The sequence below is a fragment of the Amia ocellicauda genome, chromosome 3 (assembly GCF_036373705.1).
Source record: "Amia ocellicauda isolate fAmiCal2 chromosome 3, fAmiCal2.hap1, whole genome shotgun sequence".
In the NCBI taxonomy this organism is placed as follows: Eukaryota; Metazoa; Chordata; class Actinopteri; order Amiiformes; family Amiidae; genus Amia; species Amia ocellicauda.
Window position 1 is genome coordinate 7,651,629 of NC_089852.1, and position 144,179 is coordinate 7,795,807.

Sequence of the window (144,179 nt, forward strand, 5' to 3'; positions counted from 1 at the left end):
TGCTCATATGCTAGATGAAAAGCAGGGACCTAAAACAATGACATGTGGAGCAGCAAGCCATGTCAGTTTTTCACAGAGCTTACTACATTTTAAGGAAAACTAAAGAAAAACAACACCATTCTCTGCTGGTTGTTTTTGGGACAATAATGCTAGTATGGCACAAACAGCACCATGACAGAGAAGAGAAGGTTATTTCTTTATGAAGTATAGCATAGCTGCTGGAAGTGATATTGTGCAATGTCCACTGACATTCAAGGTCTGCGGGAGGATAGTTCATTGCCACAGGGCAGCATGGTTCAGATTAGTAGTTACTAAAGAAACTGGTCAATACAATTCCCAGCTGCCCACAGTATTTTTTTTTTTTTTTTTTTTTTTTTTAAAGGCAGGAACTTGTAATGTTTCACCAACAGTAAAACTATTGCTTTTTAAATTAAATATGCTGCTTGTGAATTACACTTTCACAACCTATATCAAATGGTAAGTTGATTTAATTGTGCTGCACAAAGCAGAAAAAAAATGGATATTCCATATATAAACAGTCTTACAGCATGAAAAAGAAATGTCAAGTATCTTAAAAAATACAAATCGATTCACAGAGATTGCTGAATGCAAGTTTAGCATCATGTTTCCGTTGATGTTGGATGCCTATATGAACGGCACAGATCCTTTATAATATGGCTATGAATTACTCTCAGCACTTCATAGTCAATATTAGTAAAGTGTAAGGAGAAAAAAAGGATGATTTAATCTTCACTAACCACATGTGGTTTTTGGCTCATTTATATTTATGTTACCAGAACACTGATTTCAAGTAGTATATCTGCATTAATTTTAAATGACCTCTACTTAATCCTTGTTTTTCAAATGTGAAAACCATTCAGAATAAAATAACTTCACGGCATAGCTGTATATTAATGAATGATAAAATTCTAGTGCTCCAATGGTCAGTTCACATATAGGAAAACAGTGCTAGAAGACCATGAAATAACCTATTATTTAACCATTTGTCTTATTTAATGGTTGCTTTGCTGCCATTGAGAACTGGCATGGCTTATCCTGATTTTGGGAAGAAATTACTGGGGAGAGAGAGTGAACATTACCTTTATGAATAAACAACACAAAAAACATTAAAAGCTTATTGATATTTTTATCAGAACCTAATAAAGGGGATAAAAATGGTCTATTGACAAATGTGAGTTCATTAGAGCACTTGTAACAGTAGTTTTATAGCAATTTCTTTGATTCCTTTCATATAGAAGACAACTAAATGCTTCTACCACAAGGATCAAATTCTCCGCTTCCTTTCTTATATTCTCTGGTGAACGATACCCAGCTCCATGTACTTGATCCTTCTGAGGTCTCCTCTCTCAGATCCTGTAACAGATAATTTATCAAAATGTCAGCTTTCTGACAACAGCCTATTTCTGCATGCAAACCTGTAAAAGTCAGTTTGGTTATTCTACGTTTGAAGGATTATAGTACTCCAGCAGGCATCTCTCTTGTGATGTTTAACAAATTTGCCAAATCAACAGCCCCCACAGTCAATGTCTGACCTCTTTCTGTTAGGGCTTTCCCACACTTCTCTCTCTTGGAGAAGATATGTAAATGACAATATTTTAGTGTATTACATTATCTTTTGTCTTATTTAATTGAGTTGACACAAAAGTGTTATTCGTCTCATCCAACTCATATCTACAATCTCTGTGCTCCTCTTAAATACTCAAAAAATCTGTGGTTGTTTTTTTAAAAACATGTAACAAAAATATATCGCACTGAAAAGCAAGACAAAGTTAATAAAAATGCATGATGTATAGACTGTTTTCACTATACATTACATGTATTATTTCTTCCTTCTGAAAAAAACTAACTATTTATCATCCTGCCAGCATGTATTATTCAAAAGGGAAGGCTTTGAAAAAGAAAAAGTGAACATTCAGTAATGAATATGAATAAAGAGCAAATAAAGAGCAACAGAAAAACTAAATGTGCTTTCTGTGTTCGTAGATTCCTAAGCAATAGAGACGAACACTTAGAAATTCACAGGTGCAGTCACCACACAATGCACGCAGCACACAAGGAAGAAGGTCAAGAGACGCAAGGTGCTGAATATTCTCTTTATAAAGACATTTATCTTCCCTTCAAAACAAAAAAGGCAAGGCACCTTTGTTGAAAATAAAACCTTTAAAGGCTTCAGTCTTTGGTGTTGTTTTTTAACCCTCTACATAGACAGTACTCCATTAAAGACAGAGATGGTCAGCATACAGGCACAATGTTAAATGTCCCTCCTTAAAGCAGACCAGTTTATCTTCCGATTGACTTGCTGAAAAGAACATGCAGACCCACAAATGAAAAGCCATTGAAGAAAACCCAGCGAGGCATAAACACTACAATTAAGACACGTTTCACTTTTCTTTCTCCCCCAGACAGAATTTTAAAATATTCAGTGTTTTATTTTTTACATCGAGAGGTTTTGCGGTTTGATTATGCTGTTTAAGTAAAAGAGTACAAGAAATACATTCTTGATTAAATAAGAAAACACGGATCAGTCTGTTGTTGTCTAAAATAAGCACTAGAAATTATTTAGACGTACGTGTGTGTGTATATGTGTATACACACACAATGTATAATTATGTACTTTTGGCTCAGCAAACATTCCTTCGATAATCAATCTGTCACAAAATCATACACATACAATGGCAAACGACCATGACATAAGTCAAAATGGCACATTAAAATCATACATTAAGTTTCATAAAAGGAAAACACATACTTAAACATGCAAAATACTAATTTAAAATAATTCAAAAAAATACATTATGATCAATATATGATTTGTAAGAATCTACAGTACTATAAAAGTAAAATATATTGTATTATTGCTCATTAAGGCATTACAAATAGTGAAATCTGTAACAAAAGGTGTATATTTTTCCATATTAAGGCAATTACTTGTGAATTTTTATCAAACAATCAGCTTTAAGGTCAAACAATGATATTAACAGGTTTAAGATTTTGATCATACAAATATATGGCAATACTTGTACCTACTTATTGGAACAGAAAAACTATGAATATCAAACCAATGTTCTCTCATTTAAAAAGTGACAGAGTAACATTAACAAAAAGTATAAATTGGTACCATTAAACTTTCCAGTCTCCAATCGAGTTAAAATTATTTTGTGAGATGTTTTCATTACTGATGTTGGGTCTATAGATTGATGAATTCTGACTTGTTCTGTGATTACATAATTTGGAAAGAAAAACACTGACATATATTTTCACTTTAGTATATGGAATGCTCTCTAATTGCAATTCAATAAAATAAAATAAAAAATACAAAATTACTTAATTTTGTTTTTGTTTTAGAAAAAAAGATAAGCAACAACAACACGAAGACAGACCTACTCATGAAGGAACAATTTAGAACTGGTCTGAGGGCTATTCATAAAGATTAAATCAATGTATTAATAAATGCTAGCCGTGGAATTTCAATGGCGGTTACTGAATGATTGACAGACAGTTGACGGATGTTATTTCCTGGGGATGCTGGCCACGGCCTTCTGTGCGGCGTCATCCAGGTCATGTGCAGATGTGATTGGCAGCCCACTTTCACACAGAATGCGTTTGGCCTCCTGAACGTTGGTTCCTATAGACCAAAACATTGTCACTTATGATTAGCACATGGTTAAAAATGACCCAATCACGGCAACGTACATAAATAACCCATACCATATTCACAATCATGATGGATCTACAAAACCCGGTTTTGATCTCATAGAATTCTCTTTATTTTGAGCCTTACTGAACCATGTGACACGCAATACATTTTCTTCCTTCATCTAATGAAGAGAAACCACATTCACCAGGTGTAACAAATATTACAAATACAGCACAATTTAAAAAGAAGAGAAGAGATAACTACAAATTGAACATACGAAATATGGTTAAAACTCTGTAAACTATGTTTCTTTAACTAGCCCTTCTTCCCTTGCTGTGAACTGACATGCTCTTAGCCTTAGGGCACAAGTCCAAGACATGCAGAAGGAACATTAAGATTCAAATCACTTTGCAGAAAAAATAATCTTTTGAAAATGTACAAAGTTTAGGGTTTTAAAGCTTACAGGAGAAGCATATATTGTGAAATGCATAAAATAAGATTTGTTTTTTAATACTCATTTATTATCTCACTCACAGAACACCTCCCTTTAGCACAACATTTTCTATTTGGGAGAAAGAAAAAAAAAAAAAAAAAAGACAAATTTGGTTCAAAAGGACATTGCCGATCATAGGTATGGCTGTAAATCATATGAGACATTGTAGGGAGTGAGGAGTTTCACACCGTCAAACTGCTGAATGGTTCTCATTAAAGGAGAACCACTTACTAAAATGAGGATAGATTAATTGAAAGGGATGGTAAAGTGTCAATCACATTCACAACCTTTCAGTTGGCCAGTGTTACACAGAGACAGGCCCACTGAAATGCAGTAACAATGATCAAATAAAATTTTCATCTCATAACAATAAAAAACGACCTGATTAATCTGAATAAAAAGAGTTTCAGGTAAATTATTCATTAAAAAACGGAAAGGCCCCCCAAACAAGTATTTTGGACGAGAACAGTTTTACTACCTAGTCATCTAAAGTGCCCTATTATATACGCAAATGAATCGGCACCAATTTAAAACACAATATAAGACAAATATAATCAGCAAGTTTGTAACAGTACGTTTGCTCATAATACATCTGAACTTCAGAAGCTAAAATATAATTCAAAGAAGAAATTTTGGTCTGCAGTATGACACATGTAGGACCTTACTGTATAGACTTCTTAATGGCATCCTACGGAAAACATCAGTCTGGGTGTAAATTATTTAAAACAAACTAGTTTTCAGTACTCATTCAGAACACAACAGTGTGGCACTCCAAACTGAATGCCAAAAGCATGCCTCAGTACTTCTCTCTTTCTAATCTTACACCATTAGCTATTTAGGTATTGTTTAAGGGTGCCCCTCTGCTGATTGGGTACAACGTAAATACAGAAGTTTAGCTGTACAAAGGTGGTAAATTGGTTTGTGCTCTGCGGGAGATTACTGTCTGCTGAAGATCAGCTTTTGTACGACATGATAGGCCTTAATCAGTTGGTGGCATTTCATTTTTAGATTCCATTTCACAAAATAAAATAAAATCTTCAAGACAGTTGAAAGATGGACTGTCTTGTTTTTTATTTTTTTTTACTAGCAAATCATTTGTGGAGGCAGTGTGGAGTAGTGGTCAGGGCTCTGGGCTCTGGAGTGGAGGGTTGTGGGTTCCAGGTGGGGGGCACTGCTGTTGTACCCTTGAGCAAGGTACTTTACCTAGATTGCTCCAGTAAATGTCCAGCTGTATAAATGTGTACAAATGTAAAAATAATGTGATATTGTAACAATTGCAAGTCACCCTGGATAAGGGTGTCTGCTAAGAAATCGGGTAATAATAATAAATATGCACCTTCTTGTGTAACCACTTACCCGGTGGAAACACCTGTCAATCCCATGTTAACTACAATGATGATTTTACAGGTGAATGGGATGCTCTTGTATAATGTCTGCTCATTTGCATAATGCAATCTTTTCCAGCCAGACTGCCAACTTGTTTATCAAGTATTTATTTATGAGCAGTCTGTTCAAGGAGACCTTGGGAAAACAGTGTGTACCCATACACCAACGCAATTGCATTTGGTTTATGTGTCGATGGGTTTTATACAGTTAAATCTACAGCAAAAGAATAATGATGTAACAGCTATGTCTACAATTTGACCTCTAACTCAAACAAAGCTCACATTTGTTTCATTGCTCCCAAGTTATTGCGCTTAAAATAACTTATTTAAATAAATCTTTGTCATCGAATTAATGCAAATGATTAACTATTCTTTTTCATTTTTTAATTTTGTTTCTAGTTCCCATCTCTAGATCCCACCAAATCTCTCTCGGTTTTATTTTTGTATTGCAGGAGAAGCATTCTTCTTCCTGCTAACAATTTATTTTTCTAACACTGTCATCAGGGTGTAATTAACATTGTGCATGATATTCAAAATCTCATGAGCACAGATGCTTTAATCAATAACAGTTTTAGGAAGCATCATATTACTGTCAGCACATTGAAAGAGTACTAATATTTCATAGTTCTTATGCAAGTTGAAACTAGGAGGGTATTTACAACACAATTCTGGCACTTAGTAAAAACAGTCAATTACACTCTTGTAATTTAATTTGCATGGTACAAGATAGAAGTCAATCTAGCAAACAGTGTATCGGGTCACTAAAAATAAAGCCCTATCACATTACTTAGGATTCATTTACATTAAATAATTTATTTTGAGCTCTTTTCCTGAAAGGAAAATGCTCATGTTCTGACAATGTCAAATCTGACTGTTTACTGTAAAGAAATAAGGTCATTTTTACTTCTTTGTGTTAAATTGCACAGCATATTGTAGGTCAAACCATCATAACTATCAAGGCTTCTCATTAAAATATTTAGTCTCTTCTGTGTAACATGCTTATTTATTTGTTTACATATTTATTTGAAGAAACTAGAACAGGTACATTTACATGTTTCTGTTCCAGACAGATGTCCACACATTTTTAAAATCTATGATGCATGTCTCTAAAGAGGATTACCAGTTTTTTAATTTACATAACTCAAAACCCTGCTATCTCTCTCTGTAAACTAGATGTAGGTGCCCAAAATGCAAACAGAAACTCTCATTCAGGTAATTTAGACTTAATGTCTGAAATCTCTCCATGTACTAGAGTAAAGATCAAAAAATGATTGACACGTTTGTTTGGTGAAATGGAATTTTGCATATTTTTAAAAGCAGATGCTAAACTGAATACTACAATTATTCACACACTTCTTAACATAGTTAGATCCTGTGTCAGAGTTAAAAATGGGTAATTATTGGAAACTGGCTGGCTGGAAGTGCAGTACAGTGTAGGTCTGAGAGACTTTAAGTCTGCAGCATTTTACCATTAACCTCCTGCCACTGGGTGGTGGCAGAGACCTATTTACAGGACTGGTGTTTTCTTAAAAGGCATATGCCTTCTTATAAAGCAAAGTCAATAAACAAGATGTATACAATAGCAAACTTTTTAAATTAAGTACATAACAATGCTTAATGAAATAAGGTATAATATAGACTAAAAACTTAAGAAAATACTTTCTCTTATTTTTACATTTTTCTGTAGTACTTTAATAACATACAGCTCTGGAAAAAAATTAGTCTCTTAATTTTTTCCAGAGCTGTGTGTGTATATATATATATATATATATATATATATATATATATATAATATACTAAGTTTACATGAGTTTAATAAATTATGGCAAAGAAAATATAAGTACATTTTATTTGAAGGTAACAATTAGATCTTTACTGCTTATGAGAATATTTAAGATAACTTGCATAGAAGATTAAAGTCAGTTCACACTGCTATTATACCAGATTGTATTTTTTGTGTGCAGAGGAAGATACAGACTCATTTTAGTTCCTTATGTGTGCACCTTCTGTACAACTTCACAGGTGTAGCACAGGCTATATACAAACAAGTTGACAAGTGAAAAGCAAGCATAGCTGCCACAGCACACTATCCAAAGAACTGTTCAAGATTATTTATAGAAAAATGAATTGCAGAAATCCATGCAGGTTATAATTCTTTTAAAGTCACCATTCCACGGCAACAGCGATGGTTTCCTCTGTAGATAAATATGACATACCTTTTCCTACAAAGATTGAACTGACAAAAGAAATACTGCTACCTGCAAAATCCCTAAAACCTACATCTGCCGAGGGCCAGAGGCAACATGCCTTCGCCGTCTTTCTTCCTTGATGTATGGCCTGCAGTTTTAGCTTGACTGAACATCCTCCGCGCTCTTGCCTACAGATAACTCAATTACATCCATAATGATATTGTCAGTGGTTGGGAAGTCATCAAGGATTGACCTCAGGAGCAGCATAGTTTTAATCATGCCTGAGAATTGTGATATTCCAAGAATCCCTTTAAAGATAAATTGCTAACATTTGAGAGGGGCAGCAGTGAAATTAGTTATTAATTGCAAAATCAATAGGAATGTAATCACTTTAAAAAAACATGCTTTTTCTTTGCAGAAACGGTATAACCAAGCAATTTAAGGTCTTCTATTCGTACAAACCGTTCTATTGTAATGCATTAAAATTCATGAATAATAAAACATTAACAAGTAAAAACTCCATTCGGTCTTTGTAGAAGAGAAGCAGTTATTTCGTCGATGGAAAGTTCAATGTTCATACTTGTTTTGTTTGTTAATCTGCTGTAAAACAGTTTTATGGATAACCTACACTAAATTATTTTGTGTGTTGAGTATTACAAAAACAACATTGTAATTAAAGCCATTATTAGCAATTGTAAAGCGCACAGTGATAGAATGGCAGTATTCAATGATTACCAACCACATAAAATGTGAGCATATTCATTTAAGCGTTATGTTTTGTGTGTTTTGCTTAGAATGTCAAGGGCCTACAAAGAATGTGAACAACAATATAATCAGTTTATGAGCTAAAGAAAAAGTTGAAATTCTATTCCTATACATTCACCTTACGCATACGTTGAGTGACGTTCTTCCAATTTATTTACACGACTCAAATACATTTTGCAAAAGCAATCTCGAGTCTAACTAGACTGTACAAATGAACCAAGTGAAGGCTTCCAATTAATAACAGACAATTTTCACACAGCGGGGTAATCCCCCTTTATCCTCTTGCAGAACAGCTTGCAATTATTACATCAATTGAGCCGACACTCTGGTAAGGAAATCCTTCTTAATACCAAACAGATTTGATTGATTCCAAGTGATTCCTCATTCAAATGCTACACTTATAATGACTAGAGTAAAAACTTGGCCTAAATACTCCAACAGTAAGGTTTAATTTGGTGGTTAGAACGTGCTACACAAGGACGGTACATTGAAGGTGACTTTGTTTCAAAAAGAAACTGCCAATTATGTAGCATTCGATTTGAGTGGCAGAGGATATTTGAATATAAAATGTGTGTGTACGTAACCAATGCATGCAGGAAGTCCTTTTACTGTATAGGATAACACTAAGTAGAAATGACTTAATTTACTGCTACCTACAGTGTCATGGGATACTGAATCTAGTGAAACTGAAAGCATACTGCTGTTCAATTCTGTTAGACTTTGAATCCCGAATTCAGAGGAGATGGTACAATAGAAGCCAGAGTATTACTTTATATTGCAAAATAAAACAACAAAAAACTGCTCCTATCTTTGCTCTGTACATACACTGTGCCTGTCAGTAAGGGCAAGAAACATCCCACATTGATGAAATCCTCAGCACTTACAAGCTGCCATTTTGTAGACAGGTTCATGTACCAATCAATATGTAGTAAAGACATTAAACACTTCCAGATGAATAATCTGATAGCCAATATCTCTGTTGTGATTCAGTTGGAAAGTGAGAAAAGAAAAGATTATTGATCAGGCCTGGATGTTACTCTTTAAATTTAAGACCTTATAATTAACACTGGCAACTATACAGTGAGGGAAAAAAGTATTTGATCCCCTGCTGATTTTGTACATTTGCCCACTGACAAAGAAATGATCAGTCTATTATTTTAATGGTAGGTGTATTTTAACAGTGAGAGACAGAATAACAAAAAAATCCTGAAAAACGCATTTCAAAAAAGTTATAAATTGATTTGCATGTTAATGAGGGAAATAAGTATTTGACCCCTTCGACTTAGTACTTGGTGGCAAAACCCTTGTTGGCAATCACAGAGGTCAGACGTTTCTTGTAGCTGGCCACCAGGTTTGCACACATCTCAGGAGGGATTTTGTCCCACTCCTCTTGCAGATCCTCTCCAAGTCATTAAGGTTTCGAGGCTGACGTTTGGCAACTCGAACCTTCAGCTCCCTCAACAGATTTTCTATGGGATTAAGGTCTGGAGACTGGCTAGGCCACTCCAGGACCTTAATGTGCTTCTTCTTGAGCCACTCCTTTGTTGCCTTGGCTGTGTGTTTTGGGTCATTGTCATGCTGGAATCCCCATCCACGACCCATTTTCAATGCCCTGGCTGAGGGAAGGAGGTTCTCACCCAAGATTTGACGGTACATGGCCCCGTCCATCGTCCCTTTCATGCAGTGCAGTTGTCCTGTCCCCTTAGCAGAAAAACACCCCCAAAGCATAATGTTTCCACCTCCATGTTTGATGGTGGGGATGGTGTTCTTGGGGTCATTCCTCCTCCTCCAAAAACGGCGAGTTGAGTTGATGCCAAAGAGCTCGATTTTGGTCTCATCTGACCACAACACTTTCACCCAGTTCTCCTCTGAATCATTCAGATGTTCATTGGAAAACTTCAGACGGGCCTTCAGGATTTCAGTCCTTCACGGCGTAGTGTGTTACCAATTGTTTTCTTGGTAACTATGGTCCCAGCTGCCTTGAGATCATTAACAAGATCCTCTTGTGTAGTTCTGGGCTGATTCCTCACCGTTCTCATGATCATTGAAACTCCACGAGGTGAGATCTTGCATGGAGCCCCAGACCGAGGGAGACTGACAGTTATTTTGTGTTCTTCTGTGGTCACCTTCTCACCAAGCTGCTTGGCGATGGTCTTGTAGCCCATTCCAGCCTTGTGTAGGTCTACAATCTTGTCCCTGACATCCTTGGACAGCTCTTTGGTCTTGGCCATGGTGGAGAGTTTGGAATCTGATTGATTGATTGCTTCTGTGGACAGGTGTCTTTTATACAGGTAACGAGCTGAGATTAGGAGCAGTCCCTTTAAGAGAGTGCTCCTAATCTCAGCTCGTTACCTGTATAAAAGACACCTGGGAGCCAGAAATCTTGCCGATTGATAGGGGATCAACTACTTATTTCCCTCATTAACATGCAAATCAATTTATAACTTTTTTGAAATGCGTTAATCTGCATTTTTTTGTTGTTATTCTGTCTCTCACTGTTAAAATACACCTACCATTAAAATTATAGACCGATCATTTCTTTGTCAGTGGGCAAACGTACAAAATACTTTTTTCCCCTCACTGTTACTGAGTTCAAGTGTTCAAAAGACTGTGCATAACATACACAGAAGTACTGTGTGCTGTATAAGACTTACCTTCAAGTCTGACAACTAAAGGCACCTTCAACTCCAGCTCTCTGCATGCCTTTGTGATACCATTGGCAATGATGGCGCAATTCACTATTCCACCAAAGATGTTGACAAGGATGGCTTCAACCTGATGGAAAAAAGAAGAAAGAGACACAAGTCTAAGGTTACATATACACTTAAAAAAACAAGTGTGTATATGGTATATCATAAGATATGGTGAAAAATAATAATGATCTGAATCACACACACACACATAATGAAACTAATTAAGAGCCTACTAACACAGTTGTCTTTTGCAGGAATTATGTTCACATAACATTCACATAATTGAGACTGGCACCAATTCCAAGACAGACAGACAGAGCGCGTTTCGAAAATAGAGGTGACGAGCTTATGTCTGATAAACTACTATCAGCTTCTGAGGGACGGATATGTTTAAAGATTGGCTGAGAGCCCTGCCAGAATCGAACAGCTGTCTCTGCTTTCTCTGCCTAACTAGGAATTTTAACCTATGGGACTATTGGAAAGTTTGAAGCATTGACAGTGGAAAAGAGTTTTTCTAGGGTCAGAAATACATCTCATGAAAGAGGACAATACATCACCAGTAATCATATCAGAAGCCTCACCATATCTATAACACCAAGGAAATGGAAACAAAGTTTTACAATATAAATTAAACATAACAAAGGCAAAAAAGGTTAATATACTTTTAGAATTCAATCCTAGCATGTTTCATAGTACGCTAGTATGAAATATTAAAGAAATAATAACTATGTTTAACAGGAGTAGTATTTAATATGTGTACTTAAACAACGTCAATCCATTCGTGTTATAAAACAGATTATAACATTCTGAATGTACAGAGAGAAAGGTCATTATGGCCATTTTTTTTTTTACAAGAAGCTTTAAAAATCACTATCTTTTTGAAGGAGAAAGGGACTTTGAATCAGAAATTTAAATTGCCCAAGGAAGAGATGGGTATCTGCGTCAGTGACACCGCTCACACGGCTGGTGCTGTACACAAGTTTGAAGCACTCTGTTTGAGAGACGTGCTTTTGCATATTTATTAATCTTCCAAAGCTGGGCTTCAGAATGTAGAAAAAAAACACAAGAACACAGTCTTAAATCTCCTTAGATAGCTAATACATTACTGATCATATTTAATGTTCTGGAAAAGGGGTATTAGTCATTTTTGAGTAAAAACTAGTGATCCTCAAATCCAGTCACAATCCAGCACATTTTAAAGATCTCCTTAGAACATAATGTGCTGTTGATCTGGCTTCAATGGTTTGGTATTGGGAATAATTATTTCAATTCACTAATTAAGAATCTGAATGAATGAGAACAGGAAACCTTGTTGCTATTGAGGCTCAGATCTGTAGAACAATGCTTTACATGCGAGCATATTTACTACCCCATGGTGCCAGTTATAGCACAGAGATTGTGCAGACCTTTCCTGCTAGTGGCAAGATTTACGGCATCCTGCCAAAACAAAATTGTACCATCCAGTATTCCTTTCTTGTTTAAAGATCTTACATTATTACTGTAAACATTTAATTCCAAAGGCAGTATACAGGCACACACTTGTATACAGTTTGGAACTTCAGTTTTTAATGCAAGTACATAAATCTCAGAATTAATTCTGCTTGGAATGAGTCACCTATTTCACTGGACTACATTAAAAAAGCCATTACTGTACTGCTGCATTCCTATTGAATCTAGAATGCGACCAGCACTCCATAATTACTGAAAGTATGTCTGAAGAGCAAAGGATAGAAATATAGGATTCATTTCACATGCATTTATAATCTCTAATAATCTGTTAGACACATTGCACAAGGCATAGCCCAGACATTAACTAGTAAAGATGTTTACATTTTAAAGGAAAAGATTGTGGACTTTAAGGTCAACAAGTTGACATTGCATTGAATTCTATACCCATCTGTCTAAAGATGACATTTACTTTTCATTGAAAAATATGTTACAATTGGGAAATCCAATCTATATGTGGATATTTGTAGAAAATGATACAAATTAAAGACGGTAGAAGCCAGAGAAACAGATAAGAAGGTTATGTTCTAATCAAATAGAGCGAATCAACAAAATATATTGATACAAGCCAAGCAGCTCAGTATTTCCAAATGCTCTTAGTGAAAGCTAAGATTCCCTTTAAGACAAAGCCAGATCTTCTTTTACTTTATTTATTTTTAACTCATTTCCTTTCTAATAATAATAGTAAATAATAATGCTTGCGGTTTAACCGTGGTTTGAAAACATGGCATTGGTGGAGCAGTAGGTAAGTAGGCTCCCTTGTTTGTCAGATTTATCCCATACATGTTCAGGCGAATGTGTGGATAGCCAGCATACATACTGAGAATTTAGAAACAAAGTCATCTTATGTCACTACATAAGCATGTCATTATTTCATTTTTTAATGAATACAATATTCCTAGATATTTCTGGACTATATCCCACAAACTGCTTACTGTGTAAAATAATTGAGATGTAACAGAGAAATACAAACTCTTAGTAGGGATTGAGGGGATTTAGTCCATCTAAATTCTCCTCCCAATAACTTCAGGCAATCGTAATGCAAAAAAAAAAATATAAAAGTAAAAATAAATTTAGCTAAAGAATTTCTTATCTCCCTCTGACACAAATCCTGATTTCAACATGTCTGGCAAGCATTGGAGTGTCTGTGAGAACCGTGGATCAAAGGAAGTCTTTAAACATGTTCAAAAAGGTTAGAGGTTTCAATTAAGTCATCCAATATGGACAAGATTCCCAAAACTGGTATACTATAAGGGAATATAAACAACATTACATTCAATTTCAAGCTTGTACACCATGTTGACTCAAAGTGTTAAAATCTTTAATATTTGATATGTCTGCTACTCTGCCCCATTGATGTTTGTAAACAACGAAATTTGTGTACCGAACAAATCCTTTTGCAAATCAAAAACTCAACAGGTAACAAATACAAACACGAACATGAAAGACATTTCCTCATATTCCTGTCTATTGTAGGTCTGACCAAAAATCACTCCTATTTTTATCTCAGAGTGAATTTAAAAGTTAGAGAAATACTGAAGAAGGTTATATTATAGGTATATTCATATATATCACAAGAAAATGTAATACTTAATAATATATAAGTCTATTTACATATTTGTTTTACATTTACAAATACAGTATAATCTGTCATCATCAGTTTGGGGGAATATTAATGTAACTCCTAATAAAAAGAAATACAAACAATTGACAAATATATATAAAACATTGGCTGAAATTTGACATTGTCTGCCCTTAATGCAGGAACCTCAGTCTGCTGTGAAAGTATGGACAGATTTTTCTCTCTTTTTTTTTTTAACAAGGTCATACATTAATATATTTCAACTGTCAGATTCCAAGGAGAACGACAATGTCTTCTGGTAGATGCCTTCTTCATCACTGTCATCTCTGAATGATATCTGACTATTTAGTGTGGCAATATATTGACATTACTCTCACTTACCCTGGAAGACCTTTCAATATTAAAGCAATACTCATTTTATTTTCAAATTGCTTAACTTTGGCACACCAATCACCCATTCTAAACACACTCTGAATATTACATATTTTTGTACATTTTGTTCCCAGAGGTATGTGTAAATATTTCTGCTTCAACAATATCTGTTAATCCAACAACACCCATTGCAAATTATTGACGTTTAATTATATACAACAGTGCTTACACTTCTCTGGTCACATGCCATGTGGAGTGTGTCTGTGGTAGTTCAAAGTTCATTTGCAATCAGTTTCAGCTAGTTCCTGCCAAAATTACATGTTGATCAGAGCTGACAGTTTTTATTTAACATGGAATGGGAGTTAGCTACAATATCACATGCATGACCAACCATAAGATAAGTTCACTGTGTACTATATAGAAGTGGAAGACAGAGACATATCCGAGGCATCAAGCCCAGGCTGGCTGAATATTATAATGGACCAAGTACAATAAAAAATTTAAACTTTTGGACAAGGCAAAGAGAATGTCTGGCCTAAAACACATCACCTTGAGATTACTGACTGTCACAAATGTGTCTGTAATGCAGGAACATGCATACACAATGGTTTCATAGCCAGCAAGATACCCAGAAGCCAATGATCACATGTAAATCCACACATAAGGCAGAAATTGACTTAACAGCTAAAGTTTGGTATTAATCACAGTGCATACTGTTTGCTTCCAATGGGAGAGACCTGGGGATCTCTTCAACCTGCAGTGTACTGGCCTGAGTTTTCAGTATGGATATAGTTTTAGAATTGTTCAGGGTTTGGCTGTTGTTTATTGAGAATGGCCCCTTAATGGCCAGAATGTATTGTGATTTTTATAGAGAGATTGCATCTCAGAAATATTAGAAGCAGTGCATTTGCTGTCTTAATGGGGTATATTAAATATTGACATCCAGTCATAGTTCAATATTTGTTTTTGACAAATTCATACATGATTCATGCAGTTCGGTACTGACCAATACTTCACACGTTAAGCTTAAAAAACCGCATTAATTATTTCATTGACAAAAAAACTTTTCTAACTGATCCATCAGACACAGAAAAAAGGAGGATCATGCCCAAGTGCTGAAACCAATGCTGTAATTTACTAAATAATAATTGGCATTCGAAAAGTGGAAGAAAGCTCTAAATTATTCCTGGAGTGCAAATCATATGCAGGAGTATATGATGGACACAGATAGCAATAAAACTTGTTGAAAGAGAGAGAAACTCAAAGCCTGTGTGAACTTGACTATAACTAACACTTCAAATCAAGCTCAGATTAACAATCTAATCTTAAAGCGAAGGGGGAAAGCAATCTGAGTGATTAATTTTCAGGCGACAATCACGAGTCTCTCTCACATTGGACCATATTCTTAAAATCACTGATATCAGTGGCTGAACCGATGTAATCCAGGGCTCTGAGGCCTGATCGGTTTATTTCCCAGTAACAAGCTGCTCAGCAGATGTCACTAAAGCCTGTCTGAATTGAATTAAAAGCCACACTGGCAAATAACTCTTTCAAGGCTTACAGTGATTACAATCCAACAAAAACCTTTACCACAAAGTACCCAAGTGGATTGATTGACCTCTCCTGTGGATAAGGAAGCCCACTTCTCTTTCAATCAAAAGATCATTATTTATTCATTTACGAGTTTGGCAAACAATTTAACTAAAAAGCATGATGATAAAAGAAGGAAACCCCACAATCGACATTAAAAGGATCTTTCTTTTTTTATATACAAACTAAATGACTACAGATTAATAAATACATCACTCACTACATATATAGTTAATAAAAAAACGATTGGCTTTATGCTTTCCATGTTAAAGATCCATTGTGTGCATAATGGGTGATATTTCAGTCACACATAAGAATAGCGTGTTGAATGAGTGTATCCTCATTTTCAAACCATTACTTCACAAGATAAACCAAAAAAAAGAGAAAAAGCTCTTCATTCAACTTATTGCATTCAATTTGTCTAAGAGTCTAAATATCAGTCTATTTCTTGTGGATTGGGTGAATATACCTGCCAAACACTTCAACATCTCCAAAGATGTACGACAACTTTGTCTCTCAATAGTGAGAAGGCAGATTAAGTGATCAGTCAAATTCAGAAAGGTGATGCTGTACCAGTGACTATATTCCTAGTATTCATGAAAGTGTGCTGGAATCACAGGAATATAATTTAAATGAAACAGACACTAGAGGGCAGAACAGATCAACATGCTGTGTGCTGAACATGATAGCTCAACTTGGATACTATTTATATCACAGATTTTATCAATATAATCTTTACTGAATGCTATCCTATTTCTTCTGGTATATATTACTAATTGATTTTTGTGCACAAATAGGAAATATAGGAACAACGTCTGGGACATGTGTAAAGATGCTGTATATTGTTTCATGCTTCTGTATCTTGCAATACTGCTAGTGGGTAAAGGATTTAATTTCAAACAAATGAATGACCATAAACACACAGCCACATCATCATCACCATCACCATCACCCTGTATCGATTCACTGCTGGATGAAGGCCTCCCCAACTCTTTATATGTAGTTAATTATACAGCTCTGCATCAGTTTCTCTGGTTTTACTATTTATAGGTATGTGTTTGGGTAAAATGAACATTTTTATTCTATAAACTACTGACAAAATTTCTCCCAAATTCCAAATAAAAATATGAATGGAATGGAATGGCTGCCATACATGTAGAGATGCTGATTTAAGAAAAAATTGCAGTGGTCTAAATTTTTTCCAGAGCTGTATATATGGGCTTCTCACCAGTGCCCTGACCTTAAACCCCACTTGATTGTGACTGGGTCTGACAGAAGGATGAAAAAGTAAATCAAGCCTAATTATACTCTAGATGGTGATATGGATTGAACTGTAAAAACACTATTGTCAGTTGATGATCACTATGATTGCAAGATTAAATTGTCACGTTTATGTGCTTGTGAGGTATAATTTGGTCAGAAATGTTGGGAGTAAAATGAAAGCAAAAACTGTTGCATTTTACATCAGATTGTTAATAGATTATCACATAAATCAATATACTATGAAGTGCATATTTTAAATGAGTGCTATGACAAATGCAGAATGTAACTTCCTGAATATACAGTCAAATATTGTAGAAGTTTTTTTTTTTTTATGGTTCTGGTACATTGTTTTGAAGATTTTCATATGAAAACACAAAGCTTGGGGAGATAAAAGCTAAATCAAAATAATACTTTCAAGATTTTTCTCAAAACTGTAAATCATGTTTTTCCCCACAAGTAACATTTGCTGCAGATGACCAAAACACAAATGACGCAGTATTAAAAACACACACACACACACATTCACCTGCCACCATGTGAACCACCCTGAGAATTCTGTGCTTCTATGGTGTGAAGAGAGACAATAAATCCCTTGAGTGCCTACAACAACATATCTGCGATGGATAACACCAGAGTAGCGTTTTGTGTAACAGTGTCACTTATCTAGGTAAGACTCACTATGAGTTGCTTCATGCAGTGCTTTGTGGAATTCTAATGTTGCAGTTGGGTTGCTCTACATTCAACAATATCATCAGGAAACAGTGGTAAGAAGTTATTCTGTAGAAGAAAAATGTAGTATTGCTAATAAGGGTTAAGTTTTGATTTGTTTTTTTTCCACTGTAACAATGAAAACAAAGTACATGATACTATTAATAACTGCAAAAATAAAGATGTTGAAGGAGAACTTAACTACAAATTTATCAGAGACAAATACTCCAATGTTTTTCATTTCAGCAGGTCATTCATTTTGAAATGCATAAATCAAGTGGAAATCAAATAAGGCAATTTTTTAGTACAGTAATTTCAAAACCATGTATGAAATTACTATTTACCTATAATAGGACACACTGTATTCTCTTATATGCTGGGCATCTATGGGTGTTGTGTGTCCATTATTTTGTAGTTTTTTTTTGTTACAAGGAGGGCAGGCATCTTTCAACATCTGTAAGGGTTTGGAAAAATATTTGACTTAAATGTGAAAAATTTCCTGCGCTCCACACTTTTTTCTCCCCTTCACACTGAGCACAATATCAGTAATCTCACGCCCTTATCAAATGCATTTTCACCCTAATTTGCCCATTACCTTGAACAAGCAGATTAATTGACTCAGGCAAAAAAATTAACTGGGATGAGGCTTAATTAAATCAGAGGTTTGTTTGGAAAACAAACGAAAACAAAAGGAACAACACTGTGTATCAGAATACTGTTAACATGATAGCAGAAAAGTTGAACTTCCTCTATCAGAAACTAAAAATACTTTATATTCAGAATGAACTGTTCTGAATAGGTTGTGACAAGGTACATACTTTTTGTCCTCAGGGGTCAGGGACAAAACTACACAAAAATGAAAGTAATGCTTCATTTTCTGACATAAAAGAAAAGCTTGGGACTGCTGCAACTGGATAATTACCATTTTCCAAATATATGACTTTGATGAATCTGACACAATTTGCATAACAATAATTCACAACTGAGTGAATTACACTATTATTATTAAAAGCTAACAATTTGTAATCAACATCTCTCAATATGAAAAACATTTTATTCACGACAAAAAACAGGAAAGTGGTGTTCATTTCTCCTATCCATTTAAAATACAAAAAAAAAATCCCAAAACACTTATTTCACAGCGATGTAGTCTCTAGTAAGCCTGTGAATGGCTATCTGAATTATCGTCTAAGTACACATTTACAGCTCTTTTCAGTCTTCACAATACTGTACCCTTGACGAATGTTGGTAATCTGTCTCAGAAAATTCATTTATCCTTTGTAAGAACTAATAAAATTTGCTAAAGCATTAAATGTTCTCTCTGTGGCCTATTAAATCTATTGTTCTAGTTTATCTATTAAATGCAGGCTTCAGTAGAAGCGTTCATTTTCTATAATGTTAATCCCTTATTTGCAACTGACTGATATATGGATGCTGTAGAGGTCAAAGGTTGAGATCAGTACTCTGAAAGAAACAGATGTATGTTTACAATAGCCATCTATCTAGTACGAGGGATTTTACTATTGTTTCTACAAAGTAAATTGTTAATAAATAGTGAAATAAATAAATATTCAGAGCACTAATGTCTAGTGTGCATGCATGTATGTAACAATAAATATTTTTAATTAAGTCGGCAATAATTTACGGTTTAAACGGTTTTATTTGCTATTGGCTTCAATATTTAAAACTCTATTACATAATGTGGAGTAGTAAATGCTGTCATAATTAAATTGGGATTATAGCAAGATCCTGTAATAATGTACCTTTGTACCTGTGCACACCAGTGTATAACAGTTCTGACACTCATAGTTTAAGTTCTGGAAACTGACAGTGACTAAAAATCCATCCAGAACCAAAATACAACCATAACTTTCACAGTATTGGTTTTGACACCACATAAAAGGAATTTGTTAGCATATAACACAAAATCAAAATGGTAAACATATTTTTATCATCAATTTTGTGTGGCTGCCAACACCTGTCTTGCCCCACTTGAAGACGCTTTTTCATAATGTGACTGCAGGCTTTCTTGATTAATAATATTTGCTGTAAGGGATCGGTGACAGCTTTTCAGGATCAAGATCTATACAATATGTATAATTCCATGAGCAACTCGACAGCGTTGATGAAGACGGATGTTAAAATCGTAATGATCAGTTTCTTTCAGCATTTTAAACAATATACATCTAAATATGATGTTCCTGATTGACTATAGAAATATGTTTTGGTCTTAACTAAAAAACTTTAAATCAAGCAATTTTACTTGAGGGAGAAGGAGATTAGATTTCTTTCCCATTTCTTTTTTTTTGGGGGGGGAGGGGGGCATCTTATCAAATCTCTAATGTTTTTCCCAGATACATTTCATATTCCCACAGCATGGATGCCTTTAGAGTGAAGAAAGACCCCATCTTTGTGCTGAAACTTGATTTGGCCTGGTAGAGGGGATAAGAGGGAAATAATTATCCAGCCTGTTGAAGCATGACAGCTCCTCCTTGCTGAAAGTGAAAAAGATGAAGCATTATGTCACAAATCAGCCGCAAACAGAGAAACATCTTGACAGGGCAGTCTTCAATTTTTGCTCATGTTGAGAAACATACTTGAAAATTGCAGGCTGCCATTTTCATACCTTTTTATTTGTATTTGTGTAAAGTAAGAAAACATGTTAAACACTGGCAAATAATAGTATCACATCTGTGTGTGTGTGTGTGTGTGTGTGTGCATGTTTATGCCAATACGAATGTCATTAATTTCCTGTGACATGTGTTCCAAAAAAAAAAGGTTTTTTTTTGCATTATACTATCCTATAAATAGCCTATATATATATATATATATATATATATATATATATATATATATATATATATATATGTAATATGGTACCGACCAGCTACAATTATGTACTATTGACAATCTAGTTATCTGCTTGACCATCCAAAATGTATTTTATTTTCACTGCATCAAAAATACTGCCTTGTTTAAAGACATGCAAAATGTCTGCAATGCTAAAATGTGCTTTTCCTTAGGAAATAAACTGCAACAAGCAAGATGCTGTGGGGTCCTGTTGATTTCAATAGTTGTTTTAGGATGCCAACTTTGACAACAAAGGACCAAGAAAGGTTACCTGAATTATAAGCTTAGATGCTCATAAAAAAAAAAATTAAATGCAAAAAATCTTGCCTTGGATTAGAGTAAGATCCACCCGGCATACATTGAGACACTCAGCAGATCAATGCAGCCATGCTGTATTCTGTAATACCACTTACAACTGTGTACTCTTAAAACTGCCCTTGTACATTTGGACTATCCCCAATACAGGCCATGTTTACAGCTGTTCCACAATTAAATTGATTTACCACCCTACAAAACATGAAACAGTTTTAAATCTGGTCTTCATAGGTCACATCATAGTTTTATTCAAAAGAAAAGAAACCACTTAATAATAATTAGTGATTCACATAAGTGGTATTCAAGTACGCATATGGACCAACAACGTGAATATGCGCAACACATGGAGAATAAGACGAGATGAGATTTAGCAAACAACTGCGTACCAATCACTTACTAATTGGTTAGAGAAAGAACACCTGGTGAAATGGTCAGCGTGTAGACCAGAATATAGTCAACTCTCAATCATCTGTGCTAATGACAGGGAGGACAGCCACAGGTAACTCAAAATGTTGTATAATCCAAAAATATACATTTTCCGTGGATCTCTATGCAACTAACATAGGTATAAATGATGTTTAACCCTTTAAACTCACAATGCAAAGCCTAATTTATATAAAAACATATAAAAATCCTGTTGATATTCCACAACTTACAAATATTACAATTAAATCAAATTAGGGAACTGGGAATTAGCTCCTCGGGTAGCTGCTTCTCGTCTGATGACAATGTCAGATACTTGAAATAACATCTCTACTACTTGATTAGCTGAAAATGTTGCTAATGGAGCTGCTCCAGATGTCTTTGTGTCTGTGCGAGAAAATATATAACAGCATATAAGTTTATACCTTCCATAGAAGGGCTACAGCAATGTGGCTAGGCACAGTAAATCACACAAAGCCTCACTGATAGTGTCAACTTATGATGTTCCTGCACCGTGATATTCAAATTTTATTTGCATAGATACTGGTGCAAATAACATGGGTATGAGTGGAAAGGATTAGGAAAATTGAGTTTATGAATGAACAAAACAAATTTGTAGTAAAGAATGTATTGATCTTGGGCAGGTTTTAATCAAAAAGGTGCGAATGCCCAAAGTTGTGGAAGAGTCGCATGGAATCTCGCAACTCAGCTTCTCGTTAATTAAATCTAAAATGTGAGGACCGGCGGACAGGGAAGAGACATGTTTTGCCGGCGAGCCAATCACAGTGTTTGAGACTGAAGAGAAACCGGGGAGCGGAAGAGCAAGATGGTCCTGCGAGAGACAGCGATGTGTCAATAAAGCATATAAACACAGAAACCTGGCGCTCTGTGCTGTATCCAATCCAAAGCATTAATCTCCCCGCTGAGACAAAACTACAAGTCTGTACTTCGTAGCGGTTACACATATGAGTAGAACAAAATATAATACAATAAAAACCGAAGCCGCCATTGATGAAAGCTGTGTAGTTATTATTATTATTATTATTGGTAGACACCCTTATATAAGCATTATCTTTTAGCAGTGGATCAATGGAGATGTGTTTGGTGAATAACAGATGAATGTAAATGATGCAGCGTCCACTTATGTGTAGCGATGCAGATTAAATACAAACTGTGACACACCGGCTACAAAACTGTACATCATACTGGTTACATTTATCATTAGAAGAAACTAGCAACTAAAAAATAAACCGCACTACAATTGTGTAATTTTCTACTGCATGTCGAATGATCCAAGCCCTAGACATAGTGTTGTGATAAACCTCATTGACATTTGTATTATCATTGCTTGAAACTGAACAGTGATGTGCACATCAGTACAAAGTACATAATTTTAATATCACTCGATGCCATCTACTGTAAGTGCCAATAAGTACAAACTTTTTGCTCTGTGTCTCAAGGGGCAGCACTTATCCTGACAGTAGACCATGTAGTACAGCACAACTGCGCACTAATCATATTCTCTCCAAAAACTGTGTGAACTGTGGCCACACTGACAAAATATGTAATGCAGAAACCAGTGTTCAATGTGTAAACATACATGTTAAATATATGATCGTGTTACACAGATATATTTACACTTGTACCATTGTCTGAACTGCATTTCCAACTACATTTATATACTCTTCACAGTATACCTTGTAATATGGCCGGTTGTGTGTGTGTGCATGCGTGTGTGTGTGTGTGTGTGTGTGTGTGTGTGTGTGTGTGTGTGGGAGAGGGGGGGTGACAATGAACAAAAACAAGAGCAGAATAAATGAACGAGTGAATTAAATAAGTAAAATAAGAACAAATATGTAAAAAACCCTGACCCACTGCTGAACAAAACAATAGAAAATTACATTCAAGATCAAAACCCAGAGCTGTGCCTGTGCAATCCTGTGCCAAATGGGCTTTCTTTACATTTTGCTATAACCGCAAGAGGCTTTAGACAACTTCGAAGTTTTCTAAAACTTGAGGACCTGCCAGAGCATTTTCAGATTGTTTTTCTTGATTTAATACAGCGAAAATGTGATCACTCCCACTTTATTGGTGGGTGGGATTAAATTCAAATGTATAAGTATAATCTAACTAAACATGAAAACACGACTGAGTACAGTTGTGTAGTTTTCTAGTAGTGGCTGTGTGAAAGCTGTTTTATTCCCTCGCATTGTGCAAGAAAAGACCTGCAAGAAGGTTGTTTTGTGGCTCAAATCATGTTAGATTTAATACCATGAAAGTTTAGAAGCGCGATATCCATTCACAGACATTTTTTTATTTAATCCTGCCCCTTACGCTGGATTAAACATGTTTTGAGAAATCCTTGAGTTATTCATTAATGACAAAATCTCAGGTGAACAGTTAATCTGCAAATCGGATAAACCACACATGGATGTTCGTGAGTCTACTGTATTTACGATTTAAGATGTGCCAAACTAAACAGCTTAATTTTAGTATTTTCCTAATTTGATTGCTTCCAAAGGTAAGCATAAGAGGCAAAGAGCAAGACAATGCAGTTCTGTTTGCTTTAAGACTTTTTTTTTTTTTAAAGAACGCGTACCTCTTTGTTTCTGCAAGCACACATCTGAGAGCCTTTCGGTAAAAAATATGTGAAGCCCAGTTAATAATATAGTAGACAGAGTGCTTCGAGATCTTTTAATAAAAGTGAGTCCTTTAATTGTATCAATTCGGATGTGTGGAACAAACCCAGAGTACAGTGAAAGGAAATAATAGTAATAAACCATAAATAAACTACAAAGAAAGAGATGCATTCCAAAGGAGAAAGTGTGATAACCTCTACATGACTTTAAATGCATCTTCAGAGAATGTAGTCCCATTGCATGATCTGGCATTTTTTGCCCTCATCTTTCCACCAGAACAGACATTTTATGAAACTGTTCCATATATGTCTATATAAGACTGTCAGCTAATTTCTTAAAAATGGCTTGAAGAGGCTCCTGAGTACACAGAAGAATCTGACTTTAAGATGTCCTTTACATTCTGCATCCCACAAAATTAAATTATTCCACTCCGCTTACATGTTGTAATGGACTTCATTTTAAAGAAGAAGAAAAGAAACTAATCAACTTGAAATAGCTTTCTAGAAGACTGGCTGTCACGAAGGTTTGCAGAACCAGGAATCCATATGAATTGATACTCAGACTGGTCATTTCTGCCTCAAGGTCTGTCTTTCTTATGAGCCACAAGGCTATGAACTGTGACAGTTGCCTTTAGTTGCCCATCACGGATGAGTAAGGCTGTCTTTTCAGCTACAGAATCATTCAATTTCAAAAACACCCTCACCATGTGGGCAATACAAAGACTTTTTTTTTCTCTTTTTTTTTTTAATAAATAAATGTTTCTTTTCTTCACACCAGGATATCATATAGCCAAGCACTCTGCACCTAAAGTCCCAAGAAAAAGAGCAAATACGTTTAATGTTCTGTTCAATAACATAAAATATTTATATTTTCAATATGAAGTCCTGTATGTATATATATGATCAGCAGCAGCAGCAGCCTTTATTGATTCATTGCTATATGAAGACCGGCCCAAGATATTTCCACATGTTTTGATGTATATAACACATCATTAATTGGTCTCGAGGAAAAAGACAAACACAAACTAAAAAAAAATGCAAATTATATATTTCAACAGTTTCTATTCCTAAGGACATGTATTCTTTGAGATGAACTATAAGTCAACATATTACTGAGACAGTACAGAAATAAGCAAAACTAAGAAAACTGGTGACTATGTGGCCAAAGCAGAAAGAACAACACGGACAGAATGTGTGGAATCTGCTGATGATGATTTCAAATCCATATCAAATATGGAATAAAATATTCTGCATTAAGAAAACTGTAAACAGACACCTTTTGTATGAGCATACAATGAACACTTAAGTATGATGACTGGTCAAAATAACATGGGATAAGTGTGTTATGGACACATTAAATGATGTGTGGACACAGCGTTGGAGGAATTATGACAGATTGTCAAAATATTGTATTGTTCTTTAAATAGAAAATGGAAGTGGTATATTTTGAAGGTGCCAAAACATACTCACACATAGCCTAAAGTCATCTGGAGTTTTTAACTGCAAAAACTGTTTCAGTCCTGTCAAACAGGTTTTATTTTATATTATAATATTCATCAATGTGCAGTATCACCAGGAAGTCACCTGGGTGATGGGTTTGTTTCTCATCCCATAATAATGATCCTAAGCACACAGCCACATTACATCTAAGTTAGAAGACAGAAAAAAGGAACAACAAGCATTGAAATGGATTGGCTAAATGAATTTTCATCTCTCTAGTCTCCTGACCTTTTAAGAGATGGAAATAAAATGTGATATTTCTACTGAGTAAAGCATGTAGAAAAATATTAGAAACACGTAACCCATATAATGTTGTCTTTTGAGAAAGTTAATACATTAAAGCTTTCTTTCTTATATTGCACTATGATTTCCAGGTATTTGGGTGGGTGGTTTAAACAGGTAGGAGACTTTTTCAATTGATGTTCCCCTTGCAAACTGAATGATAGCGGTTTATTGGCCTTAAATAACATGCTTGGCAGTCTGAAGCTCAAACAAGCAAACAGCCTGGAAGCCAATAGGGTTATGAATCAATTTCATGGTCTTAAGACATTCCCAGAGGTGTGTTTTACATTTTCTTCTTTTTCATATTTTAATTTTCTATTGATGTTTTATCAGAATGAACTGTGCTTGCACTTATCCCCTTAATAAAAGCTTAATGTGTATATCAAGAGGTAAAACAACTTTGGTGGTTCACACAGGTCATTATCAGTGTTTGAAAGGAAGCTAGTCCCTCTGAGATGCTCTAGTTCTTTGCTGTTTTAATACCGTATCCCAGTCACTTTCAAGCACAGCTTTCTGCAAAGCAATTCACCTTCCTCTTTTGTCATGTAAATTTCCCCAAGATTATCCACTGGGGCTTTGTTGTTAAGTTTAAAGTTTGAAGTGGCTATTAAACATGACACTACCTACACTATAGCTTTTTTATTCCACCATTGCTTATGGGCTTTCAATTTTCATTCAATCATTTTGCCCTAATTTTTAAATTAGATTAGAAAATCCTACTATTTTTGAAAAGATTTACATCTGGTCTTGACACTAAACACATTCTCCCAGCTGGAAAGCTTCTGTATTCTATGATGCAGTCCATAGCTTTGTGTTTGAAAGTAACAGGAAGAAGTTTGTCATTCAGATGCGTAGAATTTCTTATAAATGTCTTTTTAACAGGCACTCTTGGGTGAGGAATCCACTCAATAATCTGTCATGGTAAATTATTTTTCAGGACCATTCATCTAAAATTACTCTTGCAGAATTGTCATTCTGTAGCCAGCAATGAATGAATATACAGGATACCAAATATGGTCAGTGATGGACTGCACCTGAATATACTGAAGTTAACAGAAGATTTATGAAAGTTTTATAGGTAGTGATTTGAAAACTAAGCCCAACCAGTATCGAAACACAACAGTTTAGTTATTAATTTGCTAGATACATTATCTGTGTTTTACGAACACCAAACTAACAGAAGTTGGCAAAGTAAGTGCTATGAGTGCCAATGGTTAGCTATTATTAAGGGATGTAGACGAAATGTCATACATTATTGTTTGAGGGTTAGTTTAAAGTGGATTACTAGCATTCTGTAATCTAAATGCAAATCTGAATTTACTGTGATGTGTGGAGCTTCTGTTATTACACACATTTTTGCCTTTTGCACTGCTGAAACTGTTTAGAAGACCGTGATCAACAGTGTTATTAAATAATGGACAATAGGCTTCAAGAGAAATAACTTGAAGTTACTTATGATTAAAAGATCAAAGTAAAAAATACATGTTTAAAAAATACTATTCAATAATAGTGAATTTTCCAGTCGACTAAAGAGTTCTTAACACCATAAAAATCTGCACTGGTATTTTGTTCCTTACACAAATTATTTTATTAGATTTAAGGAATTCATAATACAGTGAATGGCATACATAATCACCTCTGAGACTCAGCACAACAAGCTAGAGCTGAATATAAAAGACAAAAATTTCACTTTGTTCATAATGCTACATGGCCAATCAAATTTAATTTATTCTAATATATTCACACAGAAGGTCAATTATCCAAATGATTCTAATTCAGATTGCACCTGATCTTGGAAGCCAATGAGCCATTTAAAGGGCATCTGTCCTGTTTTTCTAGGTAACAAATTTTACATTCCTTCTATCTTCCTGTTTGTCTTAGCACAGCTAATTGTGTTTAGGCTAGATGTGTTATTAGTCCTAAGCATACTTCTGTGAGTTTGAAATAAATAAGTAAAATTTCCTCATCAATATTTTCAAGTATAAACATTTGAACTGAAACATGCATCCAATAAATACTTACTAAAATAAGTACATAGCAGAATATTTCATCTCACTTGAACATTCAAAGCAATACAAATGTATTTTCTCCATTAATCTTAAGATTTTAAGCAATACAAATTCCAAATCAGAAAAAAAAAAATCTAACTTTGCTTTACCAGTTGAAGTACAGGACTTATCATATTGCTCTCCCCGGATTCGTTAAACATGTTTTTTACGAAGAAAGACACCTGCATGGAGCAGTAACAACCCACAAAGGAATTTTAAAATAGTTGGGGCATAAACTGCTCTCAAACCATCTGCAAGTACCAACAGCAGCACAGCTCGGATAAACCAAAAATGGACAAATGCTTTACTAACACATTTAGAACCACACACAAATCTTGTAAAGAAAAATAACTGACAATTTCTCTTTGCATATATATGGCAATGGAGAGTTAAGAGAGAATAAAGATTAATCTTGCTTTTACATTTCAGATCTAATCCCTCAAAGTGTGTGAGAAAAATCCAATGAAAAACTTACAGCACTTATAATAAATTAAGTCTTGCTCCTGCTGGCCTGCTGTAAGAGGATGGGTAGTATCCACCGTCCCCTAAGATCTTCATAAGAGAATCCAATGTCATACGTTCATAAAGAAAGCATTGCAACAATTATCTATGTGCATCTATTCAGTGTCTGGTAGACAGCTGATGATTTACGTTTGTTATATTGCACAAATTGAGAATTCTGTGGAAGAACAAGCTCTTGTTTGAAACACTTCCAATTAAATAATTCAACAGATTCACATTAAATGTTGATATTTTAATGAGTGGAGCTGTCCCCCTCTTGCCATTCTCCTAATTGAGAAGACATAGTATAAATTACAACTCCAGGGGCTCCAACATGTTTACACATCAGCTTTATTGTCATGAATGTGTTGCCAAGCACAAACAAATAAATTGCAACTCAGAGCCTGCATTTTCAAATAAATGACACCTGCAGAAAATTTAAGAAGTCTGCTAAAACACAATTAAATGGCATTCTTTACCCCTGGGTAGATGCAGCTAGGTGATTTGTAATGTGGTGGAAAAATCTGATTGTCAATTATGGTTATATATAGCGCTAAAATAATTTGATTCTAAACAATATGCTGCCACATTATGTAATATGCTACATGACTTATTGCCTTTAAATGGCAAAATAGTGACCAAGGTACAAGCCACAAAAGGAAAATTATACATACATTTACAGTAAAAGTACAAGAAAAAGAAAAGGTATTTAATCTAAACAATTTCACTATGTAAATGGTAAGCCTGAATATTATTATCAGAATAATCACCTGCAAAACAATAGCCTAAATAAAGATGACCAATCACTTCCCAGCAATGATTTCTTCCTGTTCACACAACTGAGTCTCTGTTTACTACATTAACTAATGTTATAGTGCTAATTATGATTGATATGTCCTCTCTTCTCTTTGGTATCATCCTCTATAACCCCATTTATTTTTATTCATCTGTACAAAATACATTTCCGGAAAACTGTTCCAAACTTTCTCCTGTTACTTAGTTTTGAATAAATTACAATTTAGAAATTGATGAAATGTGAATATTGCAGATCCCACACACACATACTCACAGGGGAGCAATTCTAAAGTGGGTGAATATGAGGAAGCAGTGTAACAGATGGGGACAATCAACATTTAATTCCAAAAGCTAAACAGTTTCACAGTTTCTTTTTCCACGCTTATTGCATGTTTTATTAACATTTTAGACATTCAAAGTCCAATAGGACACACCGCAAAGACAGAAACCAGCTTAAGAAGTTCATATGACATCTTAAAATACTGCAAATCAACTCCTATTATACTGACGAACAGTGAACTGTAAAGCAAAAGCATTAAGTAGACTTCACGAAAGCTTGCAGAGCATGAGAAATATATCTTAACTACTCAGGGAAGACATACGGTTTGCCATTTAAATCTGCATAACAGTGAAGTATATCAATGAAAAGGTTGCCTAGGTATGAGAAGGATTATAACAGACTGAACAAGCTAAAAAGCAGTGCTGTTGGGATCATAATACTTGGAATTATCTGCCTGATGGCCCAGGTCATTTAGAAACTTTTTTACTTGGATGATCAACAATTAAAATGTGTCATTACTATACTAGATACATTCCAGTTGGCTAATACACCTTTTATTATTCTCCTAGGGCCCTGACAGTTTCAGTGTTAATGAAATGGTGATCTGGTAGACTAGCAAAAACCAGAGCATCACTTTCATAGATGGTTTCATTTCATTTTCTCTCCTGCAACCTGATAGTTTGTCCGAGTAAACATTTAACCCTCGTGATCCGAACAGGACACATTTGGTGTGGGAATCCTTCCCGAAGACGAGCTCCAGTGATTACTCGGAGTGACAGTTTTCTAATTATTCTGTCAAACATCAATCTCTGAATGATACAGGTTCCTCAGAGCTGTGACTGACAGTGTAATCACTGCTATACTTAAAATGTAAGAACAGTACTCAGTGGCAGACAGGTGGTGATGGGAACTGAAAAATGTAATTGTAAAGGCTATATTAACTGATACTGTGCACCATGGGGAAAAGGTGTACAAGCCCATGAACTGTGTACATATTTGCGTTTTACAAGCTCTGACTTATTAAATGGTCTCAAATCTCCTCTTTATCCCCCCGGATGACAATAAAGTTAATGGATTCATTCAAAAACTACATTACATATACGTAGTCCATAGGAGCACTGTTTGCAAAGTCCTAACAAGGATTCTACCTTCAACACATGATTTACAATTTACTGTGCACTGACAGTTTTCCTTAACATCACACAGCACGTGTCAGGTGTCAAAACCACCTTTAAAGGGGGTCGAAATGTTTACGTTTCTACCGGTGTGCTATATTTATTATAAAGATCATCTGTTGGCTTTTTGATTGTACCGACTGTGTGTACTTTTTGTATTATGCCACAATGGAGGTGTTAAAATGACCAGCTACAGCTGCCAGAGCAAGAAACTGCAATCATCTTAGACTTCTCTATAACTTTACATTTTCTCACATATTAGCATTGCATTTACAAATCAATTCCACGTATGCAGTCTACAATGCTAGTCTTAAACGTAACCTCAATCAGACGAACATTACCGGTGATGATAATGTGTTCTAATTCAAAAAATATATTAAAAGCATTGTGTAGCATTGGTATTAAAACATATTTTTGTAAACACTTAAATGTAACATATTCAGGTAAAAAAATAAAGGAGTGGGAAAGCTGTAATGTGACCTTGGATAGAACTGAAGTGATAATGCTGTAAAAGTGTAGGCTCCCATACACCCACATCTTGCTGTAACACTGCCAAATGTACTACCATCCCCAAAACAAACTGGATGACTTCTCACCATTAAAGTACATGCTGAATGTGCTCCTATGAAAAATAGAACATTGGCAGTGTCTTTACATTGCAATGGAAATTTAAAATCAAGGACAGGAAGGGACTTGCAAAGATTAGTCAAATCCAAAAGAGGAGACAGATGCAGAGAGCTTGTTTTTGTCACCATTCTGACGTCACTCAGCACAGCCCAAAAGCAGGGACACGCTGCTGCCAATATCACTTCCACAGTAAATGATAATCATTTCAAAACCACTGTCTTCATGTTCCTACTAAATATTCTCAACTTCTAATTGTGTGCAGCCAAGTAACTCAGCAGGAAACCAGTCAATTGTCCTTGCATCCCTGAATATAGCAGTAATTTTATTGTATTATAACATTGATTTTTAATAAAACATTCAATACAAATTCAATACTATTAAATTCTTCATGGTAATTAGGTAAACAAAACATACATTCTCCACTGTTTTTATTCTTTTTATGATCATTAAACACTTAGATTTCAGCATGTCCCATCAAAACAGTGCATTATGTTTTTATACATTTTATTATGATGATTTAAGTAAATGTAAGTTGTTATTACTATACCCTGTTACAATATTATTATTATTATTATTATTATTATTATTAATAATAATAATAATAATAATAATAATAATAATAATATTGACATTATACCCTGTTACAATAGTAATAATTACTATTATTATCATTATTATTATTATTATTATTGTAACAGGGTATAATATCAGTCATACTTTATAAAAGTATTATGTTACATTCAGCAAAGTAAATTACAGTACATGACTCAGATTATGAGAAGCTGTTTATTTCTCTTTGGCTCACATTTCCTAATGAAAGAAACATTTCATGTTTGGTTACTTGTCTCTATTATAGAGGTAAAGAGGTATAGAGATCATACAAGTGCCTCATAGCAAATCAGGTCTAGAAAAGCCAATTATAGTGACAGTAATCTCTATGAACTGCAGCCAATGTGGTTTAGCATACAGAGTACATTGCTGTGGAGAAAACAGCTGAAAAACACTGCTAAAAGGATGCAAATTTCCAAAAGCCTGTTGGCTGCAAACACATTATTGTCCACACCACTGTATGATAGAACATATTTTACTAATTAGCATACAAAGAATACATATTTTAAAATCTCTCTTTTACTTGAAGACTATCATTTTTGAGTGCAATTTTATGATAAAGGTCACATAATAAATATTTGAAACATTTTATTGGTAGGCGTGTATTAAATGCTACATTTCAAAAGTCCTTTGAATGTTTTGTGACAACAGATCATACAATTTTAAGAAATGGCTCTAGTTACACTGATCAAAGTAAGATCTACTTTAGATAATTGATACATTTCTTAGTCACAAAAAAACAAAAAATCAAATGCATTCATCTGAAAGCATGACAGGCCACAGATTTGTAAAGAACAAAAAATGTGACCCAACATATCAAGCATTAGACAAGCCAGGCCTGGGCACATGTCTAAACAGATCAGATCTGATCAGACAGTATAATTTATCAAACCATGTTTACTGAGCCTCATAAGGAAATTAGTAACACAATATCTGCCATTTATTTAATGACTGTAAAATACTGTTAATACAGCCAAAGCCACAAGCTCAGACTAATTAACTGGACAAGCTGAGGATAATAAATGTTCACAAATGTGTAATTCCTCTTTTCAACTGTACATAACACAGTGTGCTGACAATCTTTCAGACAGAATACAAACATTTTCCATGTACTTTACATTTCTGATGTCTTTGTGCCTTTTCTTTGCCATTCTAGAGTGAATTCCATGTCCTTTCTGGGGTCCATATGTAGAAACAGTTTTTCAGATAAGGACAATCAAAGTTCACTTCTATGATATCGATATGATGCCAATTTCTGACGGCAATTGATGATCTCTCTGATGCTATGAAACCAGCTCTTAGGGATCAAATGTTCAGTCACAATATCATCCCAACCAAACCAATCCCTACACATTCTTTAATCATAGTGGCAGCATAAAAAAATGCGGATCTACCGACTAATATAATTTGTCTTACCTTACAGTGAAGTAAAGCTTAGCTTATAATTATTCTGTACAGATGTGTATTTGCACATTATCTGTCTAAGGTCTCCAAAGAAATGGTTAAGTATTAGATTACACATATTTATTTATTTTTCAGCATATGTGCATTGGTTGTGTAACCTGTTGTGTTTAGTAATACGAATGCAAGCTATTGTTGTGTCTGAATGATTTTCATAAGTTGTTAAAAATCCACCTAGTGTAACATTTTTTTTTTTTTTTTTCCTTGATTAAAACCAAATCCTTCACAATCCAGAGAGCACATCCTCCGTCAGCAGTTGAAGAGGAAAACCTCCAGGGAGCAGCAGGAACTAAACAATTCTGATAAGGTTTCAGTGACTTTGAGGCAAAAGGTAATTTGTTCTTTTATAGTTCTTCAATGAAAAGCCATGCATTGTGGTCCCAGGCCTTTGAATCGAATGATGTGCTGGGCATCCGACTTCAAAAAGCCAACAAATATCTATTAGATATTGACAGTGGTCATGGATATGTAATGACATTCCTATTTCTTTTTAATACATTTTTTTCAGCCCATTTAAGGGATACGTTATTTAACAGATAAAATACTTGAATTTGAACATTACTTTGCATTGGGGGGGTTGACAATATTGTGACGTTTGTTTGTGTTAGAAAACATTAGCACTGACAATAAACCTTTTACCCAAAATTTGAGCATTATATTATTGTATTATTATATTTCAGTTCTAATTTTATGATTACAAATCAAAGCCTCTGGCTAAAACATACTATTTCAGAAGCTTGGTATCACCTTGTCTGAATATCAGTTTGATCCACTTCGGGTTTTATGAGCTACAGGCTCATGCACAAATTATACTGATAAAATAGAAAAGCAAGCACATTTGCCTATTTTAACTCCACATGACGGTCTGTAATAAAAATAAGGAATTACATATCCAAAAGATCATAAAGTGTCTGCAGCTAAAGCCCAAAACCGTTCAGACTGCTGCTATAAGGTAGTGCTTAAATTGCAAGATTTACCTTTTCTCTTAAAGCAAAGTCCTATGAAATACTTCTGCAGAATCCTAATTTTTCCAGAGAGATTCTAATTCCTATTCTATAATTGGTCTCCTTCATTTTGATAAGGACCAACCATATCTGTAGAAGTATTTGTATTCTAATCCTAACATGTGATTGATTTTTTACAGTGAGGTGGCCCTGGGACATGGCTTGTTGCATTAATTAACTGGTAGAGAATGACATGTTATGAATGATGATGAACTTAATGAACCTTTGCTGGTTAATAATACCAGGGCAATAGTAAAGACACAGAAGGGGGGTGTAGGAATCTTTCCTCCCTCATAAATAAATAGCATCAGTTCTTTTAACAGGATTTCAGAAGTAAGAAAGCAATTAACATGGCAGGATTCTGCACATGCACATTTAATTTCTGTTACAATGGCTACATTTAATAGAGATGTAGACATTTTTGTGACATTTTGAATTTATGAATAAGGGAGGTGTTGCACATGAAATTGATATGGCTTTCTAGTGTGTTAATATAAATACATACACTATTTTTAACGATTTAAGAGGTAGAGAGTTCAACATCATAAAAGCAATCCAGGTTTCAAAGGAATAATTCCACAAAATTGAAAACTCCTCTTATGTACAACTGCACTCTAAACTAGAAACACAAAAAGAAAAATTGATAGATAAAACAGCATCCATTCTTCCATAAACTGTGCCCATAATGTTCAAAATTAATTTCACCTGAATTATGCCCAATACGTTCTTAAAATTGAATTTCTTGTGTGTTTCTGTTAAGGCTACAAAATGTGAGATTAATCAAGACAAAAGCTGAAAGAAAAGCAGCAGGTACTCCGATTAGGAGAAACATCAGCCAGACAGTTAATTCTCCATGACTATCCAAGCCTGAGTTCCAGGAGGGTTGAATATTGTGGTTTTGCCTTCTCTGTTTGTATTTAGGGTGTACAATCTAGCTTTTCACCCTATTTCAATTTTAATTCACTGCTGCAATCCAAATGTGAGTGGAGAGAATTGAAAATCAATAAGCCTCCTCCCATCTCATCATCTAGCCATCACCTATTTCTCCCTGTGGAAGCTACTCAGGTGATGCTCCCAAGCCTGTGAACCTTAGAGCACAGAGGCAATGCAGGGAACAGTGGCGTTACCTGTAACCCCAATGCAACAACAATCAGTATGCATTATGTTTCTCCCCAGGTGAAATGGCCTTGTCTGTAAGGTAACCAAGTCATGCTTGTCCATTTAGTAAGTATTAGTCAAACATTGCTTCAGTGATCTAAACTGCCACCACAGTTGCACGTTCTAACTGGAAATAAGCCTTCCATTTCATAATTATTTTGAATTAAGTATTCCTCTTGCTTGTGTACCTTTAAACACTTAAATCATTAAGAACAATACATAATACATACACACATACAAACATACATACATACATACATACAGGAATTTAAATACAGCATACAACTCATCTGGTCTTCAGGGGGGACCAATTATCCTGCTTTTCATTAATTAAGTTGGTACATTGGGCCCTTTTATGCACGAGTAACTACATTTCTAATCGTGATCAAAACAAATATGAATAAAGAACATACAGAAATGATTTTGTTTAGCTCTAATAACTGGGATGAGAATGTTTACAAGTAATGCAGGCTAAAAGTTTTAATTATGCATTGCCAAATTATTTAATTCGAGTTTGAGGGGGAAATGTTTTTCCTCAATGAAATAACCAAAGATAAAAATGAGATGGCAGAGTTGTGAACATACATGAACCACTTTTTGTAATGTATTTAGGGAATTAATGGTTTCTGCAAAATAAATCAAAATGAACTAATCAAGTGTAATAACAAATCCAGTTGATTTAAATTATGCATCACAAATGCACAGTTAATGGTCCTCACCTAATTTATTATAATAAATCTAAACATGACTGAAGATGTAGTACAAGAGAAGATATTTGGAAAGGAACGGATATGCATTCTTAAAATTGCAATTTAGTGGCATTTTCCACCCAGTTCATGGACAGCTCTTGACAGGACAAAGCTATTTAGAACCATCAAAGTATACAAACATGCTGATTTTGTAAAACATTATTTGCATCCAAAGCTTCAGTATTGATTTGTAGTAGTACAACAGTAGATGAGATTTTCACTAATTAAATACTGTCAAATGCATCAAAGAATAATAATAAAAAAAAATGGCACTTAATACACCACTGGGAAAAAATACATACAAATAATTATCCAATATAAAGACAGCAATCAAAATGTGATATTTACGTTCTTATTCTTCAGCTCACTGTGTGTGCAATGCCTGACCCCATGTCAGAAGGAATGTGTCTTCCAATATATCAGACTTTTAGAGTTCTCTTTGGGAAATGTGCATCTCACAGGAAAACTCAGATGCATCATCTGATGCCACTGAGCTCCCTTGGCAATCTAATCAATTTTCAAATTGACCCTCTGGGTGAAAAACGACTTCATTTATTATACTTACCTGGAAGGGTGTCACCTACAGAGGTCATTTTATAACTTAGCCCTTGTATCTAACCATTCTTCTCGTAGGGATTTAAAAGATACACAGCACCAGCCCTTACTAATACAACAGGGTGGGTACAATACAATGTCTGAAATCAGCTGTAGTTTGTCCGGAAGTTTAAATGTTTACCACAATTACTTATAACTAAAATAAAACGTACCATCAAAAAAGTTAATTCCTAGGGAAAGCATCTTAGCAAACATTCGTTCTTAAGATGAATACATGTGTTTGAAAGCTATTAAGGAACTTTGAAAACTTCTCCTGCACCGAAGAATTGCAAAATAACAGCAGTGATGTCTGCAGTACTGTCCCCCTGGTGACTGCATTGTGGTTCTTTGGACATCCAATTTGTTTATATACACCGATCAGCCATAACATTATGACCACTGACAGGTGAAGTGAATAACACTGATAATCTCATTATCATGGCACCTGTCAGTGGGTGGGATATATTAGGCAGCAAGTGAACATTTTGTCCTCAAAGTTGATATATTAGAAGCAGGAAAAATGGGCAAGCGTAAGGATCTGAGCGACTTTGACAAGGGCCAAATTGTGATGGCTAGACGACTGGGTCTTGTGGGGTGTTCCCGGTCTGGAGTGGTCAGTACCTATCAAAAGTGGTCCAAGGAAGGAAAAGCGGTGAACCGGCGACAGGGTCATGGGCGGCCAAGGCTCATTGATGCACGTGGGGAGTGAAGGCTGGCCTGTGTGGTCAGATCCAACAGATGAGGTACTGTAGCTCAAATTGCTGAAAAAGTGAATGCTGGTTCTGATAGAAAGGTGTCAGAACACACAGTGCATCGCAGTTTGTTGCGTATGGGGCTGCGTAGCCGCAGACCAGTCAGGGTGCCCATGCTGACCCCTGTCCACTGCCAAAAGCGCCTACAATGGGCACGTGAGCATCAGAACTGGAGCACAGAGCAATGGAAGAAGGTGGCCTGGTCTGATGAATCACGAGTTCAAGGTGTTGACTTGGCCTCCAAATTCCCCAGATCTCAATCCAATCGAGTATCTGTGGGATGTGCTGGACAAACAAGTCCGATCCATGGAGGCCCCACCTCGCAACTTACAGGACTTAAAGGATCTGCTGCTAACGTCTTGGTGCCAGATACCACAGCACACCTTCAGAGGTCTAGTGGAGTCCATGCCTCGACGGGTCAGGGCTGTTTTGGCGGCAAAAGGGGGACCTACACAATATTAGGCAGGTGGTCATGTTATGGCTGATCGGTGTGTGTATATATATATATATATATAACTAAAAAGCCAAGCCTTTATGCATGACGCGTAGTGTACAAATACCACAGTCTTGTACAAAACTATCAATAAGTTAAGAGTAATCTTTCTTTTTCTTTTTAATTTTTAACCTCTCACAAATAGGGTTTCCAATCCTAACAGTAACAACAAAACCTTAACCAGGAAGCAAACTACAAAGGATGAGTAGGCAACCAAGTAATGGATCTAATACTATTGTGTCCACATTTATGCTTTCCAAAATATTTTCATCATAGAAAAACATCTGCATAGGAAATAATGTTTAAAGGTTCTCAATAAAAACAACAACAGACTAGCTCAGACACTCAAAAACTTCAGTTTAAATTTGGAATATAATAGACTTTTCCCACCCCCTCTCTCCTTAGTGTCTATGCTTTTATTGTACATCACGCCTGTCGGATGTGTCAAGCAGAGTCCCCTTCACATCAATTGCCAGAAGTACAGCTACTATAATTCATGAATTAGGCAGAACTTCAGGCACTCACATACTAAAATTTCAAGCTGGATTCCTGCCAGCTTCTTTAGAGTTGACACTGATCTTTTCAATCAGTGTGATATTAGCTGCTTGTCAGTCCTGGAAACCAATCTAGTTACAGGAAAAACACTTGTTCAAACCTTAGATTCTGATTTCAAATGTACTTTCTCAACATTGTTTGCAGCACACTATTATTTTTATAACCCTTGACCTACGAGACAAACTCATGGAAGTATTTGCTTAGGTAGTTATTAGAAATAAGCATTTTCTTTGACACCGCAAAACTGGTAAAGTTGAAAAAAAACTGTAATGTAATAATAATAATAATAATAATAATAATAATAATAATAATAATAATAATAATACATGTACTGCCCTATTTCTAAGCTGTGACATTTTAATTTGTCCACAACAACAAAACACAGTACACATGTAAATATTTTACTAGCTGTACCAGAGAGTGCAGCTGCAGTAGGTCAGCCAAGATGTGAAGAAAAGGACCAAATGGAATAAGAAGAGGAATCATTATTTTAAAAGGTGAAAGGTCTGTAGAAGTTTGAAAATTGGATGAAAAATGTATTGTTACTTGCATAGGTACTGGAGGTGCTGAATAAATAAAATAAATACATAAATAAATACCACATCTAGTGGAGATCTAGAATGAGGACCAGAAATGTCTTCTGGGAATGTTAGATGTGGTATTCACCACATGAGAAAGGTGCTAAACTCCCTGGGCTGTTTTAAAGGAACTGTCTTATGGAACTTTATAAATGGCATTCTACTCTGCAGCTGTGGAGCTAGCATGTAGCGCTGCCAGTCTCTCTTGTATAGTTGATATGGAAGGAACTCATTAATAATGTCCATGTGAAACTTAGTGAAATAAAAAACTCAGCATTAATATAGCCACTTATACACAAAATATAATTGAGGAGCTGCTGGTTTCCTTTAGAAAAGCATACCATAGGTAAGGCATCACGCTCTGGAATTTAACACTCAACAGAGTCGGATTTTGATATCAGTTTATGTTGTACTCATTTAATTTAGACAGACTCAAGCTTCAGAGACTCAAATTTCTGCCAATTGACCCAGATTACCATGCGGGAATTCACCAACAGTGAATATAATAAGAAGCTTCAGCTAAATACATTCAACATTCTTATCATGCACTAATTAATACACGATTTGTCAACTCATCTTTTCCTACACTGAAGTTGAAGACACAAGAATAGAAAGTGCACGTGTTCTAATGCATCCAATAAATCAGGCTTTATTTTCCCTTGAAAAATACTTCTGTATTCACCTTGATAACCAACACCAAACTCTTTCAATATTGTTTTTAATGAGTCTAACAAAATACTAGAATCATTAGGTCACAGGCAACTGAAAGAAAGATTTACTATAGAACAACAATAACTGTGGGGGGAGGAATAAACCTTTAAACTCCATAAATAACAATTTATTTATTTGTGATGTATTTACTCTTGAACTGGTTTTAATATTGATAGTACTGAACCTTGGCCCACATAATATATGGTTTAAAGGTTTAGATTAACATGTGAAAGACAATATAAAAGTTTTAAAGAAGCTGACACAAAATTATTTTTAACTTTATAGACTAATTGGGGTTCAGCAGTGCCACAGCCCCTGCTTTTGTAAAGAACTAGTGAGGGCAAGTCAACAAGTATTTACCAAATGATGTAAAATTAGCATTCCAGTATACACTGTGGGATTATATTATAAAGCCCAGTTCTTGACTTATTAAACGGTGATGACATTTGAGTCATCCTCAAACACACAAGACAAGCAAAGGGCTTATCAATCAGCAATTTTTAATAACTGAGAACCAAAGAGCAGCTCTCTAATCTTTCGGACAGCATAACTACATATGTGTATTTTTCCTGTTGCTTTGATAACACTAACCAGGGGTGCTGCCATTTCAAGTTCTGAAAAGTGGTAACCAAGGGTAGGGTTTAAATGAGGAATATAACTCAGAAACAAAAATATTGATATGCATTCTAAATGCCTAGCTTTGATCGAGTAGTATTCTAGTAGTGTGTATATATGTATTTACACTCACCTAAAGGATTATTAGGAACACCTGTTCAATTTCTCATTAATGCAATTATCTAACCAACCAATCACATGGCAGTTGCTTCAATGCATTTAGGGGTGTGGTCCTGGTCAAGACAATCTCCTGAACTCCAAACTGAATGTCTGAATGGGAAAGAAAAGTGATTTAAGCAATTTTGAGCGTGGCATGGTTGTTGGTGCCAGACGGGCCGGTCTGAATATTTCACAATCTGCTCAGTTACTGGGATTTTCACGCACAACCATTTCTAGGGTTTACAAAGAATGGTGTGAAAAGGGAAAAACATCCAGTATGCGGCAGTCCTGTGGGCGAAAATGCCTTGTTGATGCTAGAGGTCAGAGGAGAATGGTCTGACTGATTCAAGCTGATAGAAGAGCAACTTTGACTGAAATAACCACTCGTTACAACCGAGGTATGCAGCAAAGCATTTGTGAAGCCACAACACGTACAACCTTGAGGCGGATGGGCTACAACAGCAGAAGACCCCACCGGGTACCACTCATCTCCACTACAAATAGGAAAAAGAGGCTACAATTTGCACAAGCTCACCAAAATTGGACAGTTGAAGACTGGAAAAATGTTGCCTGGTCTGATGAGTCTCGATTTCTGTTGAGACATTCAGATGGTAGAGTCAGAATCTGGCGTAAACAGAATAAGAACATGGATCCATCATGCCTTGATACCACTGTGCAGGCTGGTGGTGGTGGTGTAATGGTGTGGGGGATGTTTTCTTGGCACACTTTAGGCCCCTTAGTGCCAATTGGGCATCGTTTAAATGCCACGGCCTACCTGAGCATTGTTTCTGACCATGTCCATCCCTTTATGACCACCATGTACCCATCCTCTGATGGCTACTTCCAGCAGGATAATGCACCATGTCACAAAGGTCGAATCATTTCAAATTGGTTTCTTGAACATGACAATGAGTTCACTGTAATAAACTGGCCCCCACAGTCACCAGATCTCAACCCAATAGAGCATCTTTGGGATGTGGTGGAACGGGAGCTTCGTGCCCTGGATGTGCATCCCACAAATCTCCATCAACTGCAAGATGCTATCCTATCAATATGGGCCAACATTTCTAAAGAATGCTTTCAGCACCTTGTTGAATCAATGCTACGTAGAATTAAGGCAGTTCTGAAGGCGAAAGGGGGTCAAGCACAGTATTAGTATGGTGTTCCTAATAATCCTTTAGGTGAGTGTGTATTATATATATATATATATATATATATATATATATATATATATATATATATATATATATACACACACACACACACATATATATACATATATACAGTGAGGGAAAAAAGTATTTGATCCCCTGCTGATTTTGTACATTTGCCCCAGGACAAAGAAATGATCAGTCTATAATTTTAATGGTAAGTGTATTTTAACAGTGAGAGACAAAAAAATCCTGAAAAACGCATTTCAAAAAAGTTATAAATTGATTTGCATGTTAATGAGGGAAATAAGTATTTGACCCCTTCGACTTAGTACATGGTGGCAAAACCCTTGTTGGCAATCACAGAGGTCAGACGTTTCTTGTAGTTGGCCACCAGGTTTGCACACATCTCAGGAGGGATTTTGTCCCACTCCTCTTTGCAGATCCTCTCCAAGTCATTAAGGTTTCGAGGCTGACATTTGGCAACTCTAACCTTCAGCTCCCTCCACACATTTTCTATGGGATTAAGGTCTGGAGACTGGCTAGGTCACTCCAGGACCTTAATGTGCTTCTTCTTGAGCCACTCCTTTGTTGCCTTGGCTGTGTGTTTTGGGTCATTGTCATGCTGGAATACCCATCCACGACCCATTTTCAATGCCCTGGCTGAGGAAAGGAGGTTCTCACCCAAGATTTGACGGTACATGGCCCCGTCCATCGTCCCTTTGATGCGGTGCAGTTGTCCTGGCCCCTTAGCGGAAAAACACCCCCAAAGCATAATGTTTCCACCTCCATGTTTGACGTGGGGATGGTGTTCTTGGGGTCATTCCTCCTCCTCCAAACATGGCTAGTTGAGTTGATGCCAAAGAGCTCGATTTTGGTCTCATCTGACCACAACACTTTCACCCAGTTCTCCTCTGAATCATTCAGATGTTCATTGGAAAACTTCAGATGGGCCTGTACATGTGCTTTCTTGAGCAGGGGGACCTTGCGGGCGCTGCAGGATTTCAGTCCTTCATGGCGTAGTGTGTTACCAATTGTTTTCTTGGTGACTATGGTCCCAGCTGCCCTGAGATCATTAACAAGATCTTCCCGTGTAGTTCTGGGCTGATTCCTCACCATTCTCATGATCATTGAAACTCCACGAGGTGAGATCTTGCATGGAGCCCCAGACCGAGGGAGACTGACAGTTGTTTTGCGTTTCTTCCATTTGTGAATAATCGCACCAACTGTTGTCACCTTCTCACCAAGCTGCTTGGCGATGGTCTTGTAGCCCATTCCAGCCTTGTGTAGGTCTACAATCTTGTCCCTGACATCCTTGGACAGCTCTTTGGTCTTGGCCTTGGTGGAGAGTTTGGAATCTGATTGATTGATTGCTTCTGTGGACAGGTGTCTTTTATACAGGTAACGAGCTGAGATTAGGAGCACTCCCTTTAAGAGAGTGCTCCTAATCTCAGCTCATTACCTGTATAAAAAACACCTGGGAGCCAGAAATCTTGCTGATTGATAGGGGATCAAATACTTATTTCCCTCATTAACATGCAAATCAATTTATAACTTTTTTGAAATGCGTTTTTCTCGATTTTTGTTGTTGTTATTCTGTCTCTCACTGTTAAAATACACCTACCATTAAAACTAATAATTTCTTTGTCAGTGGGCAAACGTACAAAATCAGCAGGGGATCAAATACTTTTTTCCCTCACTGTATATAATTTCTTAAGATACATTTTTTATCCTTCATAATGCATTTCACAGTATAGTTAATTACAGGTTATTTGAGTGTGTTTTGACTAGTGACTATTCAGATTAGGATCAATAAATAAATTATTATTTATTTGGAACATTATTTAGTTATATTAGATTTACAAGTTCTTTGCGGGGGACTCTATTCTCTTAATACATATGGAATGAAATTCAATTTAAAAGTAATTACAGTTATCAGAAATAGTGTAGTTATTTGTTTCTGTCAAACATAGACTCCATCCCTGTCAATATACACTCACCTAAAGGATTATTAGGAACACCTGTTCAATTTCTCATTAATGCAATTATCTAACCAACCAATCACATGGCAGTTGCTTCAATGCATTTAGGGGTGTGGTCCTGGTCAAGACAATCTCCTGAACTCCAAACTGAATGTCTGAATGGGAAAGAAAGGTGATTTAAGCAATTTTGAGCGTGGCATGGTTGTTGGTGCCAGACGGGCCGGTCTGGGTATTTCACAATCTGCTCAGTTACTGGGATTTTCACGCACAACCATTTCTAGAGTTTACAAAGAATGGTGTGAAAAGGGAAAAACATCCAGTATGCGGCAGTCCTGTGGGCGAAAATGCCTTGTTGATGCTAGAGGTCAGAGGAGAATGGGCCGACTGATTCAAGCTGATAGAAGAGCAACTTTGACTGAAATACCCACTCGTTACAACCGAGGTATGCAGCAAAGCATTTGTGAAGCCACAACACGTACAACCTTGAGGCGGATGGGCTACAACAGCAGAAGACCCCACCGGGTACCACTCATCTCCACTACAAATAGGAAAAAGAGGCTACAATTTGCACAAGCTCACCAAAATTGGACAGTTGAAGACTGGAAAAATGTTGCCTGGTCTGATGAGTCTCGATTTCTGTTGAGACATTCAGATGGTAGAGTCAGAATTTGGCGTAAACAGAATGAGAACATGGATCCATCATGCCTTGTTACCACTGTGCAGGCTGCTGGTGGTGGTGTAATGGTGTGGGGGATGTTTTCTTGGCACACTTTAGGCCCCTTAGTGCCAATTGGGCATCGTTTAAATGCCACGGCCTACCTGAGCATTGTTTCTGACCATGTCCATCCCTTTATGACCACCATGTACCCATCCTCTGATGGCTACTTCCAGCAGGATAATGCACCATGTCACAAAGGTCAAATCATTTCAAATTGGTTTCTTGAACATGACAATGAGTTCACTGTACTAAACTGGCCCCCACAGTCACCAGATCTCAACCCAATAGCGCATCTTTGGGATGTGGTGGAACGGGAGCTTCGTGCCCTGGATGTGCATCCCACAAATCTCCATCAACTGCAAGATGCTATCCTATCAATATGGGCCAACATTTCTAAAGAATGCTTTCAGCACCTTGTTGAATCAATGCCACGTAGAATTAAGGCAGTTCTGAAGGCGAAAGGGGGTCAAACACAGTATTAGTATGGTGTTCCTAATAATCCTTTAGGTGAGTGTATATAGGTAGGTAGGCGCTGCTGTGCAGAAATCAAAATGCATTCATTAGATGTCTGTCGTTTCGCTGACTTTTCCAGGGTTCTTCTTCCCAGTGCTGTGCATCATATACCAAACAGCGCAGATTGCTTGTTCTGAACTACATTGTTTTTAATAAAAATATTTAAAATAATTTCTACCCATTTAATGCACTCAACTTGAAAGTAGTCATGTAAGTGAAACCATTCAAATATATAAAAACTGTAACTGTTCTCAATTGAAATGGAATGAACCTTGACCTTTAAAAGTTAAACTTATTTTCATTGGGCTTCCATCACACATTATTTACAAGGCCACGGATGCTATCTCCCATATCAGGTGCTATTAATGCATGCTGTAAAGAAAACAAACTCTATTATGCTGGATAGAAATGTTTAAGCTTCCTTTTTTCTTTTTTTTTTCTCCCCCATAGACAGACTTTTATTAATTCCCAGCGGTTTCAGAAGCAGGTGTAGGTTTTATCAGTGGAACACAGCAAAGACAGTAGCCCCTTAGCAAAGTGTAGATTTAGATCCAGGCTCCAGCCTCCAGAGAAATAAGAGAAGCATGAAAAGCTGGAAGAAAGAAAGAAAAAAAAACCTCCCCATGCTGTGCAGACAGGGATCGGGGTAATGAGGTGTGTAAGGAGTATAGAGTGTTTCAAATGGATGATGCAGTCTCTGTAATGATGACAAAGATGCATCAGAAAGACAAATAGTAAGAAATACTACTCAAGACTTCTGTTCTGCCACTCCTCTTCCTCGCTCATTGCAGTCACTACCGTGGATTAGAGATCAGGGGCCAGTTGCATAAAACTATATTAGACTAGTCTAATGCAAGATAGTACTTTTGTTTTGCCCTTTGCTCTGTAAGTCACCCTAGATAAGGGTGTCTGTCAAATAAATAAATAAATAATAAATAATTACTCTTTGCTGAATTTACATTTTGGGGAGGTCCTCCTGTAGTACGCATATGTTTCCTCTTAAATTAGCATATTCTAAATTAGAATAGTCACCGCCAATATAGTCAATAACTGGCCTATAGGCATAATTTACGGGTGCTACATGCCCCCCCCTTATTTGTATTTGGCTTATACAATATTCCTTGAAACCTTGCTTTGTATTGGTATGTTACACATTACATCAGATCAGACCATTGACATGCAAAAAAAAGACTCCCTGGCAGGTACTGTTCAGGCTCTATCCATCCGTTCCATTAATTTCTCAGTGGAGTTGTGGATTTGGTGCTTCGGTTGTTGAGTTCAGTTACAAGTTCGGTGTTTAAAGTGATGTTATTGAGTTTTTGGGCTGAGACGGGCTGCCTCTAGAAAGGTGTCATTCTAGTATCCAGAGCTCGTATCAAAAGAGTTACAAACCATGATTCAGAGAGCGAGACAACAGTGAAGAGTGCAAACGAGTCAGGACAGCAGAAGTCAGGGAAGGATCTGCATTATTACTAAAATGCAGTAAGGTCTTGGAATTGCAAGAATTTTCTAACTTAAGGGCACAGAAGACTATTTCAATTTTCTATAGAATAACTTTGTATTTAATTTTATTTTAAAGTCTTCTTTGATGTTCACTGGAAATAACATCAGTGCAAGAACCATGAAATGGCAACAAGCCACACACAAGCAAGAGCTGATATGAGGAGACCTAACCACTTTATTTTTTCAAGATACAGAAGGTAATCAAGAGAGACAATTTGAGAAGAATTAATACAACTGGCTGTACAATTTAGGAATTTAAAATATTACATAAATGCATGTATTTGAACAGACTGTATGAAATTGTTGAGGCAACAAGAAAAAACAAACGATTAATGTATTTTTAATGTTACATTATTCGCTCATTTTCATGTTATTGTCTTGCATTTAAAGAAAGGCCTGGAGGGAGACAGGTGACACTGTCAGGCAAGCATGTGTTCTGCAGCTGTATAAATTAATTATACATAGGGTAGAGTGGGTCAGCCATTCCAAATCCATACATATGTTTTAGACAGACTGGCTATAATGCTATATTTGCTTGATTTGCCTGGGAGTTTGAATAACTGAAAGAGCTCATGTTAATTTACCAGTTTAAACATGCAATGCACTATTTTTATCCTTTTTTTTTTTTTTTTTTTTTTTACATATTCATTATATGATTCTCAAAGGCAGCATACTCTAAATGCCCAAACCTTATAATTATGAAGTCAATGGTATTTATAATAATGCTTCAAGGTGAATGTCTACTATAAATTGACACCAACAGAGTTAAAAGATGCTGTTCAAAAATTAAACATTTATAAACTCCCAAGACATGCCTGATAAACCATTCCTTGCCTAAAGAGCTCTGCAGGAGAGGATGGTAGCCACAATTACATTTCAGACTGTACTAAGATTAATTAAGCCTCATGTCAGAGTATCATATCTCCTCTGACTTACTATATAAGATGCCTTTAAATATGAAAACGGAAAAAGACATTAATTGAGATACACAATTGAAAACCTGATCCATACTATCTACTACATCCTACTATGTTCTATATAAATAAAAACGTTTAAAAATTTCCTATTTCGATATTCCACCCCTTGTCCACAGAGACTGCACGAAATGTACTCCTAACCCTCCCGTTTAATACATTATTTAATGGCACCCCGTATGCTATTATTGTGCCTCTCACATCTAAGGCATGGTGGTATTTGATTAGCAGCTCAAAGGCTAAGCTCTAATGAAAGTCATAAACACATTAATCAGGATTCACTTAATAAATCTGTGCTTAACACAGAGAGACTTCTGTTCAAACTCGTGTAGGCTGAGCGAGTGTTATTTCATCATCGCTGAAAGCAGAGGTGTCATCAGCTGAGTGACTTGAGTCCATGTAATGTGTACAAGGGTTGAGTGAGGTGTTGTGTTACGCAGACAGACAGTCACAAGTGTATTTTCCGTGTGAAAATTTATTTCCAAATGAAAGTAAAACATACAATTTATTTTGTGTAAAATTTTATTAAAATATATTAAAAAATAATGATACTACATTATATCCAATTGTTAGAAATGGTCAGATGTAGATAAAGTATATTTCAGTGCAAGTAGGTCTTATAGAAAACACATTTTTAAGTCTCTGCCTCACAGCTTATTATATTGCATAGTTATGCAGTCTTGTTTTTACAGGAAAAAATATAATTAGACAAACAATAGCTTTTTTAAAGTAATTATCTTTCCCATTTTTATTTTTGCATAACCACATTCTCCATCAAAATAACTTACTATATGACCTGTAACTTTATTTATGTATGCCAGATCATAACTCATGGCAGAAAGCAAAATAATACAGAAACACTGAATTAATTCTACAGTAAACACCCTAGATGTGAATCGTAATATCTTCCAGTCCAAGTAGAATGATTTCCAATTTCTCTCCAGTGTTGATGCAAAGTAATGGAGGAATTTATTAACCTCACCCCCCAGCATCGTTCAGCGCAGAGTACGTAGGCCTAGTTAGGGGGGGCAGAGTCTCAGAATATGCCACAGCTCAGTTTGACAGAATAGCCAAAGGAAAACAAGCTGTACTGCAATGGCATGGCACTGAATGTGCCAGTGGGTGGCAGGGGTGTTAATGTTTGCAGTGAAAATGAGATGGGACATGTGTGGTATATTTACGGTGATAAAACACTTAAACATGGAACCCTTTTTACTTGAAGGTTCATTGAGTTTTCATTGTGTCAGATTATAGACATACTAGTATTCTATATTGAATTCCATCTCCATCAACAGACAACAGAGTTCATGTTTTGTCCTTTCTGGTTTTAAGTACAAATCAATGTAAACAACATTTACAAGACAGCCTCAAATCTACAATTCAGCGTACAAAAATATAAACAAACAAAAGATTCAATTAAATTGCATTGAAGTAATATATATATTTAAATCACTGTTTACTGATAGTAAAAAGAGAAAAATAAATGTAAATTAGGATTTTATCTCACCAGGAATCTAATAATTAATATTCAAACTGCAGATCTTATGTAACTGTAAAACTAAAAAATCCCCTGTGAAATGCAAATTCGAGTGCACAGGGGTTTAATGTCAATGTTTAATGTTTTTCTATTCTTAAAATTATTATTTTTCAAACTATTAAAGTACATGTTTCTGTAAGCTTTGACAAAATATTTTTCATATTTTGCTAATTAGCCAAACAAGTTTAGTATTTTATTGCAAAATCCATTTCAGATATACTGTTCAAAAACCAAATACACCTGTAACATTTTTTTTTTTTTTACTTTGACACATACAAAAAATGATAAATTGATTGTTCACATGTGCATAACTCAAACTAGAAGCATTTTGCATTAACTTGTAGAGGACCGACATGCATAGAAGAGAAAGAACATGGATGTGGAGACTACAATACATCAACATCTAGAAAATAAGAGCAACACTTATTTAAAATTGAGCACTTTTTGTTGTGTCACAAAACGTTATTTTACTACTTATTCAAAACTGAGGTATGTTACAATATTGTATGGAAACCATTTATTTCTTAAATTATATTGCATAATGGATGAATGACTGTTTTCGATTGCCTTGTTTTAAGGCCGTAAACCTAAATTGTTCTGCTAAATCACACCCTAGGGAGAGTACCAATACAGTGACACAAATAGACTCAAATATTTTAATTAGTACCTTCTGCTGTTGTAAGGAAATACAAGTGTCTCACCTAAATGTCTGTGGTATCCCCCCGCTAGATTAATGTAACCGAGGCCTTCATTCAAATATATATAGGGAATTAGTTATTAATATTAATATTAATAAGTTATATAGCAATCATGAAGTGTATCATGTCCAAAATCAAAATACAGCTCAGAAGTTATGAAAAGACTGAGTTACTCAAGTGACCTCCGTTTTACTTCTCATTCAAAGAACGAAGCAAGAGGGGGGTTCACGTATCTCACACACAATAGTTTTGTATGAGAAGAGAATAGACTTCAGCTGGGACTGTCTTGGTAATATACTATATGCCTTAACAATAGGACCACTTGACCTTCCAAATATTTGTACTGTACAGCTTGCTCAAAACTAGAAGCCTCAGTTGTGCGCATCTCAAGTTTGCTACAACAGTATGACATTTCACTAAACTGAGCTTGTCTACTGGGAAAAGCAATTAACAGTGTGAGCTTGTAACAGGAGACGTCACGTTAAAGCATGCAAATGATAGGCATAAAGACAAACATTTGCTAGATAATGATTAGGAAAACAAAAACCTGAATTGAGATTAGAAAAGATTTCATTCTGCAATGTGCAAACATTATTAAACTTTTTTGTTATTTGTTTAGGAGTTGGTAGCATGTGAAGGCAGTGCATCATGCTGCTTAGTTACTTACTTTTTTTTTTTTTTTAATTCAACAGAAAAAAAATACTTTAATGCCTTGATGGATAAAAATATAACCTGCACAGTTTTTATTCATGTTGCTTTCCCTAATCCACAGCAGGCATTTAATTACACAGTGTCACAGGCCTATTTGGCATCTTTTGTTTATAATCAACTTATAATAAAGATAGTACTTTGCATTTTTAACAAAACACCAAATATATATACATATATTCAAAGCATTTTTAATAATATTCCCCCACTTTCACAAACTTGCACAGTCCACAGCACGACTGCAATTGAATAGAAAAGCCGCAGTTGTTTCAATAACTGCCATCTTATGCACTCGGAAAATGATTTAATTAAAACTGATAAAGAATCCCTCCCTTCAGCCTAGGGTTCTGTTCCAGGCTGTTCCTACACAGTGTTTGGTACTGTCAGGGAATCCCAAGGGTTAACAGCACATCTGTACAGTTATATATATTCCCCTGTTTTTAGCAACTAAAATCCTAGCCCATATAATCATAGGAATGTTGGATATCATCTCAATATCAATTGTAATTGAGTTATTTATTATGTGGATGCAAAAACTACAAAACAAACAAAACAACTATATCAAAAACACCTGGTTAGTTGTATGGACAATTTTTTGAAAAAGAAAAAGTGGGGGAATCAAGAAAAAGGAATTTGTAGATCGGTTTTACTATTAAACTGTTTTTAAACATTGCCTTTTTCAGTTCAGCTCACTGACAGCCTTGAACAAACAGCTTCAGAAATGCACACCTTGGCGATTATAAAATTTGTCCATTATTGCTTACTGAAGCATGTACAAACAAAGCCTTCCAGACAAGAACAATTCAGCAAATGACATCAGTTTCCTTAGTTTAGGCATTCCATAAGCTAGCTTGAGATGGACAAATCAGGCACAATAAGGTGATTTTAAAAGTCATGTGGAAATGGAAGTAATTTACCTTGGGATCAGCTGTGAGCAGTTTGAAGGCCTGATACACCTGGCTCTCTTTAACACCTCCACCCAAGTCTAGAAAATTGGCTGGTTTTCCTCCATGAAGATCAATTATATCACAGGTCGCCATAGCAAGACCTGCCCCATTTACTAAAGAGACAAAAAGATGACATTGTCAGAAAATTAAATTCACCTAAATGTTATGATTTCGATTACAACATTTTTAAATATTATACATCATAGATCCCCTTTATTTACTATGACTTAGTAGAAATATTGTATTCTCAAAAAGAAAAAGTACTAATAATCTTCCCTGCAAAGCCACCCATAATACAAGGAGATGAGTCCAAGCTGTAATAAATTCATGTTTATTACTTTGTATAAGAATCAACACTGTGTATTTGATATTACCTAACCCCTAGGCTAAGATCTAGTGTTAATAAAATCAGATTGAAATTTGCTTTTTTCTCCCATCATCTGCTTCCTGCTAAAAATAATTTATACAAAATATATGAATACATCCCTTGAAGAACAAATAATAAACAAAAAACAAAGGATTTACAAAAGAAAAATGAAGTCTTTCATTCATTATGCTACCTCAGATCAATATAATGAAAAACACAAAAGTTATTTTAAAATGTGAAATGCATAATACATTAAAGTGTACACGAAATGAGCAAGGTTACACATTTCCATATGCAACCATTCATTTGCAAATTAAGTAGTAACATAATTAATGAAAATTAGAATCTAAGGCATTCAGTACTGTACCTGCTGTCTCAGACAAGTAGTCTTGATTAGAACAAATCGGAAATACAAAAGTTGCTCTGTGGCACGTGACGCAACAATCCCGCTTACTAAGTGACTGTTTTCCTGTTAGACAGACAACCTGTGCCTAAGTACAAATGTCTTTCTTCATTAATGTTATTAGTACTGAAAATGTATTTTGCACTATACAGAAGCCTGATGACACATAAAACAAGGAAATTCATTTTAACAGCTGTCACTAGTGAGTTAGAGATATTTAGATTTCTTATTATGTATATAAAGGATGGCATTTTGTACATCACTTAAGAGTTTCAGACAATCCCCAGAAGCAGCACAGGGAGTGGATGAATTAGAATTTACTTTTAGCATTGACTCGCTTAATGAAGGAATGATTGACCACAATGTCAATTTGACCCCCCTACCCCTTTTATGTGGAATTTGGGAGAAATGTTGTCAGTAGCTTATAGAATTAAACAAATATGTTCATTTTACCCAAACAGATACCTATAAATAGTAAAACCAGAGAAACTGATAATTTTGCAGTGGTCTCAATTATTTCCAGAGCTGTATATACATATCATTATGCATTAACATTTTTGTTACTTTTATATGTAAACAGGTTAGATTACTTACCAAAGCAAGCAATGTTTCCATCTAATCCTATGTATTTCAGGTCAAATTTGGCAGCCTCCATTTCAATTGGATCACTCTCCATCATATCATCCATTGCAAAAATGTCTTTCTGTCGGAATTCGGCATTATCATCAAAGTTTATTTTGGCATCAAAGCACACAACTGGTAGGAGAGATGAGGGCAAATGAAAAGACAGGAGAATTTGCATTTTAGAAAAGCAGTTGAAATCTAATCTTATCATTTTAATTGCATTACTCCTTTTCTCCCTCAAAATATTTGCAGCATTAGGACAAGAGACTACTATAACTAGGCTTACTTATAATAAGACTACTACTACTACTACTACTATTACTACTACTACTACTACTACTACTACTAATAATAATAATAATAATAATAATACCAATAATGATATTGATAATAATAATAAATACAAGACCCAGGAAAGTGACCAGTTAAGCTGAATAATTCATGTCCATTAAATGAAGTGCCTGAACTGAATGGCTATTTGACAGCACCTGAAGAAGAACACTTATTATGCAGAACGGCCTCTGCATTTGATTAACTCCCATGTACCTTTAGAGGCAATTAGAATTTATATCACATGCAAATCGAGCTGTTTTGCAATATAAATATGTTATCCATCGATTCCATTGGTGAACAGTAATACTTGGACTGCATTCTAAATTCAGTAAGCAACCCTACAGAATAGATTATATGAGGAAGGGAAAAAAGTTTAATTTTGTATTTGTACCCACGTAATTACCTGCAGATTAAACTATAAATCAAATGATTAGGGGTTGAATAGCATTGGTGTTTCAATGCAGTAATTACAGCTGCTTTTCAAAATTTTGAAGAATGTTGTACTGGAGGAAATAGAATAATCATATAAGGGTGATTGGGTGTTACATCTATCAATAGTGCAGTACAGTGTTGGAAGCATGACAGTCTTTCCATATTGCTTTATTCTAGAAATAACTGTAAATATATTGTGTAATGACGGTTCTCTGGGAAATAAAAGCAGGCTTGTGCTCCCAAAAGTAATAAACTGAACTTACATTTCCAGTATTTGTAAGAAAAATGTTCTCCGTTCAAATACAGAGAATCATATACAGCAGTTACTTGAAATCATGTGCTACGCTCTGCATTTCTTTTTATTACAAGAAAAGCCTTGACTTGTACATTTTTACATTTGTTCTTCTCGTATATCATCACGGAAAGACATCAAAAGTAACATAAGTGCAGAAACAGGAAAAAAGTGAAAAAGGTAAACTTTTTATTACTTTAAACCTTTTAACAAGCACCACAGCATTTCGTGGGTTTTGCTGTGATGCAGTGTTATGTGGGTTTTTTCCCCAGCCTCTCCTAAAAACTGACTTTACTGAAAAGAGCTGGTTCACAATGCAAACAAAAAGTTTGTCGGGTATTAACGAGAAGTCAAATTTAAGAGGCAGTCTCCTTCCTTTCTCCTTTCAGAGAAATGTTTGTCTTATTTGTACCTAACCCGTATCTAACAAAGCACAGACAAAGCATAGACTCCAGTAAAACATTTATGAATATTTATAAACAATTATTCTCCTACTAAAAGCCCTATTGTCACGTCATTGCTTGATGAAATATAGAAATGAATATTTTTCCTTTTGAAAAGATATCAAAGACAACAAGTCATATCCACAGAGGTTTTATTTTGTAGCTGCTGTCGGTTTGAGAATCTCTGAAATACTACTTTAGCATTAAAGAGGCAGTGCATTTGGGAAGATTAATGATTTGATTTGATAGGTTTAGCAAGGAATCCTTGAACAAAAGAGGGGTCCATGGGATGATATAAACCCTCAATATGGTTACATGCATGACAGAAGAGTGAAGTATAGCATAATTGAGAAATCTTAACATTGTCTAAGAGTTATTCAGGTAAATATATCCATGTATTTTAGGCCATTTCAAATCTTTGAAAAGCCTCAGATTTTAGCACAGTTTATGGCTTGGCTCCAGGGGAAAGGAAAACAACCCCAAGAAATAGTAGTGAAGAACGAAAACAAAAGACAGCCATTACCAAATGGGAAGAGCCTTCCAACCTGCCAATCAGTGAAAACATGTACCAAAGATGCCCAATAGGGGCCTGACTGCAGCTGCCTGCCATTTCTTCATCAGGAAGGTCGTCTGGCCAAGTGACCGCTGAAGGGTAATGGCTGTTTTTCTTTTTCAGGGAACTGGGGTTATGATAATAACCTATCGTTCCCTTTAAAATCAAAAGACAGCCATTACCAAATGGGAAGACTATACCAGAGCTGTTGCAAGCCCTGACACCTGATTTAAGCCCCAATCCCATCATGGCAAGCATAGCAGAGCCTCATGGCGCCTGAGGGCTAGCTGTTTGAAGTACCTGTGTGCCCAAGTTGGGCACAGCCGGTCCGCCACGTTGAGGCGGTAGAACCTCGTGAAGGTCTGTTGCCTCAAGTGTGAGAAAGAGAGACGACGTAGCCTGTCCCCTTGTTGAGTGCGCTGAGATGTGTTCAGGCATGGGAATGATAACAGTCTGCCACCCAGTGCACCAGTCATTGTTTTGAAACTGCACTCCCTCTGGTGGTGAAACCATAGTAGACAAACAGCTGCTGTGTGCAGTCCTCTGCAAATAGCACTTCAAAGCCTGGACAGGGCAGAGTGTGTGTACTCTTTGGTCCTCATCCGATGTAGGTGGAGGGGGACGGAAAGACTCCAGGACAATCGGTTGATTAATGTGGAATGCTGACATGACCTTAGGTAGGAAGGCTGGGTTCGTCCTCAGACTGACTCTGTCATTGCTTCCTGAGAAGATCAGACAGGCTTTATCCACAGACAAGGCGTGAATTTCACTAATTCTCTGTGCCAACGTTATTGCTACAAGAAGTCTGCCTTGAGCAAAAGAAAGCGGAGCTCTATTGTGGAAACGGGCTCAAAGGGAGCAGCGCTAAGCCCTTGTATAACTAATTCCAAGTGCCAGGCTTGAATTGTGCCTTGTATTATGGTCTCAAACTTCTCGTACCCTTCAGAAATTGGGTTGCCAGGAAATTGGCTCCTGGCTAGACACCATGGATCTCTGCTGATCATCTGTGCCAGCGTCACAAACTACAAGAGAAGGACCACAGGAAAAAAGACTGCACGCCACACAATGTAGTCTGGGGGAGTGTAGGCCCCCCTGGTGGTTGATGCAGGCCACCACCGACATGTTGTCCGTCTGAACCAGGACATACCTGTCTGTCAGAACATGACGAAAGTGTTGCAGCGCCAGCTGCACTGCTTGCAGCTCGGACCACTCCACATCCCTCGGACTCCCATCCCATTCCAGACAGTGGCCTATCCTGTACCTGAGGCGTCTGTAGTGATGACTTCCCATCTGTGCGGGCATCCTAGAGGGGAGCCAAGGAGCAGATTGCTTTGATCTCTCCACCAGGACAGCACCTGCCAGCATGTTGAGGTCACTGTCAATGGGTGGTGTTTGTCTCGCTGGGTGTAGCCTGTGGGCATTTACCCAGCGATGTAATGGACGCATGTGCATGAGTCACAGGGGGAGAATATTCGAGGCGGCCGCACTCAGCCCCAACAGTTTTTGAAACTTGACCAGTTGGAGAGCTGAAGCCCTTCTGAATGATGCGAGGCACTTCTCCAATGACTCGATACTGTCTTTGGATAGGTAGGCAAGCATGTCTCGAGAGTCTAGCCTTATTCCCAAGAAGCACACCATCTGTGTGGGATTGAGGGAGCTTTTCTCTGTGTGAACTACAAGACCCAGTGCAGTCACGTGACGCATGACCTCTGCTGTATGTTTCTCTGCCTGAAGCCTGGAGTCTTGGCACGCCAGCCGGTCATCCAGGTAATTCAGAATCCTTATCCCCTTTGTCCTGAGGGGGGTCAAGGCTGCGTCCATGCACTTCGAGAATGCGAAGCGCAGGTATTTCCTGTGTGCTGGGAGGATGACATGGAAGTAGGCATCCCCGAGGTCTACTGATATGAACCAGTCGCACAGCCAGACAGACTGGAGGATACGCTGTGCAGTCAACAAGTTTATTTTCTTCAGAAACATGTTGAGGACCCTCAGGTCGAGAATGGGCCTGAAGCCTCCGTCCTTCTTTGGCACTAGGAAATATCCTAAGTAGAACCCTGCTTGAGAGTACCCTGCAGCCACTAGTTGTATGGCTCGGTGCAGGTCTGCCATTGGTCGAGTCCGGTCAGTCTGTTGGGGGGTCGTGGGGGTGGTATTGATGGCTGTAATCCCTGCTGCTTCGCATGGGGCTGCCAGGGGTATCCCCAGCCCTTAGGACTCCAGCCGAAGAGTCTATTCTTACCCCTCGCCTATGGCTGGTTTTGGCAGCGTTGTTCAGTCTGCGGGCCACTGGTCTGTTGCGGCCTTGGAGGAGGCTTCACTGTTCTCGGCCACTGCCTGTTGGGCTGTTGGTAGCTCCACTGGCACTGTTGTGGCCATCTCCTAGCCTGCTGGAGATCCGAATACTTCGCAGCTGTCTCCTTAGCCTTAGCCGACCGCTCAATCGAGAAATCCACCGTCTCACCAAACGTCTGGCTGGGGGTGATAGGAGCACTGAGAAGCACCGCCTTCTCCGTGTCCTGGAGCTTGGCCTGCGTGAGGCAGAGATGGTGTTGGGCTGCTATCATATCTGCGAAGGATCTCCCATGGCTTTCCCTCCCTCGCGCAGCAAATCCATCATATATGCAGACTCAAGCTCCAGCTCCTCCGCATCTCCCTCATCCGACCTGCCAGGTGTCCCATGTAGAGGAAGTTGCTGAAGTTTTGGTGGAGTATGCTTTCTTGAGCATAGCGTCCATGGTCCTGCACTGCTTGTTAGGACAAAGGGGTTCTTTGCCTAACAATGCATTAGCCTGTACCAGTCTGGTCACTGAGTCTCCTATTGGTGGGAAGGATCCCAGACCCTTCTGCTCTGCCCTCGCCATTGTGTAAATCGTGTCTGCCTGCCTGGACAATGTCCACATAATCCTCAAAGAGGGGCAAGGCTTCAGAGGGTCTAGAGGCTTTTTCCCCTCATAAGCCTATTTCTTGGAACCTCCTCATGAGTGGACCAGGGAATCTCCACTGCTTCTGCTGCACACCTCATCAGCGACTTCAACACTGCACTCGGGTCCTTGCATTGCTCAGAAACTGAACTTGCTTCCTCGGTCTCCCCAGTGTAGGTGTAGTGAGAAGCCACGTGGGAAAGCATCTCCTCAGGTGGTGGTGGTAGCTGGGGGGGAGTGGGGCCTCCTCTCCTGGCCCACATGTTCAGCATGCACTGCTGACTGGCCAAGGTCTCTGTCACTTCCCCAAATTCGCAGAGCAATATGCTCTTAAACTCCTCCTCTTCCTCTCTCCAGGAAGGAGATTCCCCTTGCCTCCTAGGGGGAGGGGACCGGCGTGGTGAAACTCACTGTGGAGTAGAGCTCCAAGATGAGAGGGATCGAGACCGTCTATACTTCCAGGATCTCCTTCTCTCTGGAGAATGCCTGTGAGATGGCGGAGAGTGGGAAGCAGACTGCACCCTCGCCAGGGAGGCCTTGGATGAAGACTATCGCCATCTGGCTTGTCATCGCATAGACAATCGCAGGGGGACCTGCGTGGGGCTGAACCTGCAGAAGAGCGGCTTCCACTGCAACGGTTCATTGAGACTCTTGAAGGCGGTGGGGAGCTCCTGGCCCTCTTGCTGCGCGTAGCCTCTGTGACAGCTGTACAATGCTCGCAGCCAGCCTCCTTTGCCTGTCAGTGCTTGTTGGGCATGTTCAGCGCCCAGGCATCAGAGGGCAGCTTGTTCTGGCACCCGGAGCACCGATGAAACGCCCCTTTAGGCTTCATCCTGGACAGCAAGAGGTCTCTCCTGATGTCTTCCTCGTCCAGACCTCCGATATATAGCGACTCCTGGGGTAGGAGGACTTTGCCAAACCCCTGGTGTTCGAGAGTTTTAACAACCTGGTCGAGATGTCAACGGTATGGTCGAGAGGGTGACAGATGTTGATGTCGAGGGAGGTCGGTCGTGCCGACTGAAACTGCTCGAGCTGGAGTAGTGTCGCTTTCTCATTCCTTCTCCTTCATTCGAATCTGTAGGAAAAAATGGTACAGGAAGTAATGATCACACAGCAGATCTCAAGCTAGACTCCCGCTGTAGACTTACCTCTGAAGAGAAGCAAAGCTCCAATAGTAGCGATAAAATTCAGAAGAGTGCAAGTGGATAGTTATCCAAATAATCTGACTAAAAGCAGTATCACTGGCAAGGTGTAAGAAGAAATGGCAGGCAGCTGCAGTCAGGAGGAGACTGTTCACAGACGCCGAGGGTGGGTCTCCCTCCTGCCAGCAGGGCCCCTATTGGGCAGCTTTGGTACATGTTTTCACTGACTGGAAGGCTCTTCCCATTCGGTAATGGATGTCTTTCGACTTGAAAGGGAAATATCTTTACAGTCACCATACAAATCATAATTTAAAAAGTGCACATTGATGTGAACAAAACATGGTGATCTAAATCATGGCTTCAGTACCAAGCAAATGAGTCATGCAGATGGATTTTAAATTCCACTTTCTGAAATTTGCAACACCTGAAAATAGATGTGCTTGTGCTTACATCACTCTTCAAAAATAAACAAACTATATTTTTTTCTCAATAATAAAAAAAAATAATCTTGAAAATAGAGAATAAATCCTTTATCTCGGAAGCCTGCAGGCCACTGCCATCTTGCCGCACAATGTTTTAAAAATATATATATATTTTTATAAAGTGTATTTATAGTGCTAGAACTGAAAGCCAATTTTTCTGCTTCAAATTCATTTGACTACAACACATTTGAGCTGCCAGTCAAACAGACCCTCAAGCACATTGATCATATATGCACTCTCAAATGTTTATGAATAAATTGTTACTTTTGTATTGTTAGTCGCGGACATTAGTGAAATAAACAGCATGCTTTTAAATTCTATTCTCAAAGAGCGTCGGGACAGAGCACAGACTGAGGCAATGTAGTGCAATATAAAAGGTATGTGTGTTCTATTCATTTTCACTCAATTATGTTGGATCCAAAATCATGCACACAGTTTCAATGTAAACTAATTTAAAATGTCAATTCTATCTTTCTCAATCAGAGAAGCAAAACCATAGTAAGAACTGGTATATTTGTTGTAAAAAATCTGACATGAAGATAAACACCATGAAAACCTTAAAAAAAAAACTTTGAGCATGACTGATTTAACAATAGCTGCGCTAGTTACAGAGTTTTTGCCTGAAGAGAGGTCAAAGCTAAATGGTGCAATTCACATGAAAACACATTACTATCATGTTTGTTTTAAAATCTCTTTTGTAATATTTTATCATTCCAAAATGCAGAGGTCAAAGTGGAGTTACACTGGGACAGCTCAATATCTGAAGCAGCACATGTACTCAAAAACTATATATGTATTGCAAGCATGTCCTTAAAATATTTAACTTCCTTTAGACAACAATACAAAACTTCTTCCTACAAAAAAGATCTAGACACCTGTACTGCAAGAAATATCTGAGAAAGGTGATAAAATGACAACTGCAGAAAAAAGTCATCTCCCTTCAATCTACTGAGAGCTATCCATCTTACTCTTTTTCCTCCACCTAATCTCTCTATGAGAATTGGACCAGGAAACCTATGGTGTTACTTAAGTTACGGTTAACACTTGGAGAAACAAAAATGCATGAGTCAGAAAAAAAAAAAAAAACACTGATCCCTGACAACTAATTAAGGACATCATATTTCTGTGGTTTAAATAGGAAACAACTATATTACTGTTTTAGAGCAGTTTAGAAATGCAAAGCCTTGTTTATATTTTTGAATTAATAATTTTCCAGTGGACATTGGAGTTAATGTTGTTTTATCAAAATGTGGCATTACGATTCTTTTTATGATTATGATCGTCTTCCTGAGAATAATTTGCACTCTATAGACAAAAACAAGGAAAATAGCTGTAGCTGACTTTTTCTACCTTATATTTGTCAATTGCATGTTCTTGCTTAACTCTGTCCTGAAACTGACAATTGGCTTGGAAAGCAAAATACGAATTAGCTTTTAAACCAGACATAATCAGCAAAGCAGCAAAACATACCTGAATAGATTATCTGCAGAGTATCTTGACCCCAAGAAAATTGCACGTTCACTGGAAGAAACCTGTATGAACCCTTTCCATCTAGAATACGTTGACTACATTTGCTACCAGAGTGTTTTTAGTTAGCAAATCATCTGATACACCTACTGTTTTCCAATTCACTAGATCAATCAGGGCATTTGATTTATGTGTCAAATAAGGAATTGGATTATTTCCCCTTGTAGCTCATAAGAAACAACAACAAAAAAACAACAGACAACTCAAAAGAATTTCAATTAATTGACAGTATTAAAATATGCATGCTTTTAATATAGGACCTCTGCAAAGATTGTCAGGTTTGCAAGACTTTGTGGAAGGTATCACTTACATACCTTTCATACGTGGTTTACAAATCAGTTTTCATTCCAAATATTCACTGCTTTACTTTCATTTCATACCTTGTCCTTCAGGAGTTTCTCCAAGGGGATTCACTTCAACTTGAGTGGCATCAACTTTCAAAAACAGATCATAAAGCTTCTTAATTTGATCTGCCGCCTGCATTTGTATAAAGGAGAATAATTACAGAGGCATTACTTAATTACAAAGGCATTTCAATATGGAAACACGGAGAACCCACCCTGATTCAAAATTAATACATTTCATGCCGTACATATTTTATTCTTTAAGAGAAAATGTTTAATAAAACAAACAGCTTTGAAGTGTTGACAGATTTGTAATGACAACTGAAATAATAAATGTTCTGCATGTTTAGTTTTACTACATATATAGTTGTATGTGAATAATAACTTATAATAATACATTATATGGACACATATACATAATCATATACATATCTATATATGTTATATCTATATGTCTATATATTATTACCTGTCGTTCTAAAGGTCCTTTAAATCCCAAATTAGCTGCCATGCGAAGTGCCTGATCATCTTGAACCCCTTCGTAAATATCTATGACTTCCTGTTTAAGACAAGAAAATACAATTTAGTATCAAGTTTAATTGGGCACTTTAAAATGAAGTGGATATTCATATTAAAATCATGAATCAGTAATTTATTTGAGGCAACCTGCCAGTCTAAAACCACAGTCTCCAGGAAGGTTTTCAAATTACCCACCCATCAACAGCAAATCATTCAAACACCTTAATGCTCTTCACATTGACACAGGGAAGGGGCTGGATACATTTTTAATCTTTACATACATTGTACAAGTATAACTACCACTTCTGAAAACCTTCATTCTGATTAAAAAAAAGAAGAAAAAAAAAAAAACCTGACAGGAAAACATAGTTGTTCAGATGTGTTAGCAAAATCATGACACATCATGATAAAAAACGGAAACAAAAATGTTTCATTAAATCACCCCTTCTTCACAATTTGAAAACTAACACATTGCACTGTAATTCCCTAATGCCTACACACAACAGCAGTCTAGTGGAAACAGTGGTGTCATGGAGAACTTAACCCATTTATTTTCTAACAATATGTGGGATTTTACAGAACTATATATTGAAATGATGGTTCATCTTTGTCACAAACCATTTGCATTTGGTTTCTTATGTGTTGGAAGAGGATCTCACTTTTTTGGCAGTCATGCTCGAATCGGGCTTCAAATCTGCTTAATCTGTGACTGTAAAACATCCCATTATTCCTCCATCTGGCTTTTTCTGTGTTTCATGTTTGTTTTTACTGCATTTTGTTCAGATTTTTATATTATCATTACATCATCTGCTACAGCATTATACTGTACATAATATGACTGTATACATATTATGGATTAAGCTGTCTCTTTTAAAAGATATTTGGCAATACAAAATAAACTGGTAAAATACAATGGTACTATACAAAAACACTAGTAATTTCACAACAATGTATATTATTCCTGTATGGGACAAAGGGAAGACAATCCCAATATAAATAACCTGTTGTTATCATCATTATTATTATTTATTATTTATTTCTTAGCAGATGCCTTATCCAGGGTGACTTACAAAATATAAGTGCAATGCATAATCATTAATAATATAATAATGCATAATGGTAGTTACTCCTCTGTTCCAGTATATTACATTACATTATTTGTCATTTAGCAGACGCTCTTATCCAGGGCGACTTACATTTGTACCCATTTATACAGCTGGGCATTTTACTGGAACAATCTAAGTGAAGTACCTTGCTCAGGTAGTAGTAGGGGTAGGGGTCTATTGTCTATAGACAGAAAATATCAGTTTAAAAGACAGTGCCAAAAAGAAAACAAAACAAAAAAAGTGCTGTTGTTGTTTTGTATGAGATGAATCAAACAATAATTACAAGTATATTAAAAGGATAACCTTAAATATCAGCTCTGGAGTGGAAGCAGCCACTTCTTCGATGTCAACACCCCCCTGTGGACTTCCAACCATGACCGGACCATTACAGGCTCTGTCCATAAGGATGGCAAAATAGGTTTCCCTTGAAATATCCAAAGCTTCTGCCACCATGACCTACATAGGGGGGAAAAGATGTTAATATTACCATAGCTTTACGGTAGACAAACTCCAGGTTATGTTAATACAGTGCTTTTAAATGTGCAGTGAAATAATGGCCCGGTAACAAGAGCACAGTAAGTCCATTAGCTGTCTGTACACTGTAATTGGATGCACTGTATATGGTTATGATGGCTTCTTATAGTAAATGCCTTGGAAATGAACAATAACTGTAAAATAGAAGCTGCTTTATCTCCTGTGTCTATGTGAACCAAGACTGACCGTCTTTGTTCCCGAGTTGGTGTGTCAGGAGTAAAATGTACAATGTGAAAAGAAACGGCTTCATAGGAGAATAAAGCAGAAGGCAAGATCTATACAATTAAATAAGAAACACCTTAGTCAATTTCTGCAGCTTGCCTGTAGTTGTATTCATGAAATGAAGAGGAAATAAAACAAAAAACATATTAATTTTATGTAAGTAGCAACATCAACCCTTGCTACTGCTAAGCTGTAGATAATCAACATACTTTAATTGTAAAATAAAAAAATCTAGGAACAAAGTGATAGGTATACTTTTAGGGAAATTGTTAATGACTACAAGACCAGAGATATCTAATATGAAAGGAATGATTAAAAAAAAAATCTAAATAATAACCAAGGATTTATAACTAATAACTAATATAACTAAAAATAAACCATTTAGTAATGATTCAATGAAAAAGCTATATTTAAAACCCACCTACATGTAATGAATAACAGCCAAGTGTACATAAGCATAAACAGGAGCGTAGGTCAATATGTAGTGACACAACTATTTATTTATTTATATTTATAAATATATATAATGATATTATCTGAAATGGATATGCTTTATCTTGCCCTTTAAAGTTCTAAATGAATGAAGTAAGGGAATAGGAAGAAAAAAAAAAAAAAAAAAAAAAAAAAAAAAAAAAAAGTCTGTGCATGAGCCATCATTTATGCACATGAAATACATTATTAAACTGTCATTCATATATAATGCTGCTTGGCAAACATCCAATTCCCACAATCCCCTCTTTACCGTTTTCACTTTAACACCTTCCTTTGGAGTCTGTTTGGTGGTTAGATTAAAGCCTAACATCTGATTCGCCAGCTCACCAACAACTGAAGGGCTGTAAAGACAGAAAGAGTATGCTGTTAGATGCATTTTTCATTGCAAGATCAGATTTCCTAAACAGAAGCAGATTTGGGTCAGGTATAATACAATCTTGCTTTTGTGTGTGTATGTGTGTGTTTTTCAGAGCATTGTGAACATCCAACCAATATAGATCAATTCATTTTCTTCCCTTATCACACAGATTAGGGTTAATTGACTGCAGGATGCATGTTCACCTATATATAAAATCAGAAGTGAGATAAATTTGAAGAGTAGTACGTTATGAAAATACTAGCTTAAAATTATTAATACTGGCAGTCACATAAATGGTACAAAGTCCTGAACTACAGTTATTTTAACATAAGTTTATAGCATTTTGTCTCCAAAAAGAAGCAATTTAAAAATTAAAAAGTGTGTTATGTCTTTTCAAATTAGTATTTAGATATCGTCTGTCCTATACACCTACCTAGACTTTTTTCTCTCTTTCATCACTGATATTCATTCCTTTGGGAAACTCGGTGCTATCTATAGTAAGTGAAGCCCCTGGTTTTGTATCATTTTGATAGACTGCAAAGGAAGATGTACCATTTTGATATCAAACTATGTCTGGGGAAGAAAAACTTTGAAGATGTTTCACTTTCACAAAGTTACTTGCTATTCCAAAATATTTTAGTAGGATGACAATGATGCATGAAGTGCTATTTTGTCATTAATCAAGATCTGTATTGAACTAGTACTGTAGAATTTTGCTACTTTCTCCAGGTAAGATGTTACTGTTCTTTTTCTCTTTCAGCTGCAGATGTACTTACTCTTTAGTCAAATGCACACCTCCTTTGAGCCCACTGGTGAACACACCCTTTCCTCGTCCACCAGCGAGAATCTGTGCCTTTAAAACTATTTCTTTTGCCTCTGTCAGAAAAAAAGAAAAAACACGGTTCGTGGAAACAGACAATCATCAATGAAACTATTTATAAGCCATCCTCCGTCTTCACAAATGACACTTTTCTCTTCAGCTTCTGCATCCATTAGTTCCACTACCCCCTAGCACTGAACTTTATTCAATATAAGAAGGGTAGACAGGTTAGCAATAATAATAAAAAAGAAATGCTCCAAACACTGATTACCTTTCACAGACCTTCACAATCTCAAAACTGACATTGCATGTCCGGCGTGTGCTAATTATACAGTCTTATACTTCTGCTAAAACATGAAAGAGGCCACAAGTACTTGTACTGCATTCTAATAAAACATTCAGAAACTATGTTGGGGTCAGCTTCTCTTACTTAAATACTAATTCCCAAGGCTTAAAAAAAGGATATCAACTGAAAAATGACAGTAAAGTACTGAAGTACAACTGCTACATTAATTAATAAGGATGCAAATGGACAGATTTAGGTGCATAAGACTAGGCAAGCAAACCAAAATATATGGGAAAGACATTTCACTAGCTTTGTATAGAGATGGCAATGAATGAATACATATACATTAATAAAGTTTGTTGTTGTACAAATAAAATATATTGGAGGAATATTAAAGCAGGCACTGAAAAAGTCCTCTGGGCATGAGAAGCTCAGACAGGCGGCAGCAAGAAAATGGCTGACGAAAAAATACAAAGTAAGCGAATAAAAACTATTTTGCAAGACAATTTCAGGTGAACGGCACGGTGTTCTCTGAAGCGTGGTCAGACATCAGCGAGATTCCACTGTGTGTGCAATTAAAAGATGCTAGAGGGAGGAAAGATATGGAGAACGTTGGTTCATATGCAACGTACAGGAATGCCTGAAGGAAGCCAAATAAGGGAGAGAGCTGAATACAAAACTCAGCAAGATGACAACCTGTCTGTTCAGATCCCATTCTGAGCAGTGGGTGCAGTCTAAGGAATGACATTGTAAAGAGCACAGGACAGAGTAAACTTTATATTAACATGAACTTGACAGAACATCCTGCACCTTTACAATTAAGGCAAAAGGGGCTGACAGCAGTCAGGACATAAATATTTTAACTTCAGTCAGCAGTTAGACGTTGCAGTCTGGGAGAAACGATGCAATGTTGAAGATTAACAGTAATCAACAAGTAAGTGATATTTGTTTTAATATTATAGTTTCTTAATTCTCTCACATCCTGCCCCACATAATGAGTGCTAGCTTAATTATTAATTATTCCGGAGAACAAAGAGGCACTTAAAGCAAATGTTTTCTACATATGTAGTTGGGCAACCTACCACAGCTACACTCCCCATTATCCTAATAGCCCTAAGGAGATGTGGTACTCTAGAGAAATCTACCCAGCAATGCAAAAGAAAAGTTTTATCGCTCATACAATTTAGAAAACAAAGAAAAAGGATTTTCCAATAACTGGACTGCATTTCTCCAAATTGATTTTATTCTACACTGAAAAAGTCTGTAATTTATTTTTAGTAATAGGATTTGAGAGCCTAGAGGAATTTGTCTATTTCTTCCCCCTGACAAACTCAAATTAAATAATTTACAATGTATCCACAAAAGAAATTGTTCACTTTTCTATACATGTTAAAGGAAAATGTGCAGTATATCTAGACGACAGATAAAATGTTAATATTCTTTATGGCTTATAGCCAGGGGAGAGAGATAGATCATCCAGTATACAATAAAAAATATTTTAGGTCTCTGAGCAAGCCCAAACACACACAAGTGTTTTTCACTGGGCAAGCAGACTGCAGTTCTCACCTGCTTCCATAAGTTAAAAAAAAAAAAAAAAAAAATGTATTAAACCACTGCAAACAAACTTCTGAATTTAAAAAGCAATCTACTAAATAGATCATACTACAATTATTATAAAACTAAGAGCATGTCCTTGACAGAAGAAATTGCATAAGAACTATGGGTAACAACAAATGCTTGTCAGTACTGTGGATTTCCAAATGCCACCAGAATCTTGTCTTTTCAAATATGTATACCAGTAACAAGGACTGATGGGTGAAGTTTTTATTCATCCATTTTTGTTTATTTATTTTGTAGAAAAATGCAGTATACCATGTAACAGGGACATTTGCAGCAAATAATTACTAAACAGTGCTATTTTCCAACATAAATTGAAAATAAGTTTTAGATGTGTACAACCATATGTACAAACAGATTTTACCTTCATTGTGTTTAAAAAAAAAATCATAAATGCTATAATTTAACATAGTATCCCTTATCTTGAGACATGAAATGATTCAGTGAAAAACTCAGAAATACAAGTATATGGCAGAACGTTGAGATCTTATCAAAATAGACGGGTCTCTGGATTCTGCCCAACAAGATTTATTCCAGTGCTAGCCATCAGGAAGGAGGTTGAAGGACTGAATTGTATTTTCTGAGATGAAAACGATATAAAGCTCACAGCAAGTACTGGAGAAATAGTACCTAAGAAGGGGGAAAAACATCTGACAGATTTCTATCATTTATGAAATGGCCAAGGCTTCAAAATCATTAACTGTGTATGGGATCATTCTGACAGGACGATGCACCTGGCAGACGGTTGGATTGAACGGCTAGAAATTTGGAATGATAAGAAGAACTGAGAGAATACAGGTCATAATACCTCCCCTCTCACAGTCTTCCGCCTCTTCTCTCCCTTAGTCTTCCTCAGTGGCTCCTTACACACCATTCTTCTTCTTTCATCTCCCCTCTCACTCTAACCTGTAACTTAACTGGATTTAAGTCCAAGTCTAGACCATACATCATGAAGTGTAACTCCACTCACCTATTCCAGACCTTTGCTTCTGCCCTGCTCCTTTTCATTTCCACCATCTTCAGCAATTCACTCCTCCCCAGCTATTTTCCTGCTACATTTAACAAAGCTTACATAACCCCTGTACACACAAAGCCATTCTATATACCCTCTCTTACACTCCCTTTCGTCTCTAGAGTTGTTTAACACTACACTTGAGCCGTTCCAGTACAGTTACGGTTCTGCTCTACTCTCCAAGTCTCAACTTGTTGCCCATGTGGACTCATTTGGCTCTAGCCTAATACTTCATGATTTTCAATAACCCAGACCCCATCATCCTCGATCAGTGTAACCATTTCTATCCCTTCCCTACTCTCTATTTGTTTTTGGCTTCTACAACTGCTGTATTTCTCTATTGTCCAGCTTTTGCTTTGATATTCCTATATAGGTATCTACCTCTCGGTTACCTCTCCTGGATGCAACCACAACCTCAAACTTTTAAAAGACAATCTCCTCTAAAATCCTTCCTCTTTCACCACTTCTGCTATCTATGCTCCCTTCATTACATCAATCAGTCTGTTTCCTGCTCTAGCAAGAACTGTACGTTCCTGCATTCAAAAACAACCTCTCCTACATTCAGCTTTTTCTTCTAAAAAAACTCTACACGATTGACCTTTTTCTTAACACCAAATTCAAATCTGTGCCTGGCCCCACTTCTTCCTAGCCTATGTGACTGCAACTCCTCGCTGGCCTCACTGAATCACCATCTAACCCACTCCATCTCATTCAGATATCCTACTGCTCATCTAATATGGCTACTTCTCCCACACAAATATGTTTTTATTAAGTACTGTCTTCAAAACATTCAAGACCATTGCAAATGTACCATTCTAGAGTTTTTACATGTTTTCAAATAAGTTTTTATGACAACATTCTAACAAAAAACACTCCAAGTGAATTAAAAAGTTATTAATTTGATCACTTCAGGAGGGAGCAATATAACAAAGGTTCAGCAAGTCAGAAATGTTTTCTGAATTTCCGCAGCACATCACTGATGATGTACATTATTTAAAATATTTGAATGTTTTATAGGTAGATAGACCGGTATCTCCATGTATTAAAGTTTATGACCATCTGCAGTTTCTGAGAAAATGAATTGTCACGCAAGCTTCAACGCCAATAAGAGGTCCATCACATTACTGTACCGTGATCAAGTGCATGTTCAACACAATCAGCAGATACCATGAGGAATTTGCAATTCAATTATTACACTTTAAAACCCCAAATTAATGTGGTGCATTGTCATAGAATTAGCATCTCTATGTGGAAACAATTTCCTGTGATAATTAGTCAATTAATGTCTAAAAACAAACTACAAGTAGAAATAACAGGAGAGCATAAGGTTTTCACTGATGTGTCAGGGTTCATCCTATTATTGTTTCTTTCACATCCTATCTTTTTTTTTTTTTTTTTTTTTTTTTAACAGTGTGAAATAATCTTGCCAGGGGTTACAGATGATAGAGTTCATGTTGTCTGATATTTAATTAAGCAATAAACCACAACACTGTGGGAGTGTATAAAGGAACAAGGTAGGCTCCAAGCAAATCAAGTGAACACAGGCTTTGGGAGAAGAAGTTCATTTCCCTTGTGCCACGGTTCAAAGCCAGTTTACAATTTCAAAACAAGGCAATTGAATTTCAAAAATCAAAGCGTAGACTGAAATGTGTGTTTTACATATATATTTAACAAAATTCAAATACGAACCTGATTATACAATAAATACAATCTTAATATAATTCAGACTGCGGATTCATGTTTTACTGGAATTGCTAAACCAACACACAAAGCAACATCTGGAGCTAAAATGGCAAACACACAACTCTTTCACAGAAGACAGGACCAGGGCCGTGTTTACTGCTGCTCATTCCCAATTCGATAGTAGGAATGATTAGTTGCTTCCCCAAAGCGAAGACTACTATGATGGAAATAAAGGCAATGACCTCAGGAGTTGCTATGAGGGTTAAAAGCATTAGAGAGAGGCAAAGTCTGCACTATTACTTGTGGCAAAGGACATTTCAGAATAACAGAAATCTGGACAGTGGTCCAGAAAAGTTGAATCTTGATGAACATGGTCTTCATTTGAATTCTAAATTACAGGTATATGTTCTTATTTAAATTACATTTTGAGGGGTATGTTTTCTTGGGACATTTGTTTGCTTAGTGTTCTTGACCTGGAGACCTTTTTCGGGTAGAGCATGAAAATCAGTTTGGTAATTTCAAGGTTATGGAATGGTGAAAAAAAAAATGCTTTTACAAATTGTCATGATATATATATTTTTCTTCACTCAAATAACTAAAAAAACAGCTGCGAGTTTAAACTGCTCGTTTGGTAGGCTGGTAAAACTCATTAATGGGATCTTGATTAGGGAATCCAATCCCGGGATCTCGGACAATTTTCTAGTTCCGAAATACCGGGATTGAAAACGTGAAATACCCAGAATCACGGGACTGTGGCAGTACTTCGTGCTGTAAGCTATTTTTAAGAATTAATACAGAGGCTCGTCATTTGTTCAAAATGTGAATCTGAAGTACAACACCCGCAGATACAGCCCGAGTTGAGCCGAGCAGCAGAGGAGGGCACTGCTGAGGACCCGTGGCCTCCAGCTTTAAAGGGGCATCTGAAGTTCATGAGCTGCGTGAGCTAAGCAGCAGCAGCAGCGTCGTGTGATGAACTGTGTCATCACAGAACTGTTCCTCTTTGAAAGTGCAGGGGGATGGGGCTGTACCCGCAATTAACATGATGTCAACTCTACCAAACCAGCGTGGAGACCAAAATTGCAATTTAGCCGCATGTGTTCTGTACAAAATATACACAATGGTCTAAAAGAGACAATTGACTTTAGCTTAATTCTTAATTACTGTATTAAGAAACAGATAATAAACAAAACCTAAAAACCATAGACCTATTGTATATAATGTTTAACTGCTCAGTCTGTGTTTTAGTGTAGTAGTAGTCTAGTGCTTGTGGCTGTTTTGTGCGCAAATGTGCATTTGTCTAAATTCATGCCTTTACTATGTTTTCTCGATTGTTACATAAAAAACATTGCTTATTCTAGTACATAATGGCTTCTATATATATTAGTGTAGTATATAGCTTACATTATAGTTCGTCTAATAATGCATTCGTCTCATCTCCGAGACTCTAGGTTACTTAGTAATACAACAATCCGTTTAACATTCATTGCGATCCATGACGATACATAAATAAAAACATTAACGTATTTAAGAAAACAACAGTTTTGTTGTTTTCGTTGATTCTATTGGTTGCATTATAATTATTACTGCATTTGAAAATGACCCAGCTAATACACAACGTTGCAGCAGCTTAATAATGTGTGTTAGCTGGGAAGCTCTTTTTAATCTCAGGTTCCCAGGATTTTAAAAACATCCATGCATCCATCCAATCATTTTCTACATTGCTTGTCCTGGTGAGGGTCATGGTGGCAGCAGGGCAGACAAGACCTCCCTTTCCCCAGCGACACATTCCAGCTGCTCCTGGGGGATTCCCAGGCGTTCCCAGGCCAGCCAGTAGACATAATTCCTCCAGCGTGCCCTGGGTCGGCCTCGGGGTCTCCGCCCAGTGGGGCGTGCACCGTAGAGCTGCACAGGCAACCTCCTGGGGGGCATCCTAACCAGATGCCCGAACCACCTCAACTGGCTCCTCTCGATCAGGAGAAGTAGCGACTCTAGTCCGAGGCTCTCCCGGATTACTGAGCTCCTCTCCCTATCCCAAAGGGTGAGTCCAGCAACCCTGCGGAGAAACCTCATTTCTGCCGCTTGCACCTGCGATCTTGTCCTTTCAGTCATTACCCAACGCTCATGACCATAGGTGAGGATGGGGAGGTAGACTGACGTGTAAACCGCGAGCCTTATCCGAGGACTCAGCTCCCGCTTCACCACCATGGACTGATACAGCGCCCGCAATACTACAGATGCTGCTGTGATCCACCTGTCTCTCACACTCCCCCTTTCCATCACTCGTGAACAAACCCCAGAGGTACTTAAACTCCTCCACTAAGGGCAGCTGCTCCCCCCCAACCGCTTCACACTCGGCAGCGAAGCGCTCAAGTGTGTGTCGGAGATCACAGTCGGATGGGGCAAGAAGCACAACATAATTTGCAAACAGCAGCGATGCCACCTCCAAGCCCCCAAACTGGATATTCTCCCTGCCTCGGCTGCACTTTGATATCCTGTCCATGAAAATCACAAACAGGAGTGGAGACAAGACGCACCCTTGGCGGAGTCAAACACCCACCATGAACGTATTCGACGATTTTAAAAACAAACAATCTCAAAATGCAGGGATTGAAAAAGCGCCCAGGATTGGATCCCCTAATCTTGATTGAATATTGTGAGAATTGCCCTGAGGTTCATGATTATGATAACAGAGATGGGTGGAGAAATATACATTTTGTTTATAAAATTTTACATACACAAATACCTGTCAAAAGTCAAAAACAAACATTTATAATGTAATGCATGAAATCATAACGGAAAAGACCTTCAGCAATTGTGAGATTATGGGTTGTGAAGATGTAAGAAAGCCAATTAGCTCATTTAAAATATGAGGAAACTAATAAGGGAACATTTGAATTCAGCTCCATTTTATTAGTTTGATTTTCAAGCCAAAGGTGCATCTTTTCACACAGAAGTGCTCCCTGCTTAACTGCAACCAAGACAGTTATGATGGCAAATCTGAATTAAGCAGGAATTTAATAAAAGCTAGAGGATATTCACTAGAACAACACATTAGTATATGTGTTCTTAATGAACACAACACGTACCTAGGCATTCTTTATTAAAACAAGGGTAACTATTCAGTTAGTGAGAAAATTATGCATCCTTTATTTACATAAGTAATTTATAAAAAGTTGTACACTTTATATATACAAGAAAAATGATAAATTAGTTACATGAAAGATTTTTAAAAATAACAATACATCTTCAATACATCTTCAAATGTACGCTTATTTTAGTAAAACAATGCATATTTTATTACAAAGGTAGAACAATTATATATTAATAGCCATTTGTGCCCAATTTGTTTCTGTTACCATTTTCAGTACATATCTCGCACAATGCTCTAAAGCACATTTTTTGGATAAGTGGGAAAACTTTCAACCTAAGAAAGTGACATAAATCCCAAAGCTTCAGAAGCCTCTGTACAGGCAGACAATGGGAAATCCAGGATCCAACCCACTCTGCTTTAGCCAGGAATCTGAGAAGGGGTTCATGGAAGCATTGCCTTGATCTAAGCCAATCATGACAGTTTTTATGGAAGATGAACTGGGGATGAAGAAACTGCAACAGAGCCAGGCAGCTGGTTATGTGACTTGCAGTTAAGTATGGGGAAATGTGATCCTTAAGCTAATAAAGTCCAGTCTAATACAATTAAATGGGGGAGAAAAAAAAAGAAAAGAAAAAAGAAGCATAGAAGGAAAGGTAAAATGAAATCAAACCATCAAGGTGAACACTGGTGACTGGAAGTACATGTATTAGCAATATAACAATTGAAGCACAGAAATCTAAAGGGACCTGAGAAACCGTGATCATAGAAAGTCCACAATGATTTAAGAGCTGTCAGTGCGATAATGAACAACATGGAAACATTATTTACAATACAAAGTTGTGAAATACTAGTATTAAATTAAGTAACATAACCGTGTTCACTCAGTGGGATTAGTTATGGACACTCAAACGCAGACTTCCTGGTCAGAATCTGAAGTGCTTCTTTGAATATCAAAGCAGAGAAACCACACGACAAAACACAAGGAACACAGTCAAGAAGGTTGATGGATGTTTCAAACTAGAGGCTGTATTTTTCATAATGGGTGCACAGTAAGTCATTTTTTTTAAATTGAAGTTATCTGACAGATAGCAAAGGATAACCAACAGCTGTTGATTTATAACAACTGCATGAAGGATGCATCTCACAGGACACTCAACTGCAGGACAAAGACCTTAAGCATCCTATCTTTTAAGTTAATGTGTTTGGTTGACCCACTCTGTCGTGGTCTGTTTCTTTTAGTGAAAATCCCTTCAGGCAGTAAAGGGGACAGAAGAAAATACTATGAATCCAAATTACATAGTCATTCACGTATATACACACACAGAGACACAGACACGCACATATACATATGTATACACACAAACTGCATTGTACAAATAAAAGCCCTTTTTTATGGGTTTGTATGATGTGCACTAGGCTAAAATGTAATTTAAAATATTTCAGTAGAGAACATTTTGGTCAAAAGCCCTCCTTTAGCATCATTGAGAAGGAAAAAAAACAAACTAATCTGAGCACGTCTTATTCAAAGATCATCATGACAACGTACTGGGGAATGGTGTGAATGCAGTGGGTGCTATGATCACACCCTCAGAGGGAGAACATTGTATTAAATGTGTTTGGTGGTGATACAAAACTAAAACGTATCCATGTTTTTATGTGGCAAATAGTATTTATAATAGACATTTACATTTAAAAAAGTAACTGGTCACAAATTGTCACAAAACTGTAACAAATCCACTGACTTCCTCCTAAGATTTCTGCTCTAAATCCATTATCTCATTCTGCCTCCATACAGGTTTTGTGCCTGGTCCATGCGTTGGTTGCTTTGAGAGTCCAAACCTTTTTTAAAAGCAGCAGCATACTCAAGAACCTGACAGCAAGCATCAGACTCTTTATTTCTGCTAATACAAGAGTCCCCATCATCACTACACAGGCCACAACTTCTAAGAGCTATCAAAAAAGAAACAGATTGTCTATAGCAACTTTGGCAGAATCCCATCTCAATTTCTCATTAGAAATTAAATTAAAACATGTTTAAAAATGCACATTGATTTAAAGACTGATTCCAGGCAAACCAGGAAGAGGCTGCTGGCATGTCACAATACCTGGCACAATTACAATTTACTTTACTAAACAATAAATCAACAAGAGTGTGGAGTTTTCCAAATATTCTAAAAATATGTATGGTTTAGTAATGGGCTGTGTCTAGGGATCCGGGAGATCAGTGAAAGAAGCTGGGGAAGAAATGGAGAAACGTTTTGCAAAACGTTTCACAAAGTACCTCACAAGTAAACAAATGCCAGATACGTATTGTCATCCTGCTTCAGAAGAAACGAGACAAAGAAAATAGAGAATTATAGGCCCTTTAGTCTACTTCCCATCACATACAAAACATTTACAAAGGTACTATCACATTGCCTTCAAGAAAACCAGTGGCTTAAACATGAAGGAATATATTCAAGTTGTCCAAGAAGTATTAGAAAGATGTAGAGAAGAGGTTCCATTATGCCTGGGCTTTATCGACTATAAGAAAGAATTTGATTCAATATATGTATTTCCTACTAGAATTACACAACTCTGTATATCAGGATAAACTCAGGCCTCTCAGTGACTGACTCTTTGCCACACAGACTGTATATCAGGAAGGTTTGTCTTCAGACTTCAAAAAGGCTGGGACACACTGATATAATACACATTTTTGTAGTTTTATATTGTGAATCAACTAATACGGAATCCTTCCAATACTTTAACACCAGACAACCAGGGAAAATGTTTGATACCACTTTGCAGAAAATGCAGAAGATTAAAATGTCAAAGAAACATCTTCCAGAGATGCAAAGCAGGTCACCTTTTTAATCTGAAGAACTGAAAAATAAGAGTAAAGAAGAAGAGGGGAGCAAATAAGTAAGGAGAGTGACAGATGGCAACAATAACAATTCACAACACATACAGAACTTAAAGAACATTTAACTGCTCCCTCATTCCTTAGAGAGGATGGCTCATTTAGGGTAGGTTTGAGGACCAAAGCAGCGCTCACATTGCCAGTGACAGTTCTGTCTCCTTTATCAGCAATATGGTAAGACCATGGAATGTCATCACTTTAATTTGGTTGAGAGATACATTCTTTTGGAGAGGTTTCATTATCAGTCTTGGTTGTGGCATCTCCACAGATTATATTTTCATTCTAACACAGAAATAACAACATAAAAATGTAGGCTTACTAATGATGCCATATTTCACTCTGCAATGTAAAATTATAGTTGGTAAGTGGCTCAGACAGACAGTGGCATATCTAGGAGAGGGTCTTATCAAATTCTACTGTCACTAAAGATCTGACAGGTGATTCCTTGTTATGTATATACAGCTGACTCAAGAAACAATCTTTGGTAATGATTTCTCAAGAGATAGGTCTTACACTGACATGGTTGTACAAAAAAAAAATATATTTAAATGGTTTTTTTTTAAGCATATTCATACTTTCTGACTGTCATATTACTACATTATTAACCACATTCACTACCAAAGAAAAACAAAAAATCTCACTATTGCATTTTTTGGAACGGCTTAATGCTGGAAATTACACTCCTTCAGAGCCTGTCCCTACAAAGTAAAAAAATAGGCAATGGTCATTATATAATTACATTCTCATTTTAATTCAGATGTTTTCTCTTTCAGAGATACTAGGATACAAAATCAACTCCTATCATCACATTGATAATGATAATTATCCGTCAGGACTCCCAGGCAATTTGAAATTATTGTTGCATGTTTAAAACTATATTGTTTAAGACTATATTGTTATTTTAAAGACTTCTGAAAGCATACATCTGTATCAGCTCATCATCTGCCTGTATCAATCCACTGCTGGATGAAGGCCTCCACAAGATGTTTCCACTTGCTTCAAGAGTATCTCTATTCTGGATGACACCAGCAAATCTTATTTAATCTTCCCATCTTTTATTTGGTCATCTTCTAGGTATTTTTTAATCTCTTGGGATCCATTCTATAGTTGCTTTTGTCCATGTTTGTTTTGTTATTCTTGCAGTGTGTCCGGCCCATTGCCATTGCTTTCAGTGATGTCACATTTTTCTTTGTTCTCAAATCCATTCATTTGTTTTTCTGTCTCTTCTTGTTATTCCAAGCGTATATCTTTCCATGTTGCTTTGTATCGTGTACAGTTTCTATAACATTTTTGCATTTAGTGACCAGGTTTCCCAGCCAAAAGTGAGCACTGTTAGTATGCATTGAGCAAATGGGTTGATTTCAACAGCATGCGGGTTCGTCCAAATACAATGCATCCTATTTTCAATCTTGATTTCTTCAGAAATATCTCTGTCTGTGCTGGTTTGTTGTGCAAAATACATGTAACTTTTTTTGAATTAAAAAAATTATGTACATATGATGTTATGACTTGCTAAAGGACAAAATACCACATATTTCAATAAGCAATAATTATAAGCTTTTGCACATATACATGCGAAGCAGAAAGTTATCAGACATTCTTTTATAGCACAAGCTCAATCGCTATAACGGGCAGCAGACTCCTCCTGTATTAATGTCAGAAGGCATTAGTGGGCATTATTGCACTTAAATCAAATGCAAAGGCTTATTGCAAAATACACACCCACACATGCAATTTATATCTTCTTAACTTAAAGTGTCATTGGAGCTTTCTGTGGAATGAATAATGAAAAATACCTTTCATCATGTATCTTGTGTCACATAAACAGTCATTCAATGATTACTGAATAAGTAACACTTCATGTGATGCACCCAAAGGAGAACAGAAGTAAATTGGTATTTATCTTCTGTAAAGAATGGTCAAATGAAAAAATAATGTGTGACTGTCAGGCAGGGCTGGTCAGGGTGACCATATCTCTTAACCTGAAAAGATACTGCATACACAATATATGCATGTTTATTCTTCCCAAGAAGAGATAAAAAGCAGTCATGGAATATTTTTGCAATACATAAAATGAGACTAGCAGATAACCATGGCAAATACTGCTTGTTCACGGTTTGTTATTAGCCTACTGATTATATGATTATATAGCCTATATTGTGATGCCATGCCGGTAAATGAGGAAGCGGTCTCATAGGAGAAATTATATTTAAAAGTACTGTCCTTTCTATGGGATAGTATTTAATCCCAAGGAAAAGTTGATGTGGCGTAGAAATAATTTTGTATGTGTATGTGTACACAATTTATTAAACTCGATGTACACGAAAGCCAAGAATTACACAGTGAAAGATTACATTAAATTGGGAAAATAATAATAATAACCTATATACCCATTAACATTTAATCCTGCATTAATTCCAACATTTGCAGGAACAAGATCTAAACTGATTTATGGTTGTTGGCTGGCCAAGTTTTCTAAATAATGTATAACCGGCAGGTGCTGGGAATTGGCCTAGGCAAAGGCAAAGAGGTTATTGCACAAGTGCCAAAGACTCCATAAAATTACATTTAATTGAAACATTTTAGAATGTTGGTTTCTTATAAAAGTCAAATCAAATTGAGAGGCAAGTTATAGCCTTATTCCGTCCACCTTAACCTAGGTTACAATTAAAGTTTATTAAAACACATGAAAGGTAATTTTATTATGCAGACATGAAATCCATTCTGCTTCTGTCACACAATAACCTTGAAGAGCACAGAAATGTCAAGAGACTACACGACTTGACTGTGAATACGATTCACAGAGTATTCTATATCAAAACGTTACTTGGAGTTCAAATCTGTGTGTGCACGTGTGAATGTGTGTGCGTGTGTTCAACGGTTCCTAAATTCATGGACTGTGCATTGTTCATGATCTACCCAGAAGCATATCTGCGTTGGCAGGTAAAAATGCCAAGAAAGATAAACAAGCTATCAGTCATTGGATGTGACAGTCAGGACAAGATTTTCTTATAGGGATGGCCTTTCTGCCAGTCACCAAAGACAATCTGGGAATAGCAGTGTGCAAAAGACACCTGCAAGTCCTAGGGCAAAGCCTCTGTACTTTTCTTTCTTTGTTCTAAGATTAATCAAGGACAGTTAAGCTTTCATATCACATTAAGTTCAGGTAAGACTGCTAAGGTATAGATATAATAAATATGGATATATTCCTGGGTTGCTTGATAGCTCCATTATTTTGGGAGGAAAGTAGTGATTGCAGTTGGGTTTGTTGTTTTTCACAAAGGTAAACAAATAAACCATCAAAAAAACATTACACTACAGGTTTTAAAGTGGATGACATAATCTTCCACTTTTGTCACATCTGCGGATTTACAAAGCAATACAAAAACACATATAAAACACACATTGCATACATGTCCTATATATGAACATAGGATTATTAAAGGATTTATGGAAGTTGTGTGTGTATTGGATGTTAAATTAAATATACGGTTTGAATTTGATGTAGTAGCACCTTTGTGATATCCATCAACAGCAAAAAAAACACCCATTTGATCAGCAAAAAATGTAGCCTGTAGAATTAGTAAAGAAGTTACCAAATCAGTAGTTGTATTTTATTTTTGTATTATAATCAATTGAAAACAGACATAAAATACAGGGACATTGGGAAATAGAAAAGTTTCTTAAAAGGTACATTTCCATTGTAAGTGAAATGTAACAAACTATATTTGATACTTAACTTTGGTTCCCTTTGATATTACTTCAATGCACATTTAATATGGACAATCTGTAATAGGGCTGTGCGATGTGACCAAAATCTCATATCCTGAAATAGGTCCTTTCATATCCTGATTACGATACATATCACGATATAGCACATTTTCTGTAAAATGAGTGAAGTGTTATCGGCTTGGCATTGTGTACCTTGGGTCAAGTGTTAGCACCAACTCACAAAACCCCCGTTTCTCGACCGTGTAAATTGGGGCCATGTCTTTGTAGATGTAAGCCGTTATCTCCTTCCATCTTCGTGATTCTTTGCCATATGGTGTGCCGCGGACAAAGGCCTCTTGCAATGTCTGAGTCTGGAGTTTGGAGTACTTGACTGTACTCTTGTGGTTCTCATCCGTAGACTCTCTCCGTACTGTTTAGAATGATTCTTGTGGAGGTGGTAAAAGAGGTTAGTGGTGTTTGAGCCTGTTGTAGGGACTGGTCTGCAGCATATTTTGCAAAGTACGGTTTTCTGGTCCGTGTCAGACTTTTCGTACCCAAACCACGTCCATGCGACAGAAGTAGCCACTTTTAGGTACGAGCTCCTTGTTTTGTCTTGGCTGGTCGGAGTCCTTCTGTTCAGAATTAACCCGTTCTGTGTCAAGTTCACTCTCCTCCACGTCTGTCTGTGTTTCTGAATGCAAATTTCTTGCCTGCATCCAGCACATGTGGATGATCCGGGAAGAACGCCAAGCGTCGTCCAAATGACGAAAAATATTGCCGTAAAAAGTGGGATTTGCGACAACGAAATAAACGATAGAGCATAATATGAAACGATAGATGTTTTTCTATCATTACACGATATATATATCATCATATCGCACAGCCCTAATCTGTACCATTTAACCACATAGCTGAATAAAGTTGTCTTTTTTTTGTTATTTTATTATTTATTTTTTGTTTTGTCGCTGTTGTTAAAAACAACAGGTCCCATACTTTAAATCTAACCATTGATTAATATTGGTCCTGGAAACTCAGTAAGCAATCATTATAATACATATTAAATGTGTTCTTTCTGGCCTTTGCTCTTAGCTTTTTCCATTTTCTTAATATTTATTTAAGCAAAAATGTATTTCTCTCCATGGGATGAAGTTAATTTTGTAACCTAAACAAATCACATGAAATGGGACAAAGAACATCTATTTGTGTAGAATGAACAATTATGTCATACTGAGTCATTCACTTTTAGCAATAGTCACTGGGAACAACAACAACAACAAAAACAAAACAAGTTAACAAGAGCCAGGAGAGTACGAGAGCACACAGAGTCTTCAACTAGGGCACAAAATGGTCAGATGCTGTCTGTATTTGAAGCAGATAGTAGCAGCCACCAGATATGACCTACATTTTCTGCTCAGTACTGCCTTCTGGATCACACTGCTGTCAAAATTAATGCATATTTCCTTATGAAATTTGTTTTTATAATAATTTGACATTAATTAACAAATTAAAAGAGTGTATACAATGTTTTTTCTGATGATCAAATACTTTTTTGCTGAAGAATACCACTGTTTAAAGATAATTATGGAAGCACAGAGAGGATAATGTAAACTAAACTTTTAGGGAAGTCTTCTCTATTTTATTCAAAGAGATTTCATTTTGTTGAAAAGCTAAGGAGACTCTCAGTGAATGAAGGCTGCAAATCATAGCAGCTATTGTTAAACCTGCCACTGATGCAGACTGACCTCAGAAAACTGCATCTGACCTTTTGCAGATTATAACTCCCTGTCCTCTACAGTTTTCTTCTCTGTTCCAAAAACTTGCAACGTAAATCGATAAACAGTGAAGAGGAAGATGTTCCTTGCATCCGCTCGGTACACCTTGGGGCTTTGGAGACAAGTACGAAAAGAGGTGACTGAGGGTAAGAGAAGTTTACAAGCCTAGGATAGCCTGTGTTTAGGTGAATTGATCAGAAACTGAGGAGTAAAAAATAAAAGAAAGCAACAAATGTTAACCCTGAATTTAAAGTCAATTCCAAGATTTGGGGTTTAACACTTTGGTGTCAAACATTGTAGAGGCTGGTAGCTGACAATGTCAACATCCTTGTCTCGTTTGTCTGTTGTAAATGTTAATAGAATATTTATATCACCAAGACTATGACTCTCTTAACCACAGCCTTGTTATTCCAAAAAATAAAAGTTTTCTGTCCATGGCAAAAATGTAGTTATACAAACAAAAGTAAAAAAAAGCATTAGTCTCTGGTGTAAAAAGAGATGCCCTCTACTCAACTGCCCTCTGGCAAAAACAAGTTGAATATGGAAGGCTTAACATAGTATAAGTCAAAAACTTCAGTACGGTATGACCTCCAATATTACTGCAATTCAGACAGTGAGTTCATAAGACATCTCATGAGGAATACTGAGCAGCTCCACACCAAGGGCAGCCTTGAGGTGTGTAGGAGTACGTTGTTATATAGTCATGGAAGAGGTCAGCCTTGTCAACTTATTTATCTTAACAATGGACAAGGAAGTATTCAAATATTTATGTACTAGAATTCATGGGTTTATAGACTATCATCAGATTGGAATGAATAGCAATAGCCGTAAACTACCTACATTTATTCACTTCTTGGTGCTGTGGTAAAACCACTCAACTTTGACATCTATTTCTAGAAATTGTTACTGAACACCAAAGTTTGTTGTTCTCCTTAGACTTAAAATAGCCTCAACGTGTGTTCAGATTCTCAATGAAGTGTCATACCCACTGTGAAACATAGAGGTTGATTGGTATTGCTCTAGGGTTGATTTACATCCACCGGTCTTGGTGCCCTTGCCAGAACTGGATTACTAAATACATTTTAGCCAGTACCCCCTGTCAAGCAGGCACCCACTGTCAAGAAACTCAAGACTGGTTACAAACTGACTTTCCAACATAATAATGATCTAAGGAATATACTAATACATTGATAAGGGAGCACACAATCAGTTATTGACTTGTTTTCACTCAATCCAATAGGAAATGAGTGGAATTAATCATGACAAACTGGAGGACCTGGAATGGTTCTGCATGGAGGAGTGGTTACATATCCCTGTTGAGAAATTGAAGCACCTCCTCCACATTTTCAAAGCCAAAGTGGATTTACAAAATAAATCTGAACATTGTGTATTTAGATATACAGCTCTGGAAAAAAGAGAGACCACTCCAAGTTCAGAAATCAATGTTAAGTGGTCCCAATTATTTCCAGAGCTATATCTATCTATCTATATATATATATACATACACATACACACACACACACACACACACACACACTGGGATTGAGAAACTTTCAGTTCGACTTCATCATTGAATGTGGGGGGAAAAAACTGAAGATATATGGAATTAAATAAACAAACAAATAAATAAATACAATTCAAAATTTAAGAAGGGAAGTCTGATACAATATTGCAGTATGTTCAACATGTTCTTTTCAGTGCCATTCTACTTCAAAGACTTGCTGGTTTTCTAGTGGGCAGATCAAAGAACCCTCTGTGGTGCTAGAAGTGAAGGAAGGGTTTCTGGCCTGGAGGGTCAATGTGGTATATCATAGTTTTGTTGATTTATTTTTGTGTTTGATAAGATTTACTGTGTCTCATATTGACAAACACTGGCTGCCTGTCTTTATTAGGGCTGAACCAAGAGGGGGAAAATGATAAATCATAATATATGTTAATGTAATTAATATAATGCATACATTTATGGACATAAATGCCTCTCTTATGTATCTCGCAATCATGTACTTTCTTAGATGTGATTAAAAATACGACATGCCCTACAAGGCTCCAATGTACCAACACTACTACCAACACAATGAGAAACAATTAAAGTATAGCTTCAAGACTAATGCCCATTTCACAGCTCAACTGAAAAATGTATGTCATTCTACTGTACTACTGTATTTTGCAGACTTGAATTTTTGAAAATTAACAGTTGTTTTGGTTCACTCTGTTTACTGAACCGCCCCCCCATCCACATTTCTGGCAAATAAATGCCACAGAGCTGTTTGTAGGAAGGGATTGTTCATGAGATGATCACTGAAGAACACATACACTCACCTAAAGAATTATTAGGAACACCATACTAATACTGTGTTTGACCCCCTTTCGCCTTCAGAACTGCCTTAATTCTACGTGCCATTGATTCAACAAGGTGCTGAAAGCATTCTTTAGAAATGTTGGCCCATATTGATAGGATAGAATCTTGCAGTTGATGGAGATTTGTGGGATGCACATCCAGGGCACGAAGCTCCCGTTCCACCACATCCCAAAGATGCTCTATTGGGTTGAGATCTGGTGACTGTGGGGGCCAGTTTAGTACAGTGAACTCATTGTCATGTTCAAGAAACCAATTTGAAATGATTCGACCTTTGTGACATGGTGCATTATCCTGCTGGAAGTAGCCATCAGAGGATGGGTACATGGTGGTCATAAAGGGATGGACATGGTCAGAAACAATGCTCAGGTAGGCCGTGGCATTTAAACGATGCCCAATTGGCACTAAGGGGCCTAAAGTATGCCAAGAAAACATCCCCCACACCATTACACCACCACCACCAGCCTGCACAGTGGTAACAAGGCATGATGGATCCATGTTCTCATTCTATTACGCCAAATTCTGACTCTACCATCTGAATGTCTCAACAGAAATCGAGACTCATCAGACCAGGCAACATTTTTCCAGTCTTCAGCTGTCCAATTTTGGTGAGCTTGTGCAAATTGTAGCCTCTTTTTCCTATTTGTAGTGGAGATGAGTGGTACCCGGTGGGATCTTCTGCTGTTGTAGCCCATACGCCTCAAGGTTGTACGTGTTGTGGCTTCACAAATGCTTTGCTGCATACCTCGGTTGTAACGAGTGGTTATTTCAGTCAAAGTTGCTCTTCTATCAGCTTGAATCAGTCGGCCCATTCTCCTCTGACCTCTAGCATCAACAAAGCATTTTTGCCCACAGGACTGCCGCATACTGGATGTTTTTCCCTTTTCACACCATTCTTTGTAAACCCTAGAAATGGTTGTGCGTGAAAATCCCAGTAACTGAGCAGATTGTGAAATACTCAGACTGGCCCGTCTGGCACCAACAACCATGCCACGCTCAAAATTGCTTAAATCACCTTTCTTTCCCATTCAGACATTCAGTTTGGAGTTCAGGAGATTGTCTTGACCAGGACCACACCCCTAAATGCATTGAAGCAACTGCCATGTGATTGGTTGGTTAGATAATTGCATTAATGAGAAATTGACCAGGTGTTCCTAATAATCCTTTAGGTGAGTGTATACCATGAATAAAAGTAACATTTTCTATCAAATCTACAGCACTGTGAACTGTAAAGCATCTATAATAAAACACCTAATTTAGAGTAAACACTGTAAAAAATAGCAACATTAGATCTACTACCTTAAAAAGCCACAGAAATGTTAGCTAAGCGGCAAAGCCCTTATTGTGAATTAAGGTAATGCACAACACATTATATCAATATTGCACAGCTGCCAAATATCTGAAATTAGATTTTGATTTGTGAGGTTCCTGAAAGCAGCTTATATTCTTTGAAATGTATTTACAAAAATAATTTAAAACACATCGCAGTTGTTTAACCATATAAACACAAATCAGTACTGCGATTACTGTTCTTTATGATCCATAAACTGGATGAAATTCATATATTACAGGCCATTTATTTGTATTTATTTTACTTTTTACAGGATACGTTTCTGCTCCTCCAGAAGGAGAGCTCGGATTCTGTTGGTTACATTGGGCAGACATGAATTGTATCTATTGGCTACTTGAGACTCCTCTGTAAGCATTACTAATGAGTCTAATAACTACACCATGTTGATGTATTTATTTTTATTCTGAAATGTGATATTGCAGTGCCCAACAGAAAGAGGTAACCCCTAACCCTAGGCCAAAGAAAAATGCTTCCGTAGTTTAATCCCCTATATTTTATTATCTTGCAACATTTATCCTATTTAGCACAATCTATTAGCACAAATCACTTGGGGAACTAAACTGTGCGTTTTTTTTTAATATATACTCCCTGAAAAAATAAGTCATATTAAATATTACATTGAAATTTAGCAGTTAGCCAAGAACTATATAGTATGCATATGCATAACAGAGAACATATTTTATCAAGAGACCAAACAAGAAGCGTCGATACTGAAAGGAAAAATAAGAACATCCTGCATTGCTAACAACACCATGTGGTCCATGGAAGGAAGACAGATGGGTTAGACTGAACAGAATTGTGGCTTGAAACTGAAACATTGAATATGGAGGGGGTTTGGTTTAAGGTTTTAAATAATGAAATGGATTAAACCTAATTCTCTAAATCTCAGACACAGTTTCTATTTATTTATGTATATTGATATATCGCATATAGCTATAGATAATGAGCTCAATATCAGGGATCTTTAAACAATTTAATTCAAAAAAACATATTGGGTTTTAGAACATGTAGTTGCACTGCTCTAGGGGAAAATGCATGTGGAAACCTTATGACCATTTTAAAATTAGGTTCACACAATTACTAAGAGTGACAGTTATTGCAACAGACCAATTGAAAATATACACCAATCAGCCATAACATTATGACCACCTGCCTAATATTTTGTATGTCCCCCTTTTGCCGCCAAAACAGCCCTGACCCATGGAGGCATGGACTCCACTAGACCTCTGAAGGTGTGCTGTGGTATCTGGCACCAAGACGTTAGCAGCAGATCCTTTAAGTCCTGTAAGTTGCGAGGTGGGGCGTCCATGGATCGGACTTGTTTGTTGAGCACATCCCACAGATGCTCGATTGGATTGAGATCTGGGGAATTTGGAGGCCAAGTCAACATCATTAACTCATTGTTGTGTTCCTCAAACCATTCCTGAACCATTTTCGCTTTGTGGCAGGGTGCATTATCCTGCTGAAAGAGGCCAATGCCATCAGGGAATACCGTTTCTATGAAAGGGTGTACATGGTCTGCAACAATGATTAGGTAGGTGGTACGTGTCAAAGTAACATCCACATGAATGGCAGGACCCAAGGTTTCCCAGCGGAACATTGCCCAAAGCATCACACTGCCTCCTCCGGCTTGCCTTCTTCCCATAGTGCATGCTGGTGCCATGTGTTCTCCAGGTAAGAGACACATATGCACCCAGCCATCCACGTGATGTAAAAGAAAACGTGATTCATCAGACCAGGCCACCTTCTTCCATTGCTCCGTGGTCCAGTTCTGATGCTCACATGCCCATTGTAGGTGCTTTCGGCAGTGGACAGGGGTCAGCATGGGCTGGTTCACCGCTTTTCCTTCCTTGGACCACTTTTGATAGGTACTGACCACTGCAGACCGGGAACACCCCACAAGAGCTGCAGCTTTGGAGATGCTCTTACCCAGTTGTCTAGCCATCACAATTTGGCCCTTGTCAAAGTCACTCAGATCCTTACGCTTGGCCATTTTTCCTGCTTCTAACACATCAACTTTGAGGACAAAATGTTCACTTGCTGCCTAATATATCCCACCCACTGACAGGTGCCATGATAACAAGATTATCAGTGTTATTCACTTCACCTGTCAGTGGTCATAATGTTATGGCTGATCGGTGTACATTAAGTTGACGTTATAGCAAAACAATAAAACAAAATAATAAAGTGAAGTCCCGTTCCCTCAGATCCCATAATTTCAGTTTGTGTACAAGTGTTGTTCTCCTACTGCATTTCTACAACCACTGCAAGCCCTCATCCAAATAGATGCATATTACCATTATTATATAATCTACATTTGAACATCACAGATCTGCTTAATGCAGAAATGAAAGATGAAAGGCAAAATCTCTCGTTTGTTTCTGGTAAACTACTTATGATTTATATATACGATGCCAAGTTTCAGCTTCCTTTAAGGTTGTTAGCTCAGTTAGATTTTCTGACTATTTATGACTCAACTTTCACATAAGCTTTTATTTCATTACTGTCCATTTTCTTGGCATATATTTCATTTTAGTGAAATTAAGGACAGTAATAAAAGCACATGCAGCATTCAAAGAAAATACCTCACCACAGCCACTGCTGAAATCAAATCTGTGTGTGTGTGTGTGTGTGTGTGTGTGTATATACATACATACATAAACACACACTCACACACTATCTTCATGCATTTTAATTCCTGCATATAAGGCAGCAAAATAAGAATATTTTCAAAGTGGTTGTAGACTTTCTTTAGGCATGGAATATAAATGTATGCTTGAACATTGTAACTATATAAAAGGAACAGCAGAGAGGTGCAAAACGCATCCATCCACACAAATGGCTGCCTGAATCCTTCTGGGACTTGGGGGTGCAACTAATCTTAAGAAAATCATAATACACAAATGAAGGAGTGCAAGTAAATTCATATGAAATACAAATCAAAGTGCATACCACAACATAATAGAAAATGTATAATTGAATACACTGTGCCATGCAACTAATGCATGGATTCCTTGTAGCGCATACAAAATGAAAAAACAGCTCCAATATCAGCCTTATAGAGCGATTTATAAGTCCTCATATATTCAGCAAACATATTTTGACAGCTACATAGAATTAATTTTAACTTACGTAATTTTAGGTTTGTGAAGTGTAGTAAATGTGTTGAAATTGTGGTTTTAAAAATACATGTTTTTCCACAATCTTCCATTGGGAGTTGTGTCCCTGAATGCACAGCTGATTAATCAATATTTTCTCAAATCTATTGGAGATATCAGATATTCATAAATACCATTAAAATTTCATTCAGTAACATGAGAGTAGTAGCCTATATGTTTCCCTGTGCAATTCATATAAGCCACAAATTAGTTTAATTTGAAAATATTAAACTTAATAAATTCAAATCATCGATCAAATCATGGATCATACAGTACATTTCCAAAGGTTATTTTCTTACCATATTGAATAGAGGACACTGAAGTTCAAAGTAGGCCTGGATGTAACAGAATTATGATATAAAATACAATCTTTTTTAAAATAATGCAGATTGTGTCACATATTCACACCTGAATGTTTATAAGGCATGTTAATGACATTGCATTTCCAGATTATGCTGTATTTTGACATATCGTGTTTGAAACCTCTCTAATAAGTACACAGGAGATTTCACTGCTATGCATAAAACAGAATACTTTACTTTGAATATTCATATTACTGCAATTTGAATGAATACATTCATTTTTCTTGTTAATTGCAATTCTGCTTTAATGAGACTTCTCACCTAAATAACCTTAATCTCTAAAAGAAGATGTCAATTTATGAAATTAAAGATTCAGAGGGACAACTTACATGAAAAAGCAGGTGCTTTATTTCAAAAGACAAATTATAACAGAATGGGACACAACAATTGACTACATATTGACAATACGTTGTTTAATTATGAAGGGATGACATTGGTCTGTCATGAATCTGGAGGAGTTTTGGGCTTTGTAATCATAAAACCTGGGATATCAAAGTTAAGAAGGTATAAACTCAAGGACATATTACTTTTTCAAAGATTTACATAGATGTTTTTTCAATAGCATTGTAATTCATCATTTAAATATAGGTGATGCCATTACAAGAATGCTTTGACACAAAAATATTTAAAATATATTAATAAAACCCTGGGCAATGGCATTTCATTGGCACTAAATTGATCTGCCATAAATTAGCATATTATACACTCACCTAACGGATTATTAGGAACACCATACTAATACTGTGTTTGACCCCCTTTCGCCTTCAGAACTGCCTTAATTCTACGTGGCATTGATTCAACAAGGTGCTGAAAGCATTCTTTAGAAATGTTGGCCCATATTGATAGGATAGCATCTTGCAGTTGATGGAGATTTGTGGGATGCACATCCAGGGCACGAAGCTCCCGTTCCACCACATCCCAAAGATGCTCTATTGGGTTGAGATCTGGTGACTGTGGGGGCCAGTTTAGTACAGTGAACTCATTGAAATGATTCGACCTTTGTGACATGGTGCATTATCCTGCTGGAAGTAGCCATCAGAGGATGGGTACATGGTGGTCATAAAGGGATGGACATGGTCAGAAACAATGCTCAGGTAGGCCGTGGCATTTAAACGATGCCCAATTGGCACTAAGGGGCCTAAAGTGTGCCAAGAAAACATCCCCCACACCATTACACCACCACCACCAGCCTGCACAGTGGTAACAAGGCATGATGGACCCATGTTCTCATTCTGTTTACGCCAAATTCTGACTCTACCATCTGAATGTCTCAACACAAATCGAGACTCATCAGACCAGGCATCATTTTTCCAGTCTTCAACTGTCCAATTTTGGTGAGCTTGTGCAAATTGTAGCCTCTTTTTCCTATTTGTAGTGGAGATGAGTGGTACCCGGTGGGGTCTTCTGCTGTTGTAGCCCATCCGCCTCAAGGTTGTACGTGTTGTGGCCTCACAAATGCTTTGCTGCATACCTCGGTTGTAACAAGTGTGTATTTCAGTCAAAGTTGCTCTTCTATCAGCTTGAATCAGTCAGCCCATTCTCCTCTGACCTCTAGCATCAACAAGGCATTTTCGCCCACAGGACTGCCGCATACTGGATGTTTTTCCCTTTGCACACCATTCTTTGTAAACCCTAGAAATGGTTGTGCATGAAAATCCCAGTAACTGAGCAGATTTTGAAATACTCAGACCGGCCCGTCTGGCACCAACAACCATGCCACGCTCAAAATTGCTTAAATCACCTTTCTTTCCCAATTCAGACATTCAGTTTGGAGTTCAGGAGATTGTCTTGACCAGGACCACACCCCTAAATGCATTGAAGCAACTGCCATGTGATTGGTTGGTTAGATAATTGCATTAATGAGAAATTGAACAGGTGTTCCTAATAATCCTTTAGGTGAGTGTATGAACATGTATTAAATATGAAATCCAAGAGTAAAACTGTAATCACCATATTTGACCATAGGTTGGTTTGTATCATACATACAGTGGGGGAAAAAAGTATTTGATCCCCTGTTGATTTTGTACGTTTACCCACTGACAAAGAAATGATCAGTCTATAATTTTAATGGTAGGTGTATTTTAACAGTGAGAGACAGAATAACAACAAACAAATCCAGAAAAACGCATTTCTAAAAAGTTATAAATTGATTTGCATGTTAATGAGGGAAATAAGTATTTGATCCCCTATCAATCAGCAAGATTTCTGGCTCCCAGGTGTCTTTTATACAGGTAACGAGCTGGGATCTTAAAGGGAGTGCTCCTAATCTCAGCTCGTTACCTGTATAAAAGACACCTGTCCACAGAAGCAATCAATCAATCAGATTCCAAACTCTCCACCATGGCCAAGACCAAAGAGCTGTCCAAGGATGTCAGGGACAAGATTGTAGATCTACACAAGGCTGGAATGGGCTACAAGACCATCGCCAAGCAGCTTGGTGAGAAGGTGACAACAGTTGGTGCGATTATTCGCAAATGGAAGAAACGCAAAACAACTGTCAGTCTCCCTCGGTCTGGGGCTCCATGCAAGATCTCACCTCGTGGAGTTTCAATGATCATGAGAACGGTGAGGAATCAGCCCAGAACTACACGGGAGGATCTTGTTAATGATCTCAAGGCAGCTGGGACCATAGTCACCAAGAAAACAATTGGTAATACACTACACCATGAAGGACTGAAATCCTGCAGCGCCCACAAGGTCCCCCTGCTCAAGAAAGCACATGTACAGGCCCATCTGAAGTTTGCCAATGAACATCTGAATGATTCAGAGGAGAACTGGGTGAAAGTGTTGTGGTCAGATGAGACCAAAATCGAGCTCTTTGGCATCAACTCAACTCGCCGCGTTTGGAGGAGGAGGAATGACCCCAAGAACACCATCCCCACCGTCAAACATGGAGGTGGAAACATTATGCTTTGGGGGTGTTTTTCTGGTAAGGGGCCAGGACAACTGCACCGCATCAAAGGGACGATGGACGGGGCCATGTACCGTCAAATCTTGGGTGAGAACCTCCTTCCCTCAGCCAGGACATTGAAAATGGGTCGTGGATGGGTATTCCAGCATGACAATGACCCAAAACACACACAAGGCAACAAAGGAGTGGCACAAGAAGAAGCACATTAAGGTCCTGGAGTGGCCTAGCCTGTCTCCAGACCTTAATCCCATAGAAAATCTGTCGAGGGAGCTGAAGGTTCCAGTTGCCAAACGTCAGCCTCGAAACCTCAATGACTTGGGAGAGGATCTACAAAGAGGAGTGGGACAAAATCCCTCCTGAGATGTGTGCAAACCTGGTGGCCAGCTACAAGAAACGTCTGACCTCTGTGATTGCCAACAAGGGTTTTGCCACCAAGTACTAAGTCAAAGGGGTCAAATACTTATTTCCCTCATTAACATGCAAGTCAATTTATAACTTTTTTGAAATGTGTTTTTCTGGATTTTTTTGTTGTTATTCTGTCTCTCACTGTTAAAATACACCTACCATTAAAATTATAGACTGATCATTTCTTTGTCAGTGGGCAAACGTACAAAATCAGCAGGGGATCAAATACTTTTTTCCCCCTCACTGTATGTGGAAATATACAGCTCAAGCACATTTGCCTAAGTGAACCAATTCAAGTTTTGTAAAGTAATATTTTAAATTCTGTTTTCTATTAACCAACTAACAAGTCTGAAAGTCAACTTCAGTTTCTACATGAATGTGCTCTTTTATGACTGAATTGAACCATTAACATGATTAAACGAGATCTGTGATGCTGTATAAACCAAAGACAATGCTGGAGGGTGCTGCGTTAGTGTTATTTAATGTGACACCATGTTCATTATGAAAAATAAAGTCAAGTGAATTGCCACTTACTTTCCTGAAAAGCAAATGCTCAAACCAAAGAAACACTTGAAATTTAACATTTTTTAATAGCACAGCATCAGCCATTATGTTTGTGCTTCCTTAAACACTTATTATCATCATTATTATATAAGGGTTAATTTTCCATTACTTGGTTTGGTGTTCACATACAATGCACATGCTATCAATCTAGTTCAACATTTTAAGTAAATATATTTCAACCGAATGTTTACAATCTCCTGCAAGTAGATCTCTGCTTCAAAAAAAAATTGGCAGATGTGCAAGATACCTCAGATGCAAAGAAAAATCTGTATTATGTGGATGTAAAGTCTGGTGCAAATCCATCAAGATTTATTCAACAGATGCATCTGTCAACAGGTTTATGAGATACAAAGAGCAGCCAAAAATCACTCTCTGAGTTTTGTTTAAAGAGATTTTTTTGTGAAAAGAGAAAAGAAATATCATAATTTATATTCATTACATTGGGCTGCATTTCATGTGTAAAAATGGTTAGCCATCCGAGCTAGATCTGAAAGGTAGATATTCACATTTGATTAGATGACATATTACCTTCAAAAATAAAATAAATAAAACAGGGGTAGGCTGCATGTCTTCTTGGTAGAACATTCTGATCTTTATATAGCCCTATCTTACAGGGAAAACGCAAACAAACAAAAATAAATAAATAAATACATGTTCTGTCTTTTCTTTTTGTATTATTATAAATCCCAAAGTAGCTAACCCTCTTTATAACCTAGTTTATTCTTGGAACTCGTTCTTTCTTTCCTCCTCTTACAAAACAAATACCTCTCTTCTGTTGTAATGAAAAATTACTTTTTTCTGCAAGAGATAAACTGTAGCTCCAACAAAGCAAAATAAATATTTCCAGCAATTTAATTGATATAAACATTTTATCTCAAGGAAATTGTATATTTATTTTATTTGTACTTTTTATTTTTTATTTTATTTTTTACAAATCAACAATATTTTGCTGGATAAATGGTTTCTGAAACAACAATCCTGAAGACAACCCACACTTGTAATTGACATGCAAGTTGAGAAAGCTTGTGGGTAGCTCCCTATTTTAAACCTTTAAACACATGTATTATAACTCCAGTAAAAAATATATATATTGGAATGTTTATACGTTACCTTCCCAGTCTATACATAAATAATTTGGTCATATGATTGCACTCCTACACATGTTTGGAGTAGTGCAGGGAAGAACAGTATTATCACATCCCTTAACATGACTGATGAAGTCTACATTGGGCCTGCTGCTCTGACTGGTAGATTACTTAACAAGAAAAGCTCAAATATTTCTAATATCTGACCTCCTTAATTCCTAATTTGCTCTCTTTTCAATTGGAAGGATATGTAAGGTTTTGATGAAAATTATACATTAAGTTATTCAAAGTAAAATCATAAATGTATTACATTTTAACTTCATGCATCAGATCACATGCAAGCATTCCACAATGTTTTCCACAGATGAGAGTTCTAAACCTCCTGTATTTACTGAGAGTTCTATCCATTTGCTTCGTTATAACAGGTTTCAGTCTTTAACACGGTACACAGTCCTTTATTTAAAACATTTCAGCTTACAGGAAAAAGCAGAAAACTCATAGCATAATTTAAGTATCAGAGTTTCCGATTCAAAACTATTTTTAAAATACTTACTTCCTCGTCTTACCATCACCCTCTCTATATTTTTTCATCCGTAACACTTTCAAATGCCTATTTAGTCTAAAAAGCTAAGTGGCAAAGTCAATCACAATCCACTTTATAAAGTCTGCCCTCAAAAGTGTATCTCCAGAAGTAGCTCCAATTAAGTTGTCAGATTCATGGTTTAATGGTTAAGTAAGCTCAACAGATAGAATATATTCAATGTGGGTAAGCGCCCAGTAGTAACAGCCAGAGACAATTCATTTCCTGTGTCTTGCTTGGGCACCTCAGCTTTCCCTTGGCCCAGAGCAGTGTAATCTCAGGAGAAATTATGTCATTTTCTTTGATGGTGATTCAAGATGGTGAACTATAGTGACAGGTCCAAGTGGAGACCTTTATCAAATTCACTGATACTTCCAGTTACATTTTATTCAAATTTTTCAAGAAAAAAAATGTGAAACAAGTGCAGATGCACAGAACTGTGACAGGCAATGATTCTTGTATTGTTAAGCATACTAGAGACTCTGCATCTCCAGTCCTCCATATTCTGCGTCCATAATTCAGATGGAAATAATTTCTGTACCTGGGTCCGGTTGTGTAATTGGCCTCCTCTACTGTATACTCTTAGTTGAAACTCCCAAGAACTAGAGATGCTTAAACTCTTCCCCTAAGAAGCCTTACATCCTTTGTTGCAGTATTGAGACCAACAGAGAGTGCAATTATTAAGAGGGATTTTCTTTAAACGGCATTACACAGGGTATGGACACAGATTTTCTGCTGGCCTAATTTGCAGTTTCACCACAGACCTGAACATCACTATGATTTAAATACATTTTCCTGCCACTACACATCACTGAAGTTAAGCTTTCGAAGCTTTCATGTGATGGCATTCCCTGCCGAGATGTAGCATAAGTAGCAGTGATTCCAAAAGGGTAACAATAAAAAGTGATTCTGGTCTGTTTATGGATAGAATTAATAATAACATCAATAGGACAAATCTGTAGGGAGACAAAGATCTTTTAGTGGGTAATGTATTACTTAAGTAGTATTACCAAACTCCTGTAAAATTCATACTCACTTAGCCTTTTAGCAGCTTCCAAGGCATCAGGGCCAGTATTGGCCACAAAAAACTTCTGAACAGTCACACCGCAGTCCTGCATTAGCTTCTTGCTCTGGTACTCCTGAAGATTTAGCCATCGTCTGGGGTTAATCCGGACTGACTGCAGGGAAAGGAAATAAATAATTTATTAATAAATATATTCAACACTGAATTAGACACACACACACATATATATATATATATTATATATATATATATATATATATAATGTGTGTGTGTGTCTAATTCAGTGTTGAATATACGAAGCTCCCGTTCCACCACATCCCAAAGATGCTCTATTGGGTTGAGATCTGGTGACTGTGGGGGCCAGTTTAGTACAGTGAACTCATTGTCATGTTCAAGAAACCAATTTGAAATGATTCGACCTTTGTGACATGGTGCATTATCCTGCTGGAAGTAGCCATCAGAGGATGGGTACATGGTGGTCATAAAGGGATAGACATGGTCAGAAACAATGCTCAGGTAGGCCGTGGCATTTAAACGATGCCCAATTGGCACTAAGGGGCCTAAAGTGTGCCAAGAAAACATCCCCCACACCATTACACCACCACCACCAGCCTGCACAGTGGTAACAAGGCATGATGGATCCATGTTCTCATTCTGTTTACGCCAAATTCTGACTCTACCATCTGAATGTCTCAACAGAAATCCAGACTCATCAGACCAGGCATCATTTTTCCAGTCTTCAACTGTCCAATTTTGGTGAGCTTGTGCAAATTGTAGCCTCTTTTTCCTATTTGTAGTGGAGATGAGTGGTACCCGGTGGGGTCTTCTGCTGTTGTAGCCCATCCGCCTCAAGGTTGTACGTGTTGTGGCTTCACAAATGCTTTGCTGCATACCTTGGTTGTAATGAGTGGTTATTTCAGTCAAAGTTGCTCTTCTATCAGCTTGAATCAGTCAGCCCATTCTCCTCTGACCTCTAGCATCAACAGGGCATTTTCGCCCACAGGACTGCCGCATACTGGATGTTTTTCCCTTTTCACACCATTCTTTGTAAACCCTAGAAATGGTTGTGCGTGAAAATCCCAGTAACTGAGCAGATTGTGAAATACTCAGACCGGCCCGTCTGGCACCAACAACCATGCCACGCTCAAAATTGCTTAAATCACCTTTCTTTCCCATTCAGACATTCAGTTTGGAGTTCAGGAGATTGTCTTGACCAGGACCACACCCCTAAATTCATTGAAGCAACTGCCATGTATTTGGTTGGTTAGATAATTGCATTAATGAGAAATTATATATATATATATATATATATATATATTATATATATTATATATAGGCCTATACACACACACACAGTATGTGGATACATTTATATCAGATACCACAGAGATTTACTTTCTTCTTTTGCAAGTGTAATGAAAACTCAAAGGAGACAGCAGAGCCAGGCTAAAACTGTTGGCTCAGCAGGCCAAACTGCTGTCGACTCCAGCTGTTATTGCCGTTAAAGAGACATTCAGTTTTAACATTGAATGCCTGCCTTAATGTGACATTTTGGTTAATATGTTAGAATGACCATTATCTCGGATGGGGTACTAGTGATGCAGTATTTGTAAGGGCGTGAAACAATCAAAGCTAAGTTTTGTCAAAATGAACAAAAAAGTAATTGCATTAAAAAAAAAAAAATCTAAAAAAATGGCAGTAAACAGTAAGGACATTACAAACTACAAAAATAGCTCTAAATAAAGAGAAGAAAACTAAATGAATAGGAGTAGGTAGTAAGATAAGTAATTAGTCATACACCCCAGACACCTGAATGAATTTATATTCACAACAAGCAATACAAATAAGGAAAAGGGTAAAACACAGTTCAGTAGAACAATCTGGGTGAGGTGGCATTGAAAATGCAGCAAATGGGAAAAGTGCCAGACACACCGATTAGTGTGGTATGTACTTAAGTAGCAGTACAAAATTGATTTTGTAAATATGTGTAGAAATAATGTTTAGACATTCTCATCACATAGTTTTATAGGCATGTTAGTTTATAGATCGTCTTTTCACCTCTCCTTCCAGGGAAGCATATCCTCATGGTTAGCATCTGTTAGTTTATTGCTTGATTGTATGTTTGTATCCTGTAAGGATTTAGCTCTGAGGCCCAACTCTAATCTTCCAGAAACCTTACATGAACACAGTCTTTAAACTGAAACCTTAATCCAGTACTTTCACTTGGTGGATAACCCAATCCCAAGCCAACCCATAGCCCTAGTCCATACCTAACCTTACTGTAACCCTACAGTTAAAATCTGATTGCAACCATACCTTTACCCCTAGCTCTTTATCAAGAGTTCAGCATTAGCCTCTAAATCCCAAACCTGTAGCCTAACCTTTCTCACAGGAAATATCCAAAGCCTAGATTCAATAGCCTTGATTAACTAGCTGCGGCCATGCCGAGCACAGGATGTGTTCTCTGGAGGATGGCCATGGACTGTGAAAAACGAGCGTAGCCTTATTTTGCCAAGACACCCCTTCCTGAGGTGCATGCATACCGGTGGTGTTGGATCCCCAGCTCTGTAATCTTAAAACGATTTCCAACCTCTACCTAACCTAGTCCAAACTCAGCCTTAACAACTATGCGTTCATAACAAACTAATCCCAAACAATAAGCGTCTGATCTTTGGTGTTTTGACCGGGGGCCAGAGACAATTCATACTTTTAATAATAAAACTAAGCATTAGTTTCAATGCAGTCAGTTATCTATTGAAATAGACAATAGGCATGAGACAATGAATCACGACTTTAACCCCCCTTTTCAATTGTGTTGCAATTCTGGAGCACTGTCCAAACAAGCCTTAGGACACTATTTCTGCACTACAGGAGGTATACGTTATGTGAAACCAAGTGGATAGAAAAAGGTCTGACAAAATATAACTTAAATATGTTTTAAAGGAAATTGTACTTTATGTAATTCACAAATACCATAATTTGTGTTCTGTCAGAATGATATGTACAAATATACAGACACTACATTCATTTAAAATATTAAACAAAAAATGTAATATCCCTGATTGAATACAGCACATACTGCAGGTGTGAATTATATAAACGCAGCTATTGAACTATTTGAAAAATATCTCAAAAGGTACACTAGTCTCAGCCTGGTCAGTACTTGGAAGACCTTTGTAAAAAAATCTGTCTGTTGCTGGAAGTGCTGGGGGATCAGTAGGTGCCACTCTTCTCTCCACACCAGACATCCTGTCAATATGTTGACAGAGGAGACTGCAGGAAGTGCCTTCTCATGGAAGAGAACAGGATATTTTAGCACTATTCACTGTAAGAGTAACAGAATTATCACTGTTTCACTGCTAAGTGTAAAGCAGGTAAGATCAAATGCTAAGCAATATTTAATTCTGAACAATTAGCAGTCTAATTCTAGAGAATAAATACTTAAATTGATGTACACAACATGACAGCTGATTTAACCGAACAATACTTTGAGACTTCCAAAATTTGACATGGACAAGGTAGAAACTGAAGAGGCTACAGGAAAAGTTGCTCACGGCTTTACAGAAATTAAAGGCTGTGAATCATCCATGTAAAAACTTACCATGATGACAAATTAAGTAAACTAATTGGACCATGCATAATGAGAGTTGCACTGGGCCAAGAACAGACCCCTGAGGGACTCCATGGGTTACAGCAGATAGTCACGATTTTAAGAAACCAAAGGAATCAAAAAATAAATAAAACAAGTACAATCTTTAAGTTAGGTCAAGAGCACAAATGAGAAAAGGCGTTCTGTAATGTGTGTGTAAGATACAAGATACATTGTAGTACAGTCTGTCGGTGGTTTCTAAAACCATTATTTATTTATTTTTAAGCTGGAGACCCCAACTCCCCTTGTGCAGAGTGAGCATTGAGATGTGGAGGTTATTTGGTTATTATAGGATTGTGTCCCTTCAGCCTGAAATGGTTGGAAATGAGTTACAAGACACATAAAACTTTCTAGGAGGCTGTTACTAACACTGTAAATATACCTATAAGAATACAAATCAATGGGTTGAGTTATTCATGGAAATAAATATATTGCAACACTGAGCTATACATTACAACTATGTCACGTCAGTGCATTTGAGACCATTTTAGTTTCATTCAACTTTCCAGTAAAAGCACAAGTGAGAGCCCTTCTGTTCATGCGATAGTACTGTAAGCAGGGACGTTTCTAGAATTAGGGGGGGCACTCTAAATAGGGTCTAGCAATGTACCTGTCCGGTAGTGTTGATATTGGCTTTTTTCTATCAAACTAAAATGCTGCACTTTCAACCTACCACTTTCTTAAAATCATACAGAAAACCTTCTGGGTCCTTTTCAGTTATTGACTGCACAACATCACCTGTCTCTAAAAAGTTTAATAGCAATTCCAGCCACATGTAGCCTAACTCCACAGCATTTCTCAGCTCACAGGGGTTAGGTGATACAATTCAGATAACAGCTTCGGACAGAACCAGTTATCCTAAATAACTGCAGGTCAGAGAATAGTTCTATAAATTCATGTCAAGTGAGGAGGAAATAATACAAATCGACTTTTAATGTATAACTGCATAATCCTGTAAAAAGATATGACTTAATTGAGAAAATCATATACTGATCTGTTGCTTATGTAGTGCATAATGGGAGATGTATCCTTCTGACACACCTTCTCCATTTGCCCGTCTACGGCTCCTTTGAAAGGAAAGCGTACCCCTTGCTAGCATGGCATCCAGGGCACGTACCCTAACCACGGTAATGCTTGGAGGGCATTAGGAGAACAACGAAATCATGATCTGTTAGTTTGTCTTGTGATTACTTTGACCTACTTTCTACCGAGAACTCACTTTTGGCTATTGAACTTGGACTGGATCAAGACAACAAGCTGGCTATTGACCATCGCTTCCAAATGACTATGAGACCGCCTGCTGAACCTGTGTGTTGTTGCTGTTTTACTTGGTCACTTAGCTACCCAAGGTTAAGAAGGGACCCCGAAGGTCAGTTAGTGCCCAGATCGGGCTATGTTGTTTTCTTCACTGTTTTTTCATACAAGCCTTGGACAAGTGCAAGGTATTACACAAATGTCCACTATAATTACACTATGGGAGGGACAGAAATAGATGAAGTAATGCATGAGAAAGACCTAGGAGTCTATGTGGACTCCTCACTTTCTCCAGCCAAACAATGTGGGGAAGCAATACAAAAGGCAAACAAAATGTTAGGGTATATTGTGAAAAGTATAGAATTTAAAACCAGGGCAGTAATGTTAAGACTGTACAATGCACTAGTTAGAGCTAATCTGGATACACACACAAGAAAGATAGAGGCAGTTCAGAGGAGACCAACCAGACTTATTCCAGGTCTGAAGGCAATGTCCTACTGAGGGACTGAGGGACCTGAACCTTTTCACCCTGGAACAGAGGAGACTACGTGGGGACTTGATTCACGTCTTCAAAATCATGAAGGGCATCGACCACATCAAACCAGAGGAGCTTTTCCAGATCAGCAGGGACACAAATGGAAATTGGGCTTCAAGGCATTCAAGATGGAAAACAGGAGACACTTCTTCACACAGAGAGTAGTCACAATCTGGAACAAACTCCCCAGCGATGTGATTGAAGCTGAAAATTTGGGAACATTTAAAATTAACTGGATAGGATCCTTGGATCACTTAGTTATTAATGGACACCAAACGAGCATGATGGGTCGAATGGCCTCCTCTCGATTGTAAACTTTCTTATGTTCTTATGTTCTTAAGGCTTTCTTTTGTTTACCCACCGACACCCAACACCATGTCACAAATGTTATTAATTAAACAGTTTAGTACTTTGAGGGAGCTTAAATAAAGCCAATGAAAAGTTTACATGTCCCAGAACATTTTGCAATGTCCCATCAGCTAGCAAAAGTAAAATAATTACAAATAAATCAGAAATGTTTCAAAAATAACCTGTCTGGCTATCTGTTCTTTTCAACCTTCCAAGTTCCCAAGTGCTGTATTGTTTTCCCCCTCTAATATTATAATTATTAATTTACAAAGCAATAATTATTATAGATGTTAAATAAACTTTTATTTAATAATAATTTTAGGACATTTATTCCATGCATTAATTTCTCAAGAACCAAGAAAATTAATTGTTCAGCAAATTCTATTGAGTCACTCAAGAATAATCTGTGATATTTGTACAGGGGAATGGGATGAAACTGACAACAGAAAGATCATTATTCCTTGCAAGAGAATAAAAATAAGGACATGCACAGGGATGTCAATAAATTCTCTAAGGCATATAAAAATGATGTATATGGGTTTCCCAAAGGAATAGCCTAAATCTGTTTCAGCCCTTGTGAAAATAAAAAGAACAATGTTCTCTGCAGTGAAGTCTTACCACATAAAAAGCAATAATTTACCCAAATCAACATTAAAATGGGGAAAAAAGGCTAAACCAGAAAAAACATGCATCAGTGAACAAGTATTTTGTTCTTTTTTTTTCCTCTTAGCATCCTGCCAAGACAACAGCATGAAACTTCAACACAGATTAAAATCTCAATGGATGAATCCAGAATCCCCATTGGACCTTAGGGCTTTTCCTAAGAGTGATTGACCAGGAGCAAAATAATTAATTATTCATTGCAGTGCAAATGACATACTAGGGAATATTAAATGATTTCACCCTCTAAGCGTCTTTCAACTACAGCAAACCCTGTCTTTGTCAAGTATTTTATTTAAAAAACACTGCAATATAAAAAAATAATACATAAATAAATACCAATCTTCAAACTGGCAAAATTTGCACTGAAATACATTTAGATGTTTGTATATTACTGAAGCAAAACACTCAGTCTTTTACTTCAAGAATTATTACATTTTTTAAAGTGTTGTATTAGTACTGTGGAGGAACAAATGCTTGACTGAGTCTTTGGAGATAAAGCACATTTTGTCATAAGAACTTCCTCAGCCGTATGCATATTTTGTACGTCTTCCATCACTTACTTCCATTGCTGTATGTATAAAGTATCCAGTTTAAATATTCAATATATACAAAAGACACACACATTGCTTTGGAAACCACCATAACAATTTCACTACAATATTCTGGACCCTTCAATGAACAGGAAAACAAGTAGACTAGTTAAGCAGATAAAACAAATATTACACCATGTGTCTTACTTAAATACTATCTTTGGGAAGCTGCTTATAAATATTACGAAACACAGCTGTGCAAGAGATACAATTATGAGATGGAAAAACAAAAAACAAAACATGTAACTGTTGTTCTTTTTAACCTTACTGATCAATGTTTTGTGAGGAGATAACATTTCACTGTACTTTACAGGTTTGATCTTTCCACAATTAACAAATGAATGCATTCAATATTTTTAATAGTAAAAGCATAAATAAATACTCTATATATTCTTTTGATCTGTGACAATCACAACATTGTATAACACAGAACTCAGAGTAAGTGTGTTTTGTTTTTATTCTAATTTGTTTGCATCATAGTTAATAAATATACTAAAAATAATGTATGTATAGCTTGAGGTACATTTTGATTTAAATTGTTATAATCAGGCAACAATTCTATTTGGCTCGCAGTGTCTGGACAAAGAGCTGTACTCCTTGACACGAATGTGCACCCTGTCTCTTAGAAAGCACAGCAGTTCTATGTCATCAAAGGCAAAGAAGTACAGCAGAACATCTGTGAGGGTACCCTCTACACAATCCCTCTAGAGGAACTCAACATCACAAGCCAGCAGCTTTCCAAAGCATTTGACAAGTCCATGTGCTACAGCCCTGCAGCCTCTATACCCCAGCAGGGAGAAAAGAAAAAAATCTCACACATAAATATATACATACATACAGTGACGGGAAAAAAGTATTTGATCCCCTGCTGATTTTGTACGTTTGCCCACTGACAAAGAAATGATCAGTCTATAATTTTAATGGTAGGTGTATTTTAAGTGAGAGACAGAATAACAACAAAAAAATCCAGAAAAACGCATTTCAAAAAAGTTATAAATTGATTTGCATGTTAATGAGGGAAATAAGTATTTGACCCCTTCGACTTAGTACTTGGTGGCAAAACCCTTGTTGGCAATCACAGAGGTCAGACGTTTCTTGTAGTTGGCCACCAGGTTTGCACACATCTCAGGAGGGATTTTGTCCCACTCCTCCTTGCAGATCCTCTCCAAGTCCTTAAGGTTTTGAGGCTGACGTTTGGCAACTCGAACCTTCAGCTCCCTCCACAGATTTTCTATGGGATTAAGGTCTGAAGACTGGCTAGGCCACTCCAGGACCTTAATGTGCTTCTTCTTGAGCCACTCCTTTGTTGCCTTGGCTGTGTGTTTTGGGTCATTGTCATGCTGGAATCCCCATCCACGACCCATTTTCAATGCCCTGGCTGAGGGAAGGAGGTTCTCACCCAAGATTTGACGGTACATGGCCCCGTCCATCGTCCCTTTGATGCGGTGCAGTTGTCCTGTCCCCTTAGCAGAAAAACACCCCCAAAGCATAATGTTTCCACCTCCATGTTTGACGGTGGGGATGGTGTTCTTGGGGTCATTCCTCCTCCTCCAAACACGGCGAGTTGAGTTGATGCCAAAGAGCTCGATTTTGGTCTCATCTGACCACAACACTTTCACCCAGTTCTCCTCTGAATCATTCAGATGTTCATTGGCAAACTTCAGACGGGCCTGTACATGTGCTTTCTTGAGCAGGGGGGCCTTGCGGGCGCTGCAGGATTTCAGTCCTTCACGGCGTAGTGTGTTACCAATTGTTTTCTTGGCGACTATGGTCCCAGCTGCCTTGAGATCATTAACAAGATCCTCCCGTGTAGTTCTGGGCTGATTCCTCACCGTTCTCATGATCATTGAAACTCCACGAGGTGAGATCTTGCATGGAGCCCCAGACCGAGGGAGACTGACAGTTATTTTGTGTTTCTTCCATTTGAGAATAATCGCACCAACTGTTGTCACCTTCTCACCAAGCTGCTTGGTAATGGTCTTGTAGCCCATTCCAGCCTTGTGTAGGTCTACAATCTTGTCCCTGACATCCTTGGACAGCTCTTTGGTCTTGGCCATGGTGGAGAGTTTGGAATCTGATTGATTGATTGCTTCTGTGGACAGGTGTCTTTTATACAGGTAACGAGCTGAGATTAGGAGCACTCCCTTCAAGAGAGTGCTCCTAATCTCAGCTCGTTACCTGTATAAAAGACACCTGGGAGCCAGAAATCTTGCTGATTGATAGGGGATCAAATACTTATTTCCCTCATTAACATGCAAATCAATTTATAACTTTTTAGAAATGCGTTTTTCTGGATTTGTTTGTTGTTATTCTGTCTCTCACTGTTAAGATACACCTACCATTAAAATTATAGACTGATCATTTCTTTGTCAGTGGGCAAACGTACAAAATCAGCAGGGGATCAAATACTTTTTTCCCCTCACTGTACATACATACACATACAAGCTTGATGTCAATGTTGCAGTTTATCAAATAGAGTGGAGCTGATGCTTCATAAGAGCAGCATACACATGTTTTATTGTGCAAAATCACACTGAGTGTACCTTCAACATGACTGACATCTTTCTTGGCAAATCATTTCAGTTTTTATGTTTTATTAAAATGTTCAGTTTCTAAAGAAAACAAAGCCCAAAATGACAAATGAAACATCTGTACGAGTTGCACATTACCAACTGAAACAAATCAATCTCATTAACACCGAAATATGAAACCTTAAGTGTATTACACTTCCCAAAAGAAAAGCCTCTGCTTAAATCACTGATCATTTCTTCCTTGTCTGTATGTGTGTATATATTTACACACACAATATATATATAAGTATGGCTTATTTCACTGCAGTGAATATAGGACATTCAAGGCACACTATAAGTTGCTTTTATGATATAAATTTAATAGATGTCTGTTTTTCTTTTTTATATAAGTACACCCGGTATAAGCACTTCACTTGAGACATATAACACAACAAATTATTAGCCATCCTTAGAGGAACAGCTTCCCACGATACAGGGAACCATGCTGTGCTTTATAGCTCCGAGACCAATTTATGCTGTACAGTTCATCTAATCATTCTAGCAGTCATGTCCCAGCACATCTGAATGATGAAAGTTGTATTTAATATAGTGGCAGGTTCTCCCTTTCCACAGAAAGCATGTCCAAATTCGCAATGGGATTTATTACAGTAATAAGTCCCTCTTTTGAAAAGAAGGTCAAGAAATGTCATCTTCACTAAACAAAACTATAAACAGACATAAAGCAGCCTATACCGAGGGTATAATGAACTCCTTGTTGCCACCAAACATATTTGCCTTCCAATCTGTCACTTAGTAATGAGATTTGAAATGTGAAGTGCATAGTAATTTTCCTTTTCAACTAGATATACTTTTATTGACAAGGTTATAAATACCTGATAATTCCTTGGACACTATTATGCCATGTTCCAGTTCCAGATTTAGGCTAAACATACATGGATAGATGGATAAATAGATATTTTCTAAAATAAAAAAAATACCACTAAAACAGATACAAAATAAATAAACAAATAGGATTATTAGTCTTGACAAAACAAAAACCACATGCGAAATGCGAAGACTGTTATTCAGCTTCACTCAACATTGCTTATATTTCTGTATTTGGCAAAACATTCCAAATGGAGCAGAAACCCTAAATAGTTGAGTCTATTCCATAGTTTATCATCAGTAAATATTTGTATCTTCAGCAAATGATTATGATGAAAGAGGGAAGAGTGAAGAGTAGTATAGGTAGTAAATAGGTTTTACAATAGGAAAATTATCACTTGTAGCCTTTAGCTATATACTTATTATTGCATCTGTGACCTGAAAAGACCAGATTCCCATATGCAAGCCAATATAACAAGGAATAATTCATGTGTGCACACATTTAAAATTGTACTTGAAAATTGTAAAATTGTAAAATTGATGACAATAATATCAGAATTATTATTTATCAGAATAACACATCATACAAATGCAAAGAAAACTATTTAACTTAATCTGTATTGTAGTGCTCTTCCAAGAGCACGAACGATTACAAACTTACTGACTGAGAAAGAAACTAAATCAGAAGAAGGTGCACCAGCCTTAGAAGTAATGGAAATCCTGGCAAATGATCAAAAGTCTGAATTTTCACCCCCTGTTGATTTATCGCACTTCAGCATACCTGAAGAAAACCAGCAGGAGAAAAACATCATTTCCTGAAGAAATGCTATATTTTAAACAATCTTCACGGCATGTTGTACTTTGTTTTTGTTGCCTTGTTTTAAAACCTCTTATGACCTAATCTAACATGAATGTGTTACTTCTTCACCTCTACCCTGAAGAGATACTACACAGGGCATAGCCGACATATTTTCTGAGCAGATGGGCACAAACACTACTCCCCAAGTAAATCACATGCAACCATTACTGAAACCATTAAGCAATTAGTGCAGTTTTAGGCTTGTGACCAGCCATGTTCTGTTCTGTACTCAGTCATTTGAAAGGAGTTTCCAGAGATCCATCAGTCTTCCCTTTGTGAACCCTATTCCAGTTCTGACCATTCACACTGACCACACCACGGAGCACAGAGACAGCAACGCCCTGGCATTGCATTGCAAATGTGAAATACAACAACCAAAGCTTCGTACCATATATTGTTTCTCATTCACCTATGTGTTAGAGCAATGCAATATGTGTCGTATATCTGAGATAAATGGTGCGAGTAGCTTAAAAAGGTAAAGTAATATACCAGTGAATTAGCATTACACAAATCTGGCATTTGGAGAAAAGCCCTATTAAAGTAAATCTCTGGCGGTGGGTACCTGTGGTGCCTAGCCAACCAAGGCCTCAGATCAGCTCTTGTGCTCTGCATGATGTACAACACATCACTTATTTCACTCACATGGCTCCCAGCACAGGAGAACCCCAGGCAGCTATAATGTACAACTGATCTCTCTACAGGCAGTTTAGCCATTTATAAAAAAGCTTTACAACAGTATACTGACTATTAGGCTACTGTCTCAGTTCAAAGACTCGGCTTCCATTTCATTAAAGTTTTAATATTTTTAGTATTTGAACATGATTTCATAAATGTTTTCCCTCCCCCTTTCGTTTTCCCCATTTCAAAACATTCTACACCGGCTGTTTTAGTGAGAGTAGGACAGGATCAATCACGAGAAATATTTTGTGAGCGATAAATGGAAGGAAATGGAGGTCTATAATCTATTTTTGCATTACTTCTTTATGAATTAAGAAAGCTGAGTGCAACCATAGTTGCTAATCAAATGATTAATACATCAGACAGGACAATGCTGCCTCTAAAGTGAAATGAAAATTACCTTTAAGGAATAATATTCTCAAGCCATAATGAAAAGATGTTACCATTAACATATCTTCAAGTGGACATTCTATATCTATCTGAGTAAGGCCCATTAGAATCGGTGGGAGAGCAAACTTCAGCTGTCAATACAACTCATCGATTAGTAAAGAGGCTTTTTAGAAAATCCATGTTACTGTAGCTTCTCCCTTATTGTGAAGAAAACCATTCGCTAGTGTATTCATGAAGGGCAATTTGCAAATTTGTATTGACCTGAACCTACTTTGAAGAAAAAAATTGGAGCTTATGAACTTTCAATCAAGAGCTTTCCAAAATGGATTTAAAATAATAAAAATGCTCAAGGGCTCCCAGATAACTCACCCAGGGTGTATAGCGTCAGTCATACAGCTTGAGGATCACAGGTTCAGATTCAAGCCACATCTTTCTCCATCTGCTACAAGGACTGCCTGGGCTGGAGCTTGGTACTCAATAAGGTGCATTTGCTGGTCTGGTGTCTGTAGAGTTCTTTACAGCCTCACACAGATACCTCTTATTAAAAATCCCATTAACAACTAGCCTGAAAGGGCTTACAGTTCTTGTAGGACAGAATATCTGTCCATGTGGCAAACAAATACCATGAAAAACAAATTCTAATCTTATTAATCACTGTGATACACACAGAAAGTTAGATAGTTTTTCTTTCTGAAGAGAAAGGCTGATGAGAGTATATAAGTTTTGCTCGTGATGCAAAAAAGGTTAGCGGTATCTTGCCTCCCTCTTTCTACAGAACAACAAATGAGAAGCAGAAGTTATTTCCTCACCCTGATTCAACTTAAGGAGCTTGCATAGTATTAGAGTTCTTGGATTTATTTATACAGCGTGTGATATAAGAAAATATACTGTAGGTCTTCAATCTTTGTGATAAACCAAGAAGCTTATTTATGCTTCTGCTTAATTCATCACAGATTTACCATAATACGCTTTTCTGGCATTCAACATTCCTAGAAATGTTTAGTCTCAGATTCTTGAAGAATATATTAATGAAGCTACTAACGGCCTGCTACAGTATAATGAAAATGTACTGCTTGCTATTCTAGGTATCACAAAACTATATTTACAATGTCCTGGGATTTTTGGGGGAAGATTTTTAATTTTGCACATGACTTAATCTTTTTACTCTCATTGCAAAACTAGTTTCAGAGCTAAAGTTAATGACATTAAACAGGAGTCCAATCACTATTATCCATGTACAAAGCTAAAAGTAGTTATTAATAGTTTGTAGAATTGTCTGATCACAAAAAAATATTGAAGTTTGAAATCCCAGTCATAACCCTTTGAAATGACTGCCCTTAATTTGTATCTGTCTGGATACTGCAGTGCATACATTTCAAATTATTTTGTGGGACATCTGGACCTAAAAAAATATATAAGAAATAATATACTAGAAATTGATTAGTTATATTCCTTTTTTAAATCATACATCAGTCCATTTCACCATCCAGATATGAACTTAAAGGGATATAAATCATCTCAGTGTTACACCAATTTCAGTATCTTAAAACGTACAGATGGACTCAGATTTTCATGCTGAATACTTCAGAAATGTAAATTTCTACATTTTCTCATTTTAAGTGGTCAAATGTCCTCAAAGTGCACACCAAAAATAAATACACATATATGGACAATAACTGTGTATGATTTGAATTAGCATTAATTACATTAGCATCACAGTTATACTGTAGCAACAAACTACTAGAGAATTAAACAGTCATTAATATGTAAAGCACAAAATATCAAGACATAGACCTACATATAAAACGAAAACTGAAAATAGCAACATCTGCTGTACTTTAAACATTGTTCTATTGCTCATTAAATTGCTAAGGTCATTATCCTTCCTTTGTCCTAAGCATAAGAAGGTAAATTAAAGTCCTTTATATTATTACAATGTCATGTTACAGTAATTCCATGTTTCAACACCTCTTTAAGTTGCAGCATCATGCTGCAAAGTCACATACTTTTCAGCTACAGTGAACCGAGTGGTTTGCAAATGAGAGTGGTGTGCTGGATTTAGATTCCACTGATTTGCATCATTGGCAGGTCTAAAGAGACTTAATCTACCACAGACAGGGTACAAAGACAGAATGCAAGTCTTGACTGATATGAATTTAGCAATTAGCATTGTTAATAAGATGCATCATTAGGCACCCCTATTGAATGTGTCAGGTTTAAAGCAAGATAAGTGTGCACAGGGACAAAGAAAGCATACTATATATGAAACGGCTGAGAAGCAATGGTTAAAGTAAACAGTATACATAGGGATCATTCCATAGGAAATCAATACCCTAATACTTCCCTTGATTTCAATATAATTTTGTACATATATTTGTCTTTGGGAGAAGTATAGGCCTACTTACTAAATTTAAGTGCACAATGACCTCCTGTTCATAAGGTCATAAGATTTGGACACTAGTCAGTCTATAAACTGTAAATTGAATGGTTAACTATAAAATCTGCTGGATTATTGACTTACAGGGCTAATGTTGCACTGTACACTGTACACTGTATTAATGGACTGCCTTGGTCATTTTAAAGCTGAAGCAGTATTCTGTAGCTAAAATTAAACAAGGGGGGTATACTTGAATAGGGGGAAAAATAAAAAATGGTGTAATCACACATTAACAACATTCAGCTGACACAATACATTGAATTGTGTACTTTGCTGCAACCATTAGCAAGCACAAAATGAGACTTGTATGAAATGTATAAGGGTCTAGGCTAAAATACACCAAAACCTGAAAATAAATCCAAAGATTCCACATGGGTGAAGTCAAGAGGCACAGATTCAGACTTAGTAAGACTGCAAGTTTTCATGTAATACCAACATATATTACTTACTGCAAAAGATACTGGTAATCACATTTGATTTCTACATATTACAATAAAATATTCTGCAGACACAAATGTATACTGTAACCCCCCAACAATTTGAAGGCGGAAAATAAGTTGTTTTCAATTTTTTAACTGGATATATGTACCAGCTGGGTTTGTAATAAGTTACAGTTGGCCATTCATAGCAGGAAGCGTTTCTGATGGTGCCTAGCATGCAGAGAGAAGACGAGCATTATGGCTTGAAATGCAATGAGCAGTTGCAAAAATACTGTTTTCGTATGCACTTCAAGTTTTTCCTCCACAAAAATACAAATGTGAATAAATAAATAAAACACTGTGAAAATGCATTAAAAAGTTGTATAAAAGAGATTCAGTTTAATTTAGTTCTACAGCTGCCAAACAATATTTAAAATGGATTAATAAGCCTTTTAATTATTGAAAACCCCTAAGCACTAGATAAGAGCAACAGCAATAACTATTAACCTCATTTAAATGTTATTCCCCTCCAGTGAAACCCATCTTGGTGTATCCCATCTGGGAAGGAAATGTAAATGTATTCTTATTGTAGACAGATGGGGCACCAGATCAGTGTTTGAAGTCCATGTGCTAATATAAACCCAGCTCCTGCATTCAGGCCAGAAACAGATTCACTATTATTTTCACTTTGAAAGTCCTTATGGTATTATACAATATTTAATTGAATAGCATACCTTAAACATTAAACACTGCCTTTATGTTTTTCATGGTACTTCATTAGACAGTTCTGATTTGAGGTTGTTCCTTTAAATAAAAACTTACCACGTTTATGGAAATACTCTGAGCTGTTCCCATACTGTATAGAGAATAAGTCTATTAAGAAGTTGCACTAGGCACTACAATAGATGCATCTTGTAATATAAGCTCTTATACTATTATTGATAACTCAATCTCCACCAAAAGTCCACCGAAACAGTACCCACAAAGTAGATGCACTATGACAGGGAACCTGGAGATGCCAACAAGCAGATGGACTTCCTGATAGGAGTAAGTGACAAGCTCAGAACTCATTACTTTGTTTGATAACACCGGCCACTATCCAGAAGGTATCAGAAACAGGTGTTAGAGCCAACATTTGTACAGTGTGTTTCAGCTTTAGCACAGAGTAAGGCAGCAGAGCTGACCATGGATGCTACCACAACATTGTCAGATATACAATTTATGCTTCTGAGGGAAAGCTGCTTGTAAGGTGAACATATTTACATATTTTTAAATGGTAAACAATTCTTGCAGTTTTCACATCATTCATGACAATTCTTTGACAAAAGTGATTATAAACAATACCTCGGTACAGGTTAATATTTGGATCACAGGCTGGTGAGGCAAAGCCCTGAAAATCATACTTTGGAAAGACAAAAAAGCAGAAGCCAACAAGTCATCTTAAAAAATAAGTTAGATGGCATGAGAGAATGAAGTATTGGAAATTCTGAACACACGACATGGAAGAGGAAAACATCTTAATTATATTTTTATGTACATTTACACCCACAATCCCATGTATAACATATTAAAACTCCTGTAAGACAAACCAAATAAATAGCATAAAAAGGCCAACAAACCCCAACAATGTGGTAATGAATGGTATAATTATCTATAGTAGAGGTCTCAAACTCAATCCATGGAGGTTTTTGTTCCAAACGAGTCCTCAATGACTTAATTGATCTAATTGTTTAATTGTCTACATACATTTAAACACCTAACCAGGCCCAGGATATTTTATAAGATACTGTACCTTGAATCAAATGCACTTTTAGATAATCAACTGTAAAATACCTTGCAATATATTAAACATACCAAATTGAATAATTAGACAAATTAAGTAATTGAGGACTAGGTTGGATCAAAAACCAGCATACACACGGCCCTCCAGGAACTGAGTTTGAGACCCCTGATATATAGCTAAAAACACACCATAAGGAAACCTAAGTTCACACATCTAGAGCAGCATTTTCCAATCAGTGTGCCTTGGCACACTGGAATACCTTAAATCTGAATGCCTAATTAAGATTTAGCCTGGGAAAAAAAACTAATTTCAGAGGTTTCGTTCGTGACTTTTTCATAATTTCAGACAAACATGGCAATTAGAGTAACACCTCAATAATATTTTGAATCTTTATGCTGAACTGTGATGTTGCCTTGCAGTGCAGAAAGAGACAATTCACTCTATCCTACTGACTTGGTTACCTGATTTATTTTAAGAACAAAGAACAAAGTAAAGACCAACACCAAAATTTAAAGTTAGGTCCAAATAAATCTACACCCAGTTGAGTAAAAGCAATAGAAAAACAACTCTTAAAAACACAAGTTTACCAAGGACACTTTTCCAAGAAGAACAGTAATTTGGCATTGAACACAATCTCATTATCACAGCCAGTTTCAAATAACTGAACTTGGTTCCAGTCATTATTTATGGTAATACAGTAGGATCTGCCTAAACAACAGACAGGTACTATTTTGCAGCCTTGAAACACATTGTCTGCTATGATTCTACCAAAAACTGAAGATGATTAAAAAAATTACATCATGTAATTATCAAGACAAAGGCTTACAGACGGTATGCAGGATGCAAATACAGCTCTTTTGCTTCAAACAAATGGCCTTTTCAGTTCAAGCACCTCTGCCAAACAAACAAATGTCTGCCATGATTTTCTGGAAGGAGATCTTAAAAATCCATCATGATTGCATAAATAAATAAATACAAACTCCTAGACAGCAGATGAGAACGAGTTTCCATTTTATGATATAGCAAGGATTAAGCCAAGGCACAGGTGTGACATTATAAAAGATCCACCAAAAGGGGTCACAAGCTGTGCTATCTCAGTGCAGTAGTTTAATGTGTTTCTGTACAGTTGCAAAGACTGTTATTGCAAAGTACAGGATTATTAATCAAATTGGAATGCACTCCATATTAATTTGCACAGACTACTTTATTTACCTGAGTGGAGCCAAGGGAATTTTCTGAGAGGAACAGCAAGTGGCAACGGCAGAGGTTGCAAAATGTATATTAAAAACCCTACTAAATGTATATATAATTAAAAAATGTAATTGTTAGGCCCTATGTGTTTTTATGTTTCCTGTAAAGCTCAACATACCTAAAGTCCAAGCTTCAAAGAGCACTTGTTCATTCTAGAACCATACACAGCCCTGGCAAAATAAGAAAAGGATTAATTCACTGCTCTATGCAAGGCAGCCCCTTGCTTAAACATTTGTGTGGCAAAGATCAGCGTTCCACATCAGAGTGATTGCAGCCTAATCTTGGCATAGCATCTGTAACAGGCTGTTCTGGCAGTGGGGATTATTGGGACACTTTTGAAGGGACTGGTTGCAGAGAGCCTACACAACATGCTTAATAGTGTATTTGCACGGTGATGTGCCGTGTCATGTTACCACGACATGGCTTTGTGTTGCACTAGTGGCTTGAGCTGAGGCACAGTCTTCCAGAACAAATCCTGCCCGATTTGTACAGGTTACCATTGGAACAGAGATAGCTATGTCCCTCTTACGGAACAGAGGGCAGGATTTACAATTCCACCACAGACCAACAGCTGTGACTCTCCAGTGGTCCAGACCGCATCCACGGAAATCAGAGGCAAGGCATCACAAGTCTGCCATAGGATCTGACAAATTACCAAGGATTAACAGCACTAACTGTGTTATCCTTTGCCACCAATGTGTAAATAAACATATCCTCTAACTATCCTACCTCACACAACCCCTTAATCTGCTGTTGTGGTCTGGTGTGGTTGAAAAGGCTACATATAAACACCAGGATTGCACCACCTTCGACCACGTAAACATCTATTCACATTATAATATCTCTGCCTTGCAAATTAGCTTTTATATCACTTGCATTACATGAGCAGACAGAGCCAAATACACAACCTGAGATCACAAATCCCAAGCTTCTCGTTATTCTGTTGCATGCTCACTTCTCACACATATTGTGCAAATATTCTACATCTTAGTTGCTTTGGTTGAACATTCTGTATCTTGCATTTTACCTGTGCTTAAATGTGTTACTGCATTAAGCTTATCAATCAGTCTACTGTACTTTAAGTTACATTCCATTAAATGTAATAAGAGGCTTATTAACTGTAAACCGCCTTGGGTGAGTGTTAGCTAAACGTAAAGATCTTGAAACTAATTAATACATGGGATGGGATGGGATCATGTCTGGGATTTGAGTAAATGGATAGATTTGGAAAAACATAACTAATTATATTTAATGGTTTGTGTCTTCCGTTACCTATAAATAGCACCAGAGTTTGGTACACAGTGGTAATGATATGTGGTGTCCAAGTTAGTAACAGTATCAATATAATCACAGTGAAGTAATTGTTCATAATGGAAAGGATATTAAAATGTGAAAGCAAGAAGCAAACAAATAAATTACTTTTATAGATTGTTAACTTTAACTAAGAGCAGTTTATATATTTTTAAGACCATCTATGATACTTCCAAAAATCAAGATTAAATTTGTGTATTTTAATTGTTGTCTCTGAAAATAAACTTGGAGAGGACATTATAGAATTTTAACAGGTAATTAGGCCTAGTTCACATTTTTACAATACAAAAAAAGGTACTGCAGTAGGGAAAAAAAAAAAAAAAAAATCACTGTACTGCAAAGCACGATACTAGACAAAGGGTAACCACAAGTGTTGCAATTCATAAATAATGTTTCATAATCAACAAACAAGAGGAAAATCTTGTACAAAGCCATATCTTTCTTTTTTCCCCAGTGGCTGCCTAAAAGAATCAAAGTTACTGAATTACAAGCAACCAAAAGCATTCACTGAATTTTCCATGTCTCCGCAATGATTGGAAATGAAGCAATGCTAGCACTCAGACAGGGTTGTAGAATCCCCAATGGTTTTGTTTTTCCCCACTCCTGTTACGCAACTGCATTAATGGACCCCAACAGTCAACAAATATTTGCCAGTTCACTGCGGTCAGCCAGCACATCGGTCAATGACGATAATTAACAGATCAAAGGCTTGCTGGGAAACCCACTTTCTTCCTCAGATACCTTCCAACAATGACTACAAAATCTAAAATGATACTCTCTAGTACTAGTACTCCACTCTAAATTCACATACAGCCTTTATATTTAATGTTTTGTATCTGTATATGCATCTAAAGGCCTTGTTCAGGAAATGGCGGGAATGTAATATGCTCATACAATGCACAATTACTACACACAACATATTCATTAACCGCACTACCATTAGCAAACTGTCAGGTTGTGAGATAAGGAGGTTGCAAAGTACAATTTGAGCTCAAGCAGCGTAAGGGCCCTATATGGAAAGATTGAACCAGATGGAGAAACTTAATATCAGGAATCGTGCATTGCCAAGGCTAGTAAAGTTGCCTTGTAGCTCATAGTATAAGCATACACACCGATCAGCCATAATATTATGACCACTGACAGGTGAAGTGAAAAACACCGATAATCTCGTTATCATGGCACCTGTCAGTGGGTGGGATATATTAGGCAGCAAGTGAACATTTTGTCCTCAAAGTTGATGTGTTAGAAGCAGGAAAAATGGGCAAGCGTAAGGATCTGAGCGACTTTGACAAGGGACGACTGGGTCAGAGCATCTCCAAAACTGCAGCTCTTGTGGGGTGTTCCCGGTCTGCAGTGGTCAGTACCTATCAAAAGTGGTCCAAGGAAGGAATAGCGGTGAAGCGGCGACAGGGTCATGGGTGGCCAAGGCTCATTGATGCACGTGGGGAGCGAAGGCTGGCCCGTGTGGTTAGATCCAACAGACGTCCAATCGAGCATCTGTGGGATGTGCTGGACAAACAAGTCCGATCCATGGAGGCTCCACCTCGCAACTTGCAGGACTTAAAGGATCTGCTGCTAATGTCTTGGTGCCAGATACCACAGCACACCTTCAGAGGTCTAGTGGAGTCCATGCCTCGATGGATCAGGGCTGTCTTGGTGGCAAAAGGGGGACCTACACAATATTAGGCAGGTGGTCATAATGTTATGGCTGATCGGTGTAGGTCTTTGTCACATATTTCTAGTACAGTGGCAGCAACATAGTCACAAAGATTTGCTAAAATGATTCATTATGTTCGATTTTCTTCTAAAACGTTATCATATGTGACCTTCAGATTGTACACACTCTGCTGCAGGACTATTGTGATGACTATGTGAATAGACTATGTAAATTCTCCTGACAACACACACAATATATTATTAACGCGTATATCAGGAAGCAGTTATTGTATGCATAAACAGTGCTATAAACTATACTGCATTCATGGACATGTGTAAATAAGGTATTGCACATTCATTACATACAGCCATTGGAAAAATTAAGAGACCACTGCAAAATTAACAGTTTATCTGTTTTTAATCTTTATAGGTGTGTTTTTTTTGTTTTATTCTATAAACTACTGACAACATTTCTCTCAAATTCCATATAAAAATATGAATGGAATGGAACGGCTGCCATACATATAGAGATGCTGACTTAAGAAAAATGTGCAGTCGTCTCTTAATTTGTTGCAGAGCTGTATATACAATTACATTTCTGAACAGAATAATATATCTACAGTACTGTGCAAAAGTTTTAGGCAGGTGTGAAAAAATGCTCTAAAGTAAGAATGCTTTAAAAAAAATAGAGATGTTAATAGATTATATTTATCAATTAACAAAATGCTAAGTGAGTGAACAGAAGAAAAATCTAAATCAAATCAATATTTGGCATGACCACCCTTTGCCTTCAAAACAGCATCAATTCTTCTAGGTACAATTGCACACAGTTACTGAAGGAACCCGGCAAGTATGTTGGCCCAGATATCTTGGCGAACTAACAGTTCTTCTGTGGATTTAGGCAGCCTCAGTTACTTCTCTCTCCATGTAATCCCAGACAGACTCGATGATGTTGAGATCAGGGCTCTGTGGGGGGCATACCATCACTTCCAGGACTCCTTGTTCTTCTTTACACTGAACATAGTTCTTAATGACGTTCGCTGTATGTTTGGGGTCGTTGTCATGATGCAGAATAAATTTGGGGCCAATCAGATGCCTCTCTGGTGGTATTGCATGATGGATAAGTATCTGCCTGTACTTCTCAGCATTGAGGAGACCATTAATTCTGACCAAATCCCCAACTCCATTTGCAGAAATGCAGCCCCAAACTTGCAAGGAACCTCCACCATGCTTCACTGTTGCCTGCATACACTCATTCGTGTACCGCTCTCCAAGCACGGTGAACAAACTGCCTTCTGCTACAGCCAAATATTTCACATTTTCACAGTCCAGAGCACCTGCTGCCATATTTCTGCAACCCAGGTGCTGTGTTTTCGAGCATAGTTGAGTTGCTTGGCCTTGTTGCCACGTCGGAGGTATGGCTTTTTGGCCGCAAGTCTTCCATGAAGGCCACTTCTGACCAGACTTCTCCGGACAGTAGATGGGTGTACCAGGGTCCCACTGTTTTCTGACAATTCTGAGCTGATGGCACTGCTGGACATCTTCCGATTGCGAAGGGAAGTAAGCATGATGTGTCTTTCATCTGCTGCAGTAAGTTTCCTTGGCCGACCACTGCGTCTACGGTCCTCAACGTTGCCCGTTTCTTTGTGCTTGGACAGCACATCTGGAAACCCCTGTCTGCCTTGAAATTTCTGCCTGGGAGAGACCTTGCTGATGCAGTAGAACTACCTTGCTGTGCTCAGTCTTGCCATGGTGTATGATTTTTGACAGTAAACTGTCTTCAGCAACCTCACCTTGTTAGCTGAGTTTGGCTGTTCCTCACCCAGTTTTATTCCTCCTACACAGCTGTTTCTGTTTCAGTTAATGCTTGTGTTTCAACCTACATATTGAATTGATGATCATTAGCACCTGTTTGGTATAATTATTTAATCATACACCTGACTATATGCCTACAAAATCCCTGACTTGTGCAAGTATACCTAGATGAATTGATGCTGTTTTGAAGGTAAAGGGTGGTCACACCAAATATGGATTTGATGTAGATTTTTCTTCTGTTCACTCACTTTGCAGTTAGTTAATTGATAAATATAATCTATTAGCATGTCTATTGCTGAAAACATTCTTACTTTACAGCATTTTTTCACACCTGCCTTAAACCTTTGCACAGTACTGTGTGTGTGTGTATAAATTCCCACAGTTTAAAGCTTTTCTGTATAACATAGTAAAATGTATTTTATTAAAAGATGAGACCACAATAAACTACAATACGATTTAAACAGTATTTCACTACCTTAAACCGAAGATGTTGCCTGCATACATGATGTAGCCTATATCCTACAGTAAGTCTAACTATATTTATACTTTTATAACACTGGGATTCACATTTGTCCAGCAGCTGCATCAATTTTAAAGGCAAAATTTTTAGCATTCTAGCTTAGAATATAATAAAGGTGTGGGCACTAAAACTAACCTTTATACTATTGCTTCAGAACTGGGGTTAAGTAGCAGGTAAGAAGCAAATGATTAGCTAAAACTGTTCAATTATGTGCACAGAAAGGTCAAAGGTGAGATTCATTCATATGTAACATGCTGTCTCAGGAAAAAACTAAATAAGATAAACCCCACACAATTTATAATATGAAATAGCTATAAATCTTGTATAAAACCTGTACTTCAGCAGGTAAACAGAGCTAATTATTTAAAAACTTTTAGTCTTCCTTAAGATCCCAAACGTGTTTATAAAACCTACTTTGCTTTAAAGTTGAATTTTTAAACGGTCAAAGCAACGTGGAATGTACTTTTATATTAATTACTATTATATTAATATTATTGAGACTTTACTGTGGGTCGTAAGTCTTGCTTGTCTCGAGTAGAGGTAACACAGCAGATGACCGATAAAGCAAGGTCAGATTCCAGTTCATACAGAAAGAATTAGGAAGGAAGCCTGTTTTTAAATGATAAAATATAGTTTAGTAAGGATCGCTTATATCAGGTAATTTCTTTAGTGTGCTTGCAAAAATGTTATCTGTGAAATGTCTGTACCTCGATTTAAACAGATACATTTTCAAAATAAAAACACTTGAACTTTTTGGAAAGTTTCAGAGGATTACAGCAAACACTGGCATGCAGGGGTTAGTTCAGTTTCCAGCGCTAGTTTATGTAGGCTGGTGTAATCCTTCGCATTTTAACAGGATGACTAGTAATGCAATTATCTGCCGACTGCTTGCTGGCATTAAGCAGCTGAAAGGCTAAATCCTCGCACAGATTAATTGGAATCAGTACCTTGCTTTTGTCCAAGAGTAAGTATTTAGCTGTTGCTCCACGTAGACCTTTCACTGCTGCCTGAGCTGCCATGGACGCCGCCATCTTGAACCGGAAGTACGAATGACGTAAGAGCTGTAAGTGAGGAACTTTTTCATCATCGTGGAGTGAAGAGGAGGAGGAGGAAGGGTGAGAAACAGGGAAAAGGGTTTTCACTGTTTGTATGAATTAAATAATTTCATGACAGGCAAATGGGTGAATATCTTTTATTTTAGTATATATAGGCCATCAATTTAATATAATGATTAAGGGTAGTAATTAGCATATACTAACAATAGGGGAATCATTAAAAAATCATAATAACATAATTATTATTATTATTATTATTATTATTATTATTATTATTATTATTATTCACTTTTCATAATTTATGAGTGTCCTTGATTGTGTTTTACATTTCTCAGTACTAGAACAAACTTGCTCAGAGATGCTAATATCTTGAAACAAGATACGCTTTCTGACTTGACAGTATTGTAGATGGGCAAAACAGTCCTTCTATGCACAAGGCAATTTGTTTATTTATTAGTTTGTTTGTTTATTTATTTATTTATTTATTTATTTAAAATGAAGCATTAATACCCACAGAAAGAGGCAATACCTGCTAATTGACCTTGTCTTTTATTATGTGTCTTCGCCATCAGCTTGCAACACTTAACTGTTGACACGGTCAGTTATCTGGCAGGTATTGCTTGCTGTGTCAAGTATTAATCCTTAATTTGAAAAATACAGAACAAATGGCATCCAATACAGATTCACTGAAGGACAGACAGGAGAAGGGCAGCCAGAGCATTAAAGGATTTAATTGCAGCATCCCTTTAAAGAATTGCTGAGATGGATGTTTACTTTGAGGGGAATTTTGGTCAGGGCACTGAGGTTAGAAAATGCATCTTTTATATGAAAAAAATACAATTTGACCCTTAACACTTTCAAAACACTGACATAATTTCTAAAGGTCACGATCATCTAAAAAAGAAGCCAATACAGTTTCATTCTGTTTCCTTTGACATACACTGTGCAGTTCTTGGGATGGATGCAGTCTTAACTTTGGTAAGAAATGTTTAGACTACAGAAAAGGAGGAATTGTAAGTGTTAGAAATGAGACCCTAACTAGACCAAATTATAGTGTTTTGTGGGCTCTTAATGTGGGCTAAGAGGTGTCATAATAGAAAATAATAAAGGGGCACCACAGGGTATTCGTTTGATTATACTTATACATTTATTCTCACTTTAATTAATTCATAAAATGGGAAAATCATAGAGAGGACATTTGCAATCACCCACAGAGTTCAGAGAAGGAGCTCTCTACTGTTAAAATAAATTAGTGAAAGGTGATTGAAACTGTGGGCATATCAGCACTGAAAATAAATCTTTGATACAAAGTATTGTAAGTCTGCAATTTCATCCATTTGCTTGGTTTGAATCATTTAATGACCTTGGGCCTACAGTACGCTATGTCTTCAGCTGCAATACTGGGTAAAAGTAAAAATAAATATAAAAATGATGTGTGCTGCCTTGAATAAGTAAATAATAATTCACATAATCCTTTGAAGCTCTCATTAGTCCAACATGTTTAAAGGGCAAAAAGGGCAAAACAGTCGTAAAACCACAGTGAACGTGACAGATTGAGAGACATTTGCTTATAAATGATCATCAGTGTCAGCGGCAGTGGTCTGAAGAGGGGAAGGGAGCACAATTAATGAACTTCCAGCAAACAGTGATTCTGTCCATATTGCTTTTCTTTAGTTTATACCTAGACAAGGATTTGTGAAAATATATAATTTAAAAAGCTAATCTGATGTTATTATTTTCATTGACTACACCATGTATGGAAATGTATGTACAATAACTGCATTATTTATTCAAAAGCTCAATTTTATGAAAATTCACAAAAACGAATTAAAAACATACCTTTGAAAGAATAATCAATAAAGGTGACTTCACAATTAACTTAACTGTGTATGTGAAGTTAGTACAACATGCAGGTGACTTTTATGTGAATCAGTTAAATATACAGGCATGATTTCAGATTTCAGATACAAGTTCAGATTAATATACTATTTATGTAAAAATGTTGTTTCTTCTTGATTATAATTTTATTTTTTATGAAACATTTTTGATCTGGGATAGAGACTTGGATAGCCTAAGCACTTGTTCAAGCATCAGAAATGCTGTCACAGCCTGTTCTTTATGCACTGCATGTCTCCTTTCAAATCAATTAAATTTTCATTTTGAAGGTATTGAATTTTTGTGATTACATCAGATTTTATCACTCTTACAGGCTAGGACTTAACTCCTATGTGCAATAATTTAAAATGTCATGCTGATTGATTTACATGTTTTTCAGACTGGCATTGAATCTGCTACACATTTTATTTATGTATAACTATGAGCTGTTGTCCATAAAAAGCTTGTAATACTGTGAATTTCTGCATAAATAAGAAATGTTTCATATTAAATACACTAAGTAATAAAATGTGTTGACTATGATAAGTTACAGACACACACATGCACACACACTCGTACACGCAATCAAACATCACTACCCTTAGTCAATCCACTGTTGAATGAAAGCTTCCCCAAGATTTGTCAATCTGCAGTGTCTCTTTTTCAGGTTATACAAGGAAAGCATCTGATCTTGTCTTCCTGTCTTCTGTGTGGTCTTCTTGTTTGTTTTTCACCTCTCTAAATCAATTGTACATTTTCCTTAGTCCATTGTGATGGCAGCAGTGTGGAGTAGTGGTTGAATTAACAAAGCATTTTCTCCATAAAATATAAATAAAATGTGGAAAATGTAACATCAGAATAATGTGGTAATTAAATTATATACATTAAAGCTTTCAATATAGTTTTTGATGTCCACAAGGTGAATAATAATCCATGTGTCACATAAAAAGAACAAAGGGATCAATATGCTCTGATCTGTACAATAACCCAGAACTCACAAAGGTAATTACTGAAAGTCACGGCACAATGGAGCCCTAGTGGACTGGGCTCAACATGAGCCAACTCTATTTTGACGCACCTGGTGTCTGCTCCAAAGGTGTCTCTTTGAACCAAAAGGAAACAAAACAGCCCAAACATGATGTACAACCTTTTATCTAGTCAGGAAATCAGTGGGGGACAGGCTTTAGACCAGCAATGACCCATATTTGCAGCGCACATGTGTCATCATGAGATTTCCCAGTTTAACCTGATCTGTCACTACCAATCCTCACTGCAAAAGGAAGTTTGACCTAATGGTTTCATACACAAAGATTAGACACAATTGGGCCTGTAATGTTGCACTTATCCCATTACCTTGTTTCACGTGCAGCAAACCATAGACAAATAATCTTGTACAGTCTTTATGCGCATGAGATTTCAAATAAACTAACCCTAGGGCTTGCTGACAAAGCCTTTTCATCCCTGAGTTATTCTCAAATCTCTCTTTATACACCATGCCCACATTAATGATGTTTCTTCACTGGCTCAAAGGAGGAATTGCAAATATGCTATTTTGCTTTATTTCTTAGTCAATGTCTCGAGGCTTGCCATGTTCAATTTCCTTGCAAAAAGAAAGACAACTGTATTTGAATCCCTCAGCCCCATTAACTGAATTAGGAGCTGCATTACCCATTTCCATTCTCCATTTTAAATACATTTTTATACACAGTTATAAGATCCATTGCTTCAGTTTTATTCCCCAAAAGGCCTAGGTCCACACTCAGTTTTAGTACATGTTTACCGGCAGATTTATTGCACATTAGACACACACTTTGTGTGTTTGTGTCCTATCCAGGCAAAAAATAAACGGATAACATAGTTGGAGTATTAATGCACTTAACTGCAATCAAACAGGCAAAGTAATAAAGTGCCTGTTCACATCCAAAATAAACCTTTTGCTCAATGAACAGTGAACCTGATTAAGACATACATATTTTCTATTCTCAACTTATTTGTGGTTGCAATGCAGATACATTTATTTGGGATTTTGTGTTCAGCAGGTGAGATTGATGAAGGAATTAAGTATTTCTGTGCACTTTTAACAGATTTGGAAAATTTAATATGTTTTCCAATCACTGGATAAAGTAAACCCAGATTTATCCCTTAGAAATGTAACAGATTAGACTCCTGTGGGCAAATGTAAAGAAAAGAGTGACAGAGAACCAAAAAAATAGACCTCTAGACTCCTGAAAAATAATTCATGTAGTGTATAATCCATTAGGGCAGAAATGCAGGCAGGAGGATATTGCCATTAAGCACCACATATGATGTTTCAACATGCAATATATCTGTGCTTTTGCTCTGAGATTCCTAGGAGTATGTGGATATTTATATCAAAGGAAAAAGGAATGTGAAAATAAAGGCATGAAAGGAAGTATCACTTTGAAAGGATGTATAGGGTCCAGGCCTACTATTCCATTAGGAATGATGGATAATATTAATACATCTACTCCCCTCTAATGTGTCTTTGCATACCTTAGAATAATAAGGGGGCAAGATATAACATTCTAATTTTAGTTTAACAAAACTTGCTTTTTGGACTATAATCATCTCATGTTTAAAGATTCCTTGTTTTACTTCCAGCTTGATGGGGAATGCATGTACAGATTATTGCTAGCAGTTATCTGTAAAATAATATTTCAAATTAAATCTTTAAAATACAGAATAGAATACAGTGTAGTGTTTCAATCATAATCTACTTGGATTTTACAGTTCAGTCTGACTCCTGTGTGCATTCAATACCTGTGAATGTACTTGTGTATATACCAACATACTGTGAATGTTTGATTCGTTTGTTCACCGTCTTAGTTAAAGGGCAACACATGCAATTCCTAAAATGATGGTTTTATATGGTTTATATAGTGTATAAGAAAGATGTATAGCGATTTCACAGTTTGATTCTATCATATAAGCAACTTTTAAAGCTTGAACATTTAAAATATACCAAATAATTGGCGGATGTCAATCTTTGCAGTGGGGAAGACAAATCCAGTGCTTTGTTGTTGTTTTTCTACTGTTTCCACTGACCCTGAAACCTGAAAGAGCATACACACTGGCTTTCAACTGGTAACACATTTTCAATTGGTAAGTTTTATTTTTTACGTTTTAAAGGTTGCTTATTTGATCTGAAGAAGTGTGTTCCCTAAGAGCAGGGTATTGATGTTATCAACACTGTTGTAAAAAGCACGAGAAATTAACATCTCTATAGTTTCTAACTCATCATGATGAAAAATATAACAAAATAAAAAATATATCACTTACAATGGAGCATTAAACTCCAAACAGATGTATTACCAGAAGCCAGGCTGATCCAAAGAAGCAATGAGAAATGTACTTGGCACCAGTTTCCATAGGATTTATGGTTTTGAAAATGTCAATAAAGATATCAAAATAATCATGATTCTGTTGTAAAAGATATTGCAGTGATAAATCATGAGATGGCTACAGAAAATATTGCATTAGCGTTAGGCATAAATGTTACACTGTGCTCTGCAATTCTTTAAGGTAGACAATTTCAATTTTAAGGGGGATTTGAAATAGAAACTGTGTTAATCAGTCCCAAAGAGGGTTAGTAAGTATGTGAAAGGATGCCTTTTAACTGTCTTGATTGGTACTGGTTTAAAACAATTGTTCAAATAATAAATATAGGTCACTCTAAATTACCAATTTCTAAATACTGGGAACACATGAGACCCTCATGCTCTCTAGGACCCAGGTTGGAGACCACTGATACATATAGTGCCTATAGAAAGGCTACACCCCCTTGAATTATTTTCACATTTTGTTGTGTCTGTGCTTTAGAGTTTCATGCATTAAATAAGGATTTTGCTACCTATCTACACACCATACTGTGGAAAACAGGTTTTATTTCACCGCCATCATGAACATTTAGAATAATCGAGGCCCTAAAATATATGTCCTGCCGATAGTGCTGTCTGCACCTTTTAAAAAGTATCTGGCATCCTCTTCTTTTCTTTGTACTCAGACAAAATCCTACAACCCTGAGGTTTAATACATTTCAAAGGCAATCCTTTTGCGGCATTGATTATTAATAAACCATAAGTACCACATGATTGCCTTTATTAATGCATTGATGAAGATAGCAAAAAAATACTTTAGTTATGTGGTGCATATTATAAGGGCTTGCAAAGTCTTCTAAGGAAACTGCTATTAAGTATCTTCAACAGACATCAGAGAGTTTGTAAACCACAAGGGAGCACAGTCTAATTAACCTTGTGAATGCATTATCTGAAGTGAGAGATTGGGGAAAGCATTTTAGGACTCAGAAGAACCCTACAGTTAAATGATTAACATAGATGTCTAATAGCACTTTTGACATAAAACCAATATTTATTTAAACATTTGCTACTCTAAATTGTCATTGAATTTTAAATGATAAAATAAGGGTCTATAGCTTTATCATCACAGATACCAATTGGTACATATTCACAAACAACATGTTTTTAGGCTCATTGCTATTTTTGTCATCCTGGAAATTGTGTGCTGTGTAAAAACCTTTAATTCAACAACAAATCATAAATTAGAAAGTGAAGCCAAGAACACACTGTGATATTATGTTTTAGAAGCTGGTGATCAATGTTTTTTTTTTTTTTTTTTTGCATATACATGTACTGTATATTATTTTTAATCCCCAATTATTATTATTTTTGTTTAACTAATTTGAAATCTCCAGTTTAAAATTACATTTGACTCCACTTTGATTATTTTTCAATGTTATATCAAGGAGCTTTCATTTGTATAACAAACATGAGTATATAATACTAACAGACTCAATTAGTATTAATTATTAATAGAGAAATGCATTGTATTGCTATTCACTGGATAATTTTTCAAAATGTGATGATACGGCATATTTTACTTAATGGTAGAAGTATATAAACAATGTACTGCTTACGACTCCTTTTAAGATTAAGCATTTAACATTAGGTGGTTGTTACCAGTTTAATGTGACACCTTTGATCTTCCTGGTGGCATATTCAAGAGTTATAGAACATATTATTTTTGACAGGACCTTAATCAAGTCCCACTTTTTTTTTTGAATGTTCATTATATGAGGAAGATAACCCTGCTTATGGATAGATGATAATTCTATATTAGTTTTAGCTCTTAAAGAAATATATACATATATTAAAAATATATAAAAAATGTATTTTAGTTTATTAATCAATTACATAATAAAGGATGTATCACTGGGATAATTAGTGTATATTTGTATTTGAAATCCTGAGATTAGTAAACACTATTTTGAATATGTATTTGTAGAACACAGCCAGGTTTCAAGTGCTATTAAACTGAAGGTGATGATTCATATTGCATTTATTTTGACATTTATGTTGACTGATTAAACCCACAACGATGATGCATAGTATAAAAAAGTGTGAAAATAATATGTTTTGTCATAAATTCAAAATATTGTTATAGGTTGAATGTGTTTTCTTAAAAATGATATATAAAATTGTCCTTTTCCCTCAATGCAAATGTGTTTAATAAATGTCACCTTTCAGTTGCAGTTGGCACAGCCACATGAATCGTCATCTTCAGTTTAATAGCACTTGAAATCTTGCAGCTGTGTTCCACACATATATTTAAAAATGTAAGACAACAGACACATGAAAATTTTGCTTTCTTTTGTTATTAATTTAACTTTTATTAGCCATATTTATTTTATTAAAAGAATAAAAAGCCCCAGCAAAGTCTATTTCCCTGATGTGTCAAACCAGTATTCAGCAGGGTGACAGTGTGGCAACCCTCCTGGCTCTCATGTATAATTCTCCTTATAGTTTGTTGACGAGAGGCAGAAAATACACAAAATCAGGGTGAACTTATTCTAAAATTGGAGTTGATCGCACACAGTGATTTAGTGAAAAGGGCTGACTCGATTACTGTTTTGCTGTTTGAAGTCTCGATAAAGAACAAAGATCAGGATCGTCTTTGGGTATTCTGGTCTGTGCTGCTTCAGGACATTCATTACTCCCAGCTTTCCTTTTCATTATACATTTTTCCCACCCATTTTGTAGACGTGTTGTCAAATATGTGTCAGGAAAATGATTTAAGAATATGTGGATTTTTTATTTTCTCTCCAGGCCAGTTTCTAGGTTTAGCGTGAGTGAGACCTTCTTGTTAAAATGAATTATTTTGAATAAGACCAACATGGGGCATGAAACCAAATACTCATTTGCTTTCAAAACTAAATGTAAACAACTTGTAAACAAGAATTCAAAATGTAAGTATGGTGATGACATGGTTTGTGAAATGTTTTCTTTAGAAATTAGAAATCGTTCTAATGACTTAAAAGACAAATCAATACTGTTTTGTTTTTCTGCCTGTACAGCATGCTCTGTGCACATCACATTGATATGGTACATCATTCGATTAGAGCCTTGTTTGCTTAAATTTGGCTATCCATAATCCTCATACAAATGCATTAATTTCTGTGCTTTCCTGTCAACTGCAGCCATAATTTTGAAGAGACATCTGCAAACAGCAGATTGACTTAAGCCATAGATGTCCCCTTTAGGCACATAAAATGTGCCAATGGCAAAGGAAGCAGAAACCGTGATTAACTTCAATATGTACTGGCAAGTCTTGGCTTCTAGCTGTTTCTTGTATTATAGGTCTCTTGGGACTTTGTGCATTACTTACCACTAGTTTGCATTGTTTTTAGGCATTATTTACAAACACAAGCATGCTTTTGCCAAGATTAAAATTGTGTGTACAATCCGGCAATGTTTAGCGCAACATATACAAAGTCGTGTACTGGATTTAATTGGATTTTATTGAATTAGCTATCTGGTAAGTATTTATAGTTATCCATTTATTAGTAATAAAACATTATATGCACAATGACCAGCTTTAAAAATGCAGCATGTTTATGGGTCATGAGCATGTGTTAATGTATTACATGCAACATTCTTTTGTTTTTTGTTTTTTTGGTAATGCACTTAAGCAGCATTATAATTCATTTTCAAGTTAATTCATTTCAAAAGCACCACAGCAGTTTCTCAAAATCAACACTGTGCAACACGCACCAGCAGCACTGCAGATCAGACAGCCACTTAACTAGTCCAATGGAAATCTTGATGAACGCCTGGGGTCTCCTGTTCCACTCCTGCAGCTGGCGATTAAACAGTGGCACATGATGATACAGGTTTAATCCAAGCAATGCTGGCTAACAAGGATGGACAGAAAAGCATTGGGATGCTCTAACATTTTTAGTCATTTAAATACTCTCTAGCCATGTAGTCATATATGTTGTCATATTGGAGGAAGTAAAGGACAGGATGAGATATAGACAATTCCCATACAATCATAATCAAAATGTCTGAAATAGAGCTTTCAATTGACCTGTCGTCATAGGGCGTGAAATTATGTCCAATGAAGTCTGGATATAGCTCTTATACCAATCTCACTCCCTGTTCCCTGTCTGTCAAGGGATGGCACCTCAGTTGCTCACATGCTGACCACAGTGAAGATGTTCGGTCTCTTGGTAACAGCAGACAGCCTCATCATTTGCCATTGGTGAGTGTCCTCTTCATGACATTGACACTTATACATTCAACATTCCCAAAGTCTTTTGTCATTTGGCTGTTTTCCTTCTTAGCATTCTGTAGCTGTCTTCCACATCATAACTGTATTTAGTAGAAAACCATGCACAAACATGGTACAAGTGAAAAATTTGATTTTATTGATGCTTTAATAGGTAATATCATAAAACTTTTCCCCCAAATCATTTTCAAGTCTTTTACTTTATTGGAGGGTGGGGGTGGGATTAAATCAAAACTTTGACACATAAACTACAAACCTGTTCTCAGCGGTGACTTTTTTCACAATCACAACCTTCTTTTTTCCGCTATAAATATAACTGCCATCGAGTTCAGGTCTGTAGATTTCTATTAGTGGGTGGGTCAAAGTTTTGATTTACCAGCCCATGGTCTGTATATTACATAGAGAAAATATACTCATGGATTTATTTTTACATTTTACCCAATATGTTTGAGAAAAATATGTTAGAATGATTTGTATTTCATAATATTTACAATTTCATTACCTTTTCATTCAACGTGAAATATAATTTTGATGTGAACTGTTCGAAATTTAATATCCCTAAAAATCACATCTGGCACACTGTTTCACTTCAGCTATGCTCCCTTTATATAAAGTATAAGCTTGATTATTTCTTGAAATTAAATTCCAGGTTGGTTCTACCAGTGTGATATTGATATTTGTTTTTCTTCTCACCAGTGAAGTATGAATTAGTACTGCATGAAAGCAGCATTATACTACTTGTGTTTTCAGCCTATACTATTAACTGCAGTTTTGTCAATATTTCTACAAACTGAATGCTCAGTTGGTCACAAATCTATGGGTATATTGTCCTATACCCTCAAGCCTGCTGTTCCAGCATTTTGTAAGACACTATATCAAAAAGTCTATCAATAAATGAACATGTAAGTATTTTGCAGATTTTTAAAAGTAACATCATTTTGTATGAAATTGATACTGCTAAGAATATTGTTTTCATGACATATTAGTAGCAGTTGCTGAATATTACAAGCTTATCAGAATCAAAACAAAGTACTCTGGTATTCTGGAAGAAAACATCAGATCTGATATTCTAGAGTTCTAGATCAATAACAATAAAACACACAGATTTAGTATCTATTCTATCTGTTATTGATCTAGACCTTAAAGCAAATCAAATTAAACTTCATAAAATACCACCTAATAGCATAGAGAAGGGCTATTGATTTTCTTAATTTCAATTCAGATCTGAAAGTCAAATTTACTTAATTTATGCCTTGTTTTTCATAATATAAAATAAATAAAACTATGTCTCAGTCTTCATAATTTTTATGTAAATGTCCAACTTTGTTGTGTTGAATTTAAGAACATCAAAAAAGCTTTGAAATGCTGATGCACTGAACATTTAACACTAAAAGTTGAACATACTTTAAAATAAAATGGTGTTGCAGTTCCAGCGGTCTTTTTTATAGTGGTTTTGATAGAGAACATCTCTTCACTGATCCCATTGATACTACCCTTTGGGTAGTATTCTCTTTCGGAATCTAATGTATTATTTCTTGAATTACCTAAAAAGTTATTATTTTAGGAGTATTTACATTTAGACTCTAAGTTTATTATTGTATTATAAATATTAAAAAAGACCAAAAAAATGATATAACTCAATGGTATCTGACTGAAGCAATGAAAATGTGAACAGTTGATGAGGTGTGTACTCTTACGTACTGTATAAAAACAGCACAGTGAATCCAACCATTGCGTTGTCCTTTTTACCAAGCTCAGTTAGTGAGTAGATGACAAAACCAAAACTTTTAAAAATGTTATTCATCCTTTCTGCTTTACACATTTTAAAGCAAAAAAAAAAAAATCTGAATTCTGGAAATTCTTTAGCACAGGTACACAGAGTACAGCATAAAATCTCTTAATAGTTAGGGAAATGCATTATTTCAACCTATGGAAACAGCCTGAAGCAATTAGGTCAGAACTGTCAGCTTTAGCACATGGGGTCGCCAATAAATATATTGCATGTACAGTAGGAGGCTAGTCCCATACTGCTCTTGATTTGAAAACTGGAGCAGCATGTTTTCCTTCTCTATTAGATGTAAAGATTAATTATTCTCCCTAGTATATTGTATTAAACATTTAAATAGATACTATAACAATACAATGAAAGGAAATTTCTGAAATATATGCTAAATACGGTACATCGGTACCAGGAATAAAAGATAATGTACTTAGAGAGGTTTTGATCAGCACAATATTTCCCAACCAGTACCTTTCCCAATAGTGTACCTCAGGCATGAACAGGTGTGCCACTGAATTTGTGCAAAGTCAAACATGAGAAAAATATAATAATAATAATAATAATAATAATAATAATAATAATAATAATAATAATAATAGGCAAAATGCCCCAAGAACAAGCAGGAACTAAAGACAGCTGCAGTCCAGGCCTGGCAGAGCATCACCAGGGAAGAAACCCAGCATCTGGTGATGTCTATGGGTTCCAGACTTCAGGCAGTCATTGACAGCAAAGTATTGAAACTCACAATTTAATTCATGATTATGTTAGTTTGTCCAAATACTTTTGAGCCCCTAAAACTGGGGGGACCACATATAAAAATTGGTGTAATTCCTACACCGTTCACCCAATTTAGATGCAACTACCCTCAAATTAAAGATGATAGTCTATACTTAAAGCACAACGTTTGTTTCCATTTCAAATCCATTGTGGCATACAGAGCCAAAATGATGCCAATTGTGCCACTGTCCAAATATTTATGGACCTGTAAATGTAACCCAAGACCACTCCTACTTTTATTTATATCTGTAATTAAATACTTGGATTGGGCAATTTTGGATTTTATATTTTTTCCATTCTTAAATATTTTTTCTAAATGTTTAATCTGAACTGTAAAACTTCATTGCTGTTTCAAAAGGAGAGACCTTTCACAACACACATGTGTATTACATCAATAGGTACTTTGATAGTAATTCAAACTTGCCATTGATTAATATTCTAACATCAGGTGTGCACAGACTTTTGGAAAATAAATCCTACCAGCATTAATCTCTGTGCATCACTGGGGTGCTGTGCCCAATTTTATGTTAAGTTGGTGTGATTTAGGCTTGAAAAGATTGGGAAACACTGTCTTGCAATACTGTATGTGTTTCTAGTATTATTATTATTTATTATTATTTTTATTTCTTGGGAGACGCCCTTATCCAGGGCGACTAGTATCTGTGAGTTTTAGTTCACCTGCTTTGTTAAACTTGTATTGGCTTTAAGTGCAATGTGTAGAAATATATATGATTGGTGTTAATTCCATTGCAGTTAGGCCTCACTTGCTTTTAAAGAGAAAATGTGTATATTGTTGGTTTGAGGAGGAGAATTTAGTGATTAAAACATAAACTCAGCCTTGACACTACATTACTGTTTGTGAAAATTTGTATTTCGTTTCTTGTTCAGCAGGTTTCCAGTCTGAGGAAAGTTGGGGGATGTTTTTTTTTTCTGGATTTAAAGTAAGAAACCAGTCAAGTGGCAGAGGTTTCTGATGTAGGCATAATGATTTTGACTTCGTTACCATGAATTATACTGTATACTGTAGATCAGTACAGTTTTTAAGACTGTACAATAAAACTAAAAAGCATAAGTATACTCTAAAAGTAATGACTTGGTATTGTGCTTTTCTCCCTAGTGTAGTATATTTTAAATACTCAAAAAGCTTTACCCATAATTATAATTTAAATGCTCTGGTTGTTACCTACCAGTTAACAGCTTTTGCTAATGATGTTTACTGATTGGTGGATGAAAGTCCTCAGGTGTGTAATTGTCATTTTTTTGTTCGTATTTGGCTATTTTTGAGATAGTGTTTCAATTAAAGCTGAATCAATTACTTGTTTGATTAAAGGCAGGAGGTGAAAATCAGATAAACAGTGTTTTAGTTTAATTATTTATAATTGAAATTCATTTCTACTAGCTATGTCTCCCTTTTTTCCCATTAACATGTGCTGGTCTCTAGCCCTGCAAATTGCTATTTTTATTTTCAGCCAGCTCTTTCTGAAAGAGCTTTAGCCTATTAAGGTTTTCTTTCCTGTCTGTTTATGACAGCTATTCTCAAAGGACTAAAACTCATTTCAGCACAATGTACTGGAGACCAACACAAGTAAACTACAATTTATCTGCCCTGTGTAGCATTCATCGGTCCGGAGTGTGAGCCAGATCACCTCGGCACGACCTTTGGTTGTGGATGTGTATTTAGTTTGCACCACTGACTAAGGAAGAAAAATCTCAAACACTGATATTACTGTTCATTGTTTTCAGACTGAAACTGAAATGGTAATATTCAAACATTAGGAGCAAGAACAACAAAAACAAAAACACCTCTTTATGACCTTTGCTTGTGAATTCCCTATGTAGCTTCCATCACTGGTTAAAAAAGAAAAAAATCTCAAGACATTGGTATGATTGTTCTGTATTTTCTGGGTAAAATTGGATTGTTAATATTCAAACATTAGGAGCAAGAACAAAAAAAAATCTATTTCAATTATGGGAAGAAAGCAATATTGGTTCATACAGATCAATAGCAGTTGATGAGGCGTGTACTCTTATGTACTGTATATGTGTACTGCCTTGAATGAGGTATAAAAGGAAAGTTACTTACTTGAACATATTGCTCCTGCCATGAATAAAATGTGGAGTATAAAACAGTGTTTTGTTATCAAAACCAGTAACTGAAATCATTACACGTTGTTTTTATTATCTGTTTTCAGAAATCGAGTCAAAATGTTATTGAATAACTCATTGCCTTACTAAAAATGAAAGTCAGCTGTTGTTGGAAATCAACATATTAATAGTATTTATCTTTTGTTTTCCACACTACCAAGTTTCCAAAAGCAGTTCAGAGTATATGCTTTTTTCTCTTTTTGAGGGGGACATTTTATTGAGGCACAAGTATAAAACTCCATGGCAATTCCAGTATAAGAACATCAGAAAGCTTCAAATAGAGAGGAGGCCATTTGACCCATCATGCTCGTTTGGTGTTCATTAATAACTATTAATAACTAGCCAGCCTATTTGTTATGTACAGGATTTTGATAACTGCATTTGCGTTACAGTTACTCCTGTCAGACGAGTATTCTGATTACCGATACGTTTTTAAAAGAGTAAGAGATTACTGATTACTTAGATCATTTACATGAAAGTGCTGATATTTTTGCATTGATTTTATTTGCGCTCTCTAACCGAAGAGCGGGTGAGTCTGCGCATCCCAGCTAGTAACACACAGTTGCACAATGTTGTAATGGTGGTGGCAACATTTAGCAGGGATTTAACTCAGGGGAGTACAGGCAACTGTTAGTTTTCCAAGAAAGAAGATGGATCAAATATTAAAATGCAGTAAAAGATGTGCGTACAACGGGACAAAGGGTCTGCTTCCAAGGACTCAACTTCAAATCTCCAAAAATAAATAATACATAAAAATAAACATCTGGAGGTAAGATTTTATTTTTTAAATGAGTGCAGCCGACATTCAATTATGCTTGACATGAGAGTAGAAAATAAATTATAATACATTTATGATACAATTATGAAAACATAATAATAAGCAAAACGGCAGCACAGGCATAGTATAACCAACAATGTTATCAATAGTTTATATTTTCAGTAACATACGTTATCTAAATTTAAGATAAATCCACGTACATTACAAATAGTTCCTGTGCATCCTAGCTGGTTCTGTGACCTTAACAATGAAAGACTTCATATAATACCAAAATAACAACATACAACGTGTTTATAACCTAAAACCAAACAAATCACAGACTGAATGAACTGCGATAGGGGCTCGTCATGTACCCTTTACATTTTACAAACCGAAGGGAAGGTAAGACGTCAGTAATGTGTTAATTGCAGAAACAACATGCATAACAATCCTCAGTCGTTGATACTTAAAAATAACTGCAATGCCTTAATTGCATTGCTTTCAATTTGTGTTTTCGGTGCTGGTGAATTTAAACTGTTGACTGCGTTTTTCATGGCTAGAACAATATATGGCATTAAATCCCCTTTATTATAGAAAGTTGCTTGAACCATGTATCTTCAGAGATATAAAATAAACTGTAGTCTTTATAAGCATTAAACGTACTTACAATTTACAGACAAGGTACCTACCTATTTAAGTTTTTAAGAACATGTGTTTCACGACATCACTGATAGCAGAAAACTGAAACCAAGGCCTGAACGTGATACGCCTTCTGTGACATGAACGCATTATTGATATGTCTGATTTATGTCGGTCTGTAAAAATTTAAAGGGTATCAAAATGCATCTTCACTTGTTTAAAAATGCATGCACTGCTACAAAATGCAAAGTATAAATATGCAAGAAAATTTCACTGGCGCAAAGTTTACTCTTACCATTTTAATTGTTTGTACTGTGGATAAAAATAAACCATTTCAATCCGTCATTCATATTATAATCTGTTGTACATTTTGTTTCCATTCTTGAACTCAGCTGCTTTTGTTTTTAATAAAGGGGAAACAAAATCTAAAAGTAATCTAAACATATTCTGATGACGTTACTGACTTGGAGTAATGGATTGGATTAGGTCACAGATTATTTTCAAAACAAGGTAATCAGTATTCTGTAATGGAAAACTTTTTAATAGTAACCCTCCCAACCCTGGATACAAACATGTACAGCATTTCAGAACCCAATTAGAGTTCATGATACTAAAAATCAGCAGGTAATTAAGTAGCTCCAGCTAATTGTTTCTGTACTTTATGAACTAAGTTATCTGTTCCTGGCAGCTCTTGAATTCTTATACTGTTCCTTCTACATTCTCACACTTAGGATATTAACAAAATGTGGCAAAATGGCCATTTGGAAGATGAAGTTGCACATGCTGTAAACAATGTGACTTGCCTCTCTCTGCGGTGTGGTTAGGGCAGGAAGAATGTAATGTCTACACTCTGAAGTGTCTGCCATTAATGTTCGAGATAAATGAAAGCGGCATTGAAATTAAATCCCTGTGAGCTACATGGATGTTTTAGGGTGCTTTCAACACAGAGTTATTACCCAAGTGTGTTCCATGGACTGCAGTCTCCTTATGAATATTAAAATGCACATGGAGAACAGTTTAGATCTTGCAGCAGATTGAAATGTGGCAATATATCTCAAGAACTTTGACAAGTATTACAAATGCCCAGTGCCTACTTGTTTCAGAATTAATCTATCACAGCAGTTGCCAATAGTAAGCTTTGTCCTGGTGGTCCCGTATGTTTTCTGTCGCCTCTGCAGTAACTTGGATCCGAAGCAACAGGCGGTAAGCTGTGTCTGTAAGATTTTAATAGTAACAATAAAAATGGGTTGTACGAATTGTAAATTACTTTTCACTCAATAGCAGATGCTCTTCATTTTCAGCCAAATTTGTTCGTATGAACGGACTTGGCATTGAGAAGTATGAAACCAGGCAGTTTTTGTTCTCAATATAATTTCACTAATTCTGCTGGCCATTCTCCCTCAGAAACAACCCTTTTTCTGTTTTTTTTTTTTTGTCGAGCCCAGCCAGTTCAATTAGAGTGTAGTATGAGTTGTCAGAATGACTCAAGGATAAGTACCCCTGAGCTCCTGCAATGGATGTAATTTCATAAAGAATCATGTACCTTTCTTTTGAGTGACCCTATTAAAACCATTTCCCCATATATAAAACAATGTTTAATCTAACTGTGTAAAACCTCTGGCATACTGTTGTGTGGGTAGTTCTGTAAAATCAGGGGACATAACAGACAATTTGTCAATACCAAAGTAAGTAATACTGAAAATGAAATGCAATCATACATTTAAATACCTGGAATTTCCACAAACAAATATATTTTTTTAATTAAACTTTCAGACAGGTTTCAGCTGTTTTTATTAGCAACACACCACGTATTCATACACAATGTTTATGTTGTAGGTCTGAGGTGCAGTGGGTAGATTCGTTTAAACTATTGATAATAATTAACATAAATATCACTTGTTGGTTTTACTCTTGTTGTTTAACTGTCATGGAGTGTGAATGGTTGATTGTATTCCTTAAAATAAAGAGTCAGCCATTATCAGCAACTAGTTCATGTGAGTGCTTTTAACTACAAAGCCTTTACATTAAATGAGCTTCAAAGGATGCTCTATTTAAGGTAGATGAAAACGATGCAGCTTCTTGCAGTTGATCTAAAGCTGAAATGCTGAAAAGTTGAGTTTCTTTCTTTCTTTCCTAGGGGTATGGAGACAAAAAAAACAACAACTCAAAAGGCTTATCATTCTTCCCTGACCCACTATAACATCTATTATAGAAAATTAACATAACTAAAGCAACACTGTCGAAGAAAGTTTCTAGTCAGATGTCGGCATTTAAAAGCAATTGGCATCTTTCTGCTGAAAAATGGTTTCAAATAAAGATAGAAACCCTCAGGTCCTTTACTCTCACTAGCTTTATGTTTTTTTTATCTTCTCCTCAGTATTCCACCTACTCCCTCTGTATGAGCATTTTGAAGAAATAAGCATTCTTGGAATATAACATTTCTTAATCCATGACAGGATTTAAAAAAGAGATATCTGCAAACAATTTGTAATCACCAGTGAAAGTCTCCAAGGTCTGAGCGTCTTCAGTCTGTTATTTAATGATAGGCGCCTATCCCCATAAGAGAAACAAATGGATCAGATAGCGTCACATCAAGACTGTGCTATTTGATCCCGTCTAGTCAGGCTAATTCTCCTGTCTCTTAAAGACAACAGTCAAACGGTTTGTGTCAAAAACTGATGCATTGCTGCTTTGATGACATTGAACACTGGAGTCACCTCCTAGCCAATCAACTGCTTCTCATTAAGTATTAAGTTATACAACATCACTGATGATTCATTTTGTGATATAACAGCAATCCATGGGAGTAAAACAAATGTTAATTATTTTAAATCGTTTATTGAAAGGGTTATTTGATAGCAACTTCAAGAGAATACCGTTAATTAAAGGACTTAAATATTCACAGTCAATACACTGCCCAGGATTAGGTCCCAGGAGAATCTATTTCCCCTTATATTGGTTTGTTAGGTGGTTTCTGCTACCCTTTAAATGTTGGGTCATTCTCTCTATTCAAATTTAGCAATTAACAGAGGGGAGAATTTGAAATGGAATTGAGAAGATCATATATATTCACCTTTTCAGAAATAATGTTTCTATCTGTCTATATATAGTTTGTTATATGAATTACTCAATGCTACAATGGATTTTGATTTAATATGTTACATTTACTTTTATTTTCTACTTTGAATAGATTTTAAACAGTAACCTTGGTAAAACTAATAAAGTATTAAAGCCAGCAAAATCTCATAGGATAGGATTGTACAAGACATTAAAATGATATAAAACAAATTACATCCCTGTACCACAATATCGTCATTTCAGCTGTAACAGATTATACATTATAAAACAACGCACGGAAAGTAATGGACAACCACACAAAATATTACGTACATTAAGTACAGCCTATATACACATTTAACACAACCTATAAAACGTGGGTCAAAAAAAAATCTGCAGTGGAACATTCCTCCTATATTTCCAAAGCCATGTTTTATTATTTTTTCAGCAAAAGCTATTACCAGGGTTATTAAAATCTCCACAAGGATTGCTGTCAAATTACAATCAACAACTAGAACTATGTCTACCTTTCTGAGAAACAACACACCTCAATATATCTGTATGAATTATAAATGAGTGACAGGAAAAAAAATGAGCACTGTGCTTTGTAAAGAGTCTTATTTTGTGAATTTATTTATTTATTTATTTTTCTAATGGACATTTTCTGTTACCTAAAAGCTGTTACTGGAATGCTAGCGAAAATGCCCCCTGCCTCCAGAGATCTTTCGAATCCTGTCTGTTATACAAGAATGCAACTGAAGATTCATGTATCAACATAGTGTCAAAGGCAATAGATTTGCACCTGAAAATTATGCTATAATGCTTTTTAAACAATTAGCTGAGAGAGTCATTGATTTTAGAATGTGGGTGCCTCTGTTCGTGTCAGTCAGAGACTTAATCGTTTCCAGGGGGCTTTTCTTGAAACAGGTCAGACATTTTGGTGCCGAAAGCTGAACATCCACACTCTGTAGTGAAACACAATGATGAGTCGCGAGACACTTCCGTACTCCTGAAAATAAATCTGTGCTCATCTGACTAACAAAGTTTCTAACCATTATAGAATGACCTGAGGTAAATGACAAACACTATTCTAGTACTTGATGTTATATGTTGCTGTATATTACAAAATAAGATTATTGTGGAGTAAATTGACATTAATCTTGGCTCCATCCATTACTTACTCATGGTTTATTTTATGGTCAGATGCCAAATTGTACTACACTATTGTACTAAGATTGTGATGGGATGCAAATTGTAATGAGGGCAAATTCATGATTTGGTGTTGGTCTAGATATGTTTTTTGTAAAACAAATAAAAGTAAAATTAGTTAATTGATGACCTTTCCAAGGTTATTTCAACTTGAAAGTAGATCATATTTTGTATTCTAAAGTACCCAATTCACAACTTTAAATGAGAGACCATTAATAACTGCTGAATTTTAATCAGCCCGTACAAAGTGGGGGGTGACTGTCATTCTATGTAGATGGTAATGCATTTTGAGTGGAGCTTATTTACATAAAAGACAGCCAGTTTTAATTCCCTCAAAATAAATATCATTAAGCAGTTATTGAAACCCCTAAAGCTGGGAATCAGATCATACATATTTAATCATTCAATGGCAACTTTAGTAGTTATAATGTTAAATATCTTTGGGTTATTTTGTTATGTTAAAAGCCATTAATATGTTAACAAATGTGTTTGTTAGGGGAAAGAAAATAATAACACCATTATGTGAGTGATCAGATGGACAATAAATCTGAAGCAAGCAAGCCTTGAGCTTAGTTTGACATTTCCTGTATGGCCAATTATAGGACAACAATCTTCTAAGTAGGGAAGGAGAAATATAAAGTACATCTCCATATAAATTATAAAATATAAAGAATATAGCACACTGCTGGCCAGACATCTTTCATGTATGACAGGACAAGGTTTGTATAACTCATTTTACAGTAAGACAACAAGTGTCTGCAGGACTTCCTTTATGTACAAACTTGGATCAAATCACACGAAAACATTATTATGTAAGGGTTGCTTGGAGCCAGTCTTTGAAAAAAGCAACTGCAATTTGAAATATTTATTTAATGAACACTTCTCCTTTGGAAACAAATATAAATGGTAATAATCTGTTTAAACCAAACAAGTTGATATCACTGAGAGGTGATATCAATGATGAAATTTCTTCTCTACTGATTTTGTATACCCGGTTGTAATTATAAAACTGTACTCAAAAGTATTTTGTAGACTTGTAGCTGCAGGATATCAAATTAAACTGCTATCATACTTTGAGTGTCACATTTTCTCTTATGATATGATTTTTGTAAATCAATAAGGATATTGTGATGTATGTAATCTATTTCTCTTTCATGCAAATTCCATTATTTGTTTTAAATTGCTTTTAGCATTTGGGTATAAGGATGTAGTCCCTGGGTTGAATTATGCTTGATACATGCAGAAATACTACGAGGTCTGTTTGTGACTCTTCCTGATCATGACAGCTGTTATGGAGGAGGAGAAAGGCAGCAACCTCAAAATGTATTTATCAACAGAGGTTAGGCACCAGAAGTAAGCAGCTCCCTTACTGAAGAAGTGTGAAGAGTTCAAGCTCCATGACCAATTTAAATCCAAAGTGCCAATTAGTCACTGCCAGTTGATGTTTGTTTTGCCTGATTGATGAAGCACTTTGGAATCTCATGATAATTAAATTTGCTCCACAAATGTCAATGTTATTATTTTAATTCATGAACCATTTGTCTGTGAGGCAGAGCTTTCTCCAAGGTAAGTCTGCCTGTAAACCGGATGTGCCTTTAATATGATTCCCGGTTACAGATTACAGATCCTATTATGTAAAATCTCTTGGTGACACTGAAAGTCAGTGTGGTTTAGTTGTGGATTATTCTGAACTGAGGGGGAACTCAGTTTAGATCCCTTCTATGTATGTGACAGTTTAGTTATGGTGCAGGTTATTAACCTTTTTGAAGTATGTCCCACCTTCACTATTAGAGTAAAGTAATAGAATAATATATTTTGTATTTGATCAGAGAGAGAGGAGGGGGGAGATTTACAAAAAACAGTGAGACTAACATTTATTATATGACCATTACCGCAAAAAACAAAGACTGATTAATTGTTGCATATACATGTCAATGTTCTGTAGAGAAGAGTGGAAAACTGAAGACAAATTGCTTAGAAACAGAAGCAGAAACCCGATGATTTTTTTCACAACAGATTTAACAGTTTTGTCTTTGCATTGATGAGAATGTACAAAAGATAATGAGTAAAAGAACATGTTTTTTCCCCTGTACTTTCTCAATTAGAAAATATATTAGAAATCCTCAGATTTTCATTGAAAGGAACAACAGTGTAATAGACAAATTAAATATATCAAATTCCTTGACTCAAATTCTAAGCAGTTGTACAAAGAACAAGAAAGCTTATGATACGGTGACTTAGCGTAATGGCAGGTACAACATAAATGCAACAGAAACTTGGACAAGGCTTAACTCCAAAGTAAATGCTTTCCAGTAATTGTTTCCAGTCAAAGTACTAATATAATAAAAATTGGGAGGGAGTATTTGTGTTGGTGTGTGAGTGAATATATTCCATAACAGTCCATTTTGCCCAGTTTTAATATAGTCTGCAAATTCAAGTTTATGTGCAATTTAATTACTTTTTACCCTCTACCGTTTTCGTTATACTCCATTCTGCCAAAACATAAACGTAGGTCTGCATCACACAGCTTGAGTCTGTTTATAACCCTAAGCAAGTAAAAATTTGATTATGTTCAGAGATGGCTTGTTTCATTGAGTGATTTTTATCATTTTGCGCTATCCAGAAAACCCATGCATAGCCATATATGATGTATGAGTGATGTCACATTTTATTTTAAAGACAGTTATACAGTATATAAGAGGTGTGGTCATACATAATTTAATGTTGAGAATTTTGCTGGTTTATTTATTTAATAATTTTTAATAGTCTAATAGTCTAACTGTACGTTTCTGCTGGAAAAAACTAAACAAAACAAAAAAACACTCCCTTGCTTCAAAACCCCTAGAAGCATTGCTTCTGAAGAGCTTGTAGACTTTGATATCCTTCAAGCCCTGGATCAAAACGGAGTCAAAGTGTTCACATTCCTTTTTATCAGCATAACGCTGCCTTCAACTAGGAGCTTATAGAATATGGATGATAGGCCTATTGTATGTGTGGCTAGGTCAACAAGATTTCCCATCCATTTTTCAGAATTTGCCTTTTTCATGGGTACAAATCGGCCGATTCCCTAGGAATGTTACTAATGCAGTTTCACAAAATGAGCCGAGAACTGAGAAAGGAAGAATAGAGGGGCTTCAATCGCAATGTTTAACATCATTTTCAAATCAGGACTCGTCTGTACTTGAATGGAAGACCTCTGAGGAAAAGCAAATATTGCAGGAAGGTGAGCTTTCTTCCACAAGGATCAAATAATTTGTGTAATTATTGTCTCCAGAATGAGGATTGAAAACATGGGCACAGTTTAGATGAAAAGTTTTACCATAATACCTTCTATTATTGAGAGCACAATGATATAATGTTTTGTCTCTCTTTTTAATCCAATGCAGTCCAATAAAATATGGTTTGTCTACATTCTTCCTTCCTTGACTGATTTTGGGGGGGGGGGGAATCACACCACTCCTCCCTCCCACCCTAGGCCATCATTTTAAACAGAATTTGTTCTCAGCCAGTCGTGATAAAATAAAAGATTACCAAAAGAATAAGCAGTGACACAGAACGTACCTATGCATTTTCAGTAGGTTGAACTGCATCCCTTTCTAATGAAAAATGAATTGAGTTTGCCGAATTTAAATATGCAATAGATACTGAAATTGAAATTAAATGTTTATCATTTATCGAGTGCAACATGACATTATTGGAAACCTAAGCAGTGCTTACTCAGCTGGAGAGAGACAGCCGATGCCTGGCTTCTTCGCCAGCCACGGGGATGCTTTCAATCCAATTCAGGGCACTGCTGGAGGTTCTTCGATGAAACGTGATTCAATAATTTTTAGGTGTCCCATGATTACAATTATTAACTTTCTTATGGCTGCATATGCTAAGTGCAGTTATAAAGATGTTATACAACCTACTATATGATTTCACTTGTGTGAAATGTTTTTTTTTTTCTGTTCAACTGGTCATTATTTTGCAAAATACAATATAAACTCTAATATTTTGCTCAGTGAAAGTGACTAGAATCTATGAATCTGTCTGCTTCCTTGAATGACAGTAAAAGGGTTATGCATTGAAGGCTTCCATTAAATCAGATTTGTTTCTGTAGATAAACAAAAGAAATCACATTAATGATAAATGCT

At 36.5% G+C, this 144,179-nt stretch overlaps 1 protein-coding gene across 1 annotated transcript; it reads right to left on the reverse strand.

Moving 5' to 3' along the window:
- Positions 1 to 2,100: 2,100 nt before the first annotated feature.
- Positions 2,101 to 120,211, reverse strand: suclg2 (succinate-CoA ligase GDP-forming subunit beta). Its single transcript, XM_066698019.1, has 11 exons — positions 120,092 to 120,211; positions 95,604 to 95,745; positions 65,678 to 65,777; positions 64,794 to 64,884; positions 63,599 to 63,751; positions 62,140 to 62,229; positions 61,707 to 61,803; positions 53,172 to 53,333; positions 51,778 to 51,920; positions 11,145 to 11,265; positions 2,101 to 3,646 (listed from the first exon to the last, which is right to left on the reverse strand). The coding sequence occupies exons 1-11, from the start codon at positions 120,173 to 120,175 to the stop codon at positions 3,531 to 3,533; spliced, it is 1,299 nt and encodes a 432-aa protein (XP_066554116.1). The 5' UTR covers positions 120,176 to 120,211; the 3' UTR covers positions 2,101 to 3,530.
- Positions 120,212 to 144,179: the final 23,968 nt, after the last annotated feature.

Coding starts and splice junctions, on each gene's coding strand:
- suclg2 (XM_066698019.1), bottom strand. CDS start 120,175: ATGGCGGCGTCCATGGCAGCTCAGGCAGCAGTGAAAGGTCTACGTGGA. Junction 95,746..120,091: donor TACTCTTGGACAAAAGCAAG/GTACTGATTCCA, acceptor CTTTCCCTGCAG/TCAGTCCGGATTAACCCCAG. Junction 65,778..95,603: donor GGAAGCTGCTAAAAGGCTAA/GTGAGTATGAAT, acceptor TTTTTCTGACAG/AGGCAAAAGAAATAGTTTTA.